Source organism: Metopolophium dirhodum, chromosome 1 (genome assembly GCF_019925205.1).
Source record: "Metopolophium dirhodum isolate CAU chromosome 1, ASM1992520v1, whole genome shotgun sequence".
In the NCBI taxonomy this organism is placed as follows: domain Eukaryota; kingdom Metazoa; phylum Arthropoda; class Insecta; order Hemiptera; family Aphididae; genus Metopolophium; species Metopolophium dirhodum.
In genome coordinates, this window is record NC_083560.1 from 69870148 (window position 1) to 70001141 (window position 130994).

At 28.9% G+C, this 130994-nt stretch overlaps 6 protein-coding genes across 17 annotated transcripts in view; 4 read left to right on the forward strand and 2 right to left on the reverse strand.

Annotated features, from left to right (window-relative positions):
• The first annotated feature begins 6520 nt into the window (after positions 1-6520).
• Positions 6521-25878, forward strand: LOC132933667 (uncharacterized). 3 transcript variants are annotated; one of them, XM_060999936.1, is made up of 23 exons: positions 6521-7703; positions 7774-7987; positions 9112-9267; positions 9334-9523; positions 9599-9908; positions 11933-12319; positions 12502-12681; positions 12772-13447; positions 13527-13669; positions 13747-13991; positions 14074-14240; positions 14328-15031; positions 15137-15280; positions 17899-18119; positions 18198-19022; positions 19131-19517; positions 19714-19880; positions 19961-20297; positions 20370-20823; positions 22063-22275; positions 23386-24860; positions 25150-25289; positions 25368-25878. In XM_060999936.1, exons 1-23 carry the CDS (start codon positions 7370-7372, stop codon positions 25483-25485), a joined length of 8187 nt encoding a protein of 2728 aa, XP_060855919.1. In that variant the 5' UTR covers positions 6521-7369; the 3' UTR covers positions 25486-25878. The 3 variants fall into 3 exon arrangements, with proteins under 3 accessions (XP_060855919.1, XP_060855921.1, XP_060855920.1); XM_060999938.1 differs by having other exon boundaries at positions 17902-18119; XM_060999937.1 differs by having other exon boundaries at positions 6524-7703; positions 18201-19022.
• Positions 25879-59219: 33341 nt separating this feature from the next.
• On the reverse strand, positions 59220-63197 carry LOC132935796 (CCR4-NOT transcription complex subunit 2-like). Of its 3 annotated transcripts, none has more exons than XM_061002416.1 (7): positions 63052-63197; positions 61079-61732; positions 60747-61021; positions 60243-60539; positions 59926-60187; positions 59754-59861; positions 59220-59687 (listed from the first exon to the last, which is right to left on the reverse strand). In XM_061002416.1, the coding sequence occupies exons 2-7, from the start codon at positions 61645-61647 to the stop codon at positions 59462-59464; spliced, it is 1737 nt and encodes a 578-aa protein (XP_060858399.1). In that variant the 5' UTR covers positions 61648-61732; positions 63052-63197; the 3' UTR covers positions 59220-59461. The 3 variants fall into 3 exon arrangements, with proteins under 3 accessions (XP_060858399.1, XP_060858400.1, XP_060858398.1); XM_061002417.1 differs by having other exon boundaries at positions 60288-60539; positions 60705-61021; XM_061002415.1 differs by having other exon boundaries at positions 60705-61021.
• Positions 63198-78875: 15678 nt separating this feature from the next.
• On the forward strand, positions 78876-87727 carry LOC132934494 (uncharacterized). 3 transcript variants are annotated; one of them, XM_061000801.1, is made up of 4 exons: positions 78985-79027; positions 79582-79657; positions 85891-86087; positions 87372-87727. In XM_061000801.1, exons 2-4 carry the CDS (start codon positions 79586-79588, stop codon positions 87571-87573), a joined length of 471 nt encoding a protein of 156 aa, XP_060856784.1. In that variant the 5' UTR covers positions 78985-79027; positions 79582-79585; the 3' UTR covers positions 87574-87727. The 3 variants fall into 3 exon arrangements, 1 of the variants encoding a protein (XP_060856784.1); XR_009663030.1 differs by lacking the exon at positions 87372-87727 and having other exon boundaries at positions 78876-79006; positions 85891-86072; XR_009663031.1 differs by lacking the exon at positions 87372-87727 and having other exon boundaries at positions 78943-79036; positions 85891-86072.
• Positions 87728-88168: 441 nt separating this feature from the next.
• Positions 88169-97375, reverse strand: LOC132934493 (importin subunit alpha-4). The gene is made up of 11 exons (XM_061000800.1): positions 96552-97375; positions 93190-93289; positions 92923-93127; positions 91777-91937; positions 91471-91697; positions 91266-91391; positions 91055-91189; positions 90046-90150; positions 89749-89983; positions 89584-89672; positions 88169-89525 (listed from the first exon to the last, which is right to left on the reverse strand). Exons 1-11 carry the CDS (start codon positions 96615-96617, stop codon positions 89448-89450), a joined length of 1527 nt encoding a protein of 508 aa, XP_060856783.1. The 5' UTR covers positions 96618-97375; the 3' UTR covers positions 88169-89447.
• Positions 97376-107786: 10411 nt separating this feature from the next.
• LOC132936177 (vitellogenin-1-like) lies at positions 107787-115402 on the forward strand. 5 transcript variants are annotated; one of them, XM_061002867.1, is made up of 7 exons: positions 107795-107842; positions 108104-108208; positions 111070-111163; positions 113122-113193; positions 114084-114421; positions 114790-115004; positions 115083-115402. In XM_061002867.1, the coding sequence occupies exons 3-7, from the start codon at positions 111087-111089 to the stop codon at positions 115182-115184; spliced, it is 804 nt and encodes a 267-aa protein (XP_060858850.1). In that variant the 5' UTR covers positions 107795-107842; positions 108104-108208; positions 111070-111086; the 3' UTR covers positions 115185-115402. The 5 variants fall into 5 exon arrangements, with proteins under 5 accessions (XP_060858852.1, XP_060858850.1, XP_060858851.1 ...); XM_061002869.1 differs by lacking the exon at positions 108104-108208 and having other exon boundaries at positions 107787-107842; XM_061002868.1 differs by lacking the exon at positions 107795-107842 and having other exon boundaries at positions 107951-108204.
• A 13309-nt stretch (positions 115403-128711) lies between these two features.
• The window catches only part of LOC132936382 (probable splicing factor, arginine/serine-rich 4), a 3140-nt gene continuing 857 nt past the window's right edge, over positions 128712-130994 (forward strand). Inside the window, exons 1-6 of one of the 2 annotated variants that reach the window (XM_061003102.1) lie at positions 128712-128934; positions 129075-129161; positions 130215-130374; positions 130437-130566; positions 130676-130771; positions 130838-130994. The exon at positions 130838-130994 is cut by the window's right edge and continues 82 nt beyond it. In XM_061003102.1, the coding sequence (XP_060859085.1) occupies positions 130445-130566; positions 130676-130771; positions 130838-130994 (375 nt within the window). In that variant the 5' untranslated portion in view covers positions 128712-128934; positions 129075-129161; positions 130215-130374; positions 130437-130444. The remainder of the gene's footprint in view (positions 128935-129074; positions 129162-130214; positions 130375-130436; positions 130567-130675; positions 130772-130837) is intronic. The other variant, XM_061003101.1, reaches the window with a different exon arrangement.

Below are 130994 nucleotides of genomic sequence, written 5' to 3' on the forward strand. Positions count from 1 at the left end.
CATTACAAGTTTAAGAGAGTACAAATATTTAGGATCATTAATGACACAAAAAAATGATGAACTGAAATAAAAGCGAGACTCCAAGCCGGTAATAGATCAGTGGCGTCATTTCAGTTTTCAATAGAGAGGGGCAAAGGTTTTGACCGGCTCAAATGGGTAAAAAAAAAAATATCAGTAGTTTATTAGGATATTTTTTTTTTTTTTTTATTTTTGAAAATATATCAACTGCATTATCAATTTTACCTGATTCATTACTCTTATATAGGTATTATCTTAAATTATAATATATTTTTTTTTATTGCTTGCTTACCGGCTCAAGTTTTGTCTGTTTATTAAACATGCTAGAAATTATTTTCGATACTTTTCGAGCAGTTTGCGGTAATTTTATATTTTTAGCCGCACCACCCATTTATATTTTTTTAGATCATATTTTGCCCAAATTAAAAGATTAATGAAAACATGCGTCACAAAAAAAATTAATTTTAATTTAGGTAGAATAAGGTACTCAACTAAATTAACACAATACGCAGAATAGTTGAATCATACACGACTGTCGCAAGTTAACTGAAGTCCGTGATCAATGATAAATAATAAGAGTGCCAATCGGTTGTTGTTTTTAGAATTTGTATTCATTTTAAATTTTATAAATTAAACTATACGAGATTATGATACTAACTGTTCGTTTTCCTTCACAAAACACACTCACACAAACAAACATACATAAATACATACCCATACATACAATGTGTACGTCCCCGCATACGTCTAAATATAAATATGTTCCAACTATCAATTATTAGTAAAAATGTATCATTGTGACAATAATTTCTTAGTACATACTATAATATTTTCTGAAAATATTATAAAATACCCAGACAGCAAATGTTTGACTAAAAATATTATTATAACATTATTATAGGCACGTTTTTGCGCTAATAAAATATAATAATGGTAAAACGGCAACAACTGGACACCGGCCCATTGGGCTGTTTTTAAAATCAGACAGGGGCAAATGCCCAGCTTGCTCCCCCCCCCCCCCCAAATGACGCCACTGTAATAGATGTTACTAAATAAGATATTAAAAGCGAGAATGATATCAAAGAACCTCAAGATACACAGCTCTATCACACTTTGATTCACCCGGTGATATTGTATGGCTGTAAAGTGCGGACATTGCGGAAAACAGAGCAAAAAAGTTTGTTGATTTTTGAAAGAAAAATATTAAGAAGAATATTCGGGCCATGTATAGATGAAATCGCGGAAGAACGGAGGATTCAAAAAAACTAAGAACTTAAGCAGCTGGACCAAAAGCCTGATATAGGTACTAAGAGAAACAAAAAACGGAAACACCAATGGGCAGGACATGCATGGAGAAAAGAAGAAACTTCAGGTTCAATGTGGAGCTCCGCAAGGAAAGAGACCTTTGGGGCGTCCTGAAGATGGGAAGACGAAATGCAAATTACATAATGTGTTGTTTATATTTTGGGTCAAATTTGGTAAAAACTGAATAGGTACAGGCGGTACAACCAAGTAGGTAACCACTCTGCTGTACAGTAGGTGTCGAGCGTACCTACCGGCTACGGCTAACTCGTCTATAAGGAAGTCATTGTAAGTAATGATTGTGTTAATTTTGAATTTGCTTACGAAAAACGATTTTGAACATGACGGTAATCTGTCATATTTCATGATAATAGGTAGGTAAATATACATTTTTTGATACAGCTAGGTATTGAAATAATTTATTTTACTATTAGCTATTAAGTAGAATTCTTAGATCATATACGATCAGTATTGAGTAGTAACGTAACGACGCATTACGTAATTTCATTAAAATTATTTCCAAGTAACGAAAATGTAATGGAAATTACTTTTGAAAAGTAATTTCTATAGAATAACGCGTTACAGTTTCGAATTATTTAGTATATACCTACACCTACCTATTGCGAATTGTAAAAAAAATATATGTATAATGCTGGTATTATTATGTTTAGCAACCTAATATAATATAATATATATATTTAATTTTAAGAGGACGTTACACCCGTATGTGTTGTCTCAGTCTTACAAATGTAATGTTTTACGCGGGAAAGAACCGAGAAGGCTACACATAAAAAGGATGGCTTTGGCTGTGCAACATTGTTTTTATTTTTTTGATATCATTTATATAAAAAAAGTTCTTACTGTTTCAAAAACCATTATTGTTTGTGTTTTTCAAACTTGAAAAACTTTTTTTATATAAATTACATCAAAAAATAAAAACAACGTTGCACAGCCAAAACTTTTCTTTTTATGTGATGAAAATCTCGTTTCTTAGTTATGACTGTAGCCTTCTCGGTTCTTTCCCGCGCAAAAAAGTACATTTGTAAGACGAAGCCAACACATGCATGTGTAGCGTCCTCTTAACTCGCCACAATTCAGTTTTCGATGGTTTTGACATTTAAAATGTCTAATTGCACCTAAATCACGAGAACAGTTAATTAAATTAATTATTTAATTTGATTCCTTTAAATAGGTTTCCTATGAATAGCTTGTGTGGATGACTAAGTTTTATACGATCCTATTAACTATATAGGTTTTATAAAGAATTTGATTGCTTAATTACATTTGTCTCTTAGTAACGAGTAAAGTAACTTAATTACATTTTAAAAGAAACTTACTCAACACTGAATACGATGCATATGGATGGAGCCATGTCACGATATTTGAAGCACATAAGAGACGAGTCACTGGTTGATATGTGGTATCTGCGCATGCGTATGTATACTTGTCTCATATTTATGCTGTTAATTAAATTCTCCCTAGGAATTCAAGAGTAATAACAAGTGATACAAGTAGTAATGAGTGTTAAATATTTAATGAGTATACTCACAATACATCAAGTCATCTTTGTCTTGAACGTCATCTCCGATCCATTTTATTTACCATTAACATCATAATGAGAGAACCATCAACTCGTGCGTGACCAGCGCAACCAAGGCGTATTGATAAGGTGTAGGGTTGCCAACTTTTAAATTGTGTAATGTAGGACAATTTTTTTCATTCACATTTTATACCATAGTCGCATAGTTTCAGTGGCGTAGCCAGAATTTTGAAATGGGGAGGGGAAGAACTGGAGTCTAAATAAACCAAAAATAAAAATAAAAAGACCGCCACTATGGTAGTTTATACTGGTTATTTGTATAAACAATACGGTAAATGGGGCGGGGTATGGTGTATGTTTAAGGTTTCACCAGTTCACCAATGCATAGTTTAATAAACAAGACTGTAATCATGTAATCAACAGAATATAATATAATAATAACTAATAAAAAATAAATAGCATAAACTATATAATTTGAAACAAACTTAAAAATTTCAGCAAACGCAACTATGCAACTATTGGAAACTTATACAATAAAATATATATTATCATATTGGCGTATTGTGATGATAATATAAAGAATATTCAACATTTCAATGTCTATTTTTGTAAAATGTAGGAATGTAGGATTGTCCTACAAAAAGTTTAAAGCTAGAACAAATCAAACAAATGAAGGACAGTCCTGCCCAATGTAGGACAGTCTTGCCAAATGTAGGACAGTCCTGCCCAATGTAGGACGGTTGGCAACCCTAATAAGGTGTCGTCACTTGTTTGAAAACTTAATTGAAAATTTTACTACAGACAGTCATCACCGCCGGGAGCGCTATATGTCCTATGGAGGCAGATAATTGAACACTATTGTACATTAAATCCATAGAAAATTGAAAATATATTATGATTTAAGGTATAAAATTCAAAATGTTATATTATGTTAGTGACATTTATGTTCTAAATTATTTGTTTGCAAGTATTTTAATATTTCCTTTTTTTTAAATATATTTAAATATTATTAAATACTGTCATGTTTAAAGTTTCTATTACAAAAAAAAATGTATGAACAATGTAATAGTTAATTCATTAAATTATCATATATTTTGCTTTCAAAGTGTTACAATTCACAAATAATAATTATTAATTATTAATTAATCTATTGATTTTAAATACAATTAATAATAATATTATGTTGATATTGAGGTTAATACTAGTATTAATATTACCTATGTTCTACCAAAATGCATATAGTTTGAATACCTTTTTATAAGCATTTATTACTTGGTTGTACCTATCACCATTGGTTTTATAATATATTCATAGTGTATTATAAAATCAATGCTATTACCAATATATTATTATATATTAACCAAGATCCTGGGTATAGAAACATATCTATGTGCCATTTAGGTTGATATGGTCATCCCTAGATCAGTGCTAATTTTCTTTAGACTTTAAGTGCTTATGAAAAAGTTTTAATACTATTATTAATATTTTTCAATTATAACTAAATTAATTAACTATATACATTTTAATAATTTATTTGTGTGAAATAGTACATGTAATTTTAGTATACATATAGCTAATTTAGAAAAAAACAATTAATAATTTTGATTAAGGGGGCCTTGACAGTTTAACATTAAATTTAAGGAGCCCCATAACAAAAAAATTTGAGAAGCATTGTACTAGATTATGAGAAGCTGTAGAATATCTAAATATATATAACTAGCTGTCCCGGTAAAAGATGATGTTTGTAATGTTGCATTTCAATTTAAAAACTTTATATACATTTTTCACTGTTTATTTTTCAAACATAATTTGTAGTTATTAAAGAAATATATAAACAAAATTTTTGATAAAGGTTGGTTGCTCAATTTACAGTCAAATATTAACCAAATATATCATAACGTGTTATGTCAAAAGAAGAATAATATTCATACTTGCAAAAAAAAAATGAGCAAGTTCCTAAAAACAAAAAAACACCAAACACACTAAACAATTTTTCAAAATTAGTTTGAAGTTTATATTATAACTATTATTGAATGATATTTTAATATAAATAATATACCTAATCATATAATAAAATATGCAAAATATGCAAAACATGTTTTTAGAGTTTTTTATGAGCACTAGAAAATAAAACTCTACTCTACCAGACTACTATTAAAATTAGGAGCAGAACCATAATAGTCACATACATTTAAAGATTTTAAGAAGGATGCAAATATCCAAAGAAGTGACTAATTTATTCGTCATATTTTATAATTGATGTCTACTCGATAAAAAATATTGCAAATGATTAAAATGTAAATATAATGTATAATGTTTTTGTAATTTCATGCGAATTTAAGTTCGGTCAAACATTTCTATTTAATATTTTCGAATAAGCGTTTGTACTTAGTACATACTAAGTACTAGTTAATTAAGTGTTTAATACTTTAATTATGGAATTGTAGAAAAGTAGGAGTTTTAATCAGGCGAATAAACGTCCAAAAAAAACAAAAGCGATTCTTTTTTAAGTAGGTATAAAAAGTATTCATAACCGCTGTTCAAAGAAGATGACATGTATAATATTATGTATACATGAACCATACACACCCCCACTCATTTTTGTAGACAAATACGCGAGCTATGCAATATTTTTCTTCAATAAATGTTTCATATCGTACCTATTGAATATTTCGTCTATATAAATATATATTATATTGAACATAATTATTTTAATTCTGACGATTTTTAATTACTATTGCGGTTCAATTGCCGATCGGTTCCTAAATAATCGAAACCCGACGGAATGCAAAGTGTGATCCAAGCGACCAAGCCGGTATAATATATTATTATGTTATGCTTATAGAATATAGACCGTATATTATTATCGACTCAATTCTACTTGATACTTATCGCATGACCCAGCTAGAGCCAACCAATTAAAAAAAACATATCAAAAGTGCATTTGACACAACGGATTGGGCTATTTAGAATAATTTTCAATTCCAATGTTCCAAAATTTTACCTTATAATATCATAAAAAAATATTTGGTTGACACAAACACTTCCCCACCCACACGATAATGTCAGGCTGCAATAGGGAAAAGGTTCTTCGGTTCTTCCATTTTCGGATTTTCCATAGCTAAAACTGTAAGAGGAAAAATTAATTCACAATCATTTCGAAAAGAATTGCGTAGTGTACCTATCCGTATTATGGCTATCGTGGCGTATTATATTATGTTATAGCTACACACGAAAAATGTAAATTATTTTATGTAGACTCTACAATTATTGTAGATAAGGACATAAGGTATATCACGGCAGCTTAGTAAGTAAAATGACTATCAATAAACTATAATGCGTATTGAATATTGATTATTTAGTAGTCGTACTACGCCGCATGACGAAGTAGGTAAATGTTTTTACGTCATGCAAAACGCAAGTCATGCTACACCTACGCCGTAATCACAGAGTATGTTCACGGACTATAATATTAATATAGAAGCTTGTGCCCGTAATGGCGTAATGTGACCAGGTTCCGTGTGTACCTTCACTAATGTTATCATAAGCGCGGTCCAGTCGGTTACGAAGATGAGCTGATACCGCAGCCGTGGTTGTAGTTGTAGCCGGAGTGGTATCCTCCGTGCTATCACGACATCCGTGTATGATGGACCACACTACCACAGTATTTTCCCTTCTACCGTGCGCTTCTATGCATTGTACGACAGCGACGATTGTCCGACTGGTGTAGGCGGTGAACGGTGGTAGTGGTGGTGGTGCCGACAAGTGATATAATCGTCGTCGTCGTTCTTCCTTTTCTTCTTTTTATGCCCGTTGTCGGACTCGCATGTTTAATTGTTAACGCACTACGTTTTACGACAAGGAAATTTCATTTTTTAATCTTTTTTTTTTTTTGGTTTGAATATTTTAAATTTTACATGCTCACTATTCGTGAGTTTGATTTTATGATTATTTTTCCGCATTATCGTTGAGACGCGCACGTACGTCATACATATAGTATTACTATCATTGTCGTTGTTGTTGTGTCACTTTTTGCTGTGCACGAACGGACTACGTACCGGAGGCACCCAGTGGCTTGTATTTTCTAAGTGAGTTTTTCCAATAATTGCAAATCTGTTGACCGTCTCGGAGTCGCCATTACACGTGGCCCACTGCGTTCGTTTCCATACCATCGTAGTAGCAGGAACGTCACGCCGGTCGTGGCGCCGTGTTCAATGAGTTTGTAAGTGTGTGTTATCATACTGTGAATAACTGCAGTTTAATTGTCGCGTCGAAAAGTGAACCGACGTCAGTAATAGTTACGAGATATTCCACGATTCCAAATTCGTATTGTCAACATTCATATCACATACGACATATGGAGAAGTCTTCGGATATAACTTGCACTTAATGTTGAACGAGTCGTATGCAGTGTCCGCTATGATGTTGCCGTCGTTCTTTTACATGCACCAATCAAACTACCACACAAACTTGTTTGTTCAATACGTTTAGACATATATTTGATATACTATGATAATGGACACTACGTCGACTGCTAATATGGCACAGCAGCAGTCGCCTGCTTATGGGCTCATGAAACGTGGAAAACGTGGTGCAGCTGCACTCATTGCAGCTGATTGTTGTAATGCCGCAGCTGATGCAACTACCATCCCTCAACAGCAGCAAGATGATGGTGGTGGAGATGCAGCTGCAGCTGATTCCGCTCTAACCCGTTGTAAGTTATTGGATGATATGCTGGACGTGCTGCTTAATCCATATGATGCGATTGGAGAGTGGAATAATTTGGACTGGTTACGTTGGTTAATGGCTGGTGGTAAAACCCTAGATGAATTTAGTAGTGCAGGTAAGTTTCAGTTTTAACCTTTTTATTACTTATATAATATTATATTTATTCAAATATTCCTTTTTTTTAGTTAAAGTATATGACTATGGTACATGTTGTGGCCTCGTTTGGACAGCCAATTATGTAGCATATAGATGTCGGACTTGCAGTATATCTCCTTGTATGTCCCTGTGTGGAGATTGTTTTAAGCGTGGTGATCATACAGGTCATGATTTCAATATGTTTCGTTCTCAAGCAGGAGGGGCATGTGATTGTGGAGACACAAGTGTAATGAAGCCTGATGGGTAATATATTATATTCAATAAATCTTTTGTTATCTTTTTCTATTTATAACTTAATTTCTAATGGATATTTCACAATGATCACAGTATTTTTGTAGGGACATTTTAATAATATTTTCAGTTACAAATAGCTAAATCCTTCCTAGGTACCTATATTATTCTTTTTATAGTGGTCAAAACTTATTCGTTAAGTAAAAAACATTTTGATGTTAAATCATAACTAAAAAATAAATATAAAGATGTATTTGTTTAATTCAGTTTACCTTACATTAGGTACATTATATAGGCTAAAAAATTAATAATATCAAAATTTAAGATAGGTAATTTTAGGTAGTTAATATCTATTAAAATCACAACCTATTTATATGTTACGGATAATGTGCAAAACAGGTATAGTTCAAATTCTCTAAATAGCGTAGAAACTATCCATTTTACTCATTTTCCATGCAAATGAAAATACCAAAATTCTAGAAAATGAGACATTATTTGGTTAATGTGAACATTAACTTTATTTATTCATTATGTAATGGGTAATATAAATAAACAATCAAATAAGATAATATCAATACTTGACAAATCATTATTTCTAATTTACTATTTTAGGTACCTAATTAATTATATGTTATAAGCATTGTAATAACATCTAAAATAATATAATATTATCATTGCATGCGTTATATCAAAGACAATTATTTACATATTTTGTTAATTTTATCAAAGTACTTTACCCAGTTAGTAGTAGATTATATATAACTTAACAGGTTAATGTACAAAAATATTTGTTCTAATAATAATATTATTTCTTAATCCCATAACTTGGGTATTGATACTGTCCACATTATCTGCCTTTGGTACTTTACCCATAAAATATACAAATAATATACATAAATACTTCTATATTAAGCTAACAATATCAATTTAGTTTTTGATACCTTCAACATTTATTACTGAAATATCAGTATTATATTTTGATAGTAATCAAAATGTATCTAATTCCCACTAATTGTATTACCAACCTATATAAATTACTACTGTACAATTGTATAATGTACCTAGGTACTGCCTACGATCCAATGCATAAACAATATTTGTTTATTAATATATATATATTTATTTTCATTTTCAAGGTTTTGTAGTAAACATAGCAGTACAATTAATATTGACGGTACTAGCACCAGCAGTAATAGTGGTTGTAAACAACCTCCTGCTGATTTATTGAGGGTAGCTGAGAGAATAATGCCAAGACTTTTGTTACGACTAGTGCAGTATTTACGTGAAAACAGGTAGTTTAAATTTACCTTTTGTATTACTTACTGTGTACAAATTATAAATAATAAATTTGTTTTTAGTAAAATTGCCGATTCTAGAACAAGCAACACCCATGTACCACCTGGAGGCGTTGCTGGTGCTGGAATGACAAATCAGCAACATAATTTATTACTTATAGACTTGGACCCATTTTTGGGTATGCTACACGATCTTGGTGCTCTCGGAGCTGCTATGCGACGTGTCATGACTGTGTCTCTAACCAATGAAAGAGTATGTTTATTAAAACATAATCAATAATGAAAGAATATAGAAAATAACTTAAATTTTCTTTTTAATCTTATATAGATATACCGATGGGCATGCGATTATTACAGTAGCACTGGTAATTTTGCTAATTTTGGCAGTGATTCTAGTCTACAGCAACAACAGCAACAGCAACAGCAGACTATTTATACTATATACACAGATAAGGTGCGTCGCTATTATGCTGAAGCTATACATCAATACACTGCATCAACATCATCGCCGTCATCATCAAGCAGTCGGCGACGACGTCGCAGTAACACAACAATTGGAGACGTTATTCATGGCAGTAACAGCCTTAGTAATTCTGAAGACGACGATGATGATGATGAGGATGATGAATTTGGACAAGGTAGATTTTAAACATAATATTATATTTACTATTAAAAATTAATTTATCTTCATTAAAAATTAGTTTCTACATTTTTATCCTGTATCAATTATTTTACTTATATGGCACATTTTTGATTTAATATTCTGAAACATATAATTTTTTTTTAAAATAATTGATTTATAGTTATAAGCATAGAAAGTCTCAAAAGTAACCTTACATTTTCTGTAGAAGATAATTTTATGTTCAGCTAATATTTAAAACACAACAAATTACAGTTTAAAAATGTAGTTTTTAATAACCCGGCTTTTATAAACAATGTAAATAACCATAAGGCTCAAAAATTGTTTTTATTGAAGGTGAAATTAGATAGGTCATCTAAAATAATCTTAATTGTAAAATTGTAATAACCTTAGAGCACACGCTCCTTGGTCTAATTGACCAGGTTTTTCGAAATTGGTTCATTGATTCAAAAATTCAAAATATTTACGTAATCTAACCCAAGTACCTTCTAATTACCTAGGTGATAAACTAAAATTAAATACAACTCCCAACCGTTTATGTGATCTGATATTAGTTGATATTGGAAGGGTTCATAGTTCATTACCAAACATAATCTATTAATACACTAAATTTAATTTAATATCTAAAATATCGCGTGCGTGCTCACAACAACTCAATTATGGGTTAATTTTAAATTGTGTTCCACAATAATTGCTGGCCAATAAACGTTATCAATTGTTGTTATTTTTATAATTTATTGTGACTGAACTATGGTTCGCCATGCTGTGTATAACTATAAAGACTGTTTGATTGTATTCACGTGAATATTTTAAATGCGTGTTTTTTAGGGTAAAAATAATTTTTACTCGAGCAGAAACTAAAACTTGGTGATTACATTTATCCAAAGTTAAGTTTTTAAGCTGACTATAATTTTAGTATGAAGTTTGATTATTTATTGGTAATAGTTATCATTATTATAACTATCTTATTTTAGAGTTAATCTAAAAATTAGCTTATTATAGTTGGTCCCCACTAAAATGTTTACCTGATTTCCTTAACAATTTTACAAATTTGAATTATTCTCAATCCAAACAACTAAACTAATAAGAATGTTTTATGTATATTAGTTTATACAATAATTATAATTTTGGAATTTCGATTGTTAGATTTGGTTATTAATTACTTTTACGTTTAACAATTTTCCATTTACATTTGCAAAAATTAAAAGATTATACTCATAGGAATTTACTTAGTTTTTTATGTCAATATTTAAATTAAATTATATATTTATAGTTTTAACATTGACGTTTGCTGGGGGCAAGCAAACAGAAATACTATGGTCTATGACAATATAGATTTTCAATTAAATGATGAATAGTATTAATAGTTTTATAGTTATAATTTATGATTAAAACTTTCAAAATTAATTTACTTGCGATTCCCTATAAGATTAAAGTTAGGTATACATGTTCTATAAAAATAAGTACAGTGTTAGAAATGTTAACTTAAAGTTATAAAGTAAAAAAGTAATTTTATTTAAATGTCATAAAATGTTGTTTAAAATGGTTATAAAATTGTTTTTTTTATTAAATGTATATCATTTAAATTCGATAAACATTAGGTTTTTAACTTACACATATGTAATTATGATAATATTATAGACTAAAGTTAGTCATGGATTTTTGCCATATTTAATTTCTTTTTTTAAATTTAAAAGACCAATTACAAAGATCATTGGGTGTATACAGGGGTTTTATATACTTCTGAATTAAAAAAAAAATAAATAAAAAAAACATCTTAACACATTTTAACTATACATTATATATACCTATTGTGTACTAACATATTTAATATATGCTGATAAAAAATTAATTTTGAATGCATAGGTAGCTTTAATTATTTCTGTATAATATTTTATATTTTAGTAAATAACCTAACATAATCTTTATTTTTATTTTTAACAATCAATTTTGTTGAATACATAGTTGATTATTATTTACTAAATCAATATCGAGTATGTAATGTGGATATATATGTTTTAGGTGATTGGCTTGTTGATGGTCAGAGTAATAGAAAACGAAAGAACAAATTGAATCATTCCAGTTTTTTGCAAGAGATTGTTTTTTGGACTGTACGATATGAGTTTCCTCAGAAAATGGTCTGTTTTCTGTTGAACATGTTGCCTGATGCGGCATACAAGGAAGCATTAACTGAAGCATTTGTTATGCACTATGGATGTGTTGCTCGTGTTTTGGCAACAACAAGAGACTCAGATACCCTATCCAATCATATCGTTCACATTAGCGTCCAATTGTTTAGTAATGAAGCATTGGCCACTCGGATGGTCGACAAATTAGGATTACTCAGAATAATGGTATCAAGCTTAAGGCGCATGATGACAAAAATACTGATACCTTCAACATTACATGGTAACTGATTTATTCAATTATTAGATTAGAATAACAAATTTAAAATTTTTATTGATTTCATTTAAAATACAGTTGGCTTTTGGAAACTTGTATTTATTTGTTTCAAAAAAAAAAAATTTTTATATTTCATTATTTAATCATGTATAATGCAATTTTATTATTATTTATTTATTTTGTTATAGATCCTATGAAAAACAGACACAGGGTTGTAGATTGTTCAAAGGCTGTTATGAAAGAGCATTGTTATTGGCCACTGGTTAGCGATCTAAACAATGTATTATCGCATAGGCCGATTGCAGTTAAATTTATGTGTGACGACCGTTTATTGGATTCGTGGTTTTCATATTTGTCAATGTTTCAAGGTAAATTGTCATGTCTGTTTAAATGAACCACTTATGATGTATTTAATAGTTATACAGTAAACTTTTTATTAATGACTAAAATGTTTGTAGGAATGAATGTTAATTGTCGAGAGTTGGGTCATCACGTTGAATTTGAACCAAATACTTATTATGCTGCTTTTAGTGCTGAACTTGAAGCTAGTGCATATCCAATGTGGGCCATGCTGTCGCATCTCACATCAGCTGACACTTTGACACTATCCTCCCGTGTGTTACGGGCTTGTCTTAAACGTCTACGTAAATGGCTTATAGATGTAGGTTACTACTATAATCAAGACCATGGTAATGTTTGTGGTGGCACTGCTTCCTCTTCTGCTAACTACAATGCAAGTACTTCAACGTCCATGATTCGACGATTAGATGATCGTCATCAGTTCACTTTTCACCTGCCTTTGCACCGGTATTTGGCAGTATTTTTGTGTCAAGCTGTACGTGCTCAAGGTGCCCGTATAGAAGACATTATTCCACGAAGCAGCACTGATGATTCAGCAGATAGAGACGCATTGTTAATGGCAATTGCTGCACACCCTGTACGTGCTCAATCAGCATTCTACGAAATCATGCAGGGTGCATGGGTGCGTAATGGCCTACAAATTAAAGGCCAAGCTATGACATATATCCAATCAAATTTTTGTATATCCATGGTAGATGCTGACATTTATTTACTTCAACTTTGTCTATCTGAATTATCAGATGCCAACATATTCATGTCTTTAATATTGGAAAAGTAATTATTATCTACCATCCATTCTATTATATTATTGTATAAGTTGTTAAAATACTTTTAATTATTAATATTATTGTAGGTTTAAGGTATATGATTGGATGCATGTAGTCAAACATGGTGGATTACCTCAAGTTATGGATTCGGAAGAATATGACGCTGCACCTAGTATGGAAGGTTTATTAGTTTTCCTTGCCACTTTAATAGGTGTCCGTACCAATTTATGTAAGTAGTAATTAAACATAAATTATAACATTAATTATATAAATCATATATTTAAAAAAAAATTGACTATTTACTAGGTTCCGATGAAGATTATGATTATTGTCAGTCACAATTAGAAATGGTAACATTATTATGTGTTTCTGATAAAACACACAGCCAATTAATGGAATTAATGCCTGAACGCTGCGGTGGTATTCAAACTAGCGCCACAACTACCACAAGTCCTATAAACCCTAGTGGTGACAGCGCATCTCGAAATCCTCCCTCCCTTGACCAAGAATCTCCACCAGCTATGCGTGATTTTGAAACTGTATTACAAGCTGTAAGATTAGAATGGTTTATTTTATAATCTTAAATGTCAAGTATAGAAAATATTTTATGATTATGTATAATTGTTATTAAAGGTGGCTGAGTATAAGAGACCTCAATTTGAAGCATCTGGTAACATGCAACAAGGACTGTATGTGCCTTTAGCACATGTCTGGCAAAAATTGTACGACCCAGTGCATGTGCTTTTGAGAGCTGTACATAGACGTGATTTCCAATCATCCATGGACCGTTATACAACATTGTATGTTATTAATTATTAATCATTTTTTATTAATTAATAGAAGTAAAAATTATAATATGATTATTATTTAATGCTTTTGGTATATAGCATGCGTACTATTGGATTGTTGAAACAAAATCAAAATACTTGGCCACCGTATAGGATGCCACAAAAACACCATCCAGCATACCGCAATCCTTGCAGAGCACTGTTATCTAAGTTATTTCACGCTGTTGTCTGGCATTGCTTATACCGTTCAGCAGTTTACCGAGATATTAGTGAACATACACTCAGTCTATTGGTCTATCTTCTCGACCAGGCGTGGATATGTTATAGTAACTCTCCCGTTGACAATACGACATCTAATAATCAACAGCAACCAATGGATACAGATCCTCCAGCTAAGCAATCTGCATCGTCATCTTCAGCAGCTTCATCTGGAGAATGTTTCTATGAAAGCCTTAATACCAAAAGCTGTCCAAAAAGAAAGATCAAAATAACAGTAGCAGATGCTAGTAATTCTGACAGTGAAACAGCTAATGCCAAAGAAACAACACTCCTATTATTGAATCGTTGGTATGACCATGACGATTTTTCACACAATTTGTGCACTACTATTACACATGTTGAATTGCCACCACCATACTACCATTATTTTTTTGGTGAAGAAGCAACTAATGCTTCTTCTAATGCAACAGCTGCCTCGACAATGGCAACCAATTTATTTGATTATTTCACATCATCTGTGGCAGCAGCTGCTTCAGTGGCTAGCTCTTCATCACCAATCAATGTTTCTCATAACTTTGAACCTGGTGAGAATAATTAATAATCAATAAAAATAACCAATGAATTTAATGCTTTATTCAATAATATAATTATTAATTAATAAGTTATAACTAATATATTTAATTTTGTAGGTAACTCACAACAACAGCCTAATGTGGTTCCATCTTTGGCTACAATAGCTGGCAACGAAATACCTCTTGCTAGTTCATCTATTCCTACACGTCCACCTTTTTATAGCTTAAATGCTGCAGCAGCTGCTACATCTTCTACAATGGGTAATACATACTATACATATTATTATAATGCTTTTAAATATATTTTATCAAATACAACCATTCTATACTAGTATTTAATATTTATATAGTTGGTGTTTTGTTGAATGGGCGTAACCCACCAAAAATTGACATCGACCTTATGGTATCAATATTTTCAGAAAAATACAGATAATCTATATAAGTTTATTAGCTAAGCAATTTGTACTACTTGTTACAATAATTGTAAAATTATTTTACTGAGTATATTTTGCCCTTTTTATAAGATATGTAAAAAGGATGTTCTCCACACAAATATTATTACTTGTGTAAAAAGTTAAAAATTACCATAGTTAACTCATTGAGCTCTGCTAGTATTATTGCCCATGTCGCCGCGCCAAAAAAATGTCCAGTCAACTATGTAGCCATACTTTATCCTATGTATGTGATTAATATTAATTTTTTAAAAATAATAATTAAATAGTTTATATTACGAATAAGAATTATCACCCACCAGGAGGAATAACTGTAAATAAAATGATAATTCAAATAAATTCAAAAAGCGATAAAATAATTTTTTGTATTTTTCCAATAATTCTGTATCCTTTAGGAACACACTGTATACTACAGAAAATATTTTATAATAAAAAGTTATTAATGTTATTAAATTAACTATAGTGTAGTAAATATAGTTTATATGTAGGGTTCGGATTTAAAGGCAATATAATCATTAAAAAACAGCATTTAATTTATTTAAAAAAGCAATTACAAAAAAATTTACTAAAAAAATAAATAGTTTGTGTATTATCTATTAAACTAGTGTGTATTTAAAAAAAAAATCAGTATCATGTACTTAGATAAACTCTCTTCAGTAAAACGTTGACGGTTTAGGCTTAAAATATTTTTGTACATAAAAAATGTAATCAGGGCGGACTGACGAACAACTTTGTATTTATAGTAAGTATATACACATTATGAACATATTTTAATCTATAGATAGGTAGTATGGGTACTTTTATAAACGTTAAATTAACTGGCCTTACCAAATACACGATTAAGTATTTAGCGATATCGGTAAATATCGCCGATAAAAAAACCCATTAAAAATAATTAACAGCCGACAATGCAGTCTTAAGAAAATTTTATCGATTTGTACCGTTTATATGTATGTCGTGTATAAAACTATTAAACCGATTGAAAATTAAACACAATAAAGGTATTTATAAGTTAAAAAGGCAAAAAGGCATTTATCAGAAAAAAGGAAAAAAAATACTATCATCATCTTCCATATTAAGAGACTCGCATTTTTATATAAAAATTATTTCTCTATTATTATTATTATTATTATTATTAAGAAAAAGGCTTTTGCCTTTAAATCCGAACCTTATTTGTATGGTATATTATTGTTATTGACGATCAACAACAATGTCATTTTGGGGAAAAAATAAATACCAATACTAAAATTAAACAAAAATAAAAACCACTTATATTCTTAGCTTCTTGAGACAGTACCTGATCGCCTACGGTATATTTCAAAATTTTATCTCATTGTTAGTCAAAATTTCGAATCACCAACCATATATTTGTCTACGAGTAGTCAACACCAGTGATCAGGGCAATGTTAATGATGTTGAACGTGATAACTATAAATGTTTAACACAATTATATTAAACATTACACCTTTAAAAATAATATTTCTTTATCATTGAACAGGAATGACAAACCTACTAAAAGTGGCACATTATATGGCAAAAGTATTTTTATTAATTGTTTAATCACAATATTATCTATTATAAAATGTAGGATTCACTGCTTCCAAATATAATATTTTCTACTTTGAAAAAAAGTAGCTCATTCTAAATAAACTCAATATTTGTGTCAACAGGTACCTAATAGTTTGTGAGTTTATTTTCTACTATGAATTATTTCAAATAAAAACATAGCCTAATATATTATTGAATGAAGTTAATGCTGCTTATTTCATTAAGTTATAATAATATGATATATTTTGCAAACAAAAGATAACATTTTTTTAATAATATTTAGCATGATAAGTTTGCTCATCTCTTACAAGCAAAAGCTAAAAAAGCTTAAAAAGCTTATTAAGACAAAATAATATAGATATTTGAATAATTTTAGTTAAATTTTTTAAGACCTTTATCACCCTGAAAAAAAATTGTTTTTAAACACATAATATTGGCACATTAATTTTTTTTTTTTAAATTTGATTACTAAATGTTGTCTGTGACCCGAAAAAGGTTTGCCTTCCCTGTCATAGAAGTTTTCGGTTAATTAAGAATAATATAGAGTATATTAAATAACTATATGAATAATATCATTATCACTTTTCAGTAAGTTGTATTAAATTAAATATTTAGGTTAAAATTATCTATTTCAACATTTCCTAATTTTAATTTAGAATAACACGGTTTAAGTGATTTTTTCCAATATGATGTTTTGTTTTAAATTACTTATAAAATAATAATTTCACAATCAGTATTTTGAACATATGTAATTATTTTGGTTACGGTCTTCAACAAAGCACCATAAAAATTAATTATTATACTATTTTTATTGTTTTAATTAAATAGTTTTATATGTTCATTACATAAATAATGTCATACTTTTCATTTTTCTTTTAGCAGATTCTGCGTTGAATCGTGTTAAACAGCGTTTACAATTCTTACGCCCTCCTCCACCAAAAACAGATTCACCTACACATGAGCAACATCAGTCATCATCGTCATCCTCATCGTCATCGTCAGATATACCAGTTATTATTGATCTTACTATACCTGAATTTCCGTTTGAGGCTATGTCAAATAACGATAATGAATCATCAATATTGGGAGTTGATAGAAATGTAAGTGACGATAAATAGTTTATTTGCTTATATTCAAATTGTACCTATAGATTATTATAGCAAATATTTTGTTTTAAGCAGATAGTGATTGAAGTTGATGACCAACAAAATTCATTAGTATGTATAAATGAGAGTATCATTTCCTTACTTTTAAAATTGCACTCTCAGTTGTCTGGTGAACCAGATTCATATCAACTGCCTATAATTTCACCGCATCCAACCACTTCTAGTAATTTAATTGATGAGGCCAAGACAAACCAATCAGCATCAGAAAATGATAATATCAAAGAAGAAGTACCACCGTGTGGTGATGGGGCATTTTTTGTGGGTCGTTTATTAGATAGGATAGCTAAAGGGTCGCCATCATGTTATGATTGCATATTGCGTACTAGAGTGGCGTTATGGCCAATAGCAGTGGTAATGCGTGAAACAGCTTCAAGGGATGACGAAGAGCGTGAGCGGCGGGAACGTAAACGCCGGGCTCGTGACAAGCAACAGCAAATGATGGAAGAAATGGCACGAGCACAACGAGCATTCCTTGAAAGTGCACGTCGCTCTGGAGATCTAGATTCTACTGATACACAATCACAATCTACCAGTGCAACTACTACAAATATGGAATGTGACGTACCAGCTCCTACTGTGGAGATATCTACTTCGACTTCTTCTTGTAGTAATGAAGCCTCTACCTCAACGTTAGCAAATACTATAGTTGAACTAGATGAAAATAGTAGTAGTAGTAATAGTACAACAACAACAACAAAAGAATCGACTACCCATATTCGCGAACCTGATCAACATGAAGCTACATTGACTGTGGATTGTGTGATTTGTAATCAGACTGTGATCGTACAGATAGAGCAACAGCGTCAAGATCCAGTAGGACTAGTGATATTAGTTCAAGTATGTTTCTTTTTGAATTTTAGATATCATTTTTAAAATAAATACAAAAATATAATTTTTATTATTGTTATTATTGCTATAAACTAATTTATATTATATTATTTGTAGGGTACTAACGTTTTAGCACATAGACGACATATTTTTTCACCACCAATAGAGTCAACCAATCAATACAATGCCAGTAATAGCAATACTACCGAGTATCATCAACAACAACCACAAGATACAGAAAAAGCCACGGGTCTCACTAATAGTAATAATGCTGAAAACAAATGTGTAGTCAAGAATGAACAAAATTATTATCATTATTGGCCTGCTTTACCACCGTTGAATTCACAGCAACATCACCAACAATCTACATCTGTAATCAACGACTCTAAGTCACAGCAACAACATAATCAACCAATTGTGACAACAATTCCTGATAATTATGATGCCACTACATATGCATCACATTCTGACCGCCGCAAACGTCTAATGTCACAATATTTTAACGTGAGTTTCCTTTCTGTTAATTATAATTAATTTGCCATTGAATTATTATATCCTTGATTATTTAAAATTATTTTCAAACCTTAGTATATATAGTATATATATATTATCCATTGGTTCTTCCAGTTACCATAATAATTAATGTTCAATAATACTGTTATACATTATAATTATATATGTTGATTTATTGATTTTATAGAACTTGGATAAGGCTGATTTTGAAGTTGGATCCCTTACAACTACTACTAGTGCTACTCCAGTTGGTGGCAATGTCCATGTACAGACCTGTGGCCATCACTTACATTTGAGGTGTTGGAGTTCATATCTGGCATCTTTACGTGGTGCTCAGCGTTTTAATTCAGACCGGTATGTATAGCCCTAAACGTTTTAAACGAGTTTATTTTTATACAAAGACATAAACAATTTATTATTTTATACTTTTACAGTGGTGAATATAGTTGTCCACTTTGTCGGCAATTAGCTAATTCCTTAATGCCGTTAATACCAGAAGTTGCTATTGATCAAAACCAGCAACAACGTGGATGTGCCCCTTATAACACTATTATTACCACAAGTGCTATGTCTGATGCTGTGAGCAAACTGACAGAACTAGTCAAACAGCAAGAATATGAATCACTGAATCCAGAACAATCTAGTGATGCGGTTTGCTGCAGTGAAACGTCAACTTCAGTTTTTATTGGCGATACAGAGAACATTGTTAATCGACATCCCTTGCATCAGAATGTTCATCACCATCATTTTAATGATGATGATTATTTTCTGGTTTGTATTCTCAATAATATAATGATGGTTTAATGAATAAAGTAAAATGTTATGTGCTATTTTTATTCTTAGATACAGGACCAAGTACATGACATTAGTCCTGCTGGTGGTGCAGAAGATGGAATTGGTGGCAATGGAGGAGAGGGAGAAGAGTTAGAAAGTGGAGAAGATCCTTTGTTGAATGCTGTTAATAGATGTGTGAGCGATATGATTACTACAACGGTAGTTACTGCAGCAGCTCAAACTGTATCATTACCACATACATTATTGACATCAACTCAACGAGAAAAAATGTACAAGGTAAGATGGCATAGTGTTGTATCTGTCGCTTGGACAAATATCCAAGTGGAATTGGTGCAGCGTAACAACAGTCTTATAGAACAACTGCAGCAAGAACAGTCATCATTACACCGCGGTAATAATTATTATCGTCACGTCAATTTGTTTTCTGCTACTGCAGTTAATGCTACGGATATCAATGGTAGCAATAATTATTACAACATGCTGCCCAAGCGCAATTGTATAGGTATGTATTTTTCAGTCCACCTCTATGTTGTCTTTGTCCAACTAAAGCATAACATAGTAAATTATACATTTAGAATAATCCATTTTACTCTATTATTTTTAATATGAGAGTGAATTGATCTAATATCAAATTTAAAGTTAAGAATAATAACCAAGGCTCCTTGTAAGCGTTTTTAAATTATTTCATTATGAAGCAAGATTTAAAAATTATAAACATTGTAAAAAAATTACAGTTTTAAAATGTTCATTACTTTTCAATATTAATAAATATATTAAAAAAAAATTAGTTCGTAGATTTGCTATGTTGTGTTTTTTTAAGACGGAAACAACACATGTATGTACAACATCTATTTTACAAAATATGTTGTTTAATTGTGTAAATTAAACAAATAATAAACTATGATATTAAATAATATTACTATTAAATTTAAATGTTCACTAATGTGATACAATATACATATCTTATTATCCTGCTTTTTAAAATTTTAAATGTTTAGTTATATTGTATATGTATGATATACATATCACAGTCTTATCGCATCTATTTCACACAATGCAACTGTAGTTTCTCCACTTTGCATAACTCCATAGTATATATTATACCAATTATGTACTAAAACTACATAACGGATTTTGTACTGACATTTGGATATCCTTATACCGCTATCTATTCTAAACCTCTAAGAGGTATCTACAACTATAGGTACCCACTTTTCAGGAATCACTTAAAATGTTTTCAACCTTAATATTAAGCTTATTTGTGAAAATTTAATGATTTATGGTTTCAAACATTTTATTTTAATTTTTTTTTGATGCTGAATTTATTTGTAGTTAACTAAAATTTTTTTTGGCCTTTTTGGGTATCAAATTGGACTTATTTGCTTTTTAATCTTAATAATCAGAAGATGATAAATGGTAAATCATTTTTAAGTGAGTTACCATACAATTTCTTCCGATGTTCACTGACATGCTTAATGGAGAAAATATGTAAATTAATTTTATTATAATTACTGTAAAATATTTTTAACATCTCAATTTTAAACAAAATAACAGTTCAACCTGTTATTAAAAACTGTCTGCTGTTATTTACTTACTCAGCCCTTACACACTTTATTTTTGTATAACAATTTAGAAACATAAAAAGCAATACATATATATATATATCATATAGAATTTTTAATTGTATCGTCGTGATTATTAATACTTGAGTTAATAAGTGGTTTAATTTCAATTTTCTTAGCACCATTATTGAAAGTGTTGCGTGTGAGCGCTCGATCGCTGATGGCCAAATACCAGACACCTGATTATAATCCCATTAGTGATGTTTGGCACAAACTAATCGGATGCGAACAGCCTCGACAACAGTTAAGCAATACTTATCCACCATTATTAATGCGTGATCCATGCTCCGTACTCTTACAACTTGTGTTGTTATTACCTTCACTAGACCGCGGTTTGTATAATGTTTTTTAATTTGTAATTAGGCCTTTTTGATATTAAAATGCAAGGCTGGGCTTTAACGAGTTAAAATATTAATTTAATTTAAACTTAACTTGTTACTTTTGGATTTTCTACAACTTAACCATTAATTCACTAAATTTATTTTTGACTTCACGTGAAATTAACAAATTCATTTTTCATTTTAAGAGGAACCCACATGTGGTGTATCTGTCTTACATGCACAATATAGAAAAACTGTTTTGTGAGTGACAACTTAACTCTCTCTGTATTTATAATAGAATAATCAAAATTCAACAACACATAGGGAAGAACTTTATCTGTCTCGTAGTGTTTTCATTATTTTGATAGAACTCACCAATAGTTTTTAATAATTAAATGAAAAAAAAACCTTATGTTCTCAAACTGATAACATTAAATGTATTTATATAATCAAAATAATAAAAATACTGTAACACAGATAAAGTTCTTCCCTATGCTTTCCATGTGGAAATTTGGTAATACTACTATAAATACAGAGGGAGTAAAATTGTCCTGCACAAAATAGTTTTTGGTATGTTGTATATTTGTAAGACCGAGACAACATATGTGGGTGTGACATCCTCTGGTAAGTTCAGTTTAACTGTTTTTAATTGTATTACATTTCACTAAACCAATCTTTTTTGTTTTCATGTCAAAAATATTTACTGTAAATTGTTTAAAGTTAAAAATGTTATATTTTTTCAATCTATTTTTATTTATTAGATAGGTAATTATTATTATTTTTTTTAGAAACAAAAAACTTGAATGAAATACTTATTTTATGGAAATACTATATAAAGTATAAACATAATTTAGTTTTGGGTTGGTAAAACATAATTTACGCTAAAGTTATATAAAAAATAACAATTTTACTTGATAAAATTAAAAAAAAAAATTTGTTAACTTGTATTAACTTTAAACTTAACCTTTTCTTATTGATGCATATTAATTCAACTTAACTGAGTTAAAAAAAATCATAAACTTGCCCAGCCTTGTTAAAATGTAAAAAATAACTTATAATTTAGTATTTATTACTAAAACAACATACTAAAATATAATATTGGTATTTCAATTATATGTTTAGATTTGTTTGATACTTTAATCAAACTCACATACAACATGCAACTGTATGTGGCTGCATTGAAAGTCGCATCCACGTGGAATCGTAACTGTAAATTTAACTATCAACTTTATCACCGCCGACAACATTACAGTAGTCTTAATACAAGACAAATGCCAACAAGAAATGAAGAAAGAACTGATGGAAGCACTAGTGTTCGAATGGATTTAGATGACGGATGCAATGATAAGCTATCATCATTATCGATGGATATTACCGAAGTTGACAATACACTACCACTGACACCTTTATTTTCACAAGTTGTAGCTTTGGCCAAAACTATAGTGTTTTTGTCGGATGACGACGAAACTGAAATAGTCAACATCGATTCAATAGTTAATAAAGCTGACGAATTCATGATGCACCAAGAAGATGAGGGTGTTGAAAATATTGTTAGTGATAACAAACTTGATAGGCCAATAGACACCTCAGAAGATGATGGAGAAATAATATTGTCACTAGAATCTTACGGCAGACGAAGTACATTGCCATTTTTGAGGTTTGCCGCTCTTTTGAAAAAATATATCAACAGCGATGATGATGATAATCTAGACGACCATCCCGAGTTAACAATATCATCGTCGCAACTAAATAACTTGAATGTAGAACAGAACAAACAAAGAGAACAACTATTGGATAGCCAAGTCATTTCTCCGCCACTGACTGAAATTAACTATAATGTTGATTTTTCAACTTCAAACAATCCTCACCATCATCAACATTGGTCAAAAGATGATTATGAATACCTAACTCTCGCCCGGTATTTAAAACTGTTAAACAATAATGAGGATGCACATGAGGTCAGTGATCATTGTGAAGAAAGCTATAACTACAATTGTTCATACATTGAACATAATGACGATCAAAACCAGAACAATTGTGAAAAAAGACAACATATGCCATTGCAACCACCATCTGCCATGGAAGCTGTCATATGGCCACAATGGTCGTATTCTACCAACGATAAAAATAATAAAATTTCAACAACTATTTCTCGTACTTGGCTTACATCTTTTCGAGAATCATTGACAACCAAAATACCTAAAGCTACTATCATTGGTGAAAATACTACTACCATAGTTTCTTCTGCAGCTGCTGAAATCGACCCAAATTCTAAAGCCACCACTTCAGCTAATATCATAATGGCCGCACGTATGTTACTTTTTGCCGACTGTTGTGATGGTGGTAGTGTTAGTGATGACACTAGAGCTGGTATCATAGATAGCAGTCGTAGTTTGTTCCCACCAATCACTTGGACAGGGCCTCGATTGTTGAAGCTGCCACATCTGTATGACGACGTTTTCCAGTACTATCATGGTAGGGCCTGTCATCGGTGTCATGGCGTGCCGCGAGAGACAAGCGTGTGCTTGGTTTGTGGTACTGTGGTATGCCTGAAAGAAAATTGTTGCAAAACAAATCACATTTATGAAGCAGTACAAGTATGCAAATTTATATTATACATTAATATTATTCAATGATTGTTAATTGAAAAAATTGCACTTTATTTTGCACTTTATTTGCAGTTTATTTTTCAATAGAATTCCAACTAATATCTTGATGCCCCTTAATCATCCTATCTTAAAATCTTCACGATCCATTTCTCTTTTTTGTTTTTTTCCTTATAAAATTGTAAATTACATTATTATTTATAATATATAAGTTTGAATAAATATAATATGTAAATAATTATCATACAAATATTATATTGTGTTTTATCTTGTATGTTAGCATTCGTTGGAATGTGGCGGCGGTACGGGTATGTTCTTGGTTGTGACTTCCAGTTCCGTTGTAGTAATTCGTGGCAAACGGGCATGTCTTTGGGGGTCTGTGTACCTGGATGCATTTGGTGAAGAAGATCGTGAACTCAAGTAAATATATTTCAATAAATTTGTTTGATTAAACATTCTATTTAAATATTAACATATTTAATTATTGTCTTAAAACAGACGCGGAAAACCATTATATTTAAGTGCGGAACGGTACAGACTGTTGGAACATCAGTGGTTGGCACATCGATTTGACCACACTAATAAGAAATGGGTATGGCACAGAGATGCGTTGTAAATATTATGAAGATAACAGTAATGATAATGGCTTTGATAATATACACAATATTATTTGAATTAGTAGTTTTAATAATAGTCTAACAAGCAACGGCAACTGGTGTCATTACCATTTCTTTAATAATGTTGTGATATATTTCTTATTCTAAAACCTTGATGGTATATTGTGTTGTAAACAATTTTTTATAATTATTGTTACTATTTACGTATAAACTATTATTATTTTTATTATTTTAACTATTTTACTCCAATTACAATTATATTAAAAACAATTATGTATATAAAACATGTTTATTTATGTGAATTTATTATTAATTATTATGTTGTGTGTATGTATGTAACATAGCATCAATTCTTATATTATCTTAATTAATATACATATGTAATAGCTATATATTTGTGCGCTGTGTTTACTTATCTATTATTATTATTATATATTTGTTTTTTGTTGTTGTAGAAACTATACAACTGTCAATTGTATCATGACACCCATGTATACACTTGAATAATATATATTTAATAACAATAACAATGATGTAGAATGTACAACTACTTTTTATACATAAATATTATTTGTCATATTTTAGTGTGTTCCCTAAATTTAAATTAAGTATTGACATATTAATGTGTGGGAAATTTAAGAGACTTAACTGAATGCTTGTATGTTTAGGTGGGTAATCAACCCTTTCCACATTTGTATTTATTTACCTGTGATAGGAAATAAAATAATTTTCTTCATAGATTTATATTATTTAAATGTAAAAATTATTATTGTCATTTTTATAGTCAAATGCACTGATATTATTGGAGTTATGATAATTTGTGTATTCATATTCAACTTAAAATATTAAAATACTCTGAACTAACCAAATACTGAAATGTAAAATAGGTAGTAAAACATTTAATAAACAATTCCTACAACTTTAACTTTAAGTTATTAACACATTTTGAGTTAATAGGTATCGTGTTTAACCAATGAATCAAATGTTTAACCAGACATAATACTGTCTTTATAGCATAAGTGAAATGATGGTAATTTTAGAATATTCGATTTATTGTAAAAACTTAAGTTTTATATGTAATTGAGCTAGAAAATTATCCGTATAATATTCATCTGAAATCAGTGATGCAAAAAAAAAAATGATAATAACTATTAATTTCTTAGTCACTAGTTTCCATGATTTTCTTTTTGTTTTCAAATAGTTAATTTACATATATAATCAGCTATTCTTTAACAGTATTAGTATCTATGAATTGACTTCATATAGTTAAAGAGTGTCCACAAAATATATAAAGAAGCCTGAACACATTTATGTCGTTCAGTAATTGTGTGACTCAAAATATTTGTTGAACTTCAAGCCGAAGAACACCGTCCAGCTTTTTTAAAACAATCAGATGATTCAATATTTAGACATGTAAATCCTTGATGTAGTCTCCTTGGCGCAAACACAGTGAAACAAAATTTAATTGGCACAAAATCTATGTTCAGTTGAACGGATAAAAGTGCAAAAGGTCACATATTACTGTCAGTAGATTTGTGACGAACAAATATACAATTGGATAAATTATCGTTCTAGATATGTCATGGATTGATATTAATTGATGATCCTTAATAATATGAATGACATAAATGCATTATCGATAATAAAAGGGTAGGTAATAAACTGTTATGATATGAGTTCTCACATACCATCATTTAGAATAATGTAAAGTATACTTCAATGCTTCTTACCATCCAATATAATGTATTTCATAATAAATGTATGACAATTATTTTAATTGCATAAGGAAGTTGGCCCAATTCAATAGTATAAAATACTAAAGTGAAACAATACAGTTATTAACATTGGATAGAAACAATTATAAGTAAGACATTTATTACTACCTGACGGGAACATGTTAACTCTCCCAGATCTATTTCAGTACTACTAAGCTAGGGAAGCATGGAGCCTCTATCGGTATAACTAATAACGTCTTCCACATTGACAATATGTGGCTGCAGAAATTAAACAGATGGGAATATTATATATAATATAAAATAAAAGTAACAGTATAAAAAAAAACACATGTTTGTATTATATTAAACGTGAAAAATACCTCTTTTACAGATGGTACAGAAATAAATTTCAGTTTTTGTGATTAAATCCACTTCTTCTGTAGACTTACCTATTTAGGAAATCTATGTAACATAATCCTTTTATGGATCGTAGGGACTTAGATATTAGGACAAAACAACTTGATAATGGTAATAATTATAATAGTTATAATGAAATAAAATAGAATGTTTATTAAGAAAACATACTACGTAAAATAACACTAATGAATAATATTATGCTATACAGGGTGATTCACAAAAAAAGGGAATTATATAAAAATAATATTATAGTATTATAGTATTTACTATTTGTAATACAAAATTTAAAATGATAATTACAATCCCTACAGTGTAGTCAATTCATAGATTAGCAAAACATTTAAAACATCTCGGGAGAGCTTTTCACACATTTCTTTCAGGTAAACATAAAATTGACCCGGGAGAGTTAACTAGTTTTAAAACTCAGGAGAGTTTACCACCGCCCAGTTTTACAAATTACAAATTATTCAGGTAATAATAGAGAAAGCTGAAAAAAGGCCCTACTTAGCAATAGACATACAGCGTACAAAGGGTTCATTTAGGCCATAGTTCGTTGAAGGTAGTGGGATAAATAAAGGATAAGTATGTCGTGACTTTCTGGTAGGAACTTTGAAAGATATAGATGAAATAGTGGAAATCAGTTACTCCAGATATAAGTTTTTTTTAAAAAACAAACGCACAGTAATGGGCTTTTAAATGAAATAGTAATTTAAACTCAGTTGAGATGCATTTTATGAACCCAAGGGTCTTGAGAGCTTTATAACAAATAATTTAATGTATAATCTAGGATTCAAGGTGGGACTAAACACAAAACCCAAATCAGCAACTGACTAATCAAGGGAAGATAAAGTAGACCCATTAATGTTATAAATAAAGCAGATAGGATGGGTGGAAATCATTGAGTGACATTTAGAAATATTAAATTACAAACATAGTTTATTTCCCATGAAATAAGACAGTTTAGATTATTTTATAATTTATGACAATCATTTAATGAGTTAATACAGAAAAATAATTTCATATCATCGGAAAAAGCCAGAAGGTTAGCATGTGCAAGACGCAATTTGCACTATTAACAAAAACGAAGAACAGAAAAGGGGATCAATTTAACCCTTTGCTTCCTATTATGAATGAACGAACTAAACAACGAAAGAAGTGGTTCACCAAAACCGGTTTACACTGACTAAGACAGAGTTGTCAACGTGGTCGAATCATAGAAAAAAGATTAAATGGGTCGAATGCTTTGGCGAAGTCAGTGTATATCATATCGAATTAAGAGTAAGCTTCAAAGACGTGATTACACAAGACAGTGTTGCATGTAACTGTAGAACGGCTAGGCCAGAAACTATTATGCTCTACCATAAGGATTTACAATCTGTTAAATTTTTCCAAGATTAATAGATTAAAATATTTTTGATATATGTGAAATGGATTATTAAAAACAAACACAAAATTCCCCAATTCGAGTATTCTGTAAGTTAACTCTTTATTTAACTCTTTTTATTCGACATCTTTACATAACATGATATTGCTGACCGTCAAGTTACGCATACTGGTCGGTCTTCTCCAAGTGCGACGCTAGTGTGAGCCTCAGGCTAGCCAACCTTAATACGTAACAGTCGGCCTTTCTGAACTAGCGTTGTCCTTATAGCATCTTTATATAACAATGTACAGACTAATATAAAAAAGGTGGACAAGTGGATGTCGCTCAAATGTATAGTAGGTGCAAGTGTGTCACTGAAAAATGGATGGTATTAAATTTTAATTCAATGATATAGTATCAATGTATACAAAAATCGTTTCTGAGCGGCGACGGTTTGTCAGTGTGGATAATATCTTATATTACCTATATTTATATTGTTATTACTTATTATTAATACGGTAGCTAGTAAGTTGAATTAATATTATAAAATTACTACAAAATAACTAAAATCGTTATTCTTGATTATTTAGTATGTATTTTCCTCAAAATTTAAAAATAAAATAACTATAAAAATAAAACTATGTTTATGTATATTTTTAGTTTTTTGGTTACAGAATTAATTACTTACGTTGAATCTTGTTTTAAATTTTCAATCCTTAGCTATAAAAGTTGTACATTTTATACATTTTTAGCTATAAAATCATTTTTAAATTTTTAATTTGATACATTTTGTCAAAATTTGAACTTTAAATGCTTATAAAAAAAAAATTGTGCATATATATTTTTAATATTTTTCAACTTCTATAGTAAAAATATACCAGGAGCGTTGTATTACATTTTTACGTTTTTTGGCCCAACAAATAAAATTTTATTAATATTTATAGAAAAAAAAATCGAAATTTGAAATTGTCCATAAACAGCTCAAAACGAGTCAAAATATTTTCAAAATGTTATGGTGTATAGAAAATGAGAATATAAACATTTAATGACATTTTCATATACCTATCTACAGTTATTTATTTTTGAATAACAACAAATTAAGAAATGTAAAAATGTAAGCTTTAGACGCTCATGAAAATTTAATTTTAATTTCCTGTAGGGATTTATTTTTTTATAACATTAGACAAATTATATTTTTAAATTTTAGATAAAACTAAAAAAAATTATAAGTACTCCGTTAAGTATCCTGGTACGTTTTCAGTTTTTATGAATGAACCAGTGATTGGTGCGATTTCATTCTTTAATTTATTGTTGATTGTGTTATTAAAATTTTTACCTAACGGGATTTTAGTAGTTTGCAAATAGTTCTTAAATATTTATTTTGTTTTTCATTTTCATTCTTTGGCAATTATAGGTATATATTATAGTTTTTATTGGCAAGTTTTGAAAAATGAACTTTATCATGGTAGAAATAACGTTTCATTCCTTTTTGTCTAGTCTAGTGCAGGTTTTTGGTAGTCTTAATCTGTGCCGAAACTAGAATTTCTTAGCCCTAGGGAAAAGGATTATTTAGGGGCTGTTGAAATTGAAGCTAGGATGCATCAATGACTTTAGTATTAATGTAAATAAGTAGCACAACTTTATAGTTATGTATAAGTATAATAATTAATAATATATCAATATAAATGTAACATAAAACTGGACTGATATAGTGACTATACACACCGTATGACGGCGTATGTGCAAGTGCCTTTCACATGCATTGAAAGCCCTATATGCACAATTGAGGTCATCCTATATCCATGTATAATAGCGAAAGTAATAGTAAAAGTATTGGCCAGTTATGTCATAACTGCCTAAGTACTAGAAATAAAATGTACACTCGTGTACTTACAAGGTTTGAATACTAATATTAATTGTATACTTCAACACCCTCCCTCAATTAATAATTTCTTTGATTGTAGTCACTCCTATTGCTGACCGTAGTTTCTCGAAATGTTCCTTTACCAAAGGATGGTCAGAATGTCATCATACTGTTCCTCTATCTAAATGTACTTATAGTTGAAACAATTGGTTTTCATACTTTTCTTGAATGAAATGGTAACGTACGTCTATGTGTTTGGTCTTCTTGTGAAATTCCAGATTTTTCACTAAACGTATAGCACTTTGATTATCAATACCGGTTGTTTATCACCCGATTTTGATAAGCTTATAATCAAACGTGTTATCCACATGATTCCTTTTACAGCTTCACTAGCTGAAATGTATTTTGCTTCCATTGATAATAATGACACACGATGTTGTCTTTGTGATGTCCACGATATTATACTTGACCCATATCTGAATAGATATCCCGACGTCAAACGTCATATTTGAATGTCACCTGCGTAATCTGCATCACTAAATATTTCTAATGATAATTGTTTATTATTATTAAAATATAAACCCTAATTAAATGTTCGTTTAACATATTGTATAATCCATTTTATTAATTTCAAATGAGTTTTTGTTGGTTTTACTAAAAACCACAAGCAAAGTTCAATGCATATGTAATATCTGGCCTTGATACCTGAGATAAAACAATAAACTTCCTACTGCTTGCAGATAAGGAATTTCTCCACTCAAAATCTCAGAGTCATCTTGTGGATAGAGTGTATGTGACTTATTTATCGGAATTGAATGTTCCTTAGCATCCAACATATTAAGTTTATTATTTATATACTACACGCATAATATGTCTAATAGGTACAAAAATAATGACCCATTTTTCATTAAGTCTACTTGCATACTTAGTAAATATTCTATATTTCCCCTTTTAACCTCAAACTATGTTTCCAAGTTTGTTAAAAGTTCCTCTATTATTTCTTCATTATCTGCAGCGATTAAACCATCGTGAATATATATTTAAAGAATACTTCGATTGTCATTAGCTTTAAATATACACGCATCTGCTTCGCTAGATTGTAAACCAAACAGATTCAAAATATAGCACTCTGATTATCAATGAATAACACCGGTTGTTTATCACCCGTTTTTGATAAGCTTATTATCAACCGCGTATTCCATTTGATCCCTTTGACTGCTTCACTCACTGCTATATATTCGGCCTCTGTCTAAGACAGTGACACACAATGTTGTCTCTGCGATGTCCACGAGATTATACTTGATCCAAATTTGAATAATTAGTATCCCGACAACGAACGTCGTGTTTGAATGTCACCTGTATAATCTGCATGGGTGGTTGTACCGTGTATATTTCTTCCTGTAGTTCCTTTGAGTTATTTATTTATCTACGTTAGTTCCTAAATAGTTAGATATATTTATTAGGTCATTAGTAATTGATCTATTTCTAGCGCTGTTACTTGTTTTAGACTTGAGTTGCTGAAGTTACTTTGTATAAGTAATTCTTTAATATCGATTTTATCTTTTATTGAATTTTTTTTAATTTTGCGTTTCTGTATGTCGCTTAAGGTTTGTCATTAAAACGACTGAAATAATATTCAACTCGGGTTTTCAGTTCAGAAACACTTTTATTAAAATGTAAAGCAAACATAAATAAATCACTAATTTGGAACACTTAGTCCGTACTACGACTTGTCACTTCACACGCACGGTCGTCGTACCTACGTCCTCGCCGGATCAAAAAGCGACAACAGGACTGCGCGTTTGGCGTGTTATAAAGCAAAATATAATTCTGTTTCAGCACATCTTGCTTCACTGTCCTGACCTATGTTAATAATTTACAGCTTAAAATATTCCCACATATAATATTACATATATATTATTAAATAATATACGACACTGTATACTTAGTGTTGTCGTGGTGGTGTTGATCATAATCTGCCTTCATCATTGCTTTTGATCTCTCCGATGCTTCTCTAGCTTCATTCCACAGTTCCTCTGGGAAAGTCCAAGCGTCTGCCATCCTGATAGTTCCCGTGTCTTTCCCAGTCTAAAACGAGGACGATACCATGAAACAGCTCGAATGGTGTTCTCTGAGTAACCTTGCTCTCACTGTTATTGATGTCTGTCTGGTACCATTTATAGGCACTAGTCCCAATCGTCCTCCTTGGTCACCTGTGTGAAAAATATAGCATCACAATATTATTATGCGGTCCTAATTATCCATTTGATTATGGTCTCCGTATCGAGGTTGACGTATGTAGTACTCCTTTCCTTTCGCAGAAATCTTCAAACTTTCTGGCGGTAAGGCATGTTCTTCGGTCAGTCACCAGCCGCTCTCCGTCACTGGTGCGTCTACATGTGCCATCTTTGTACCTAGACGATATCACATAGCGATTTGAGAGGCCTCAGAGCCTGATGAGCCTTAGATAAACCAATTATTGACAATCTGTTAATATGACAAATTTTAATTAGTAGTAGGAAATTACGCCACTTATTCACCGCCCATATCACCGCCATTAATTCCAATTTTCCTGAATGGTATTTTGACGCTGCTTCTGTTAGCTTTTTACTAATACAGTACACCAACCTTGGCGTTTCTCCGTCCTTTTTCCGTTATAACAAAATTGCTCTTATCCCGACAGAGCCTGGCATCCATGTGTACCTCTGTTAAAAATGTATTCTGATTAAACATTGGCATTACCGGCTTACTTACTAAAACGTTCTTTAATTTATCAAACGTTTTCTGCTGTGGTTCGTGCCATACAAAATAAATGTCATCCCGGTCTTTGTTAGGTTTGTCAGTGGTAACGCCCCTGTGACATAATTCTCCATTAACCTCCGAAAACAACCCTGTTAATCCTAGGAACCTACGTACTGCGTGAACATCAATTGGGGTTGAAGACTCTTGTACAGCCTAGTCTTCGCATTTCCTAGTTCCTCCACATACGAAAAAACCCAAAAATTCTATGTATTTAGCACCCAGTGAGCATTTGGCTGGTTTTATAGTCAAATTGGAAACCATAATCGTATTTGCATCTCCTTCAATTTTTCCAACATCTTGGTCCAATTTATTGTGTCAATGACCCAATCATCTAGGTAGTTCTTCACAATGGTATTCCGCAGCTTACATAACACCCGAATTAGTTGAGTGAACTCTCATGGTGCACCTTCCTGGTGCATGCGTTGAACTATCCTGTGTAGTCGAGAATGCCGAATGAAGTCTTCACCGAGCGTCTTCGGTTGATGTTAATTGAAGATAGCCAGTCGAAAAATCCAACTGCACAAAGTACTTGCCTGTCGACAATGCCTCAACTTGTTCATGCATATCCGGTAATGGAAAGTCTAAAGCCTTTTCACCTATTTATTTAGCTGTCTGTAGTCATACAGCCGATTCTTGTCACCTAGTTTCACTAGTATAACCGGACTTGCATACCTTGACTCTGTTTCGAACACTACTCCATGTTTTTTTCCAGTCTTGTACAATCTCCGCGATTGCTTCCCGATCGGCTGCTGTAGTCTTATATGGACGACAGACTTCGATCTCATGTAGTTCCATTGCAGTGAAACTTGTATTGCCCAATTCTTTTCAATTAACCACGAAACAGTCTCTATACTCGTTAACTAAATTCACCAGCCCTCATTCAGTATTATTTCGGTATTTACGTACTTAAAATTATTACCGGTCAACGGTTGTCTGTCTGCTCTGGCATCTAACGCGATGACCTGTAGCACCTCAATTTGTCCGTCGACACTCGTAGCTGTAGCGCCTCTGATTCAAATTTGGTTCTTTGATTTGGCCAACTTCATTTGTCCACCCCTCTTTCCAGTAAAGTTTACCACTGGATTGTCAAGCCAATTCCATCCGATGATTACATCTGATTTTTGCGCATTATCCGACACTATCAGTAATTGTACAGGGCCCCCCTCTACTTCCTCAACGATAATTGTTGAAAATATTATACTACTAGTCGTCACTGAAGAGTTGTTCATGTCGCCAATTCCATTCAGGCTAGTTTTGACCTCAGTTATCGGTATATCACATTTTTCCGCCATAGAGGTTTTCATCAGTAAATAATTACTTCAATATTACTCTATAATACGCATTGTCGGCTTATGCTATACTTTCTAATACAATTATACTTTTTGGTTTAATGACCTGAGCAGGTACCTGGTTAATAGAAACGAATAGGTAAATAGAAATAAAATCAGGGTTATTGCCCGACCTTCCCATAATCAGGTTTTTGTGTTATAAATATTTTTAATTCAGATTATCGATTGTCAACTATTGTGATTGTTAAATAATCATTTTATTGTTCCTCCTAGATGATTAAATATTAACAAGAAAATCGTGGATTTTTGTCAAATTTTGTTTCTTTTTACTTCTCTGCCGGTAGAGTAAAACCATACGTAAATATGTAAATACCATAGATGTTTCTATTCACCACATTTCCTGAAAATGAGAAACTGATCATTTAAATAAGGATATAAAATAATCTGTTAATTATACAATTATTTTGAATGAACATAAATTAAAATACTGAAAAAGACCCATATTTTGATGTACTTGAAAGCGTTGTACATATTTTAGATTCAGAGATATAACAGCTGAAATTTGTAAATTGTTTCTATTCACCCACAATTACAAATTCTTGTGCAGCATCTCATCTTCACCGTCACCGTGGATGTTATATACTAGTGATGGGAACTATCGAATAGTCATCTATAACCTATTCGAATATGAAAACTATTCGAATAGTTTATCGAATAATTTATTGAATAATTATTAATTTATCGAATAGTTTTTATTCGAATAGCTTATCGAATAGATAGTATGGTTACTGGTTGCCCATAGACCTATGATAAGATCGTTTTAAGCTCGCAACCAAATTAAAGCTGAACAGCTGGAATATTCACCACTAGTTAATCTTAACAAATAAGAATGCGATACCACCGTCAGTCTAAAGTCTAAAAAATACAATAGAGCAGCGACATGTTGACCGATCAAGGTAAATTCAAATAACTTATGAGAGCGCTTTGTGACTCATGTTGTCATCTTTGTCTTACAAACAATACAAACGTACAACATGATAAAAACCGTTTCACGCAAATAAGAACCACTTAGGCTATAATCCAAGTTAAACAACCCAATTTTCAGTCTTCACGCTATAAAAACGCTTAGTCTTCACGCTACAGTCCACGAACTATTCGATAGTGCCATTCGAATAATCCACCGAACTATTCGATAGTGCTATTCGAATTCGCTGAGTGTGACATAAATGACGAGTCAGTAATCTGTGAATCGTTACAAATGTAATCTGGATAGATTGGTGAAGGACAGTAAAAACAGAATTGACACAAAAACACATGACGGGGAACTCGAAAAGACCGAACGTTGTCGTGACGGTGGTCTTGTGTACGTCTCCGGGCGCAATCGGTACCTGATGATAAGCTCGGACGAGGTCCAATTTCGTGAAAACGGTCTTGCCAGCTAGATTCGCCGTGAAATCGTGCAGGTGTGGCAGTGGGTAACAGTCAGCGACGGTGACAGCGTTGAGTCGTCGGTAATCCTCGAACGGTCGGAAAGTTCCATCTTTTTTAGGCACCAACAACAGCGGGCTGGCCTATGCGCTCAATGACGCTCGACAGATGCCTTTCTGCCGCATGAAATCGAACTCTTTTCGCAAAAACAGTGGCTGGCCCAGTCATGTGTAGTTCGTGCATCACATCGTGCAACACAACCGAGTTGGTCGGGCCCGGAGATTAGCGAGTAACTTCAGGGTAGTCCAAAAACAACGCGCTCCACTTTGACGGGTGCATGACCGTGCATAAGCGAAGTGATTTTTATGTATTTTGTTAAAATCCGAAATTTATATGCTTATAAAAAATATTGTGACTGTATTTTTAATATTTTTCAACTGCTATTGTAACAATATATTAGTAGTGTTGTATTAAATTTCAAACTTTTTTAACAAATGAATGAAATTGTATTGAATTCTATATAAAAAAATCCTAAAAAAATAGAAACTCAAAATGTCCACAAACAGCTACTAAACAAGTCAAAATATTTTGAAAATTTGATGGTGTATAGCAAATGCTAATATAAACATTCAGTGAAAATGTCTTATATCTTTGGTAATTTTTTTTAGAGTTACACCAAAAATCAAAATCGATTGTATGGAAAACTAATTTTGCGTAAAAATTCCCAATATTCCTTAATTTGTTTTTGTTTTTCCTTGCGGTATTTAAAACTATTTTGACCTATGCAACAACTAGATTCACTTTCCTATCAAACAAGATATTGAAGTTAAAAATCGAAGCATTATTCAAGCATTATTATTATGAGCGTTTGAAGTTCATATTTTTACAAAATTGCATATTCACTCGATTTCTCATGTAGCGATTTTCTTATTTTGATGTAATTTAATGACGAATAACTGTAGAACATGAAAATTTCACCCAATATTTATATTTTCATTTTCTATAAACCATATAATTTTAAAAATATTTTGACTCTTTTTGAGCTGTTTACGGACATGGTCAGTTTTAAATTTTTTAAATTTTATTTTCTATAAATATCAATAAAGTTTTATTTATTGGGTAAAAAAGCGTAAAAATGATAAATACATGGGCACAATTTTTTTATAAGCGTTTAAACTTCAAATTTTGATAAAATTTAATAATTATTTTGTAGTAAAAGTTTATAAAATGTTCAACTTTTACAGCTAAGGATTGAAAATTTAAAATAAGGTTCCATGTAAATAGGTATTATATAATATATAAATTACTTTATTCACAATAATATCATCAAGTATACTTAGTTATATCATAGGCTGACTTACCGTCTTCGCTTAGAATTGTTTTTCTTATACAATGATATTATATCATTGAATTCAAATTGAACACCATCCTGGCCACCTTTTTTTTATTTGATTTAGAATTTATGTATTCAGCTAAGATTTTTTTGTTCAATTTGGCTTTTTATTAAATATAGAATTTTAATTCAACTAGGCTTTTTTATCTGATTTAGATTTTATTTATTCAACTAAGATTTTTTTATTAATTTTGGATTTTTTTTATAAAAAAAATGCCTAGTTTAATATCAAAAGCCCATATTAATAAAAATTAAATACAAAAAAAAAAATTCACAATCTGTAGGTATCTCCTACACACTCCGTGTTTCCGTGAATCCGTATTTGAACATTTTGCGCTCCGGAGAAACATTCCCTCCCCCCAAAAAAATAAATTTATTTCTTAAAATTTAATGTAAAACAAGTACCCAACTATTGATGCATTTTAGCTACCAAGCTTCCTATCAAACAAACCTATGTATTTTATTGAGTTGTGCACTTGTGCATAATGTGCAATCAGAATTTGTTGATCGGTCTTAGTTTTAAAGTTATAACCAGTGGCGAAGCGTCATAGGAGACAAAGAGACAACGTCTCCCCACTTAGAAATTAAAACACCGGATAAATAAATAATTATTTTGTTTTATAAAATATTTACATATGTGAATTTTATTTTACATTAAAAATATGATGTATGTTTCAATATTTGTTAAAATCGGTTTTTCATTGTACATATAATTTTTAAAATAGATTAGATGTGCGCGATACGGTCGTGCGTATGAGAAGGCGATATACGGCCTTACGGGTCATTCCAAATATGGTATTATATCTAAAGCCGCGTACACACTTGTAACATTTGCGCGTAAAATCTTTTGATGCGGCCAAATTTACCGACAACTGGTCGAACGGTGCTACGGCGTTACGGCGTAACAGAAAATGTTACAAGTGTGTACGCGGCTTAATATCTCGCAATTTTAGGCGTGCGGGTACACGCTATTTTTTATTTAGATTCTTTGAGGTCTGTTTGTTTTTGTTTATATACTGGTTCTGGTTTGAAGGCGTATTATTGGGGCAGTGCCGCAGTAGCCTATCTAAACATGGAGCCCAAAGGTCGTCGTTTTTGACGTTGCCTTGGAATAATAGATAACAGAGCTTGCACTCATGGGTAGTTCTAAATTAAAATGGGCAGTTCTAACCATGTATTTTCTGTATTGTTTACATATATTAGTTAAGGTTTTATTTTATTATATTTTCCATCTTCAGTAATATGCATCAAAGATATTCATAATTTCATTGGAACAGACATAGATTTACTAGAATTTGCATTGTAGTATGTATAATTGATATCAATGGAAAATATATCTGAATTACGAAAAATGAACCTTATTAAACATTTAAACTAGTCAAAACAGTATGTGCCTCAAAACATTTTACAAATGTTTGTAAAATGTTTATGAGAGTAGCAGCTGCTAAACCTCGCAGTGCCGATGTTGAACATTGGATGAATGCTAGCAACTTATTAAAATCACAGTTAAGTCATACGAAGAATTAATGACATAATTATAATTTTGGATATAGCAGTCTTAATTAATATGACACAATTGCCTGCCTATTTAATGTTGAATTCAGAAAAATGGTAAGCACAAACATATTTTGCAGAAAGTTCTTCACGATGTAAAATAGCTAAATCAATATTTTCTAATGAAAAATACCAAAAAAAAATTTAATAATTTAAATTTAAAAGTTAAATAAAATTGTATAATATATTATATAGGCTTTGATTAAAAATTAATCTATGATATAGGTACCACCAAGGCACCAACTTATTAAAATATACATCGTACATCAATGGTGGGCAAGTTAGTAAAATTTAGTGACATAGTGCCATAGTGGTTTAACTTTATAATAAGGGGCCAATCCAGATTGCTCACAAAAATGAACATCAGAGTATCAGACGTACCTTGTGAGACGGTACGCAACGACGACCAGTACAAATTACAGGCGTCGGAGCCACCTCTCTTCACCTTGTCAACCGCCACAACGGGCTAAGCCAGGGCGACACCGCTGACTACTCCCACCACGTGTCAAAAGGCACAAGGCGGGACGGGAAGGCAAGTCGCGTAGAGCAAGTACCGGCCGCCGGCAACTTTCTCGTTCACCGACCACCGGTACCTCTACCGTTCCACTGAACGATTTTATGGATATACGATACCTACCGCCACCACGCGAACCACGTCGTACCGTGTTATTTCTGTGTACAATATTTAATTACTGTGTATCCGAATAAACGTACACCCGTGGACAATACCACCTACATAACGAAGTGTTAGTCATTTCTATTAAAAGTTGTGTTCGTTACCACCATCCACAACTAACGACCGGACTACCGCAACACTTGTTATAACTCTAAAAAAAATTGATTTCTCATAACTCCTAAACCATAGGTAGTTAATAGTTATCATTTATATACGTCTATATTTTTTAAATCAAACATACAAATTAATTTTTCTTGTTTTTATGACAGCAGTCATTAATAATTTTGTTTATATCCAATTTAGCTGTCTTTTCTATTTCAATATTTAATAGTAGGTACCTATTTAATAGACTGATATTGGAAAGGTAATATTATTCAATTGAATTTGGCAGGTAATTCTTAATCAATTTTAATTTTAAGAAAGATTTTTCTTTTGAACCAACTTACAGATAAAGTTAAATAAATAAGACATGCACTTAATGTCCTAATACATCACTTATGAGTTATGACTCAAAAGTCATAATATGCTTGACTATATTATCATGATTTATATAAAGTTCAAAGTTGTTTGTATTTAGTAATAGCTTTAGTAGCAATAATATTGTTTATATATATTAAAAGTAAAAACAAATAAAATAATCTGTATATTTTACAAACCATGGTACCTATATAAGATCTTGTGGGCCCCTGTTAATTACATACCCACCACTACTAAGTGAACAGCGAAAATAAGAATGTTAAATTAAAAGTTAATATAAGTTACTTAACAAATAATAAATTTAACTCTTAATTTTTAAACTTTAAAGTTAATATGGAAAAAACATTATTAACTCAACTCAGTTTGAAAAAAGTTAATCTACATTTTTGTTTAGTACCTACCTGAATAATGAATATGTGTCATATAAAGAGTGATGGTGTTGTTTCTAGTTTCTTAAATTATAGTATGTAAACAATTTGTTCTGAACTTTTATCATAATGTACACTGCAGTAGGTACCTATTGTAAGTTAGGTTATATATCATTTTCATATTTTTTTTCATCTTCTACTACCTATGTAGACTTTGGATAGATAAGTGCTAAAGATTTTTAATTTTAACAATTGGAACTTGTAACTGAGTTGTAAGTAAGTATTATCAATTCAAAGCTATGTTATAAGTAATAACTTATTAGTTATTAATTATTATATATTACCTACCTGATAAATTGAAGTTAAGCTTACAAAATTTGTATCTTAATTGTAATTTTGATAAGGTTCTATTAATATACAATATACATATACAAAATAATAATAAGTATATTATGTGTTATGTAATACCTTACAAGATAATTAGATAATATTATAATCATTTACCAGTACACCAGTTAAAAATACATACAATTATTTATGATTCTATTTATTATTAAAAATTCAAAAAAAAAAGTAATACAAACTCTTGAATATTAAAAATAATAATAATAATATTGTTAAATAGGTATTATATTATAATTGATTAGGATGTACTCATAACAATATTTATTATTATGTGTAACACTGCAGTGTTGTAACAGCTGACTTATCAATGTTATTGAAAGACAATGTTTTATGGCTTTAAAACCGTGCTGTTAATTTAAATCTGTAAGCTGAGTCCTAAGTTGGGTTCTTAATAGTTTCTGAACAATTGTACTAAGAAAACAGTTGAGAATATTGTTATAAACAACAGTGGTTTATTTCTTTTTAAATAAATTTCTATGATATAAAATAGTACAAATATTTAATTCATGAAATTAGTAATAATAATTTTAAGAATATAAAAGGTAATCTATTAATTACATTTGAGTATTTTACCAAGCCTAGCTTTCAAGTCCATTAGAAATATTTATTCGTGTGCTCAATAAATAGAAAACATAGGAAAATTTCATTCCTATAAAAGATTTAAGCATTGCAATTAAGGAATCTGTGATTTTAATATTTTATAAACTCAATGGTGGCTCAATGGTGATATATTTAAATCACGTAATTCACAAAAAAAAATATTAGGGTAATTAAATAACATTAGGGTCACCTTTAAAAATGTCTAATGTTTTATGTTAAAAAAAAGTATAAATGATACCTCGATATAGGTTTAGGCCGACTCCAGAATAGGCTCACATCCCTGTGTGAGCCAAAGAAGGGGTGGCTAAATATGTGTTACGAAGAACCCAATTTTAATGTGTATGCCCAGCTGAGCCGCTGAAATCTAATAGTTACACACTTTTTATCAAAGATAACAACATACTTTGTCTATTGTTACGTTTAGTCTTAATAAATATTGGTATAGGCACGCATAATATAATAACATTATTATGTTAGTGTAAAATATAAGGTAGGTATTATAATATAGGCACCTTTTTAAAACGATAAATATATATGATTTATAAATTATGGAGTAAATATAGGTTAAAGTACAATAAATATTGGTGGTTTATACATTAAAAGGTATACCAAGAAAATGGATTCATATTCCAAAAACAAAACATGCACGTAGTAGGCGGATAAATGAATGGTGATAGGCGATTTGGATATACCGTGGCAGGTGGTTCGCTTTTTACAGGACATCCGTTCGGTTCCATGCAGTCTTTTTCTTCATTCGGTTCCCAACTGCCGACTTCACAGGGGCCGAACGCCGGATCGCATAACGGCGTATGGACGGGCGAACTCAATCCTGGTCCTATATTATTTTATAGAAAAGAGGCCATTAGCGAATTAGAATATATAGGTACCTACCTACAATTGTGTCATTTTACGGGTTGCATTGTTAAACAGAGAATATACGCGAACGTGTTCTCAAAAAGGTAAATCCGGTACCCGTACCTACAATATAGGTACATTATACACTACATCGAGTAAAGTCAAAGGGTAGAACTTGATTTGTCACCTTTTTGAAAACACGATTGCTAACCTATATGTTCGCTGTTCCGTCAATAGAAACCCTTAAGACGAAACGATTGCGTAGGTTCTAAACGTTGTACAATTTATAATTATACTATTTTCAAAAGTACAGGCCTTGTGAGTTTTAATAAAAATGTATCTGTTGGGGCTAAAGAGGATAATAATATATTGAATATAAATAATAATAATCCGTACTTGGGTATAAAATTGTGTTTATTTAACCGTGGATAGGTACGTATAGAATAAGTTTACAAAATAATATAATTAATAGCAAATAGTGTATAATGCGCTTAACGGTATGTGATATTTCCATTGGCTATGACGCAACTAGTCCAAGAGTACCTATGTAGGTATTGGAATTGGAAAGAAGTTGCTCCAGCAACTTCTTATATAAATTAGTTTAATACCGGTCTACCAATAACAAATATAAATTAATTTTCTTGGCTCCAGCACACCATCCGGTATTTTACGGTTGCGAAAAATACCAGTAAAAACTACATATTGAAATTAAAACATAATAATTGATACAAAAATAATAACTTAATACATTTTCTGATTGTAATTATTATTTTCATTGCAATTTCCATGTTATTACTTATTAGATATTTTATATCCGAACTAAACTACACGATCAGAACAGCCGATAGTCAAGTAGGTAGGTAATAAAATCTACAGTGGTAACTCAAGTAGTTTCAAATTTTATTTCACGATAATCATTTGATATCGTTTCCAGTTTTGTCTATTAAAGGCATATGATTTCCCAGCGTGGCAACGTTGCAGAAATATAACGTACGGAATCGTTCTATGAAAAAGGTAGGTATTGCCGAAGTGTACGCTGCAATCATATTCTTCTATAGAGACTACATGAGTCAAAAAGCTAATTAGGTATTTTTTATTATAATTATTATTTAATATTATTATTATTTTGGAATTTTAGGTAGGTGTAATACAATACAAGTACCTAGTAAATCCTTAGTAGTTAAATAGGCAACATCCCTCCTGATATGATAATATTATAATGTAGAAATGAATTAAATTCCTCACATTTGAGACAACTTAGCAAAGAAAAAAAATTACCCTGTGTTATTAATAAGATCACGTTATAAAGTTCTAGACGTAATGCTTATTTATAATATTTTTAGTCAAGAGAAGTATTAAAAATTAAAATAAGTAAAACTTAACATACCTAGTGATAAAAAACAAGTATAATAAAATATTTGAACAAAACATTATGTTGTAAAATATTTGACTTAAACAAAATCGCACTATAGGTAAGCAACAACTGATGTAACTCTATAATGAATAGTAAAATAAATTCGCAGTTTGAATATAGAAATATTTGACTCAACCATTTATTAATCTAATATTTTTACAAATATTGCTTTTTTTAAAAAGTTAATAAATTATTATTTTTTATATTGATGGCGAGATAATTAATATAATCTATCAGAAAATGAGAGTTAGCTAATTCAAACATCGTAAATAGGTACAAATGTAAAGATAGTAATATGTTTTAACGCAAATACATTTAAATTTATGAAAGTAAAATAATTTGAATTGAATAAATAAATAATTGAATTGCACAGTAAAAAATTTTTGAAATAACATGTAAATTGAACAAATACTAGAAACTAGAGACATTATATTATATAAATATATAATTAAGCCTTTATTCAATGTCATTACTAACCTGTGATTAATATTAAAACCAAAAGATACTTGGTGTATTTCTTCATAGTTGAAGTCAGAAGAAGTTATTAAAATTGTATTTAATTCTTCGAAACAAGTCGTCAGACACTGAATAACATCAGTTCACATCGGCTGTTGGAATGAATGCTGGTTTGGGCGCTTTGTTATAGCAGCGCTAGGGTCAGACGAACTAATGTGGTACTACTGTCTTGACTGTCTATAACTATACTCATATAAAATGAAACTAGAATGTAAAGAATGTTAACGGCAGTGAAAGAAAGGGAATTTTGATCCGTACAAATGTTTTATTGACAGACGACATAATAATCTTAAAATGTAGGTACAAGCATTAAAATACAGCAGACGTCTACACATTTAAGAAATAATCATATCAACAGTGCATTGTTTACCTACTAATGGGAAAATAATATATATTTAATATGTATGTATACATATTGTTTAATATAAAACAATATGTATGTATTCATATTGTTTAATATAAAACACATAGTCAATAGTCACATTTCATTGGCATACTTGCAGGAAATATTATTATCGTACCTACAATGCAAAAACACATACATTTTATTATTGTATAATTTTGTACCTATATTTAATTATTTAGCAAGTAGTTTAAGGTTATAAAACAAATATTGAAAATAAGACACATGTGACATGATAAAGCTTAACCTTAACCAAAAACCAGTGACAACATTAGAAAGTTATGACTTATGAATCATACAAGTATCAAAACCACCAAATGTTAAAAATACAATATTAAAAACTTATCTAGGTACCAATTCGGTATATATGTATCAAATAAAAATACCTAATGGCTAATTCATATATTAGCGGTATTCAGTAAAAACGTTCTGGCGAGATAGTAGATAACATTTAGGCACCTATCCGCCACATTTTATAAGTCATATTTATTGCTCCAAAATGGAAATCATAGCATAACATTGGCGTTTTTTTACGGTACTATCAGTGACGTCTGTTTTATATTATGTAGATTGTAAATTGGTACCTATAAGTACCTACTTATCCACTTTTTTGCTTACCTAAAATCTTTATAGTAGCTAAACTAACTCCTACAAATGTAAGTTATCTCCTACAAAGACATAGTGTTAACTCCTAAAAAAGATTGTGGTTGACTCCTACAACAGATAGTGTTCACTCCAACAGACGATAGTAAAATAATAGTTTTTACAAAAAAGACGAATAAATTTTTGTTTTAGTGGATATCGCTAGTACCACTGTTCCGTCCTTCTAGCACACTTATATATTATAAAATTTAATAATTTCCTCCAGTTTAAACAGATTAATTATCATACATTATTAACCGAATGACTTAAGAGGATGTCAGCGCATTTTTTCTCTCCCTCTGGCCCACGCGCAACATAGACAAAACACATTAATGCAGAATCATTTTTTTCTATATTTTTAAGTAATTTTAGAGTAAAATCACCCATTATAAAAAAGATAGAAAATAATATTTTTGAGGGAATGACATATCGATTTTATATTGTATTGCTATTTGACTTTGTATTCGACTTTCAAATAAAAAAAAAAAAAATGTTGTAAATTTAAATTATGTTTAAACTGTTTTGACACAATATTTAGACAAATCAATAATTCATTCCCTCAAAAATATTATTTTCTGTCTTTTTTGTTATGGATGATTTCACTCGAAGATAACTTAAAAACATAGAAAAAATGATTCTGCGTAAATGCGTTTTGTCTATGATGCGCGTGGGCTAGAGAGAGAAAACAAAATATAGCGCGCTGACATGCATCCTCTAAGGTAAAAAACAAATCTTTATATTTTTTAATTTTCGATATTAAAATAAAATATCAATCTTGCAATACATTAACTATCAAAAATTATACAAAAATCAATTCAGCTATAAAAATAAAAATGTAAATAATAATCGTATCAAAATAAATCATTAATAATTAACCAAAAGTACAAAATTAAAAAATATATCTCCGTATTTTGAATTTTTGATATAAAAATAAAATATTAGTCTTGCAATACATTAAATACAATACAATAAAAACTTAAATAATGGGTTATCATATTAAAATAAATCAAAAATTGTTTTGAAAAAAAATAAAAATTGAATAAAACAATAAAGTCATATTTATTTACGTTTATTTTTGTGGCATACTCTGGGGATAAACTCTAAACGTGAAATTTCTCCTCGTCTATATTTCATATTTTGTGTAAGTATAAATTCATATTTTAAAATTGTTTTTGTCTGTCTACGTTGTATAATATGGCTGCTTCTAATTTTAATATATGTTTCGGTCTGTATATCTTTCAAAACTTTCACGAATAAATGGAGATTTGGATGATAATGATAAAAACTACTACCTATTATATCTTGAATGAAAAGATTCGCATGTATTAGTAATCTCATTAGAAAACCACAATTTTGGAGGAAATACTGAGTACGAAAAAATATAATTTTCAGATAAATAATCACAATATTGTTCATCATAGCGTTATCATAATACACAGCACATAAACATGTTCTATTCAAGTATTTGTATTTTATCATAAAAATATATTTTTATATTTATTATTTTCAAGTTATAATTTTTAGCTTTTTGAGATTTTCAATTCCAAAATCGTGTATTCAAATACAATTTTGTAGTGTAGGATATTCCCCTATTTTTTTCAGGTAAAAATATCTTTGTAGGAAATCACAATGTCTTTTATTTTTAGGTAAGAAGGTTATTCATGTAGGAGATTACATTTAGCCGTAAACATATTTAGGTTTTGTTTGTTTTCGTTATTATTTATATTATAACTACCTATCTAGATTAAATGGACAATGGTAAGGTTTGTATAATGTTTATTGTTAAAGTTATTATATAGAACAGGTATGAGTTATCATGACATACCTTGTACCTTGTACCTTGTACCTCTTGTACCTTGTACTTTGAACCTTCTACCTTGAACCGATGGAAGACATAAGATATAAGAGCCAATACGAGATAAGCAAAAATTGGCGGTAACACGTTTGGGCATAAAACGATAATTTTACTTGGGATTGGTGAAAACTATTGGTAACGCACGTTTGAGAACGTTTTACTATTTTACTTTTTAGAGCCTATATTAGCGTTACCCATGGAGACACCGCGAGGAGAGGTTTTACAGTGCGTGGGAGAATATCCGCTCCAGGGCATTTGCATAACCTAGCAGACAGCAGTTAAACCTATAACCTAACCTAACCAGTATAAGAAGAAAAGTACTTAGTCACCTCAAACGACAACTAGTCCTGGTCACAGCTATTGTTAAATTGGGGCAGGGCTGTAAAGAAACATTACAAAAATGGTTATCGGTACATTTATTTATTTAAAAATTTGAACAAATCATTAGATCCAAAATCCAAATACACTATATAATTTATATACCTATGTCCTATATATTATATAATAATAGTACAAATATGACAGTAATAAAACTAATATTAATAATTATATAAATTATATAACAATCTAAAAACATTAAAATTCTATTACATAATTACTAAAAGATTTCAAGTAAGTGAAGTTAATTATAAATAGGTAATTCAATTTTTGTTTCGTTCGCTACAATGAACGATTCAATTGTATAGGTACATTCAACACATTTTACTGAAGATAAATATTTTTCTCGTAGATTAGTATAGTAACACTATTGTAAAGCACCTACTAACTTTATTTGAATGTTTTTATATTGATTTTTTTTTAATACTTACAAATTTGATAAAAACAAAGAGAAAATTCCTGGAAAAAACAGTTTCTAATGTTAATTTACCAAAATTATGTGTTCCATTCATTTAATTCTCCAAATAAAAGATCATTTTCACGAAATAATGATTCTCTTCCTGTGTAGAACCCGATTGCGTACGATTTACCTTTTTGAGAACACGATTGCGTATGTTAGCTGTATAACAATTGTAACCCGTAAAACGACACGATTGTGTATGCAACATTGTCAAATTTATAAATATACAAAAAGTTCACCATGTATACACAATAAAAGTACATATTTTTGCAATATAACAGTAAGTTCAAAAATATATAAGAAAAAATCTGAACCTTATTTGAAAAAAGTTACAGTATGGACTAATTATGAGAATCGTCATTTTTAATGTCTAATTATCCTTAGCTATACAAATTGAACACTTTATAATTTTTTAACTACGTTCTAAAAAATGTATAACATACAAACATCGATGACATTACAATTATAAAATAAGATATCAAATAAAATAAGTTATTCATTTAAAAAATTGTCAATACAAACATCGATCATTACACTTTACAGTCTAAAGTAATGATCATAATCAAGGCTCGTAACTTCATTATGATTCATAATACTTTGAAATAAGTTATATGTTTTATAAATTGTTAGATTGATCATTTGTTCAGTTAAATAAAGTAAAAATAATAATAAAAAAATATAAGTTATCGATATCTTATTATATAGCAAATAGTTTAACGCGCGGAACGGTATGTAATATTAGGTCCGTCAGCCTAGCTGGCACCGCAAAGTCAAAATTTCGACGTCAAACCAAATTGAAAAAAGGTGGGTAAGTGGATGTCCTTCTGCTGTACAGTATGTTACAAGTGGGTCACTGTAATGGATGGTGTTAAATTTGAATTCAATGATATAATATCATTGTATAAGAAAAACGATTCTGAGCGAAAACGGTCAGTCAGCCTATGATTTTACCAAGTATATTTGATGATATTATTGTGAATAAAGTAATTTATATATAACCTATTTACATGGAACTTTGTTTTAAATTTTTAATCCTTAGCTACAAAAGTTGAACATTTTATAAATTTTTAACTACAAAATAATTATTACATTTTAAATTTGAACTTTAAACTCTTATAAAAAAAAATTGGGCCTATATATTTTCAATATTTTTCTACTGCTATTGTAACAATATATCAGGAGCCTTGCATAAAAGGAGCCTTTTCACGCTTTTCTACCTAACAAACAAAATTTTATTGATATTTATAGAAACAAAAAACTAAAAAAATTGAAAACAGACAATGACTGTAAACAGCTCTAAAAGTGTCAAATTATTTTCAAAATTTTACCGTGTATAGAATATGCTAATATAAACATTCAGTGAAATTTTCAAGTATCTACAGTCATACGTTTTTTAATTACAACAAAATAAGAAAATCGTTACATAAGGAATCGAGTAAATATCAAATGTTCTAAAAATATGAATTTCAAACGCTCATAAAAATTTAATTTGACTTTCTTGTATACATTTTTTTTTTGATAAAGGTAGACAAACTTATGGAGAATCTTGTATTACATTTTCAAATCTTAGATTTAAAAAAAAAAAATTTTATGAATTCTCAACTCAAAATAATTTGCTAATTTTCGTGATTCTTCCGTATTTTGTCAAGGTTCAAACTTTAAATGCTTAAAATAATTTAATTTGACTTTCTTATAGAAATTTTTTTTTTGATTAAGGTAGAAAAACTTATGTGGAATCTTGTATTACATTTTAAAATATTAGATTTAAAAAAAAAAAGGTGGATAAGTGGATGTTGCTCTGCTGTACAGTAGGTTACAAGTGGGTAATGTTTTAAATTTTCAATCTTTAGCCATAAAAGTTAAACATTTTATACATTTTTAACCATAAAATAATTAATGAATTATAAATTTGATAAATGTTGTCAAAATTTGAACTTTAAATGATTATAAAAAAAAATTGTGCCTATGTATTTTTAATATTTTTCAACTTCTATTAGAACGATATATCAGGAGCCTTATATTAAATTTTCACGCTTTTTTACCCAACAAATAAAAATTTATTGATATTTATAGAAAAAAAAACTAAAAAAATTGAAAACTGACAATGTCCGTAAACAGCTCAAAAAGAGTCAAAATATTTTCAACATTTTATGGTGTATAGAAAATGCTAATATGAATATTCAGTGAAATTTTCAAGTATCTACAGTCATTCGTTTTTTAATTACAATAAAATAAGAAAATTGTTACATGAGAAATCGAGTAAATATCAAATGTTGTAAAAATATAAATTTCAGACGCTCATAAAAATGTAATTTAAGTTTCTTCTAGACATTTTTTTTTTGATAAAGGTAGACAAACTTATGAGTAATCTTATATTACATTTTCAAATCTTAGATTTAAAAAGAAAAATTTTTATGAATTCTCAACTCAAAATAATTTGCTATTTTTCGTAATTTTTCCGTATTTTGTCAAAATTTGAACTTTAAATGCTTATAATTAAAAACTGTGACTAAGGATTTTTAATTTTTTTCATTTGCCTTTGAAACAATAACCTAGGATTCTTCTATTAAATTTTCAAGCTTTTTTAATCAACAGATAAAATTTTATTGATATTTATAGAAAAAAAAACTAAAAAAATTGAAAACTGACAATGGTCGTAAACAGCTCAAAAAGAGTCAAAATAATTACAAAACATTCAGTCAAAATTTCATGTCTCTACGGTCATTTGTTTTAGAGTTACACCAAAAACCAAAATCGATTTTCTCAAAAACAGATTTTGTGTAAAAATTCCTATTTTTCCTTAATTTTTCTTTTGTTTTTCACGTCGCTTGTGAAAACTACTGAGAAATGTTTACTTTTGACCCCCCAAAGTACCAACTAGATTCACTTTCCTATCAGAAAAGTTACTATTGAAGAAAATCCAAGCACTTTTACTGTCCTAAAAGGTAATGACAGACACAAAAATAAAAAAAAAAATAAAAAAAAAAACACACATCATTGTAGAATCAATACATTCATCGCTTCGCTCAGAATCTAAAATATTTATGAATTCGCAACTCATAATAATTTGCTAATTTTCGTGATTCTTCCGTATTTTGTCAAGATTTGAACTTTAAATGCTTATAAATAAAAACTGTGATTAAGGATTTTTTTCACCTGCCTTTGAAACACTAACGTAGGAGCCTTCTATTAAATTTTCAAGCTTTTTTACCCAACAGATAAAATTTTATTGTTATTTATAGGAAAAAAAAACTGAAAAAAATGGAAACTGAAAATGTCCGTAAACAGCTCAAAATAAGTCTAAATATTTGGAAAATGTTATGGTGTATAGAAAATGATAATTGAAACATTCAGTCAAAATTTCATGTACCTATGGTCATTTGTTTTAGAGTTGTATCAAAAACCAAAATTGATTTTCTCAAAAACAGATTTTGCGTAAAAATTCCGGTTTTCCCTTAATTTTTCTTTTGTTTTCACGTCTCGTTTGAAAACTACTGAAAATGTAGGTTAAATATAAATTTGGTGCAGGGGTTTACTAAATCCCTAACCAAAATACGGCTTGAGGGTTCTGTCACTGGACAGCCTCCATCCTCATAAATATTTTATAATGTAAATATTCTCCATCATATTTATCCTATTTGCTTATTTTATATATAATAAGATTGTAAATTTTCTATTTTAATAAAAAATATATATATATAAATTAATTAATTTTATAATGTAATAATATAATTATGAAATCTCGTTATCGGAACCAATTCTCGTATGTTATCTGTAGACTGTAGACAACCTGAGAAATAATTCGATACTTGGGATTTTGGAACCAATTCGCAGTATTATTTGAAAAACAAAAAACAAATATAAATGTACACATTTTCTATATCTACCTATAGATATAAAAAATAAATATTGATGTATATAAAAATATATATAGTATAAAGTCTTTTCCAATATAATTATTTAGGATATATATTATTTGTATTTAATAGATTTCTGAATTAAAATGATATACAGCAGTCAGCAATGTAAAATAGTGATAATTATTTTAATTACACAATTTTACAATAAATATGCTAAATAAACAATATAACATGTGCAAATTCGGTCAGAGTAGATCATAGATTTTTTTTTGATACTATATACTTAGAAATGCAACGCAGACAATTCATTTGTATTTATTAGGGGCCAAAGATTTAGATTCAAACAAAATTGTGTGGTATGCCGGTGAACTAACATTTTATTATAGTTATTTTCTAAAATATTTTGAAATAAACTTTGAAATCTTCATCCTTCTATTATTTAAAAATATTATCTAATAAGACAAGTATGCTATATGAGAATGAAAATTATTTCGTAGGTTATAAATCAGAGCCGGCCATTTATTGTCTCAGATGCAGTTTATGAAACTTGTAATTTTTATATCCAAATTAGATTTGTTTTATTATAATATTAAAGTTTAATTATTCAACTAACCTTCTTTTATTCTATTAAATTTTTTTTAGTTATGGATTTTTATTTCAACTAGGCTTTTAGATATTGAGCGTAACGATGAATGAATGTATTGATTTTACAATGATGTATTTTTTTTTTAGTTTTGGAACGTTTCATCACGGTTTGGAACAGTAAAACTGCTTCAATTTTCTTCAACAGTAGACGGTTCGACAGGAAAGTGAATCTAGTTGGTGTACTCGGGAAGTCGAAATTCCTAATAGTTTTCAAAAGCACACATAAAAACAACTGTAATTCAAGATTATTCATAAGTTAGTCTACCTTTATCAAAAAAAAAATGTCTACAAGCAAATCAAATAAAATTTTTATGAGCGTTTGAACTGTTTGAAGAACATATTTTTACAAGATTGGATATTCACTCGATTTCTCATGTAGCGATTTTGTTGTTATTCAAAACGAAATAACTGTAAATACATGAACATTTTACTGAATGTTTATGTTTTCATTTTCTATACACCATAACATTTTGAATCTTTTTGAGCGTTTACGGACATTGTCAGTTTTCAAATTTTTAGTTTTATTTTCTATAAATATCAATTAAATTTTATTTGTAGGGTGAAAATTTAATACAAGGCTCCTGATATATTGTTACAATAGCAATTAAATAGTCACAATTTTTTTTATAAGCGTTTTAGTTCGAATTTTGACAAAATTTAATAATTATTTTGTAGTTAAAAATTTATAAAATGTTCAACTTGTATAGCTAAGGATTGAAAATTTAAAACAAGGTTCCACGTAAATAGGTAATAATATATAAATTACTTTATTCACAATAATATCACAAAATATACTTAGTTATATCATAATATCCATCTTCGCGCAGAATCGTTTTTCTTATACAATGATATTATATCATTGAATTCAAATTGAACACCATCCATTACAGGGACCCATTTGAAACCTACGTACAGCAGAGTGACACCCACTTACCCACCTTTTTTTATTTAATTTAGAATTTATGTATTTAGCTAAGATTTTTTGTCCAACTGGGCTATTATATTAAATATAGAATTTTAATTCAACAAGACTTTTTTATCCGATTTAGATTTTATTTATTCAACTAAGATTTTTTTATTAATTTTGGATTTTTTTTATAAAAAAAATGCCTAATTTATTATCAAAAGCCCATATTAATAAAAATTAAATACAAAAAAAAATTCACAATCCGTAGGTATCTCCTCCACACACCGTGTTTCCGTGAATCCGTATTTGAACATTTTGCGCTCCGAAGAAACATTCCCTCCCCCAAAAAAAATAAATTTATTTCTTAAAATTTAATGTAAAACAAGTACCCAACTATTGATGCATTTTAGCTATCAAGCTTCCTATAAAACAAACCTATGTATTTTATTGAGTTGTGCACTTGTGCACAATGTGCAATCAGAATTTGTTGATCGGTCTTAGTTTTAACCAATGACGAAGCGTCTTAGGAGACAAAGAGACAATGTCTCTCCACTTAATATTTTTTTTTATATACATTATCAGTATCGCAAATAACTTTACACACCGCCACAAATATCAAAAATTTTTAAGACTACGGTAATGTATATAAAATCGGAATCTTATATAAAATTATCAGGCTTTCAATTTTTTGAATAGGTCATTTTGACGTACGAATAGTAGTTTTGGCAAAAAAAAAAAACCAATAAAATATTACTTACCGCTATTCCGTGATCATTCAAGTATACAAAATAACAAATTTCTATGGAAAATCGTACGGCCTTTAATTTTTGTTTTATACTTTTTAGCCGTAAGTCCAAAATTAAACAAGTTATAGTGTAACATTAAAATGAGCGTAAAGGGATCTTTTTAAGGGATGGAGAGCTACGCACAAGGAGTATGTCTGGGGACTTTTAGAATGTCAATCAGTAAGCTATGGACTGATTGTGTACATAAATTCAGCTTTTGAGGAATTGGTTCCAATCTTTTTCCTAACATGATTGGACTATAGTTAATATAGTTATATAAGAATAATATTCGTATCCTACACTAGTAATAATAGTAAATAGTCATATACTAGTATTAATATTCGGTTATTCTACCATGTATACACTGGATTTAAACGAAATATTGTTTAATATTTATACTAAATTATAAGCCGAAATGCCGAATAAATGTAGTTTGTTACGTATAAAACATGAAGAATATTCGTTAATAGCTTTTTACCTTTTATAACCTTTTGACCCAAAATTATTATAATATTATAAATATTATTTTGACCCTGAATAAGACTAATCTTTAACACGTGTTTTATACATAATTGTGTTATACCGTATACGTATAACACACAACTAATAATCGTATATTTGTTTACTACGTACCTATATCTACTTAATAATAAACAATAATATCGACTAAATTTTTTCAGCTATACCTATATGGACTTTTACCAGACTTATCCAAATAATATTCATCCACTTTTTAGTAAAACTCAGCTTTTTCATTAAGCTCAGCAACTACACATTGCTTTAACATCAAGGTATTACCAAAATGCTGATATGACATTATGATTATGACTTTTATCAAAACCAATAAATATAATATAAGTGGTATATATATATGTAATAGCTGGGGGGTCATTCTGGTTTTTTCATTCTTGGAGAGCGTTACCGTGAATTCATCGTGTTGAAGCTGGGATCGTAAAATATTATTGTATTTGTTTGTCCGATTACACGTTACAGTTGCCATGACAACGAGAAACTAATCTAGGGTGGAAATGCCAGAGATTTAAACCCGGGCGTAAAATTATCTCAATTACTAACGGAGTAAATTTTGTTTATTTTTCATTACACGCAATGTAAAAGAAAATTAAATCCCTATAGATAAAAATTTAATACAGGACACCTGCAGTCTTAAGGGGTTCTGTGTCCCCCGCCTTTGAATTTATTTCGAAATATTATTTTCGTTACACCTGCACCGAAAGTTTAGTTTTCAATGACGGTTGAAGCGTTGGAAAGCAACCTTTTTCCGTCCAGCAGGTGGTAAAGTGGGAATCCCCAAAAGTGGTGGCGGCGTGCTATTACGCGTATCCCCAGTACAACCAGACACTGAAATCTCAACCACGGTCCTTAGTCCTTACAAAACATAAACTTTTGGTTACATCATATATTATAAACCTTCTTGCAAGAGCGTAAACATTTTTATTTCATGAAATTGTATATAATATATAATTTTTTTTTCTATCGTTTAACTGTCCGAGGAAGCTAGGAGGCTTCTTTTTTCATTACTACCAAATTATAAAAAAATGAAATATACATAATAGTAAATTAGTTATTTTTCTTTACTGTATTTATAATATGTCGAGGAATGCTGAATACAATAAATGGCATTACTAAACGGGCTATACGCCTTTACTTTTTGGTGAATTAGCTTATTTTAGTGGCGCCCAGACAGATTCGCAAATACCTACTAAAACTGCATATGCTCTCGAAGGAGGTGGTCGGGTGGTCTAAATTACTGGTGTCACAGGGAAATTTATACATTTATAATATAAACTATAGTCTATAATAATTAATTTCCATGAACTACAGCGATTAGTTTGTGAGTTACTGATTTATTTAAATATTAAATCAAAATAAAATGTGTAAGGATACCTACGTTTAAAATAATCAAAATATGGGTAGGTGTGCCACTTTTATAACTGCGTGTGCTTTCAAAATACATCTGTGCGCCACTGGGTGTATACCCTGAAAAATAGTGAATACAAATACCTACTTACGTATAATATATAAATACGATCGTATGCTTTAGTTTTTTTTTTTAAAAAAAAGCAATCTGTATAATGTATTATGTATTGTTATTTAATGTCATATGACATTTGTCAACGATCAAATAATTTATATTGGTTATTTCTACGTATACATGTACATGTTCACCAATATTGGTATGAGAGTATACTTTATATTAGTTATTATTATAATAGTTAATCATTGTTCGTGACCGACGACCGTGATTATTGCAGTTATTTTAATAAAAATATGTTCGCGTTGCCACTATCACAGAGTAGGTAGTAGGTATCCACCAACCTAATAAGAATTGACAAGATCATTATGCAGTTAAATGTTATAAAATTTTAAATCTGAACTATAAAATAGTTTTTAATACTTAGGTAAATAAATAAAAATGTACAAAACTGGGTAACAAAAAATTTATTTTTGTAAAGTTTGCGAATTTTTGAAATTTGTTCAAACCGCCCTAGGTATATTTTACTATATTAAAAAAAATTCAAAAAACAATTTGATATAATATATGCATAACATTTTTTTATAAAACCTCTTCCATTGAAAATATCTGTGTACTCCACAGATGAGTGTTCCTTATAATTATACCTAATGACTATAAATAACCTTAAAAATTGACACTTTTAATAAAGTAACTACAAAATAAATAAATTTGATTTTTTTGGTGGAACTAAAAGATTTGATTATGAATTGGCAAAATTGAAGGCATGAATAAAACCAGTCTATTTTCCCTAAAAAATTATAAAAAAAAATATGATAATGATTAATGAAAATGGGGTGTATTCTATTTTTTCCTCCGGGTATAAAAACCAAAATCACTTTATAGATACGACCCTGGTCCCTGATGACAACCAAACAATAACATAAATTAAATTAATATTATAAAGTTCCAAGGTTGCCCCTACCAACCAATGATTAATATAATTAGGTTACCATAGCAACCTCATTATACTTTAACAGATTCTGAGCGTTTTTAAAATGCCATCATATTTAGATTATATCACAACAAATATTCCTCCAACTCTCTTTGTCTTCTCCTACTTCCTTCCAATTTGCAATTGGATCTACTGCTTTAACATCTCTCTTCAAACAATCTTCCCATTTATGGTGTAGTCTGCCTAGTGGTCTTTTCTCTATCGTCTCCTCCACAATTTCTGCTTTTATCATTGTGTCTTTTTTTTCTCCAGGCGTGTTCAGCCCACATTAACCTTCACATATAATAATTATTATACTGTAAAATAGAAACCATTTACGCATCAGCTCCTTATATAGTTATATAGAACTATAAATTATGGAACGGCAACTCTATATTACTCTATGCCAGTGGTTTTCAAACTGGGTTCTGTTTTTTTTCCGACCACAGAGGTCTTCTAAAAAATGTCAACTATTTGTCCAAGAATAAAATTATAAAAATTTGTTAGCAGCCCATCGAGCACACATTTCTAATGAAATATATATAATTATAATCCATAACAATTTTGTTCATCTAACTATTTAAAAATCAGTGTGTCGTGATCATTTTTTGAAGAGCATGGTGTGCAGTGTTTAATAAAAGTTTGAAAACCACTGCTCTATGTTTTAGCCTTGGTGATAACCATGAACTAAGATAGTATAATATCTTAGTTCATGGTGATAACTAATAAGGAAGGCTGGGCAAGTTAATGATTTTTTTTAACTCAGTTAAGTTAAGTTAATATGCACCAATAACAAAAAGTTAAAAGTTAAAAGTTAATTTAACTCTAAGTCAACTCAGTTAAGTTAAAAGTTAATACACACTTTTTGTTAACTTTTTATTAAGTTAAAAAAAGTTAATTTGTTTATACAACGATAGCGTACTTAATTTTTCTAACCCAAAACTAAATTATAGGATATAGCGTTAATACATCATACAGTATTTCCATATAAGTTAGATTCGAATAATATAAATTTTTAACTTTAAATAATTTACGATACATATTTTTTGACATGAAAACGAAATAGACTGAAATAGTGAAATATTATAAAATTAAAAACAAAATAAATGAACTTAACTTACTTCTTAAAATGAAAAATTAACTCGTTAATTTCACGTTAATTAAGAAAGAAATTTAGTAAGTTAATAGTTAAGTTAATAAAAAGCCAAAAGTAACTAGTTAGTTAAAAAGTTGAAAAAAAGTTAATTTTTTAACTTAACTTTAACTTTTTAACTCGTTAATGCCCAGCCTTGCTAATAAGTGCTAATGTGGGTTACACAAACGACTTAATAATGAAATTGCAGCACAACAACATTGTAGAATGATTGAGCCTGCAAAATTCAAATAAGACTGTGTGTTTGTGCGTAGCATCCTAGACTGCATGTGCATTTTTATCATCACTCTTTTTATTTTACATGGATACTTAAAGTGCTGAACAAATGGTTAGGTTTGAAATACATTTAATATAGATATAGGTAATATGCACTATACCAACATTTTAAATATATCACACACTCAGTGCGTGAAAAATATTACATTTCCTCACAATTATTAATGTGTTGAAAATTACAAACTCAACATACACCATAAACACATTTATTGAAATCATATTATAAAACAATAATATTTAAAAAAAATCACAATTAAATAAATTAAAGTAGTGTTGTTATGATAAAAATGTAGTTATTATGGAATGGCAGTTATTATTTATCTGGGTAATTGTCATAAGAGGTACATAAAATCTATTTTAGAAAGTACATGAATTTTGTTTTTTAAAAGATCATGAAATAAACAAAAATTGTTATATTTTGGATGGGTTTAGTGCAAGGTCATGGGATAAAAAAAAAAATTATTAATTGACTTTTACATATTGAATATGTTTATTGAGTATGACCAAACTTATCTTGTTGATGTATCAGGCCATATGAAAGAATCGTTTGCAACACATCCATCCAACAAAGTGTGGTCAAGCATTAATTCTCTTGGTACTTTGCGCCACAATGCCACATCAAACACATAAAATGTGCCACGTTCAAATTTACCATCCATATCAGACATACTAGATCTAGACACAGGAGTTATCCATACATGTTGTCCTGTATGGTAACGCCAACCTCGTGTACGCCTATAGCAACAAATTTAAATTTAATTAGATATATATATATATATAAAGAAATGTATAATTACTTACAATTCACTAGCAACAGCCATCTGTATTCCATCACCAAAATGAGTATAAAATAGATAGAACAATAAATCTTCCTTATACTCGGAGAACTTGATTGGAGCTAACTTATTTCTAAAATGCATATAAATAATTAATTCACCAAAAAACATTCACACTTTAACATTTTTTTTCTTACTTGATTTTGTGATGAATCTTATATTCAGAAGGTACATCAAATTCAATGTTATGCGGTTCCAGTGGAGAATTTTCAAATGGACCTGCAAATGTTGGGTAAATGTTTTCAGGGGAATTCAAATTCATACCAAGGCTTGTCAAATCTTGTCCAAAAGTCAATGCTACCAATTTAGGATCATATTCAGCAGTTCTCATAGTAATCAGTTGACCAATAATTCCAAATTGATCACGTAACATACTGCTAGGTATATTAGTAACTTTACCTAAATAACAACAATTAATTAATAAAAATAACAATTAAAATGTCATTTAAGAGACCATCATCAAGCGATGTTTGAACTCCAGGTTTTGGTACGGTACTACCATTCATATGAAAGTCTGTATCTAAATGGATTCCGCATGAATTATGATCAATAAATTGATCCATATTAAGCTTATTGAACAATTTAGATCCAACATTTGTATTACTACTCCACTGCTGGTTTGAATCTATCATAGTAGACGGAGTATTTGCATCATCTTGCATTTGCACTTGAGTACCAGGTAATGCTGGAAAATCTTTATTCAGCATTTTGAATTCACTTGTATCTGAATTCGAAGTTTTCATCACTTTGACTAAGACAAAAATAATTTAAATAATTTTTTACCCAAACATAAATAATGGCATTAAATAATAAACAAATACATAATACATTCAATTATAATAAATAATAAAATAAATAATAAAGTAAATAAACAAATTAATTAGTTTTAAAAAAGGAAAGAAATTAAATAACTCACAACTAAAGTAATGATCATATTTTTTGAACAGTGAATGTTTACCATAAGGTCTCCCAACGGGCACAGTGTTAGAATATTGGCTACCAGTATTATCTCTTGGACCATTGTCAGATAAATCTTGTTCATTAATGAGAGGAAAATTAGATTGCTCTATAAGAGAATGTGTACCATTACTGTTGTTGATTTGAATGCAGTCAAATGTCGGATGAAAATTGGATTGTGGGGACAAATCACGGCCAGATGTGAAGAGACTGTTACTTGAATTTGGACCATCAACATAGTTATTCAATATGTCACTCATTGTTATTTGAGAATGCCTGTAAAATACAAAACATTAATTTTCCTACCAAAACAATTAATTTTTATCAACAAACCATTGTGGCAATTGTGTCACAGCATTTGGTATCATATTATGGGTTTGCCTATTGAAATTTGCTATACTCTGTGTCACAGGATTTGGCATCATGTTAAAGTTTTGTTTATTCATGTTCGCTATACTCTGGGTCACATGATTTGGCATCATGTCATGGTCTTGCTTATTCATGTTTGCTGTATTCTGTGTCATGCCATTCAGTATGATACTAAGGTTTTGTCTATTCAAATTTGCTAAACTTTGTGCCACAAGATTTGGCATCATGTTATGGTCTTGTTTATTCATGTTTGTTGTATTCTGTGACACAGCATTTACCATCATATTAAGATTTTGTCTATTAAAATTTGCTATATTCTGTGTCACAAGATTTGGCATAGTGTTATGGTCTTGTTTACTTATGTTCGCTATATTCTGTGACATAGCATTTGGCATCATATTATGGTTTTGCATATTCATATCTGGTGTATGCCCACCTAAATTATTGCCATTTCTTCTGGGATTATTGAACTGCGATGGATGCATGTTCTTGAATGATTTATTAGACGATGATCTTTTTTTTGATCTAACCATTTAGTATTATCTTGTTAATTCAATGTACACTATTAAGCAAATTGTCCATTTGATATGTGTCCAATCAAAAAATTTAGTCAGCTTGCTGTAATAATATTCAAATATTTTATTTAAAATTGAAATTAAATAGTTTGTTTAAGTATTATATTATATTATATTAGCTAATTGTATATTGGTATGTACCTACTTATTATCTAAACGAAGCTAATTAGTATAACACTTTTCAAAAATATCAATATATTTTAATAGGCAAATATTATGTTTGACAATTTAAAAAAAACTTTATTTTGTTTTGATTCTTAAGAAAAAATAAATTAGTGTGTATCATATTATTAAATAAATTGAAAGTAAAAATATTATTTGTTAAAATGGGGTTATATATAGTATTAACTAGAAAGATAGGTTTATTTATTATAATGTACAATAAATAAAAGGATACAACGCAATCATCCTTCTTTAAAGCAATATTATTCATCAACAGGCTTATCTCAATAGATAACTTGTAAAAATGTAACTGTATCATTTTAATATACTTATCTATTATCAATTAGGTTAGATAATAAATACAATTCAATTTATCATTATTAATATACCTACCTGTAGAAATTGATAATATTATTCTAGTTGAGTAGGTATTGAAATCCAAACATTTTATTATAAAATTTAAAAAATTTAATAATATAATACTCCTAATATTTAATGGAGTAACCCACTTGTAATAAACGAAAGAATACCCCTGTTCTTTCTTTTTTATTGTCTTTATAATTTATACCAACTTGTATACAATGACTGCAGTACACACGTCATTAAAATAAATAACAAACCAAGAATCATATCATGGGTTTTTTCTAATGACTTGGGGCATAATCAAAACAATAATAATTTATAGGTTAGGTAGGTAACCACCATTCATGAGAATTAATCAAAGATTCATAATATAATTTTTAAGTAGGTATCTACTATATTATGTGTCCTTGTAATTAAATAAGTAGTTGTTTAAGACGTGTAATAAATAAACAAAATCATGTCCAAAAAAAAAAAAAACAAAAATCGTGGCCATAATTGTATTTTATGGTGAATGGTAGAATACATGTTTTCAAGTGTTTCGATTTGCTGTTAAACAACGAACGCGCTTACACGTAATATAATATGACGCCGGGCGTCAGGTACGGAAATCTAAAAATCAAACGCGCGACGGAAGACGTACCGCATAAAATGGCGCGTGAAAAGTAAATATTAAAAATGCATAGCCAGCTCGTTACCAATCAACAAGTGAGTGTGCGTATGGCAGTCGCGCGACGTTTTCGTTTTCATTCGGAGCGTTGGCCTGAGAGCGAGAGAATAAACATACTTATTGTTATTCTATTAATGCTATTAATAATAATAATATCGTCATTGTTTTACCTGAAGTCTGTGCGGTACGACGTGGTGGCGGCGGCGGTGGTCCAAGCGGGTCTCGTCGACCGTCGTCGTGATGCGTGCGCGCTGCCGTGCGGCTGTCGAAAATCTGAACGCCGAACTGTCCTACAGGGCGCGCATCTTCGGGTGGCCGGGAGTCGGGACCCGGTGTGACGCAGCAACAGGCCCATCGGTGAAGGGTCGTCTGTGAGGGGGGTAGCGAAAGCGATTTGGGTTCGGGATGGAAGCCTGGAAGTGGTAGCAAGTTGGTGCGCGTGCGTGAACCACCCTTCCCTCGATCGAACGATCAGCGGGGCAACGATGATATCGTATAGATTTTGTTACACCGCGCGTGTTTGCAGGCTTGCAGAAAAACTGATCAGATGGTGGTGCCCGACAACGCGGCAACGTCGCACTATGGCGTCCCGTCCGGCCGTTCGTCAATATCGAATGCTGACGATCTGGAAAAAGGATACTATTAATTGTGTCGTTCGAACGGCGGAAGCAGCTGGAATTCGTCAAGACGTATTTTGCGTCTTCGCGTTGGCACGCGTGCGCGGCCGAATTTCTTTTGTCCTAGCCTGGACCGTAGCCCCCGGCGCAAACGTATATCCGGAAGTAGGGGAATGGAGGGTACTCCAGTGCATTCACATCCGTTGCTCTGTAGGTTCAGCTACGTTTTTTATTTTCTCCAGTAGTCCGGTTGGTCACGGCGATTGCCAATCTTTTATTTTTATACCCCTCGACACGATTGTATATATGCCTATCTTGCGCATCCCCCAGCTAACAATCACAACCCCTGATAGGGTGGGATGGCACGTTTGAGTGTATGCGTGTTGAACGTGAAATGTTTGTTCAGAATCCCTATATGAATATAATATTATGTGAAAAATAGTCGGTGACCCTATGGGGTGGTAATATTACATAATATACGATGATGACGGCACCGGCACCGGCGCACAGCTGCGAATTTTTGGTGGAGACCACTACTTAATTTATTATATTTTATATGATCAATTCAAATAGTTAATACTCCCATCTATTTAGTGTGTTTAAATTATTACCCTTTTAGCAGCCAGTAATCTTAAGAAGGAGTTTGCGTACGACATAATACTGTATAAATTGACGGAGTGCCACACTGCCAGTCCTGCAATTGAACCAGTGCTCAATTTTTTTTTTTTGGCTGGGGTTCAAAAGTGCAAAACAATTTTCAAGTTTCCAACATTGTTTTAAAATAAGTACAATTACTAAATATACTGTCGTACTGATGAATAAGAATGGCATTAAGAATGTTGGAGCACACCGTATTTCTTGTAGTTTTAGACCAATAAGCGGAAGATTAGTGTATGTACTTCCCGATGTCCAATTAATATTTTAAAAATATGTATGAACTCATCATCTCCTCTTCTGGGTTATGTAGGAAACAGATTTTTGATTTTTGTGTTCAATAAGGCTTAAAAATATGTTAAAAAATATTGTTAAAAAATTATTAAAATATTTTTATTTTATACACTTACATTCAGTTTTAAAACATCAATTATTTTTCCTACATAACCTAGTAAAGGGGCGATGAGTTCATACATATTTTTAAAATAATAATCAGACATCAGGAAGTACATAAACTAATCTTCCGCTTATAGCTATTTTGTACCGATTTTAACGGTTTTTTACGATAACACGATAATGGCCCAGGTAATGGATTACACACACAAGGTTCATTTACTACTCACACAATGACAAATATTTGCCAATTATATTTTTGCACTTATTTTTACTATTTAAAATATTCTATGTTCCAACAGCCTTAAAGTCGGTACTGATTTGTTATAGCCCTGACAGGGTGAGTGAAAACTTTATAGGCCCGCCTCTCAGGTTTGTTAAGTGATATCTCCCTAGGCAGCTGCTATCCATAATAATAAATACATCGTATAATCATGAAATAATGATATAATGTAAAAAAATGTATAAAATGTTTAGGCTTTCAGTGATTCCCAAACTTCTGCTACATCTTTTAAAATTATTTCAAACGGATCACTATTGTTATTTAGTTTTGATCGCCACATAAATTCCGCCATGTACGATTTCGTGGTCATTTTCACATTTATTTGTCATTTCAATTATATTTTTGACTGGAGGGATTGAATTCTAACATTTATATCGGACACGTGTGTTAACAATTCCTTAAAATTAATTTTAATGATAATATATGATATACGTACTATGATGTTTGATCGGTATATCGATTTGATTATGTGTGATAAACACCTATTATGGTATGTACCAGGTCTTAAAACCGATAGCCGGTTTGTAACGAAACCTGGTAAAAACCCGATAATTTGAGAACCGAAAACCGATAACCGCTTTTATTTTAGTAAGATGAAAGTGCTTATTGGTTACCAGTAATCAAGATAACTATCTAAAGCTGGGTTCACACCGCACCGTGTCGTGTCGTGTCATGAAACGTTGCCGTGCTCTGATTGGTCCAACCACTATGTGGTTACCACTATCGTTTGGTAACTGTGTTAACCGTGATTATTTTACACGACACGGTGTAGTGTGAACCCGGCTTTAGTATTAATATCAAAGAGGCTACCCTTCTATTTTCAAACTAGGTTTATCCCAAAACTTATTATCAACCATAAATAATTAATATTTGAAATAAGTTTTAATTAATTAATTTTCCAACTGTTTAACGTACAATTATCACCAACACATTTTTTTGTAAACTGTTTGTTTTTGGTACCTCCGCAAAAACGAGTTTTATATTTATTGATATTTAAGATAATATTATAATTTATAGAGCATATTTATAGAATTTTAAGTTCTATAAAATCCCAACCATGGTAATAAATATAAGGACAAAGGCCTCAAATAGATGAAATTTACCGTCTGTGTCACATGAAAAATTATCATTTTCTAAAACCAGTAACGGCAGTAACCGATTCTCGAAAAAAACTAATGAACGGTTATTTACGATTAACGATTACCATAATATCAGTATAAAAGGATAACCGGTTATTGGTTTTCAAAAAATCAAAGCCAATTACCGTTTTTTTTGTTAGCGGTTTTAAACCTTGGGCTATGTACCTAATAGTGATGGTACGTTTTTCCCGTCGAATTATTAGATTAATAAATATCAATAAATAAATTCATTATTTTATATTTATGGGATATATTTATTATATGGATGGTGGTGCTATAACAAACCAGTACTTTAATACTATTCTTATTCATCATTACGACAGTACCTTTAGTAATAGTTGTTCTTATTTTAAAACTAATGTTGGAAACTTGAAAATTGTTTTGCACTTTTGAACCCTAGCCAAAATTTGGGCACTGGATCCGCCGTAGGACGATCGACTGGCAGTGTGGTATTTCGTCAATTTCTACAATAATATTTCGTCCATAAACTCCATCGTACGACCACTGGCTGCGAAGATCCAACCATGATATTTTAAGATCTACCCAAAGTATATCTTAAATCGTGCAGGTGCCAAACTGCCAAATTACGAAACAAATAGCCACTGCTCGCTTCCGTCATGTTATAACTATTTTTATACTAAAATACTATATTGAGGATTGACATATTGTTTTTTACATTTACTTACCGGCGGTAAGTATTTGACATTATTATAACTTATAAAGCTGCGTCAATAACTGGTTATTTTAAACGCACGTCAATTTAGTATAAGTTCGTGCTTCAGTTTCGTAGCCAAAGGTAACTGGGGGCACGTATTTTAATATATTTATATAATTCATTGTAAATCTATGATAAATTATATGTGATTTGTATTCAATATTCTTAAATGTCAAATATTACGCATAAGCACGGACTTATATAATATCTACCCCACGCCCAACCACCACCCCCCCCCCACCCCAAAAAAAAAAATGTCTGGCTACAGCACAGCCGTACACAGATACCTACTCTATTTTAAAACTATAGTAGGCATTTGAGAATATTATTTGCTCACTTAATAACTGGCCCATTCTGTACTCGCACCAACTGGTTTTTATTTAATTTTTCTATTTTTTATGATTGTTCGTGGTATGACATGGGGAAGGGCGCCCTGAAAAAAACTTGGTTCGAATAAGGCGCCGTTAACTACACAAGTTTGAGAACCCCTGTAAGTATATTAAGGGCTATGAATACCGACCGTTTCTAAAGAGTTCAATATAGGCAATTTTCTATTTGTGTGCATGTGGGTCGTGTAAATGTGTGCGTAGTAAGTGATCATTAGTGTGAGTGACTGTGTATACTGTATATAACAAATAGCGGAACGCATCCACACATGCACGCACATGTCAGTAACACAGCACTTGCACTTAACACACTAATTATTACAAATGCGAATTTTAGTGAAACACTGAAACTTAGTTTCGTATTTCCAATAATATAGCATTAATAGTATAAACTCCATAGATATTGAAGAGATGAAATTTATCTAGGCTTTTATAGGAGTTGATTTTCGATATTTTATTTTCAATGTCCAATATTTAGCTCTAAAACTTGCGATATTTTACTTTTTGAATTTGAATTATTTAGTTTAGTAATTAAAATATCGAAAATTGGCTTTTATATATAGGCATAGATTAACTTCTCTTCTACAATATTAATAATAGGTGTATTTACTCTCTAACAGCTCAATAAACCATATTATTGGAAATACAAAAATACATTTCCATAGAATTTATCAATACTATTTATACCCCTTAATTAATACAAAATGTTCGTTAATTTATTTCTTACACCAATGGCTTTGATTCCACACAATTAAAAAACTATATATTTTTGGTAGGCTAATGGGATATTTAGCCCCTGTGTGATGTTTGCCTATAGAGATCATTGTACTTACTAATTAAATATACTTATCAAATTATAATCAGAACATAGAATTTACAATTTATATTTACCATATTATATAGATTACCTATAGATAGTATGTGAAGTACACATACTCTGTAAAAAGCAGTCGTTAGCTAAACTCATAAGCTCATCTTGTCACGGAAAATACGCGCACGCAGCTAGGCTCCGTCACACAATTAAGTCAACCAACATCACTCTTTTTTGACAAAAAATTTCTGTAGGGATATAAATAACCTAGGTAGGTATATAAATACAACGTAATATAGGTATCTACATACATTTCCATTGAACATTATAATCTCAGTAATCACACCCATTGATTTCAAATCTAAACACGGGGTTGACGTGGATGGTCGCACCATGACCTTATTCGGATTCTGAGTAGAGCGATGAGTGTATTGATTTTACAATGACGAGTGTTTTTTTTATTTGTATCCGTCATCGGTCATCACCTTTTGGGGCAGTAAAAACGCATTGATTTTCTACTTCAGCATCTGTCCCCGTAGAAAGTAAATCTAGCCGGTACTTTAGTGGTTTAAAAGTAAAAAATTCTCATTAGTTTTCAAACACGTCAGGAAAAACAAATAAAAATTAAGAAAAACTAAAATTTTCACGCTAAACCAATTTTTTAAAAAATCGACTTAGTTCTTTCTAAGTAACTCTAAAAAATAACCATATATAAATGTTCACTAATTTTCACTGCTAATATTTATAAAATATTTATCTATTTTTCAAAATATCTTGAACAGACATATGAACATTTTAATTTTAATTAGTTTTGTTTTTAAATTATTGTTTAAATGATTGATAAACAATTTTTCGCTCGGTCAAAACGCCTGAAAATTTAATAGAAGGTTCCTCATAAGTTTTTGGTGGAAACTAAAAAAATTGGTTAATCCGCGATAATTTGTATGAGAACCTAAAGTCAAATTTTGACAAAATAACGTAATATGCAAATTATATTGAGTAAGAAATTCAATATTTTACTGTTTTACAAAAATTATCAAATTGAAAATATGCATATTATTTTGTAGTTGAAAATTTATAAAATTATAAATTTTTATAGCTAAGGATTGAACATTAAAAACAAGGTTTATCGTAAGTAGTTCATATTGTAACCAAAAAATCTAAAATATATATAAAGACAGTTTTTTTCATATAGATATTTATAAGGTTCAAATTTGGATGAAATTAGATATTCAAATGAAGAACACCAATTTTAGTTATTTATAGTTGTAATGTATATATATAGATTATTCATCAATCATGGGTAGGTACTTGAAACTTTTAAAGTAGATAATAGATATTATGTTATTATATTTTATACTCACCTTGTCATTTTCAAATGCAATATTTTTGGCAAAAACAAATTCAACCATCTTTAGTACTAATTCTTATAGTATACAGAACGGTTTCTGTTAGAAATTATATCTAGTAAGTACTTTTGAGAAATAAACATTTTCAAAAATCCCGAAAATGTCCACAAATTATTTTGAGTTAGAAATCATAAAAACTTTCTATTTAAATCTAAGACAATAAAATGTAATACAAGATACCTCATAAGTTTGTCTAAGTTCCTCAAAAAAATAATGTCTACCGGAAAGTCAATTTACATTTTTATGAACGTTTGAAGTTCAAATATTTACAACATTGGATATTCACTCGATTTCTCATGTAGTTGGTGTAATTTAATAACAAATAAGTGTAGATGCTTGAAATGTACACTATGAGTTTATTTTATCAATTTCTATACTTGATTGAAAATTTAAAACAAGCTTCCACGTAAATAGGTTATTTTGTAACCGAAAATTTTAATAATACAAAAATACAATTTTTTTATAGTTATTTTATGCTCAAATTTAGACAAAGTTAGATATTTAAACAAAGAAGTATGATTTTAGTTTTGTTTTAGATTTTACAAATATTATTTGTGAATATTTGAAACTTTTAAAGTATATAATTATATATAAATATGATAATGAACAAATAATAATAATTCAACTTAACCGGCTACCATATTATAGCAATATAAAACATAAAAACATCTTTGAATAATATAGAACAGCAGTTCTCAACCTGTGGTACGCGGAGAGCTCATAGGTGGTACATGAAGAAAATCTTCCTTTATAAAAAAAATTGGTACGAATTATTATTAACATTAAATATTATTTGGTTTATTTAATGTTTATTTGATGGTGGGAGGTCGTTTGTAATCGTAGCAATTATGATAACGATATTCTCTTTAATATAATATAAATCAATAAACTTTATCGGATAAGTCCGACAAAGCGTATTCTTATTTCACAATTATGTGTTTTTACCTTAGTTTCGTGAATTCCTTCGGTTTATTCACGAGTGTCATACGCGTTGTTTGCATCAAGTGTATTTTATATTAAAATTATATATTTTTATGTACTTTTTTCGTACTTTTTTTGATATAAAATTAAGTAAAATTAAAAGATTTTTAGAAAGCGAAAGCGCAAATACTAAAAAACAGAAAACACAGGCGAATTGCAAATATGACGATAGTTACTTACAATTTGGATTCGTTGTAAAATTTAATTACAGACATTTCAGAACACCTGCAATTACTAAAATCCAATATTTTACAATATTTTCCAGAGGATAACTCAGAAATGAAATGGATCATAAACCCTTTCGAAGATGATTATATTAAAAACATTCCAGAAGGTATTTTGGCAAAAGAATTATTTATTGACTTAACTAGTCACCCTACCCTAAAAACCGCTTTCAAAACCAAAAATATCACTAATTTTTGGCTGGACGTGAAACAAGAATACTCGGCATTGTCCACACAAGCTTTACAGTTTCTAATCTCTTTTGTATCAACATATCTGTGCGAAAATACATTTTCTCACTTATTGTACACAAAAAATAAATATAGAAGTAGATTAAACGTAGAAAATAATTTAAGATTTAAAGTTAGCAATTTGGAGCCCGATATTGACGTCATCGTCCGTTCAAAACAACACCAATCGTCTCATTGAAATAAAAAGTAAACCATAATAATTATAATAATTTTACATATTTAAATTTTTTTATATTTTTAAGTTTTTTTTTTCTGTGCATTAAAATACTCAATTAAATACTTCATTTTATATTCTGGGCGAAGCGATGAATGTATTGATTTTACAATGATGTGTGTTTTTTTTTTTATTTTTGTGTCTGTCATCACCTTTTAGGACAGTAAAAGTGCTTGGATTTTCTTCAATAGTAACTTTTCTGATAGGAAAGTGAATCTAGTTGGTACTTTGGGGGGTCAAAAGTAAACATTTCCCAGTAGTTTTCACAAGCGACTTGAAAAACAAAAGAAAAATTAAGGAAAAATGGGAATTTTTACACAAAATCTGTTTTTGAGAAAATCGATTTTGGTTTTTGGTGTAACTTTAAAACAAATGACCGTAGGGACATGAAATTTTGACTGAATGTTTATATTAGCATTTTCTATACACCATAAAATTTACAAAATATTTTGACTCTTTTTGAGCTGTTTACGGCCATTGTCTGTTTTCAATTTTTTTAGTTTTTTTTTCTATAAATATCAATAAAATTTTATCTGTTGATTAAAAAAGCTTGAAAATTTAATAGAAGGCTCCTAGGTTATTGTTTCAAAGGCAGATGAAAAAAATTAAAAATCCTTAGTCACAGTTTTTTTTTATAAGCATTTAAAGTTCAAATTTTGACAAAATACGGAAAAATCGCGAAAAATAGCAAATTATTTTGAGTTGAGAATTCATAAAAATTTTTCTTTTTAAATCTAAGATTTGAAAATGTAATATAAGATTACTCATAAGTTTGTCTACCTTTATCAAAAAAAAAATGTCTAGAAGAAACTTAAATTAAATTTTTATGAGCGTCTGAAATTTATATTTTTACAACATTTGATATTTACTCGATTTCTCATGTAACAATTTTCTTATTTTATTGTAATTAAAAAACTAATGACTGTAGATACTTGAAAATTTCACTGAATGTTCATTTTAGCATTTTCTATACACCATAAAATGTTGAAAATATTTTGACTCTTTTTGAGCTGTTTACGGACATTGTCAGTTTTCAATTTTTTTAGTTTTTTTTTCTATAAATATCAATAAATTTTTATTTGTTGGGTAAAAAAGCGTGAAAATTTAATATAAGGCTCCTGATATATCGTTCTAATAGCAGTTGAAAAATATTAAAAATACATAGGCACAATTTTTTTTTATAATCATTTAAAGTTCAAATTTTGACAACATTTATCAAATTTATAATTCATTAATTATTTTATGGTTAAAAATGTATAAAATGTTTAACTTTTATGGCTAAAGATTGAAAATTTAAAACAAGGCTCCACGTAAATAGGTTATATATAAATTACTTTATTCACAATAATATCATCAAATATACTTGTTAAAATCATAGGCTGACTGACCGTTTTCGCTCAGAATCGTTTTTCTTATACAATGATATGATATCATTGAATTCAAATTTAACACCATCCATTACAGTGACCCACTTGTAACCTACTGTACAGCAGAGCGACATCCACTTATCCACCTTTTTTATTATATATTTATATATTTTATATTATCTTATTTTGTAATTCCTAATGAAATAAAATTCTATGCATACATATAACATAAACGTATAAATTATTAATAAGCAAAAAAAAAAAATGGTCAGGTGGTACGTAAACATTTTCAAATTGTGTAAGTGGTACGCGACTATGAAAAGGTTGAGAACCGCTAATGTAGAATATACGTAAAACAAAGAAAGGATATTTTCTCAATTTTTATTGAGAATAGAAGTAACCAAATTGGAACAAGCCTATAGGTCCAAATCTAGACAACGAAACCGACACTATTGAATTCTTTAAAACTAAATTACTGAAGGTTCTTTAGCCAATATTTGCAATGTACAAAATATCAAAATAACTAATTTAAAACTGCTTTTTTTTCTTTTTCTCTGTTTTTCATTATAAACGTAATGTATTTATGTTTATAATGTTATGCTAATGGCCATAGTAGTCAAAGCAGAAATTATACAATTGCAAGACCAATAAAAAAAAAAACAAAAAAAATAAACAATATAAATTATTTCATATAATATTAAATAACACGAACAGTCTCCGCTTAGAATCGTTTTTCGTATACAATGATATTATATCATTGAATTAAATTAAATCTAATTTAATTTAACACTCTCCATTGCAGTCACCTACTTGTAACCTATTGAACAGCAGAGCAACATCAACTTACCAACTTTTTTTACTTTTTTTTGTATAAATGTCGATAAAAATATAGTTAATACAAGATTTCTTGTACATTTTTGATTAAACTATTAAAAATTTCAAAATCACATAGTCATGATACTTTTGAATGAGTGTTTAAACTTCGAATTTTAACAAAATTCGCAAAATCGATGAATATTTTCAAAATTATTTAGTTGGAAATTCATAAAAAATTGAAAACTTTGTTTTTATATACAAAATTTAAAAATTTAATACAAGTTTCATCATACATTTTTTTAGATAGGTATAAACAAAAATAAATTCTACTGGATTGTCAATAAAAACAAAAATTAATAATTTTTTATGAGCTTTTGAAGCTCTAAATTTTTGGACATTGGATATTTAGCCATATATTAACCAATTCTTCTTAATAGATTTTTTATATTTTGTTGTAATTCAGAAATAATTAACTTTAGGTACATGAAAAATTCACCAAATAATTTTATTATTTTCTGTACATGGTAAGATTTTCAAAATATTTTGCCCCTTTTTGAGCTACCTATAAATATTTGTAATGTTCAATTTGTTTTTTTTCCCTCATAGATGTCGATAAACAATTATTGTTGGTTATTGAACATTTAATATGTAGGTACAAGGTTCCTCATAAGTAGGTGTGGTTACAACTTTCAATCATAAATAATGCTTAACTGTATTTATTTAATTGCCTAATTAAATGTAAGTTATCATTCAATATTTCCCAATTATTTAAAATACAATGCGATAACTACCTGCAATCTGCATATAATTCGACTTCTGAGTTATCGCTTTTAATTTTCACCTATGATAAGTATATCTGATAGAAACACAATAATTGAAGTTTAATGAGATATATTAGTCAATCAAGACTTTCTAATGAGAATTATTATTTATCCTAATTAAACATGAATATGTTTTTTAGAATTGTCTAGATGTGATACTTATAGGTATAGTTTTATAAATTATGACGATCGTCGATAATATTATTTTAAATATCGGACAGAATAAAATGAATATTTAAATAAATGTTAATATAAATATTATAATAAATAATAAATATTAATATAAATAAATATTATATATAATAAGCTAGCTGATCCCGTGCACTTCGTTACAAAATGTTGAATGTTAAATGTACAAACTGTATATGACTTAAACTTTGTTCAATGCCTTATTTAATATTCAGTGTATGATGTTCTAGATTCATCTTATCTTTTCTGTTGACCGGAATAAAAATTCTTATTCGCAGCAGTATATTGTCAGGTAGGCTAGATTGCGGTAGATTGCGGGCCCCGTTTTGTCTGTACGTAAGTGTATGATTTAACTCTAAAGTATCAAAGTTATACCAAGTTTGTCGTTTTTACTTAATTCCACCTACAGCGAATTAACCACCGATACATATCAAAACACAGCGTACAAAAAAATTAAATGCATTGAATGAATACACCGATTTCACGGCCGCGGCAACCAATAATTATTATTATAATAGCTTTAAACCCATGGCAACCATTTATAAACAAAAATTTCCACCGTAAATCTCTAAATCCCCGTTTGAGCACATCCCCTGGTTGGACCTTGGGGGATGATTTGAGAATCTAAACCATCCGAGGCGTCACCCAAACGCATACAAAAAAATTAACTCAAATCAGTCCAACCGTTTAGAAGGAGTTCAGTTACAACACACGTACAGTAGAATTCTATATATAAAGATAACTTATTATTTGATAATAATAAATGTTAGAAAAAATCGTATATGACCTCAATACTTTGAAAGAATCGATTCAAATAAATTTTTTTGAGTTATGTTAAATGAGTGATTATTATTATTATTGCTATAGTTATTTGTTGTGACATAGATATTTTTTTTCCATGATAATATATTAATATGGTTATTGGTTAATTACTTATATATTATCATTTTTGTAATTAGTTTTTAGACTTTTTTTTTAAATTTTTAAATTTTTTCTCTTCGTAAGAACCATACTCTTATTTCAAGGAATATTATAAAAAAAGAATTAGTGAAATCGGTTGAGCTGCTCTCGAGATTTGCGCTTAGCAACACATTCAGCCATAAATTTTATATTATACATAGATACAAAATAGTTATTTTCGAATTTTTAAAATAAACATAAAAAATTATTGAACTTTTTGAAATTTAAAAAAAACTGTACTAGAATATCTGCATTATATATCTAATTAAAGCTACTGACTTTCCAATTAATAAACATAATGCAGTAGGTAGCTGGTATATTATTATATTTATTTTTATTTTGTATCTATTTAATCATCAAAAATTATATATTTTTTACCAAAACAACTATCAAACTATGAAATTATATTTCATAAATGCTGTACTCATACATTATTTTATTTATATTAACTCAAATAAATTTAACACAAAAGAATTATATCTATTAATTAATACCATTTTTAAAGACTGGGATCAAGTTATGTTATACTTATGATATTAATTGTACACTGAAAACAAAATTACGTTAGTAAAAAAAATTTTTTTTTTTGTAAAGGCCCATTGAAAATAATTGTGCCGGAGGTCCAACCATTAGCGATTAGCTAGACTAACACGCTGGCTGGAATGTTGGACAGTAATTCAATATTACCGAGAATCCAATAAATACGGTCACACACCACAGTACCTACTACCTACTCCATAGTAAACGGTCACTTTGTACAATACCTATATTGTTTAAAATTCATAACGCGGACACTTTGCACGGTCGGGTAAAAATGTTCATTTCAGAACGTAGACACTTTGTAAAATATATATTGTGAATTATAAGTTATATACCAATACCTACCTAAGTAATAACTAGTAAGTATATATAATGTAAATTATTAAAAATTAAAAAAAAGTCAACTAAAAATATTATAAAATACCTATAGTACAGTACTACCGTGTGTCCGTGTCTATAATATATTAACAAGTAAAAAAAATTAGTTTTTTAAATTTACAAGTTAGGTAACAAATAACAACCAAAAGTTACTTTGTTATATAATACAATAATACATTTATAAATTATTATTATAATATCAAAATTAAAGTAAAGTAAAAATGTGTACAGTATAAATATAGGTATGTCAAAATTACATTAAAATATCAACAAAAAAAATCGTCAAATTGTCTACCTATTGTAAATATTTAAAAACTAGGTGCATGTACAAATGTAGGGCTGACGGTATTTCCGGTATTTTAAAATTATTTTGGTAAACGGTATACCGTAAAAAACCGAACTGTTTCAGTATACCGAAACCGAAATGATTCGGTATACCTAAATACTGATATGGTACGGTATACCGAAATAATAAATAAAATCTAACTAGTATCGATATTTTTTACTTTTATTGTTTCACATTATATACTTTATTATATACTATAACATATAATATTATAATCTATAATATTGTCATTGATACTAGAAAACAGCACTAAAACCGTTCATTCGGTTTTTTACGGTATACCATTTACCAAATAATTTTAAAATACCGTCAGCCCTAACCGTACGCATATCGGCATTTAGGTATACCAATTCATTTCGGTTTCGGTATACCGAAACATTTCGGTTTTTCGGTAGACCGTTTCAAACCGGTATTGAAATCAATACCGTAATACTGAAAATTATTTTCAATACCATCAGCCCTATACAAATGTATAACGTATTGAATTTAAAAATTCGAAATTTGTTATTTTTGATGCTACATAGTTACATAAATCTAATAGTTTATTATTATTGTCAACAGATTTAGATTTTTGCCTCTTATAAAGTCTATTGACGCATTCATCCAACTGTATTTAATTTGTTGTTGGCTTCATGACAATGTGACAGTCGTCTTAGTGAAATGCATTTCAACGATAAACTCAAACGATAATTCGATTAATATCGGTACCACGCTATATTTCTCAGAAGCGCCATTTCAGTTTTAAAATTGGGCTGCCAAATTTTTTACCAGGCCACAGTTATAACAATGAAAATTGAAATGTAGCCATGTTGAAGTTATTTCTAACCTTACTATTAGGGATTAAAAATAATTAATATTTTAAGTGGTAACACTTTTTTATCAAAAAGTATAATATCTTTTTTTGATCTTAAGCCCGGCATCTATGGCCATTAGCTGTATTGGTTTTGTGCGTTTTAATGTCGGTAGGGGGGGGGGGGACACGTGTGTTTTGGGTTTGGCAGAATTTTTGATTGGGCACCCGTAGGTATCTGCCATGCTCGGGTGGGGGATGGCGGTACTTGTTCTCCGGACACCGTGACTTGCCTGAAGAAAAATGCCACCCGTGACCAAGGAATCGAGCCGGCGTCGGCTGCGTCGCAACCGACGCCTTACACCGTTCGGCCACTCCGTTCCCCTAAGTATAATATCATTATTCATTAATATACATTTTCTTTCTATATCTTTGATATCAAAGTATATCTAAGTATATCTCTTTATTTATAAATTATTTTTATCTTATATTAATTATTTCAATTAATTCAATTTAACTGATACATCGGGCATCGGTGCCAGCATAAAATAAAGGCAGGTCAATATGATACGGCGAAAGGAAGGGCCGCCAATGTACGAGTATACCCTGCGATACGCCAAATGGCGCTCCTGGGGAAATATACATAATAATTATATTACCTATATTATATATTGATAATATTATTATCGATAGGTATAATAACCCAAGATTCGCTCCTATTTAGAATGTAAAATACTTATGTTTACCAATTACCAAATAGTTTTTATGCTTAATAATATTTTTAATAAAATTTATCATGACTTCAGAGTTCAGACTTGTTTATAATTTATATAATATATGTAATATATATATATACTTTATGTTTAGTGTTCGCGTTTCGCGCTTTTAATGCTCGATTGTGCAAAGTGACTTAGAACTCTACTATATATACCCGATTATACACAGTGTTCGGATTAGATAAGTACTTTTTTTCTAGATAAAGATAAATACTTTTTTATCTAGATAAAAAAAAGATACAATTTTTTTTTAAATGGGTTTTAAATTTAGGTATATTTTAGTTGGGCACTAGGAACATAATAATAATAATGATATAAATACAAATAATTACATTATTTATAAACCATAAACTTGGTTTGAGAATCTGTATAAATATTTAAAATGCGTTTATACAATTTCACGATTTTTATCAATAAAAAATGTATCTAGATGAGTTTATTTAGATAAGTAAAAAAAATATCTAAGACGAACGTTTAGATACCTTGTAACTATTTATCTCGATAAGATAAAAGATGAACAAATTATTATCTAGATAGTCATCTAGATAAGTCCAAACACTGAATTTATACACCATGGTCCATGATGTTCATATTTTATTAGATATCTAGAACTAAGTACCTATATTACAGATCACCTATTTTCAAGACCCAAGTAAACATATAAACATTACGACAAAATAAAATTCCTTTTTTCTAGATATTATTACACTTTAAACATGCTATTTACGCTTTATAGGTACCTAGTACGTATATATAGGTATATTGTATATACAATAAACGCTTTAACGTTGTACGCATATATATTGACTATTGAGATGTATTATAGTAAATACCGAGTTACCATAGGGACATCGACTAAACTGCGACACGTTTATGAAATAGTTGTTTCCTACCAACACGCACCTCGGGTATTTTATTTAACAGGAAGTGAATCTTTTTGCATCACCTACAGGCTATAACTGTGAACTCCTAAAAGTACTGTAGTCAGCCAGAAGGGTTCTACCTCTACAGTCTATACTCAATACTGTTCATCGTCGTCACTATTGCCATTACGTCTGCGTATAATTGTATTGTCATATTCTCGACCGGTATTCGATGTAGTGTATTGTATTAAATTTACTCACATATCCACATTATAATGCCTACACGTTTTTAAAATTATACATTTGACACATAATGATAATATTATGACATAATAATTAGTATTGTAGTGGCGTCAGTAGATGTAGACATTTTTTTACTTCGATTGAATGCATTTCAGTGGGTTATTTCTGTCCAATAAATTAAAAAGTACACCCAATTTTGATATATTATTATGTAGTACTGCGTAGGTATTTTCCAATTTATAATACATTATTGCGTAAACCTGTAAAATTATTACTATTATTAAACAACAATATTAATAAATAATAATCATTCACTATTTCACTCATACTAAGTGAAATTCATAGAATTTGATTTGTACATAAGCTAGAATTAATTATTATAATAGCAATAATGATGCCATGAATATAGAATAAACTTTGATAATCACAATTTTGTTCAAATTCTTTAGAATTGTGGTATTTTTTTATTATAGCTCTATCAGTATAATATATATCTACAAACAAATAAAACATTTATTATTTTTTTTTTGTCATAGAAAAATGTTGACGCGTAAAGAAGAATTATTTGTGAAGCCTTTTCAGCAAAGATTATATCATCAACATAAAGTCAAAGTGAGTATACATACCTCTAAATAATATAGCATTATAGTTATACCGAATGGCGAATATCATATCATATGTTATAATTTATAATATACACTTTTCGATTCTGAACTACAAAAACTACATTTTTTCTAAAAAGGGCACAATTTTGATTTTGAATTATATTTTAAATGGTATTACTTTTACGAGGATGAATCTAATAAAACACCTTGGAATTTTTTTTTGATACAAAATATAACTTTCACCCATGACCCATCATATAATTACTTAAAAAATAAAGCTTTATCTATGTTGGGTCTCATCATGCGTAATTGGTCTTCTCTTAAAGATCCTCTGACCTATAAATGTCTTTTCACCTCCATTGTAAGGTCTCATTAAGAATATGTTTCAATTATCTGGGACTCCAATACTATTGGTATTTCCATTCATATTGAAGTGGTTCAAAATAAATTTTTTATAATTTATTTTAAATTTATTTTAAATTTAATATTGCGAGGGCTCCTCCTTCTGATTATGAAAATTTAATGAAATTTATTAAACTTAATTCTTTAAAAAATCGTAGAAAAGAGTCTTATATTATTTTTAAAAAAAAATTATGAAGTAATAAAATAGATGATTCTTATTTATTAAGTCTTATACATTTTAAAGTCAATGTTCATAATACTAGAGATATCTGTTTATTTTATATAAAGCATACTTCTCTCAATTACATAACTACTTAATTCCCTGATTAATATTCTATATTAACGAATGGTAACTGTGTCAATCAAAATTTTGATTTTTTTGTATGACAATCTTTTATTAATATTATTAACTTATCATTATCTAATTCTATATTAACTTGTCATTGTTATCATCTATTTTGTATTCTTCTTAATGTTATATAATTAAGTTACTTTTATGTTATTGAACATGTGAATTTTTAGTTTAAAGAATTACTGCATCCCATTTATAATTCCGTGATATATATATATATAAATAAATAAATAAAAACGCATATTTTCTATTACGCGAAGATGATATCATAAAATCAACATACTGTATTGTAAGTAAATTAAGATATGTAGTAAATATATAATATGGCATAGACTTTACATCACAATACCTAATATACTTATAGTAACTTATAGCGAATCCGAATTCTTGTGGTGAGGGATTTTTTTCTTTTGGCGGCCCCCAGTGTATTTATGAAAGTGTATAGGTCCGCAAACTTTAAAAGGCCACCCTGATTTATATCATCTAAAATAATTTTTCAACATTAATAATTATGTATGGTGTTTTAAAAGTAAACGGAAAAATATATCCCTACGTAGGTACCCACATTTTTTCAGGGTTTAGCACCCGAATCATTTATTTGGGTTTCGGGTGCTGGATGTATTCGGGTAATAAAAAATTTAAACAAACGTTCGGATATTCATAACTGTTATTATTCGGGTTAATACTGGTTAATGAGTTTTAATACTAGTCTTGAGAAAACACAATTTTGAAGGCTGAGCCCCCCCCCCCCCCACAACAAAAAAAACATTGCCCAAACCGACAAAAAAATGTAGAAAATGATTTATGTTATTTATAATAAAATATAAATTTCTAACACGAATGCGCAACATTTGTTTCAGACCAAACTAGGTTTATAACTAGGTACCTGCAGAAGTTACATTTTTCTAAGAAATTACAAGAACTAAGACAATGGGAAATTAATTAGGTACCTATATATTTAGGACTTGCCAAGTCGAAGGATATATAAGTTAACTAAAATGTTTAAAATAGGTAGGCGGTAGATAAATAAAATAAAATATAAATTACGGAAAACTGGTAAATATAGTTATGAATTACAATATTCGTTACTAAATTGTAATATTACCAGTTGGGAAGTTGGTTGGCAAATAATACTGTATAGGTATTAACTATTAATTATATAGGTACCTACCCGGATTAAGACATTTCGAGGCTCAAGGGCCAAAGTTTTAAATGAAGTCCCTGTACGAAAAAAACAATAATAATGTATATATTACATATTTAATATTAGGTACCTGTTACAATAAATATATATACATATATATATATATTAGGTACATAGCAATAAATAATGAATAATGTATCATTTTATTTATAAATTATAATTTACAAGCTTTTTACCTCGCAAAATAATCATCGATTTTTTTAGGTGATTTATGCAGTGTTATAGTATTATAGCCCATAACGAAAAAAGTAATGGACAAATCTGAGGCCCCTAAATAAATTCTTACTATTGAGGACCGGGGACCATGGCCCTCCTGGACCCTCCTTAATCCGGGCTTGGTTACCAAACGTAATTTAAATTGATGTTCACCAATAGTCTATTACGTCTTATTATTTATTAGTTTTAGTATATGGTATTTGAATTGGTATTTGTATTTGGTCACGACTGTCAATACGTTGTTCAGTTTTGTTGAGAATTCAGATCATGTCTATATTTTATGTTGTTATTGGCTATATTTGGATTTATTTTATATACTAATAAAGTATTCAATAAATATATAATGCATAAGAAATAATTTAGTATTATAAGGCCATTTGGTTTAGTTAGGATCAATTAAAGATTTTAATGGATTTTGTATTCAAGAAAATAATTATTGAATTTACCTACGATTGATTGTAAAATTATTCCTGTTAATTTATTATTATTATTAAACAACTTACTACAGAATCGAACTCACCACGAGAAATACATTGAAAATTATACATCACATAAAGATTGTAAAAAACAAAATTATTCGAGCATCTGGTTAACCAGAATGTTTTATTCGGGTTTTGGTTAATTCGGGTATTTTGAATACAGAATCATTTGGGTTGTATGGGTTTCAGGTGTTTGATTTTTAAGAGTTTTTAAGGGTGTTAGGGGTTCCGATTAATTCGGGTGCAAAGCACTGCACATTTTTTTTATATATTTTTCATATATAGATGTTGTTGAAGATAAAAATTATGAAATTTAGGTATTAATATTTTCCCCTGAGTGACGTTAAAGGTGTATATTATTATTACTTGATAAAAAAATCACCAGAACGTGTGACATAATTTCTGATGTACCTACCTCTAAGTGAAGCTACTCATACAACAGTGATTGAAAAATAATAATAGGTACCTAAATAATATAATATTATTTATAATATATATATAAGTATAATGAATATAGGTATAAATAAAAGTCTGGTGTGATCGTTATTTATTTTGTATGCTATATTCCTACCACAACTAAGGTAATAACTAGTAATATTCCAGTCGTAGAGTATATAAATACATGACATTGTATGAGTGTGGTTAAGGGTACCTAATTTAAAAAAATAAGTAACTTTTAACTTAGGTAACTTAACTCTTAAGTTTTTATTTTCATGAATATTTGTAACTAAACTTATAGTTACACAAATATATTTTTATTCTAAAATTAACTTTAACGTTCATTCTTTTTAAGAGTAATTAACTTAAACTAGTTTCGAAAAACTCCACAGCTTAGTACCATCATATTATGTAGGTACCTACTATAAATACTTACATCTTTATATTCCTGCAGACACCTAATACAGTTTAATGTAATTATATTTCTTTCATACACCATAACAAAAAAATTGACAGCATATAATTTTTTTCTCATTTTGCACATGTTATTTAAGTTGTTACCTATGTAACAGGTAATGTTAACATTAAAATTGAAAGACTTAGCTGGGCAGTACATGTGTGGAGAGCGAATGATAAAATAGTAAACAAGGTCACAATGTGGAAGCCAGATCGAATAAGACCAATAGGATGACCAAGACAGCGGTGGAGCGACCATATTAAAGTAGATCTGAAGATTCTATGAATCAGGGATGGAGAAAAGCTAGAGAAACATGACGAAGCATGTTAGCGGCACTGGGTTTAAATGGCGCCAGATCTACAAAAAAAAAATTTAACTATTGGCTAGCTAATATTATCCTGCTAAAGTAATCAAATTAGGAAGAACCAAAGACTGATTCAATTATTCAAGACAAAAAAACTAAGAACATAAAGAGCACCTTGCCACTTTGTAATACGCCTATATCGCCTGTATCGCATAGGTGCCTATATTAATTTCACCAACAAAGTCTCCATATATAAATACTAGGATCTTTATTATACAATCATGATACAGATTCTAATCAAATAAATTTACTGAATGCCTACAATAAAAATAAATATTATAGGTAGGTATTATTTCAAAACAAAAGTCAATGAGCTTATTCTTAATAGTTAGTAGGGTTTTAGTTACCCAATATTCACTATAGGTATTTAATAACTTTTTTGAAATACATTTTGGTACAATTGACAATTGTTACAGTAAAAATGTTGATAGAAATCTCTATAAAATTAAAAAGAAATGTGTGTATAAGTGTATATAACTGTATAAGTAAACAAGGTTCTGGGGGGATTGAGCTTGGTCCACGGTTTATCTACTACTATAGTAAACCGTGATAATATTAACCATGGTAAATATGTAACTGTAGACTTCAAATTCCTCACTTGAATGTGTGGAACAGCAGAGTAAAATTCCCAAATAACCTAGTAATTAGATAACTATTATTAGGTAGGTAACTATTATAATTTAACATTAAAAAATTTTAATTAATATGAACACTTAATTCTGTACCTACTTCAAGTGTGTAATTGTACCTATTAACTATTTATATATAAATATATAAATTATAATATCTAGGTACCTTTGCAGAATACGAGATCAGTTTGTAACAATGTTTACCAATAAAAGTTTAATATGTATACGAGTTTTAAAAATCAAATCATTTTTTAAATTGAATAAAATAACTAATAAATGAAAACTTACCGTATAACCGTAGACTTTAAATTCATCAATTTAATTTTTGGAACCAACTGCTGAGTCTTTAAATATCACTTATTCAAATAACCTGGTCACTACCTACTATTTAGTTTTTAATTATGTTACAATTAGTAATGAGTAGGTACTAATGAGTAGGTAATTTGGCAATGAGACAATTTGTTATGCTGTATAGGTACAATGATGTACAACAATAACCATAATTTGATAATATAATAAGGATGAAATGATAATATTATAAGGATAAAATGACAAAATTCTTTACAATGATGAATGGTCATTATTTTTTGGTAAAAAGCCGGTTATAAATATATTTGAATTATTATATTAGGTATAAAAATGCAAATGAATGTCATTTTGTTGACAATTTTCACAGCGTCGATTTAATAATATATTATCAATATTTTAATTTATTTTGACAATATGAATTGTTAAATTAACAAATCCATTATTATTAATATAACTAATTTATTGTTTAAACAAACATACGTTGTCATCATAACAAATTTTATGTTTGTCGAAGTTTAATAAGACAATATTGTCATTACTACAGGTAGTTTTTTTCAGTGCATTAGAGACTCACAGGAACTCTGAGTGTCGCAACATTATATACATTAGATAGCTGCATGATATAGGTACAGGCAGTGGCGTATTTAGGGGGGTTAAGGGGGGAAATCGCGCTGGGCAGCACTTTTTGGGGGCATCAAATTTTTGTAGCAGCTTTTTTTTAAAATCAGATTTACAATGATTTAGTCAACAAAACGTTCTTAATATAAATCTATTCTTAATAGCTATTCTGTGGAATCCATCTCCACATGTGATAATACGCGTTTGTCGTCGAAAACCTGCAAAGTCTATTTTTCTGTGCCTAAACTAAACATGTATGCTATGCTGTTAGTATCACTGACAGTACAAGATGGCCGTACCTATATCAAAAATGGTAAATTGTACAGGAGATTGTTTTTAATATTTAATAGCTTACAGACTACAATAATTTGTAAGTTATCTTCAGTCACATAGAAGTATAACAAAATGTATTCGAAAATGTCTTTCAAGTTTGATGATGTGAGTACTTTTTAAAGACTTGAATTTACCAGAAATAGTTTTTATTTATAAAAACAATAAATACTTTGAGAAGGACTTATTGCATTGATCATTTATAGATATACTATATACACATATATACTTTAATAGTTTAGTAGGCCTATACTACCACCTTATGCTGTTGTGCCAGGGCCCGGGTTGCCTAAAAAACACTAAACATTTTATATTAATATGAATCAATCCTTCCTAGCAAGGTATTGGTTCTTTAAACATGATTTAGTTGGCATTGGCCCATTATATTTTAATGAAACTTTAAATTAATCATTTTATTTTATGTATTTCGTGAATATTTTAGCTCAAGTCGGCCACCGCGCGGGTGGATACGACCCCACCGCAGGAGTGGCAGCACATAGTGCTGAAGACAAAGAAATACCAAAAGGAACGAGAGAGGTGTACGCAGATATTATTGAACAATGGTATTTTGTGGCGACATTTGAGTGAAATAATGAGCACCAGACGTGTGGACAACCGTTGGGATTACGAACAACCAAAGTATGCACATTGATTTATTAATTTACTGTTCAGCGTAAAAAAAAAATAAAAATTCAAAAAGATGCTCTCTGTGGTGTAGCCACACGTGAAAACGAGAATATGCATTGTTACTTGTTGGCAGTGACAAGCCCGGATTAAGGGGGGGCCCAGTCCCGGCGCCCATTGATTTTGGGAGCCCACGTTTATCCCCAAAATATATTTTGCTAACGCGTTCAATAGTTTAAAAAAAAAAAAATTATTTTGATAGGTATAAGTAGGTATCGTAAGTAAATTATTAATAATAATTAGAAATACAATTTTTCTTAATTTTATATCAAGAAAAAATAATATAAATAATAAACGATGTTTGTCAACAATTTTGTTTGTTAGTTTTTTTTTTTTGTGAACATTTTAGATTACCGATTAACTATTTAAGTATATAAAAAGGTACCTAGTTATAAGAAAAAATTATTTAGCTTTTGTAAATTATAGTTATTTTAGTTAAAAGTATTAATGCAAATTATACTAAACTTTAGAGGTCCATAGTTAATAACCTAGCGAACCAAATCTGTAATCTGCCAATATCACCTAAAGCTCAATTAATCCAGCAATTGATATTTTTTTTTATAAGAATCACACAAATAAATTATTCCTAGATAATATTAATAATATTGTCATTTGTAGGTATTTTTTTTTTTTTTATTAAAAATTCAGAAAATACTTCAATTGCATTTAAAATTGTATATTTGTATCAACTGAGAATTATTCAATAGAAACATTACATTACATACTAAATAAGGTACTTATTTAACTATTTTGTTGATCCTGGATAGTATAAATGTATAATACTATATATTTTATACATATAGATTATAGGTATATATTTTATATCGATCAGCGATATTTTACATTCAATATTATTTACAACATATAAATTTTGAGTTCCCAGGAAAAAGATAAATCTTAAAATAAAATTTGTAATTTAGACCATGACAAAATATATAAGTATGATCACACCTGTTTTGAATTATCTCATTTCCTACACAGTAGAGAACATGAAATCATGATAATGTAAAATAGATATTTATGGATATATTATATATAATCAAAATGGTTGTGATCTAACCTATCATGACTATTTAAAAGTGAAAAATCACTGGTAAAAAAAATTTAGGATAGAACAAAATAGTGCTCAATTAAACAAAGAGCAGTCTTAAATTGTAAATAATAATAGGTTAACACTCATTACTGATAAATACAATTACATACACATACATATTGTAATTAGTTTGATTCATTCTTTAGGTTTTTTCATAGAGTCAATTTATTTACAAAAAGTAACAATAAACTAACTGTTGATATTGAAGAATCGTCAGAATCTGGTAAAATACAGACTGAAGTAAAAAATGAAAGGTGCATTGCATGTAATCCAAAATTGTCAATTATCAAGGTGAACATTATTTTATGCAGGATCTCAATGTATAAGTTAATAATCATATTGTATTAACAATTAGACCAATATACCAGAGGAGAGAATACCATGGGATCCACCAAAAAAGAAATTATCGAAAAAATTACGAAGCCTATCCATCCATAATGATGGGGTAAATTACAAATTTTCCAAACTGAATATAAAAATATTTTTAAATGTAAATAATTTAATCTTGTTACAGGGTGTTAAAAATACGAAAAATCAAGTATTGAACAAGTCTAGACAGAGCCACAAAAAAAGTACAGTTTCAACAAAAAAAATCGATAATAAGTTAAATATCAATAATAACATAATGATTGAAACTAACAATTATTTAAATTACATTGAAATAAATGAAGGTTCGTTAGATCTTGTCATAAAGTTTCCATCTGGGAGCAAAGTTTCAATGGTTGAAGGGAAAACAAAACGAGTACTACAGCCTAATAATTGTCAATGTACTAGATGTCTTTGAGTTATTACACATAGAACTTTAAATTCATATTATTATAATAAGTAAACTAGTATAGTTAAACGTACAATATTGTCATGGTAATTTTTTAATTTACAGAAAATTGTAAACGTGATTACAAAGCAATTTTACTTTTTTCACTCAACAAATTTGCATTATAAATGATAGGCTTGATATTATATTTTACATTTTGAATTACATTTATTAATAGTGACCTGGAAGTAAAATTATGTTTTAATGAAAAAAATTCTATAATACGTAGATATAATAACAATACTAAATACATTCAAAAATTATCACGGATATAACATATTAGATTTACAATTAAAAAGGGTGAAATTGAGCTGAACATAATATAATATGTATATAAAAAAAAATATTATCATTATTTAGATGGCCAATATCATTAATCATGATCATAAATAAAACATCTATTTGCTCTTAGTAAAAATAATTGAGTTTAACATGTTAAACCGTATATTTGATATTTATTATTTTATTGCATAAGATATTGAAACAAGAGTTATGTTATATTATTCATGGTACTTTTAGTTTTCCACCCATATGAGATTGTACTATTTTAAATGTACAGATGGGCGGACATTTTAAAATGTCAACATAGTTAAAACAAAAAAATCAGCAAAATTAATACATTCCAAATGTATTGAGAACATAATAGTCAAACATTTTACAAACATTATCTGGGATTTTATTTTTATTTCTAAACAAAATGAAACTTTGTCTATATGGACTTAATAAAATTAAATACAAATAATATTTCATGGTACATGGTTTTACAGTTAATCGTATTCTAATATTTAAATTTGACAATAATTCTATGTCAACTAATTAATCAAATAAATTAACTTAGATTTAATAAGTGGTGTAAAAATGTTTAAGATTTATAGCATGTCAAATGGATTATAAAATGCTAACAGAATTTATTTTAAATGTATTATTAATTAGCTTCATTGGAGCCAAAAGAACACCAAACATGTATTACTATGAAAATAAATTGATCTATCCAGATGCATGAAATACTCAGAACTAGAATTAAAATGGCTAATGTCAATTGTATCAACAAATTGTGATCAATATTTCATTAACCACACAATGCATACAATATAAAATTGAAAAAATATTTTTATATATTTGCTACACAATAATATGTTTAACATTTTATTTCCAATAAAAGCTCAATTTCTCCCTTCTTCTTCTTTCAGTTTTGGCCAAGGTTTAGTTAACAAATTGATACACACTATCAATTTGAAAGTGGACGTGAAAAAATAATTTTAGATTGAATTAGTATGAATTGATTCAAAATTGGATATAAAGCAACGCGAATGATTTTAAAAATCACAGGTACAATATTTTATTGTCCAAGTGGTCGCGCTAACTGAATATTATAAAAAAAAAAAATTAATAATAGTTAAAAAAAAAACTAAAATTTAAACTGAGTGTTTGTTGTAGCCGGATTGAATTCGAAGCATGATGGAGGTTGTGTAGGTGAAGCTGATTCCTAAAATAAAAAAAAAAGTGTAAAAATTATCAATACATAATATGACATAACATATTACCTCTGAGAAATATCTCTCGATGATATCAAATGCAACTTTGTAAATTTCAACACTTTCATGATTTTGAAGTTGTTCAATTTTATCAAGGCCTGTTAATATTAAAAAATTAATGCATTAAAATTAGTAATTAACTTTTAGCAATGAGATATAAGAATAAGCAATTACCTTCACATTCTTCAATCAAATTAGCTAAGGCGTCAACATCAGGACCAGCAATTTTAAGCATATTTTGTAAGCCATCTAAAACTACTTGAATAACTTGACTATCTTGACAAGACAACAGAGCACAAAGGGGAGCAACAACCCCTGCACTGATAACACAATCTACTTGTTGACTATTTCCACTGATAGTTAAATTAGTAATTGCCCAGGCTGCTTCTTTTTGTGTTTGGAATTCACTCTACAATTGTTGTAAAAATATAATATATAAAAATTTTTTTTATTAAAAACTAAATGTATTACCTTTGATAGATGCGTTATTATTTTTGGTATCAGACCAGCGTCTATGACAGCTTGAACTTGAACTTGATTTCCAGCAGTAACATTAGAAAGAAACCAAACAGCTTCCTACAAAATAAAATTTGTTTATTATGTTCAAAATACTACATGCTCTGATATTTCATACAAAATAAAATATAACTACAACCTAGACTTATGATACCACATATTATAAGTTATAACAAGGGTATAATAAAATAGTAATATATATTATTATAATAACAAAAGAAAGAAATATAATATATCAAATTATGGTGTATGCTTGTGGTTCCAAATATTACTAAAAAGGTATATAATCTCAATAAGAACTGAAGGAGATGTACTATACTCTGTTCAAAATAAGACCGGACCTCGGCGACCGAGTTGTGCGCATGGGCGTGGCTTATTTCTGCGGCTCGGCCTGACACGTGATCTATGGTGGGGGAGGTGCCTGACCGTCGCGAACGAAAACTGGTCGTCTTATTTTGAACAGAGTATACATAATATACTTTATAATTATACGCTATAGGTAAAACACACTAAAATTAACGTAGCTGCGTATATTTGTGGTTTACGAGATTTAGGCGTGGGACAGTACCTACTCTTCAGGGCATCCACAAACCAGAAATGTGGATTATCACACATTGTGGCAACACAACATGCACATTTCAAATGACCACCAAGATCCCAGGTGAGGGATATGGAATATATAATGAACCCAGAATTACATTCAAACGTGATTACCCAGAATTAGAGCAGACACCTTCACATCACCCAGATGATTTTTTTTACACTAAAAAAATTTTTGTTGGAATTTAACACTTTGTGATTTTGGATTTCTGAGTTCTTCTTTTTTCAACTACAAGGCTACTTCTTTTTCAAATCACAATTATTGGTACATGGGATACCACCTAACGTATTTTATTTTTGAGATATAAAAGAGAAACAAACATTTTTTCCACATTCAAATAACAAAGAATATTTAATTAAATACCTTGCATATTTTTTCTTTTGAATGAGAAAGTAAAGCTGGAAAATGACATAATGCACCAGCATCAAGAACTATTTGTGTTTGTTCATCAGTTCCTGTAACAATATTTCCTATTGCACGCAATGCTGCTGTTTGTACCTAAACATTTATTTTATATATGGAATAATTATTGTATTATAATTATAGTTCAAAATGAATATGTAATTAAACAAACCTTCACTTCTTTGTGTGACAATAGTGGTATTAGATTAGGTACTATACCACTCTCAATAACTCTTTGAATTTGATCATTTCCTCCATCTGTCAAATAGCTGATAGCCCAAACAGTATCAACAAGAATCTTTAAAAAAAAAAAAAAAATTAAATAACTATTAAGTGTCAAATTACTGAAAATAATTTTAAAAGTAAACTATAATTACATTAATATCTTTATTATTAATCAAATAATTGAGAGCAGGAAGAAGTTCATCTATAACATGTTGTGCCGGTGGTGGGTCTTTATTTCGACACAAGTTAACTATAACCCATGTCACATTCCGCATAAATGTTATCGGTATAGCCGGATTGATAAAGAGAAGTAATCTTGGCACAACACTCAAACTTATAACATAGTCACGTAGTTGCGGACCATCACCAATAATATTTCCTAAAATTACACGATATAAATTATATATTTTGGATTTAGTTAAAATAAAACTGAATTGATGGTAATAATAGTTAAATACCTAATGCCCAAACTGCTTGTTCGCAAACTGTCTGATTGGATGAATTTAATAAATTTAAAAACAATGGAACAGCTCCTGCTGAGACAACTGCCTGAGTTTGCATGGATGTACCACTTGCAATATTGGTTAGGGCCCACGCTGCTTCAAACTGTAATGTTGGGCTAAACAACAATTATAAATGAATAATTATGAATCTAATAAAAATATATATTTACACTATAACAAACTAATATTTTAACTATTACATGATATTTTAGTTTAAGTTTAAGAGGACACCGAACCCACATGATGCGGTTGTCACTGTCTTACAATCATACAACATGGTAAATTTGACATTCTTAATGATACATTTTACTCTCCAAGTTTATAAATTACAGAGAATAATGTATTATTGTGAATGCAAAATTTGCCACGTTGTACATTTGCAAGATAGAGAACACACATGCGGGCTAGGCGTCCTCTTAATGTCTGTTAAGATTTTAAAAATAAATCTGAAATTGGAAAATGTTTTAATCAATTGTTGGTATTTAATGTTTGAACCCACCGATAAACTAAAGACCAAACTAAACTGTTTTAAGATGTAAATGAAAATTTTGAAATTATCTGATGATCCGAAGATGCATTTTTAAACTGTTTACTTGACAATTATATTTTGTACTGATTCAATGTTCATATCTCAAATTTGACTAAACACCCCTACAGGGGGGGGGGGGAAGGCTTAATGATTTTGCTCATTTTTTTCCCTTGTAACCAATTAGTATGTTTTTATTGGGACACAATTGAGATGCAGCTGTGTTTACATTGGACTACTTGAAACAACAGAAACACTAGATAATATGATGCTATAAGAACTATAGTACTCGCCATATTTAAGAAATATTACCTCTTTTAAATTAATATTCATTATTTTCTACAAAATGTTATTTTAATAATTAATCATTTTTGGTAGTTAATACTTTATATCTAAATGTTTTTGAATAAATATAAACACATAAATCAAATTATTAAGTGTTTTTTTTTCCAATGCATTTATTAAAATTCTCCATGCATATTTTAGGCTTTATGCAGCATATTTGGATACATATAATGGTTTGTTTTATATGATTTGCGGTCTAAATATTATAAATGCAAAACCAATTTGCTTACTTATTATGCTCGTCTAAACAACGAACCAAGATTGGAAGTATTTCACTGTTTATAAGCTCATCTATTGGCGGGTTGCGATCAGATGAAAGCAATTTCCTTGCAGACTGTATGGCTTTAAGTTGTACATCTGGAATAGTACTACCAGCTTCTTCAACCAAAGAGCGTAGGTCATGTTCAGTTAAAGGTTTTTCCAAGTCTATATCATCTGCAAGTTAATAATGATACTTAACATATTGTTGGAATGCAACATTTATTATTATTCTTTACCATTCAATACTTCACCAACATTTCTGCGTTTCATTAACTCTTGTTCTTGTTTGTTTTTTCTTAGCCCAACAGTGGCCTCGCTTCTAATTCTTCGCCTTTCCTATAATTCAGAGTAATAGTTGTAATAAATTAATAGTTTTAATAGATACATTTAATTTTAAATACATTAATATAGAAGAATTGTACAACATCATTAGGTTAGGTTAGGTTCTTATTAGGTATAGTTCACTTCTATAATAGTTGTACTGACTGACTATTACAATATTTTTTTTATTAAGTTTCAATATTTTAACAGAAAAATTTTCTTCAGTTTTTGCACCGGTTTCATATTGAATATGTGTTACAATATATCGTGTAATCTGTCATTATAAAAATTTCTTGAAAATTCATACTGGTAATATTTATTATAATTAAGAATAGGCCTAACTTCATTTTTCTAGACTTTTATTTCAAACTTTGTTCCTTTCACTAACTCGAATCCATTTTTTACTCAACCATTTTAAACTTCTGAACATTAAATGTAGGTAATTTATTTATCAATTTTAATTTTAAACAAAAATATACCATTTTACTCTAAAAAAATTTGTTTAAAATATGTTCCAACTTTTTCATTAGATACTTAGCTATGATTTTTTTAATTCACAGGACCTCACATTTAATACGTTTTTCAAAAGAAACTTAAAAAAAACAAAAAATAAAATACAAAAAATAAAATACAAATGCAAATAATTATGGAATGATGTACATTGTTATTTTCCTTTGGGTGTAATCATATCCATAAAATTACTAGGTAGCAATTCGAAGAAATAGTACTTATTTAGTAACTATTTATTTTTTTAACCTAAACACTAATGAAAATTTAAGTAAAAAATAATTCATAAATATCATACTTATGCCAAGTTGCATAAAAAATGTATTAATTTAATGATACACTAAATTTAAATGGAATATTCATGGCCACTAAATCATGTTAAAGAGACGATTAGCTCATTTAGTATCATTAAATGTTTAGTGGCTGTTTATGCAACACAGTAGTAAAACCCTTAATTTTTTAATAGATAGATAATTAATACATAATATTCACATGTTTTAATTTTTTAATGTTCTGTTAAATAAACAAAAGATTAATGATAACACTGTTATCAAATGTTGATTTTACCAGCTGATTATGTTAACCTATTATGATATAACCTTTGAAATCACTGGTAGTGCAAGATATTTAGATATTGTGCCCACAGGCCACAATTACTGCACACTGCGCACTATTTTCTTATGAGAGACAATAAGGTTCACAAGTAGAATTAGGATTAAAATTTGTTTTAGAGTTTTCATGTTAGGTATTACAATGATAATGAAAAAAAACATATTATCAATTAATCGTTTTATTTTAATTATACTTCAATGTTGATGAAGCAAGTACAAATATAGTAATATGGTAATCAATTAAAGGGAAATATTTGTCATACAGTTGTTTTTCAATTAGATCTTAATAATGCACTTAACAATATTCAGAATTTAACCTATACTCTGCCCAGCGAGAGAACCCACCAATTCAGTGTAGAAGAACCGATTTTCATCTGGCTAGAGCGTGTTCTCTTAATGAAAGAGGTTCTTAAAATTTTCAAATACATTTTTTATTTACACAATTGAGTTATATTTGTTTATGGATCATTAGTTTAATTTTAAACTTGTATGTCTCAGTTGTTTTATTTAATTTGTATACATCTAAATGTATTAAAAAAAAACTTTAAGACCACTGAACACATAAAAAGTACATTTTATTGTCTTATATAGTCCTATCTAAATCTAATACCTATATATCAACATATTAAAATAAACTGTTTGTAGGTAAATAATTAAATAAGGTAGATTCAGAATAATATTATTAACAATACAATATAATATTATGGTTAATGTAAAAATAAAATAATTACAATTTAACTATTTATTGTTCAATTAGCACAGTAAGTATAACTAGACACATACACAGTAGTTATTAAATTACAACAAACTAAATAATTTATTTAATTAAGTAAAATATGATAAACATATTTTTTATAATTTCTAATAGATTCATGTTAAATTAATTTCAGCCTCTTTATAAAATTATACAATATCTTTCATTTTTAATTCTTATTTAGTAATATAGTTTAATTTTTACAAATGTTTAAGTACCTACTACCTAATTATATTTTAAGTACTCTGATCAATTAATAATCATACTTGTATACATGTGCGGAAGAAAATAAAGAATTTTTTATTGTCATCAATTGGCTAAAAATAGAATTATCGACATACAACTAGCACACATATTAAATATTAATTTTATGTAACGCTGACAAAAAAGGAGTTATTTCATCATAACGTAGACAGAGTAACAGTGCATTGTAAATTAAGGAACAAAGGACTGGAGTTAATAATTATTTAATTTCATTATAACAAATGTAGTACTTTTTATAGTGATTTTCGCTTAAATTGAATGGATAAAAAAATACAACTTTAATTTTAAAAATATTTAGTAGTTTATAAATATAGTGGTCAGTCATAAACCACTGAGATAAAGATAACCCCATGATGCATTCCACTAAATTTATAGATTCTAAGTAGATATATATATTCTGTTCCTAAGATTCTAAAAATGTTTTAAGCTGTAAGCCATAAAATAGTTTTAGTCTATTGAAATTCCAATCTAAAATATAGAATAGGAAAAATTAGATATAGGTACCTATTTTATGAAGAGTAGAATAAAAATGTGTATAGGTACAGATATAAATAATATATTTAATTTCTACAAATTTGTAGTCAATAACTATTGAACCAGGTAGTGCAAACTAAACATAGCCAGCTGGTAAATATGTACCTACCAGAAACTACTACTCTTGATTACAGCAATAGTAGCAGTGGCAATAAATGTCTAACCTAAATAATAAGATGCAAGTATAAAGTGGGTCCACGTTTTGTACACAAACGATCATCTGGACCAGTTCACTTTGGGCTAAACTGCCCGCTACACATATTTAGATACAGATGGGAATACACACCCGCCCAACATTTTGACACATTTTTTACAATTAACATCATATTCATATAATATGCAGCAAATAGAACAAACATTCAACAAAATTGATATTCTTGAAGGACTAACTACAAAAACCAACCAAGAACTACAAGAACCAACCAAGTTAAATAATTTATCTAAACCCATGTTTTGAATACCAATAAAATGTTGTTCAAGATCAGAAAGAAATATAAAATTAAGAATCGTAATTCATACTATAATTTGCTTCTACTGAAAAGCCTTGAGAATTGAGTTACTGCTGCTGCTGCAGTTATTTGTTGGGCACATCGAATAGTGTACTTACGATTTCGGTTTTGCCTCTGTGCTTGAAACTCTGGAGCCGGTGACCAATTACTTTGTCGTCTGACATGTTGATCGTTTATCGTGTACGGAGCCGGGCGTGAGCGAATAATGTGCTACGACAATTTACGGCGACTGCTAAAAAAACGGTAACGGTGGCGGCGGCGGCGGCGGTGATAACACTGCAATCCGTGTGTTGTTTATGCGGCGAAACGATTGGTTGTGCGACGCGACGAGAGAGAACTGTTGTAATAATAATATTAATGTGACAAATAACGATGACGACGACGACGATGTATTGTGGTGCGAGACTCGGGAGTGGACCGCTCGGCGGACGTCTGTGTGTGTTGGACAACACGGCTGCAGCAGCGGCAGGCGTCGCGAGATAATATCAAATAATAATATAAACTATTATTATTATTACTACAACTACTACAGGTATGGTTGTGTGTTATAATAATTGTCGTCGTCGGGTGGCGCGGGCAGTTGTAATGCTGCGGTGAAGTTGTAAAAAAAAAAAAAAAACAATACGCTATCGTGGTGAGACGGCTATGCGATCCGCATGTTTCTCCGGTCCGGCGGAATAGGGGACAGAAAAGAAAAAAGAAAAAGAGCGCAAAAAACCAAATAAAAGAAGAAAAAAAATCACAACACGCATATATATATATTATATGAGCGTACAATATGTATATGCGCGCGCGTTCGCGTATAATGTTATTATATTACGTGCGTGAAGTTGTGCACGAGAGTTTCGTGACGCGGATACGGATTTGTCTGCGCGTCGTCGTCGGCAGGTGTGGTGAGCCTGCTGCTGTTGGTGTGGAGTGAGCGCGCCACCGAAAACTCCCCCCGCCGGGACAGATGGCATTCCGTTGAACAGCTGATGACGACCGTTCAACCGTTGTTGGCGTCGGCGTCGGCGTCAGCGTCGTCGTCACCGTCCCGTCGGAAGCAGCGGCGCGCGGCGCGTCGGTCGCCGCCGATGATGGCAACGATCGTAGGACGTAGGAGGGGATTTCGGAGAGGCCGTGGGCCGCGCCGGCCGCCCGTTATATTTTATCTCCGCTCCCGCATCACTTTTCTTTTGAATATTTTTATTATTATCATCAATGAGCATTGATAACTGATAAGATACATTAATGAATTTTAAATCTAAAATCAATATACATATTATATTGACGAATATTATTGTTTATTTGATTATTAATGTTTCGTACATCGTTTTATACATTGATATAGGTATTAATATATTATGGACTATGGTTGGTTTATAAAAATAAAATATTTTTTAAATATTTCTATCGAACTATACTATCCGTGATTGTTTACGTGAAGTGTAAACACAGTGTACGGTGTACCACACGACACCCACTCGCAGTACCTACATGGGTCACCACGGATTTCTATACAACACTGATATACCTAATTGTATCTGTAATAACTACTAATAAATAATAATTACAACCAATATTGCCGCGGACCAAGAGTATCGTTTTGTATCTAGTCAATGGATGCAATTTGAAACTGAGAGACCTCGTGCTCGGCCCGACTGATATGCATATGTAATAACCGACAATCGGAAAAAAAATCCCCAGACTACAATATTACTCACAACCACATGCAAATGGTTGAACAAATATTTTTAAAACGTTAATTAGTATCTATAATACTACTGTCTATAAGTGTATCTACATATTACCACATTATTAATATTTAATTACACATACGTATATTACATTATATTATACTATATTATAACATTCAAAAAAATTATATTTTGTTTTAAATTATGATGGTAATTTTTCGAATATTATTTATAGTATTATATATATATTAATTTATTGAATGATACAATACAGTATCATAATATAATAAAATTAAATATTAATAATGTGGTTTTTAATTAATAATTGGGAGAAACAACTTTTGTTTCTTATTTTAATTTTAATAATACCATTGAGAATTTTACGTTGAAATTAGTAGAATGATGCAAATGCTCCACAAATATTGCGAGCTAATATTCAAAGCCAGTTGCACACATGACTCACTAAATTTGAAACTTGAATAAGAAAAGCTATTCGTTCAATTTTTGTAGGTCGATCAAATTAAAAAAGGTGGGTAAGTGAATGTCGCTCTGCTGTACAGTAGGTTACAAGTGGGTCACTGTAATGGATGGTGTTAAATTTGATTTCAATGATATAATATCATTGTATAAGAAAAACGATTCTGAGCAAAAACGGTCAGTCAGTCTATGATATTAAGTCATAATACCAAGTATATTTGATGATATTATTGTGAATAAAGTAATTTATATATAACCTATTTACGTGGTGCCTTGTTTTCAATTTCCAATCCTTAGCTATAAAAATTGAACCATTTTATACATTTTTAACTACAAAATAATTATTAAATTATAAATTTGATGAATTTTGTCAAGATTTGAACTTTAAATGCTTATAAAAAAAAATTGTGCCAATGTATTTTTAATACTTTTCAACTGCTATTGTAATAATGTATTGGGAGCCTTGCATTAAATTTTCACGCTTTTTCACCCAACAAATAAAATTTTATTGATATTTATAGAAAAAAGAAGGAAAAAAATTGAAAACTGACAATGTCCGCTCAAAAACAGCTCAAAAAGAGTTGAATTATTTTCAAAATTTTATCGTGTATAGAATATGCTAATACAAACATTCAGTGAAATTTTCAAGTATCTACAGTCATACGTTTTTTAATTACAACAAAATAAGAAAATCGTTACACGAGAAATCGAGTGAATATCAAAAGTAAAAATATGAATTTCAAACGCTCATAAAAATTTAATTTGACTTTCTTGTAGAAATTTTTTTTTTGACAAAGGTAGAAAAACTTATGTGGAATCTTGTATTACATTTTAAAATCTTAGATTTAAAAAAAAAATATTTATGAATTCTCAACTCAAAATAATTTGCTAATTTTCATGATTCTTCCGTATTTTGTCAAGATTTGAACTTTAAATGCTTATAAATAAAAACTGTGACTAAGGATTTTCAATTTTTTTCATCTGCCTTTGAAACTATAACCTAGGAGCCTTCTATTAAATTTTCAAGCTTTTTTACCTAACAGATAAAATTTTATTGTTATTTATAGAAAAAAAAACTAAAAAAAATGGAAATTGACAATGTCCGTAAACAGCTCAAAATAAGTCAAAATATTTGGAAAATGTTATGGTGTATAGGAAATGCAATTATAAATATTCAGTCAAAATGTCATGTCCCTACGGTCATTTGTTTTAGAGTTGCACCAAAAACCAAAATTGATTTTCTCGAAAACAGATTTTGCGTAAAAATTCCCGTTTTCCCTTAATTTTTCTTTGGTTTTAACGTCTCGTTTGAAAACTACTAAGAAATTTTTACTTTTGACTCCTCAAAGTACCAACTAGATTCACTTTCATATCAGAAAAGTTACTATTGAAGAAAATCCAAGCACTTTTACTGTCCTAAAAAGTGATGACAGACACAAAAACATTAAAAAAAAGGTGCGTAAGTGGATGTCGCTCTGCTGTACAGTAGGTTAGAAGTGGATCACTGTAATGAATGGTTTTAAATTTGAATTCAATGATATAATATTATTGTATAAGAAAAACGATTCTAAGCGAAAACGGTCAGTCAGCCTATGATATTACTAGTTTATTCGATAATATTATTGTGAATAAAGTAATTTATATATAACCTATTTACGTAAAGCCTTGTTTTAAATTTTCAATCCTTAACTATAATAGTTGAACGTTTTATAAATTTTTAATTACAAAATAATTATTACATTTTAAATTTGATAAATTTTGTCAAAATGTAAACTTTAAATGCTTATAAAAAAAAATGTGCCTATATATTTTTAATATTTTTCAACTACTATTGTAAAAATATATTAGGAGCCTTGCCTTAAATTTTCACGCTATTTTACCCAATGTCCGTAAACAGCTCAAAAAGAGTCAAATTATTTTCAAAATTTTATCGTGTATAGAAAATGCTAATACAAACAATATTCAGTGAAATTTTCATGTATCTACAGTCATACGTTTTTTAATTACAACAAAATAAGAAAATCGTTACATGAGATATCGAGTGAATATCAAATGTTGTAAAAATATGAATTTCAAACGCTCATAAAAATTTAATTTGACTTTCTTGTAGACATTTTTTTTTTGATAAAGGTAGATAAACTTATGGATAATCTTGTATCACATTTTCAAATCTTAGGTTTAAAAAGAAAAATTTTTATGAATTCTCAACTCAAAATAATTTGCTAATTTTTGTGATTTTTCCGTATTTTGTCAATATTTGAACTTATAAATAAAAACTGTGACTAAGGATTTTTAATATTTTTCAAATGTCATGGTAACAATATAGTAGGAGCCTTGTATTAAATTTTCAAGCTTTTTTAACCAACAAATACAATTTTATTGATATCTATAGAAAAAAAAACTAAATAAAATGGAAACTGAAAATGTCCGTAAACAGCTCAAAATAAGTCAAAATATTTGGAAAATGTTATGGTGTATAGATAATTTTAATATAAACATTCAGTCAAAATTTCATGTACTTACGGTCATTTTTTTTAGAGTTACAACAAAAACCAAAATCGATTTTCTCAAAAACAGATTTTGCGTAAAAATTCCTGTTTTTCTTTAATTTTTCTTTTGTTTTTCATGTCGCTTTTGAAAACTACTGGGAAATTTTTACTTTTGACCCCCCAAAGTACCAACTAGATTCACTTTCCTATCAGAAAAGTTACTGTTGAAGAAAATCCAAGCATTTTTACTGTCCTAAAAGGTGATGACAGACACAAAAATAAAAAAATTTAAAAAAACACACACATCATTATAAAATCAATACATTTATCGCTTCGCTCAGAATCTAAAACACACATCATTGTAAAATCAATACATTCATCGCTTCGCTCAGAATCTAAAAAATAATTGTTACTAGTGATTTAAAGTTTAACTAACAAACATAGAGCTGAAAAAAGTGAAATGAAATGAAATGAAGGGCAATATAAATTAGAATTACACCTTATGGCTTATTCAATAATGTAGACAGTTAACAAGAACAACAGACATGAAGCATGCAGCCGCATGTAAATATAGGTATTATATTTCACTGTAATAATACTGTGTCACTGTTCAAGTTATACATTTATAATTTACCGTACATTAGAAATGTATAACTTGTACCAGTTACGCCAAGCGACAATGCGACAGGGCCTGCGCGCTGGACATATTTTCAATTGGTGAAGTCACAAAGGTGTATATAGTCGTATAGATACATTTTAAAAAACAAAATTAAATTTAAAGTATCAAATTATATGTTATAATAGTTAATTATAAATCAATAGCTCATATATAGGTACCTATATACTACATACTACCTACATACTTATAAGTTACAGCACTTAAGCCAAACAATTATAATAGCTATATAATATACTACTAATTACTATAGTTCATACTGTTTATAGAGTAGGTATAGGGCAGGGGTCACCAATTAATATGTTTGGAGAGCCACATTGGGAATTTTGAAAACTTTCGGGGGTCATAAAAATAAAAAGTTAAATATTTTTAACATATTGTAATATTATAATGCAAAAGTAACATAGTGGCCTAGTGTCGTTAATATAAATACATTTAATTAATTAAAATAAAATACAAATTTATAATAATTATAATATAAATAGAAAATATAGGGTTAAAATTAGTGGGGAAAATGGTAAGTCTGGCACTCAACTAACTGTTTGAAATTTGATGTATGATTCGTCGTGCACTCTATATTAGTGCACTTAATATTTGACTGGGGGAATGGTAAAATAAATTATATACAATTTGTTCGAGGGCCTATCCGACCCGCGGGCCGCCATTTGGTGACCGCTGGTTAGTGTTATTAAATTGATAAACATTAAATGGTAAATAGAAAATAAAAATTATAAATAGGTAGGTGGTACATACTACCTAGTATGAAAGTTGTAGATAACTATACATAGTTAACTGTATGTGTACTTACTGAACACTTATTAGTTATTACTTACTACTCATTAATATATACACCAACAACTAACAAATTAGAGTAAGAGTATACTATTATGAATTACTCGAATAATAAATGATATTTAAAACGAATAAATTACCTATTAAAATAACTAAAAATCGAAATAATTAAAAGATTTTGATTTTAAGAAAATAAAAAGGTTTTCATTTTGTAAATAATGACATGATATTTATTTCATATTTGTTTAATTATTTATTTTTAGACTTTTAACACTTATATCACGTTAAATATATTTTATTTTACACATAAGTTTCGTAAAATTAATTTTAAAAAAGGCAGGAAAGTAGGTGTCTCTCTGCTTTACATCAGGTTACAAGACGGTCACTGTAATGTATGGTGTTAAATTTGAATTCAATGATATAATATTATTGTATAAGAAAAACGATTCTGAGCGAAAACGGTCAGTCCTATGATATTCCTAAGTATATTTGAATATTTGATGATATTATTGTGAGTAAAGTTTATAAAATATAACCTATTTACGTGTAACCTTATATTAAATTTTCAATCCTTTGATATAAATGTTGAACATTTTTTAAACTCTTAACTACAAAATAATTATTGAATTTTATATTTGATACATTTTGTCAAAATTCGAAATGTATTTTTCAACTTCTATTGTAACAATATATCCTTGTATTGAATTTTCGCGCATTTTTACCCAATAAATAACTTTTTATTGACAATTATAGAAAAAAAAAACCTAAATAAATTTAAAACTAACAATGTCCGTAAACAGCTTAAAAAGAGTCAAAATATTTTCAAACTCTTAATATAGGAAATGAAAATATTAACTTTCAGTGAAATTTTCATGTATCTACAGTTATTCATTTTTGAATAACAATAAAATAACAAAACCACTATATGAAAATCGAGTGAATATCTAATATTGTAAAAATATCAAAATAAAAATTGAATTTGATTTGCTTGTAGACATTTGTTTTGTTGATAAAGATAACACGGGTAAACAAACTTATGGGGAATCTTGTATTACATTTTCAAATCTTAAATTTAAATAGAAAACATTTTATAAATTTCTAACTAAAAATAATATGCACATTTTCGAAAATTTTACGTATTTTGTCAAGATTTGAACTTTAAATGCTTATAAATAAACTGTGACTCAGGATTTTTAATATTTTTCATCCGTCTTTGAAACAATATATTAGGAGCTTTCTATTAAATCTTCAACCTTTTTTACTCAACAAATAGAATTTTATTGATTTTTATAGAATAAAAAACTAAAAATATTGGTAACTGAAAATGTCCGTAAACAGCTCAAAGTAAGTCAAAATATTTTGAAAATGTTATAGTGTATAGAAAATGATAATATAAGCATTTAGTCAAAATTTCATGTAACTACGCATTCTACGGTCGTTCGTTTTAGAGTTACACCAAATACAAAAATCAAGTTTGCGTAAAAATTCTAGTTTTTACTTAATTTTTCACGGCGTTTTTGAAAACTACTGGAAAATGTTTGACCCCCTAAAGTATCAACTAGATTCACTTTCCTATCAGAAAAGATACTGTTTAAGATAATCTAAGAACTTTTACTGTCCTAAAAGGTGTTGACAGACACAAAAAAAATACATATCATTGTAAAATCAATATATCATTGCTCCGCTCAGAATCGAATAGGTATGATTTCGAGGCTTTGAGCGAACGGAGTAACCGAAAGTTACTGTTAGAGTCATGTGTCAGAGACAAATCAAAATAATATTTAATTAAGTAATTCTTGGTTTTTTTATGGGAGAGTGGTGACGGTTGTCTTATTTAATACATTGTACATGGTAAATCCAATTGTTTTTGTCAAAAAAAAGACGATAGTATTAGTTCGAGAATGCATGGATAACTAAAATGGGCCTAGCCTAGGGTTGTGACGGTAGTCCTAATTCCTAATTATATGCGTTGGGCAACACTTGGACCAATATAATATTAAGGCGTGCGCCGGATACAGCAGACTGTTTAAACGTGATTTTTTTTAGAATAAAATTGATTTCATCGGTTGCACCACTAAGATAACAATATTAAAATATTTACCTAACATAGCCATATAGGTAGTAAGAATATTTACCTAAAGAATAATAATTTAAAGTAATAATAACAATAAATAATAATAAACAGTGGTTTTTCGTTGAACTATATATTATATATTATTTTTGTAAAAGTTTTTGTTATCTATTAATTTTTTTTTTTTTGGACGTCCTACCAGTTACATATAATTTATTATTTATACGATATTTTAATATACAAAATTAAAACACAGTCAATAATGCGTTAAGGACATCAAATTAATCAATTCGTTGTTGAATTTGTTTACCTAAATGGTTTATAAAATATAGTCTATAGTTATCTGCTAGTTTATTTAGTATATTATTAGGAATACTTACTTCAATATCTTCTATACATAGGGTATCATCGGCCATGGTATATAAAAATATTCTAAAAACAGATAAGGAAAACGAATAAATTACATTTTACCATTAGATAATAATTATTAAAAATAGCAGTAGGTATAATACAAATATACAGGTTTCTAGGTTTCTGTCATTGATAACTATTAAACAGCCAACACAACTGATAACATTATTAACCGCAACGGCGCAACATAATTATAGCATCCCTTTTTACTGTTGTTTAATTTTAGTTTCTTCATTGCTCAGAAGCTTCTGTGCGACTGACAATCATCGTTTCTCTCTCGGCATTGTGTTGGCCAAAAAGCGTATGTTTAGTGTAGATAGAAATTCCGTACCTATCCATATGTATTTAATATAAATTATCAATGGTCTCCGTATAGATAATAAGGATGCAAGACGGGACTTGGATACCTTAGTACCTACCTACCTTTATCGATTATCAAATACAGATAGACGATAATAATATTATGAAAAATATCTATCTGGATGAAAAAAATACTAGCCGGTAACAGCATGATCACACATGATATTATTATATTATCTATAATATAAAAAAAACAACGATAAAAAAAATTGAAATATTTATTGAATGGCGTAAATAATTTTTTATAGGGCGAAACTAGAATTAAACATACCTAGAAATATTTTTTTCTGATAAAGAAACTGGTGCCTGGTGAATACAATTAATATATTTTCTAATAAGGACAAAATATTAAGAACGATATGTAATGTATTCTTATAATGGTCGTGTTAAATAAACCCGGTTAAAATTAACTTAAGTAAATAAAATAAATGTGAAATATTATACAGATGCATGTGCTAAATTAAGATTTTTTTCTGATATTATAAAGAATAATTTAGTGAATATAATATTTACATAGGATTTGGAAGTAGAATTTGGGGAGCCATCTTTCAATTTAAAACGAAACAAAAAAAAATGCCGAAAGAGTTCTACTCAGAAGTTAGAACACATACAAACTATTGTTATTTACCAACATACCTTGAAAATAAAATACAAATTTAGTATTCACTGCACGTCATAAATCTTCGTACGAATGTGCTTTTCTTGCTGCACTGGCCACTCACGTCTGACAGCGAAATTGTGTGAATCGATGAGTTATTGCCGATGATTTGAATATATTGACATAATCACATGGATGATAGATATTATTTTATTATCATAAGTGAAAAATTCAATCAGGCGCATCGGATTGTCTATGGATAAAGACATAAAGCTTATGATAAAAGGAAGAAAGAAATTCATGGAAAGAAATTTTTATTTTTACATAGTATTATTATTTATATTATGATATTAATAACTAGCTATTGTCAACCATGGTTTATAGATTATATAATCCATAAAGTATAAACCTTGATTGTCAACAACATACAGAAATTAATTGGCAAGCAATATACGGAAAATTACTTGGACTATTAGTTCAAATTTATAATGTTTTAATGTTTTGTTGTATATTTATAAAAGATAATACATGTTTATTAGATATTTAAATATTGTCATAAATTCCTCATTCCTGGAAGATAAAGCATATTATAATATATAGATGGTTATTGAGAAGGGCTTAGTATTTAAAGCCACCTCAAAATAATAATTTTAAGTTAGTGTTCTGAATATATGTACCTACCTATATTTTTATTATTTTAAAATAAATGTATACAAAATCAATAATGATTATATTGATTATTAAATAATATACACCCAACTTTTAAGATTGTATAACTGTATAGTAGGTATAGGTACCTATTAATTATTAAATTATATTTAGACCTACAGTGTTCAAAACATTTGGAAGCACTTTAATTACAGTTTGCATATTTTTATACCTACATAATATAAGATGAACAGATAACCTGCTAAATTTCTACTCATATATTAGGTAAAACCACCTTATTAATTATATCATGATATTATAATATATATCGATATATCGTTTATCATCTGGTACCAAATCCTAATTAGCCTGATGACCGTTTTTAAACTTTTTGAACACCCGTATACTAATAAAACTAGACATAACATAAATTACTAGTAGCTACTGTTTGGTCAAATTGGAGAGGCTAATCTATTGACAAAATAATAACCTTTTCATCAAAAAAAAAAAAGAAATAATATCTTAATCTTAAAGTAGTTAGGAGGTAGGTATAGGACATAGTGGCTACCTACTAGTATAACAACTTTATTATGTTAAAGGAAATTAAATATTATTAATATTTATAATTATACGATATATTTTTGATTCGATAAAAATCGTATGCGATAATAATTGTCGGTCTTAGAGCTATAGTTAGAAGTTATAATGATGTCATACTAATGTCTAATATATCATACATCTATAGAGAAATCTTTACATATTTTATATGCGTTATATACCTATTAATATTGTCAATTTCTTATTAAAAGCCATTAGAACTTAGCAGACAAATGATAATATGTACCAGCTAGTGGCCTAATAATGTTGTTAATTTTATTAATTTTTCGGTTTTGTTCCAATCATTCTAATAGCTCAGACTAAAAAATAAATTAACATAAAAAAATTTTCGAAAACAAAATTATGTTTGTGTTATGCTCAGTTTACTCGATGCGTATTGCGTAATCCCTATACGACATACGTCTATACTTATCATTAGTACTTGTCACTTGACACTTGTCGAGTAGCGATAGAACGTTCTATTCACTTGTTTACACAATTACGCGAAGGTGTTATAGTGCGACTGTGCGAGTAACAGACAAGACGTACCAAAGTAAAAGTACTACGCACCGTGTAAACCCCACGCATTAGGTAACTAAAATATATCTGGGCACTGCCCTCTTTTCAACAATATTATGTTAATTACTATAGTTAGCTATTATAATACTGTGTTAAGATATCCTACCTCCACCGGAGTTATAATATTATGTATATTTAATATTATTAATTATATTATTGTGTTTGACCTCCACAGAGCTGTTATCAATATTAATATTTTGGTTATAATGAATAATGATTACATACTTCGCAATGTTTTGAAATTTTGAATCGTACATAATATTTTGTACCTAGGTTCATCTTAAAGCGTTTGGTTTTCGAATTTCGAATTTCGTTCTTGTTATATGTGACTGCACGAGTCGAGTCAAAAATTTACCTACTGCTTGGAATTGGATGTGGGTAAGACACTAAAATAATTTACCTATACTTTTCATAAATTGAATATTAAGTGTCTGCTTAAGTAGTAAATGTATTTACATAATAGGTAGTAGTATAAATGTAGTTAAATGATTCAATTGTATTAACATAACTATGCGTTTCTTAGTTAAATTTACCTGACCCTGAACTTGTAGTTTTTGAATTCTTAGTGGTGGGAAAGAGGACATGATGCCTTCATGACGTCCCCCATCTTACAATCATACGACAGCAGATCTGTGTTATGTAAAGTCCATTTTGTGTTGTTAGTTTTAATAATATTGTAAATTTACCTATTTTCAATTAGGATACAATCATTAACTGTGTTTTAATGGTTTATATTTTAATTTTAAAGCAAGTTATGATTCACCGCGTGATTCACCTACCTATGTGAAATATTAAATTTTTAAAATGCTCATAACATGCTTTAAAATATATATATTAAAACAATAAACAATGAATCTTTTTATGTACATTTTTATTTTGTTGTTAATAATCTAAAATTTACTTTAATCTATATCTATACTAATATTATAAAGAGGAAAGATTTGATTGTTTGTATTGAAAAGGCTCCGAAACTACAGAACCGATTTAAATGAAATTTGGTACATAGATAGTTTAGATACTGAGCAAAAACATAGGCTACTTTTTATTACTAAAAAAGGGCTGTAAGGGGCTGAAATGGGCTTAAAGGGGCTGTAAGGGGCTACACTGGTTCGAATTGAAAAATTATTTTTTTGTTAGATAGTCCATTCATTGAGGAAGGTCATAGGCTATATAACATCACGCTACATTCAATTAATAGAAGTGTTCAAACAGAAATTTTGAGATTTATGATAGAAATATTTGTTTATAAATGATTGCTAATGTTTATAGGAGAAATAATTAATAGAAATAGTATTTATTTATTATTGGTTGCTATTGGTTAATCGGGCAGATCAGGTATAAGCATGCATCAAATCGAATTTTCACACATTGCCTACCAGGGTGGCTGAGTTGCACTTACTGCAGTGAGTTACACCAAAAAGGAGTTGAACAATCACAATTTGTTTAAGAGTTGTCATTTTTTACGGGCCAAAAAGTATGCAGGATCAGCTATAGCCTATATTAAAATATATACGTTTGTGTGCAGATCTCTGTGAAGAAGATAGGCTAATTTAAAAAGAGTTAAATTTGGTTTTTATTTGTCGGAATTTAGTACGTTTAGGTTAGGTTAGGACTATGTATTAATTGATTACATTAATCCGCCGTATTATATCAAAATAAACTTGGTATAACTTTGATACTTTAGAGTTAAATCATACACTTACGTACAAACTGCACTGGGTCCGCGATCTACCGCAGGTAGATTGCCTACCTGATAATATACTGCCGCGAATCAGAATTTTCATTCCAGGCATCAGAAAAGTTAAGATAAATTTTGAACACCGTACACCAAATATTAAATAACGAATTGAACAAAGTTTGAGTTATATAGAGTTGGTACATTTAACGGGCAACGAAGTGCACAGGATCAGCTAGTTATTTATATTTTTAATCACGGGTGATTCTTATGATAATGTTACTAAATTAATTCTTAAAGGATTCTATTACTACTAGTGATGAACTTAGTTAAATAATACTATTGATTAATGATATTAAACTTACTCAACACATTATTCTTGACACCTTCTATTGATTCAAAGAGTTGATATAGAATCGGTTACAGTCTCATTTTCACATAATCCAGCTACCAGAATTAAACTTAATTTATATGACTTTACATTTTACTGATGTTCTAAATCAATATTTTATTTATAATTGATATTAGCTGTTCCCTTGTTATGTGTATATTTATTCTATCTCTGAATACTGGTTAGGTGTGTATAGGTATGTCATGTTTTGCCAGCTATTTCGAAAAATGGTGTGTAACTAGTACAACAAATTATTGCCCCAATTGTGTACTTTGTATAGTACCAAAAATGTTTAAATTAATCATATCAGAAAAGATTACAACGTTGCTTTCACCATCAGTATGTGTTGACTGCATGGTTTTATTAGAGGTCCTATAACAACAGCTACAAAACAAATCAATAAGTTTTTAAAAAATCATATTAGATGCTTTTGCATAGTAAAGCTCCCATGTTATTTATATACATTTTTCTAAAGCTTTTGTCTTTTGATAAGGTAAATTGTACTATACCTTAATTATATTAAGAGGATGTCTGAGCACCATTTGTTTTCTCTTATTTGTACTACGTGCAATACTTAGCATATTTACGAATAGCAGAACCAACCTTGTTTTGTTACTTTTAATATTAGAATGCACCTATTATCAAACTTTGCTAAGAAAATTACCTGTGTTGCTATGTTGGCTTTTTTAAGATATTTTAATTTTTATGTAATTTATAAGCATTTTTAAATTGTACTAATTTGAATTTATTGAATAGTGATTATAACTGCATAAACAGCAGTAACTAGACCTTGAATTTGGGGGTGGAGGCTTGAGGTTGAGACTCACCTAAAATTATTTTTCCATACAATATAATGAGTAATGACCTTTTTTTTAAGGCATTATAGGTAAATTCTTTAAAATTATATTTTTTTTTACATTTGATAACAAGTTAGGTTTATTTCATTGATTCTTCCGCCTCCCCCCTACAAAAGTTAAGTATATGCCACTGTGTTGTTGATGTAATATTACTCATACATATATTATAAATATATTTTGCAATTTAATCATTAATCAATTATCATTTAAATAATAAATGTATTTATAAATTAGCCCTTGTTATCAATTAGTTATTGGTGTATAAATAAAATTGAAATAAAATTTCAAATAATTAAGTGTCTATTTCAATTTGCAGGAATAAGAGCTGGAATTATGAGTAAGTATTCGAGTGATTCAAACTCGCGTGACAGAACTAGAAGTTATAGTCGTTATTATAACCAAAGGCACAGGTGAGCGTCATCACTTTTTAATTTAAATGTTCACAATTAATTTTTCTTGTAGTATTGACTGATTATTAATATCGGTTTAAATGTGTTTATTATATTCCTGCATTAATGGTAATTGTACATTTTTCTTTTATCTGTACATAGGTAATATTTTAATAATGTAAAAAAGGTGTCTTATGGGTTTTTATCATTTAATTATAATATTGATTAATATATAAAGCTTTTTAGATATTATCAGAAGAGACACTAACATTTAAACAAAATCATTATTTATAGAGATTCATTTTTTGGTCTGCTTATTACATACCTACCTACTCTTTAATACAATATTACTCTTAATGGTTTAAATTTATGGTTTGAATATTTTAAAAATTATATTTATATACATTAAATTTTCTGAATGTTCAATATTGAAGATGAGAGGATTACTAAATGTTAAGAATTTTAAACTACATTTTTTTTGTTGAGAACTTTTAAATAATATGATAATTTAAAATATAGTTTTTATTATTTATAAATAATATACTATATATATTTATACATCTCTTTATATACATATAAGTATTATATTACTTTTTTAAATAGTATATTAAGAAAATGATTTTTCCTACAATTATGTAGTATTATTAGATAAAATCAATATCAGTATAAATAAATTGAACATAGTTAATGTATACTATATGTTAGGTAAATAGAAATTATATTATACATATTCATGTGTAAATGTTTTATTATTTATTAATATGCTCACCAGTGTCGGACTTGATAAGTTTTAATAAGTGGAAAACAGTGAAACATTTGTGTAGTTTATAAGTATTCCTTATACTTTTTCACAATAAAATTTGTATGATCATTTGATACTCGTGTAGTATACTACCTACTAATTACAATTATTAAACTAAAACTTAATATATTACCAATGATCATCATTGTCAAGTATTTTAAGATTAAAACGTCAAAATAATATTGTTATATGTCATGTTGTTTTTACGTTATCCCAGAAAAAGTAAGTTACAGTTGTCTTAGTGAATATTTACCAGTTGTCATAATGAGCATTATAGTATTGCATTACCGTTAATGTTGTTTATCGTTATGACTCGAGTCACAGGTACTTTCCCATAATAAAACAAATAAAAAAAATAAAATACATTTATAAGAATATGTCAGGTATGTCATATTTTCTGGTAGCTAACATACTATGGCTGGTTCTTACAATATCCGGTTAAGGATTCATTATAGACATGCACATTAGAATACCTATCTTTTGGGCGGTACATTATCATATTTGTACGCTCGAGAGAGAGAGAGGTGTTCGCTATATACAGGTGTATGTTCAGATAGGTTTATCTGTATTCACAATGACATATTTCTTTTCAATTTACCTACCTTCTTAAATCAATATACTTGTATTAAAGGAAGTTAATATTAGCTACTAAAATAGACTCTACACACTAGATATACTTACATCATGCAATAGCTAGATCATTTGAACATATTTAGTAATTTAGTATATTGGTACGATTATTAAATATTATACAACATTCAGATTATGACTTAACCCCTGTGAACTTAGCAGTGTAACATTAATGGACATTTTTTTTAATATAAAATTGTGTATTTTAGAAGTATCTTATTATCAATTTTAATCATAAATGTTTGTAAGGATATACCATCAATATTTTAATTTTAAGTAAAATCTTATTATATTAACATTTGTATATACTCGGTTCACCAACCTCTAGATATAATTGTTCTTTTACATAAAAAACTTAAAAAAAAAAAAAATCAGTTCTCATAACTATGACAATTATATTCACTGTAATAAAAATATAAGTTACAATGTATAGAATCTTAAAATTCAAAATGTATAGAAACATATAGAATTAATTTATTCTCTATTAAATAAATAGTTTAAAGTATTATTTTATTAAATTTATAACTAACCAATATTTTATTTATAGGTCTTCAAGTTCTTCATCAACAGATAGTTCAAGATATTCCAGAAAAAATCATTCAAGCAGATCTGGATCAAGGTATTTTGGTGTTAAATGTATACCTAATTAAAAAAAAATATAATACATTTTAGTGTAGAATAAAGAAAAAAATGCATAAGTTCCTACTTTATACCTAAAAATGTAAAACATTAAAAATTGTACTCATGAATAGTGTTAGTATGGATCTTCATATTATTTTGATAAATATATAAACATAAAAAGTCAAGTAGGTTCCCCAGCGCTGCAAAGAAATATAAAAACAAACTGTGCCTATATATCTTTAATATTTTTTTAATTCCAACAATAACAACTTATGAGGAACCTTGTGTTAAGTTTTAAAATATTAAGTATGAATATTAAATTTTTTAAGAATTTTTAATTACAAATTAATTTGCTAATTTTAGAAATGTTGATGAAATACATCAAAATTCCAACTTGAATTGCTCATAAAAACTTATTATGGATTTACTGTTTTAGGAAAAATGGTTATTTATAATTGTGTAATCAAATTTTCACTGTCTCTGAATCGGTATTAGTTAAAAATCCTGAATTTTCAGGGTCAAGATTTTCTATCACAAGATGCTAGTAGAATATTCAGTGATATATTGACTTAAATTCACAGTTGCCTAGATCAAAGGACTTACCTTATATCTGTACTCTGTACATTCACAGTCACAGGCATTATCCAATGAAGATTACCTTTTTGCTAACATTTAAATAATATAATTTATAATTTTAATAAACTTGTTAGGCATTTTATATTTTTGTTAATATTGTTGAATAACAATTATAAATAACATAGAACATAGATTTATATTATATAAAATTGTTTTAAATCTTAATAATCTAGGTAGTTCATTCACATAATATATAATATCATATTCATATTCATAAAATTAAGTCTAATTATTATTTTAATTCAAAATCAGGCACCATAAGAAATCAACGCGTAGACACAGATCCAACAGTTCATCAGAATATTCATCTTCAAGGCACAAACATTCTAGTCGTTCTTACCGCAAAGATGAAAGTCGTTCAAAAAGAAAACATCATAGAAAAAGTTCATCTACTAGTTATGATTCAAATAACTCTAATTCTTCCATTAAAAATCACCAATCTAAAAGTTCCAAAGCATTCAATGATAACGAAAGAAATAAAAGGGTACAACCTAATTCATTCTCTACCTTCCAAGATGATTCGTTGGTTGTAAAATCTGAAACTGTTAGCAAAAAAGATCATGATGCAAACTGGATTCAAAACAATGTTTGTAAGTTTATTGGTAATTGTTAATTTGTATGTTGAAAGATTATAACTAATAAATAGTTTGATATAGAACTATTCTTAAATTCTAAAATTGTGATACACATATTTTGGCATTTTGCAGATTTAAAAACACATTCACATTCACAAAGCTACTTTTAGCAGATTTCTGGTAGAACAACACTATGTTTTCTGAGATTTCTATAATATTTCATAAGGTTGTAGGAAATTGTTCCTTACTAAACACCTTCTAAATATCACTCATGTACATTTCTGGCTTTTCTCAAAATTTAAAGTTTAAACATAAAATAAATGCAATTAAATATTGTTTTTTATTGTGGTTTATATGTTATTCATATTATATGTGTATTTTAGTGGATATTGTGAAAAGAGAAAATTCAATTGAACAGATCAATCAAGAAGGATTTGTGTTTAAAGTCTTCAATCCATCATCTGAACCAAAATATGTTGAAACTACAGACCAAACCAAATATGATGTTCCAAATATAAATGAAGAAGTCATTGATAATTTGCCTACAGATGAATCAACATTTTTCATATGCAATAAAGATAGATTATTGAATGCAAGGGTATTAGTTTTATAAGTTATTTAATTATTATTTAATTGAGTGTTAATTACAATATTTATATGGAATTTTTTAATTTAGTACAAATTACTTACAAAGCAAGAGCGGTGCGTAAGCTGGGCAAAACAATTATTTGCATCATATAATCAGTCTCAGCATAACGGTGGGCAATTTGCAGACTAATGCAACTGGAAGTAATTTGTTCAATACTAAACTTTTACACGCACATTATATCATTTCAAATCAAATATCACAAGAATTTGATTTGTAATTACTATGAAACTATTTTATTAATGTTAATTTTTTTTTACTTAAAAGATCCAAAGACATTGTATTGAGAAATTATATTTTTGCAAGGATTTAAATATGTTTAAGAAAAATTATATCAACATTCAATTTGACATTGTCCATACTTTATAAACTTATTATAACATTGTTCCATCAGTGTAAGTGAGCATAAATATATAAATTTGTGAATAAATTTAATCAACTATAAACAGGGAATTAAAAATCGACTTCTTTTGAGGTAACAGATAAGATTTTATATAACAATGAAATGGATTAAGCGATAATTTTACTGTAATTAAAATTGGTTTTAATATAAAATAATTTAAGCTGTTATGGCTTATATTTAACATGTTTAACTAAACTATTAATATTTTTTTTTCATGTAAAACATTGTTTCAATATGACAAATTCAGCGTGTTAACAATTATATTAGCAACTTTCTGTTTGTAAATAGTTCATGACGGTAGTATATTTGCATAATATACAGGGTGTATCTTATGTAGTTGCACACGTGGTTTTTAATAATTTTGAATCAATAATATAGAATTATAATAATAAAACAAAAAAGTGTTAATTTTTTTTTATATATATATATACATTTTTAGCATTTATTGTACCAACAGCAAAATCAAAATTTTTTTGTAAAGGATTCTAGTAGTGATTTTTTTTTCTGAAAAACACTTACTAACTGTCAAATAGACATCAACTTTTGTTCATTACTCTGTCTCAGTTACGGTCTCTAATGTTAAGTAAATCCATTAATAGTTTTAATTTAAATAATTGTAATAAATTTAGTTTACTAGCTAAGTAGTTTTTTTTTCCATCATTTATTAAAATTAAAATTAAATAGGAAATGTAATACTAATAACACAATCTTTTTGTTCAGTTTTGTGATAAATGTCTACAAAATTATTGGCAAACATAGTTTATTATTTATAAATTAATATACCTTAAAAAAATTACAAGTTATTTACTAGGTATTCTCAATTCATAATAAATTGATTTTTAGATTTTTACTTTGATTATTTAAAAGATCGTTAAATTTAAATACTTAATACGCTATCAAGTTTCTGATATCAGTGATGTACTAACTGGGGTTGGGTATCCAACATTTTTTATTAGTAGCATTTTTTTTGAAAAACATTTTTTTGATCAATTATTTTATTTTGTTTGTTTACTGTTTTTTTAAATAAACAAAAAAAATATTTAAAACATTAATATTGTATGTAGTTAGGTATTCTATTGGATTTCCAACGTTTAATAATTATGATTTAAAATAAGTAATTCACACCAAATTTACATAAATAGTCAATACCACAACCTCTGTATAATGGACACCTTAGGGAAGGTAACATTTTAAAGATGTGGCTGCTATTCGATTGGGTTATTTTCATACACATAATTATGCTAAGGAATTTATGAGTATCCACTATTGAGAGTAAGGGCATAGTTGATGCTTAAGTATTGCTATAGCCTATAAGTATTGCTCAACCTAATTTTATTATTTTAATAAATAAAAAAATTGTGATAATAACTAAAAGCAATACTTAAGGTAAGTCTCGTTTATGAATCCCATTTGAGTCATAAGTATAGGTTAAGTAATACTTATTCTTAAGCATCGACTAGTAATACGGCCCTAGCTAGGTCTGTTAATAAAAATTGTCCGTAAACAGCAGGCACGGCACTAGAATTTTTTTCCAGGGGGGGCAGAGTGGGGCAAATATTTTTTACATGGGCTAAAATTGTTTCAACAAATGCTGAAGTTATTTAAATGAAATATAAATATTTTCATATCATAGCTATTAGTTATATAGTACATACGTTTTATATTGTATGCTCTAAACGTTTAAACAAATAAGATATACAAACTTTTGAATAGTTAAAAATGTTTTAAGAATAATGTGAAATATTTTTTTTGTACCTTATGTAATATGTAAGAAAATGTTTAATCACAGACCATATCCTTCAACAACTATATTCATAATGATAACATAATAATTTTTTTATGACTTTAATATTACATACCTTTGTGAATGAATAATTATGTTTCTTTTACTTACCTACATTTCATAAATATAAATTAAAGGATGTGTTTAGTAATGAACAGATGAATTTGTTTCAATCATCTTTAATGCAATGATTTATGATACGTTAATTTGTTTATTTTCATCAAGTAATTAGTACTCAATAAAGGTAATAATAAATAAATAAAATTTTTTTTCTTATTTTACATATTTCAAAACACATTTTATTGAAATTGTAGTAAATTTTTTCCTCATTAGACAAATAATAAATATTTATTTATTCCTCAATTTTTTAAGTTGTGGCAAATATATTAAATAAGCTAAATATTGATTTTTTATACAATATCTGTTTATGCACCATACAGTAAATGATTGAAAATCTTATAATATTGAAAAAGTTAACAAAAATGTAAACAATTGCACTGATATCAGTAGGAATACAATTTGTTTTAAATAAAAACTTTTGATTACCTACCTTATATTTAAATAGTACATTTCAAATTTTTAATTCAATACATTTTTAAATTGGTATTTGCATAGTAGTGTATGTCTTGAAGTACCTACTTTATATTTTTTGTTGAATTTTGGAGGTTAAAATAGTTCACATATATACATTAAAACATAGATACTTTAAGAAATCCTTTTTTATTAATTATCAAGTAATATGTGAACTAATTACCATGACAAATAAGATTATAAAAATAACAAAATAAATGTCTTATTCAGTATACACTGTGTAGTGTGTAAGCGTATACGTATCGAATATGAACATAATAAATAATTCTAAAATTACGTCATGTAATAATCTAATAAAATATCCCAAATGCTTTAAAACTAAAACACAATTATAATCGGTTGCATATAACAAATATACAATCATAGGATTATCTAATATAATAATCTAATTTTAATATTATTATTTATTTTCTACCTATTTAAAAATAGACTGTAAGTCAGGCGTTGCATGTTGACGCATTGATACGCGTTGCACGCCCGTATAAAATATTAATATTATTACATATTTATATTAGTTTTTATAACAGCTAAGACCTAATACACAAGTTTTCAAAAATAAAAAAGTATTTCATAAATTAAAAATTTTTAAAAACAAGGAATATTTCATAAATTCTTTGATGTGGCTCTTATTTAAAAATAATGTATTATGACTTTATTATATCGTACATATTTTTCAGTTGGGGGGTGCTGGCGAGGGGGCTGATCTGTTTTCTGGGGGGGCTAGAGCCTCACCTTGCCACCCCTTGGCGCCGTACCTGGTAAACAGAGGTTGTATAAGCACCTGTAAAATGTGTTAGTTTAAGATTTACAAGCACGAAGCACCTCCTAAGTCCTTATTTCATTATTGTATGATTAATTTCAAATAATTAAATATGTTTGCTAACTATCTTGTAGGCATGTATCCTAAAAATGAATGAAAAATTGTTGTCATATGTTTTATTACACTTTCTAATTAAATTAAATAAAAGTTAAATACAATTATTTAACTGTAATAATTTAAGATATTTCAATGAAAACTATAAATTAACTTGATCAACATTTTTAGAAAAAAAATTACTACTATAATAGATAAAAAAATATATTTGTTACCATTAAAAAAAATTGATTTACAACTGTTTGCTAAAAAATTAAAAATTGTTCCATTGTTGCACTAGCGGCTCGTGTGTAAAATATTTGGTGGTGCACACAGTGGTGACTCGTGATGATTAAAGTAGATGGTAAGCAATTATTGAAAAATTCTTTAAAAAAAAGATATTACAAAATTCCAAATTAATTCCAAATTTTTTGATGAAATAAATAGAAAAATAGAAAATACAGTTGGAGTTAAAAAAATAATGCGGCGATATTGCTACAGATAAGCAACTAGGTGTGCAGCAGTAAACATAGATAAGTATTTATGAGGCGGTAAGTCGCTGCACACCGAGGTCCCTTTAATTTGTTAACTCCCACCACTCAAGGCCGAACTTATTTAACACAGACTGACGGTGTTCTGACAGACCTGCACACTAGTTGACGTGTATTTATTGCATATCTCGATGACATTTTAGGAGTATAATAAGTGTCATGTATAAGCGAATATAAAATATTTTTAAAATTTATTTTTGTATTATAGAATAAATACAGTTTAACATATATTGAATTGAAATTAAAATGCATTTATACCTACTATTTATCTATATTAATCTATGTGGTGTGCACACACCTGCACACCTAGGCACGAGCAGCCACTGAATTATTGCCCATTATAATTTACTGATTCATGATTGTCAAAAACTGATATTGTATATTATTACTATGCTAAGATTTTGATGCCCCATAAATTTTCAAAAAACTTGACGAAATCAATCCCAAAAAGGTGGATAAGTGGATGTCGCTCTGCTGTACAGTAGGTTACAAGTGGGTCACTGTAATGGATGGTGTTAAATTTGAATTCAATGATATAATATCATTGTATAAGAAAAACGATTCTGAGCGAAAACGGTCAGTCAGCCTATGATTTTACCAAGTATATTTGATGATATTATTGTGAATAAAGTAATTTATATATAACCTATTTACGTGGAGCCTTGTTTTAAATTTTCAATCCTTAGCCATAAAAGTTAAAAATGTATAAATTTTTAACCACAAAATAATTAATAAATTATAAATTTGATAAATGTTGTCAAAATTTGAACTTTAAATGCTTATAAAAAAAAATTGTGCCCATGTATTTTTAATATTTTTCAACTGCTATTAGAATGATATATCAGGAGCCTTATATTAAATTTTCACGCTTTTTTACCCAACAAATAAAAATTTATTAATATTTATAGAAAAAAAAACTAAAAAAATTGAAAACTGACAATGTCCGTAAACAGCTCAAATAGAGTCAAAATATTTTCAACATTTTATGGTGTATAGAAAATGCTAACATAAACATTCAGTGAAATTTTCAAGTATCTACAGTCATTCGTTTTTTAATTACAATAAAATAAGAAAATTGTTACATGAGAAATCGAGTAAATATCAAATGTTGTAAAAATATAAATTTCAGACGCTCATAAAAATTTAATTTAAGTTTCTTCTAGACATTTTTTTTTTTGATAAAGGTAGACAAACTTATGAGTAATCTTATATTACATTTTCAAACCTTAGTTTTAAAAAGAAAAAATTTTATGAATTCTCAACTCAAAATAATTTGCTATTTTTCGTGATTTTTCCGTATTTTGTCAAAATTTGAACTTTAAATGCTTATAAATAAAAACTGTGACTAAGGATTTTTAATTTTTTTCATCTGCCTTTGAAACAATAACCTAGGAGCCTTCTATTAAATTTTCAAGCTTTTTTACTCAACAAAATTTTATTGATATTTATAGAAAAAAAAAACTAAAAAAATTGAAAACTGACAATGGCCGTAAACAGCTCAAAAAGAGTCAAAATATTTTGTAAATTGTATGGTGTATAGAAAATTCTAATATAAACATTCAGTCAAAATTTCATGTCCCTACGGTCATTAGTTTTAGAGTTACACCAAAAACCAAAATCGATTTTCTCGAAAACAGATTTTGCGTAAAAATTCCCGTTTTTCCTTAATTTTTCTTTTGTTTTTCACGTCGCTTGTGAAAACTACTGGTTAGGCTTTTGACCCCGCAAAGTACCAACTAGATTCACTTTCTTATCAGAAAAGTTACTATTGAAAAAAATCCAAGCACTTTACTGTCCTAAAAGGTGATGACAGACACAAAAATAAAAAATTAAAAAAAAATTAAAAATAAAAAAAAATTAAAAAATTAAAAAAAAAAATAAAAAAAAAACACACATCATTGTAAAATCAATACATTTAATAATTGTAATACATTTATAAAATGACCTTAATTAAAATGGAACTAGTTTGACTCTTGTCTCTTAGGTAGGACTTTTTTCTCTGAATTTACCATACATTTTAAGGGTTGTTATGTATAAACATATTATACTTAAGTTAAATATTCAACTAATTTCAATCAACCAATCGAAAGTTGTAAAAATGTAATTTCTAATTATCTTTAGTAAAAATACACAATTCTGTACCATTTCCATTTTTATCTAACAACCATATTTCAAATTCTGAGCGAAGCAATGAATGTATTGATTTTATAATGTGTGTTTTTTTTATTTTTTTAAATTTTTAAATTTTAAATTTTTGTGCCTGTCATTATCTTTTAGGACAGTAAAAATGCTTAGATTTTCTTTAACAGTACCTTTCCTGATAGGAAAGTGAATCTAGTTAGTACTTTCGGGGTTAAAAGTAAACATTTCCCAGTAGTTTTCAAAAGCAACGTGAAAAACAAAAGAAAAATTAAGGAAAAACGGGAATTTTTACGCAAAATCTGTTTTCGAGAAAATCGATTTTGGTTTTTGGTGTAACTCTAAAGCAAATGACCGTAGGTACATGAAATGTTGACTGAATGTTTATATTAGCATTTTCTGTACACAATGAAATTTTCCAAATATTTTGAGCTTTTTACGGACATTTTCAATTTTCATTTTTTTTAGTTTTTTTTTCTATAAATATCAATAAAATTCTATTTGTTGAGTAAAAAAGCTTGAAGATTGTAACACTGACAAGAAATCGTCCATGGAGTTATTCAATATAGTTATCAAGAAATGGTATGAGTGTTGAGACTATAATCCTGTTGGATTATTATTCATAATATTACTCCTATTTTTTTGTCGACCTGTTGTTCTTGGAACACTAACAGTTATACAAAAAAAAGAACAGACATCTTCAACTTTTTTAAATATATTATCAAACTCAACATCAGGATTATCGCGGATTTGTTTTATAGTTGATTGAGTCATATCAGCAAATTCTAGAGCAGCTTCTATGTTTTCAGTTTGAAGAAATTTGCTCAAAGGAGCAGTTATTGCAAATACTTTTACTAATATCAATACTTGAAACCTTAATTGATGGATGGAGGAATTATGTTGGTTAGATAAAGCATAAGTCTCAATATCTTTCCAAGTAGATATTTCATTAAGCGAATCCACAACTGCATGTTGAAGTTCATAAAACACAAGTACAGCGTCATGGTGCTCAACCCACCTAATAGGGCAAAATTTTTTTAGTTTTTTCAATTTTGATTCATGTAATTCATTTTGAATTGATATTTTAAATACATTTTGCCTTTTAGGATAGTCAAAAAAATTACATAATATAGCTTGCATTGTGCTATACAGTATATTACAACTTAAGGAATAGCCAAGATATCTCTGCTGTATTATATAAGGTTATTATATACTAGGTCTCTGAGAAATTTCGGGGGGTTAAGACCCCTTAACCCCCACATCCCTCTGGTTGCGCCACTGGGTACAGTTCTAATAAATTACATATCACTTTTTTTATTAATAAATATTTAAGTGAATATGAATAAACATAGTATTATTAAAAGATAGTGTAGTATTCATATTTAAATAGTGGTGTTTAATGTTTATTGTTGTTTTGATTTGAGAGCAAAAATGCATTAAGTGTTTATTTCAATTGGAGCTGAATCGTTAAAATGTATCAAGATTTTGTCTCAAAAAATGTTTTGAAAATAAACGCAGTTTTTAAGGTAGCTAAAGGTAACTAACTTAAAATCTAAATTTATTACAACAATGTTATGTGTATATTATTTTATAACAATTTATGAATGTTTAGTTATTATTATAAACAATATATCATACCATTTTACAAATAAAATAATTTGTATCTTATACTTAGTTTCTACTCACTTGTAAGTTGTAGTTTAGAATACAATATTATGGATAGGTATTATATATTTAAAAATTGAGTTGATATAACTACCATGACTATGGTAGTTAAAACCTTGATCATTACCGCAAAAACTAAATTTTATTAAATTGTATTAACATAATAGTAAAATACTTAAATTCACGAAGTTCAATTGTAATTTCGAAAAAATGGTTGAGTTTATAAGCTTTTAGACTATAATGGTCTTTAGGAATCACTTTTTTGATTTTGAATCAGATGTGCCCAAAATAAATATAAATGTTCCGGCAATACAATCATTTCATAGAATTTTTGAAAAAAAATCGTTATATAAAGGTCCTTTAAAATTGTAAATTGAAAATCGACTTCCTGAAAATCCTAGCTATTTTGTCAGAGTTCATACATATATAAAAAAAAAAAAAATTTATATGCCACCCATTAAATAATAAGATAGACTATTTAAAGATTCAAGATCCAACCAGTGGTGGTTAGTGTCTCATATACCATGGTTAATGGGAGTGAGGAGCAAACGGGGGTTTCAGTGTTCAGTCATTCTATTATCTGCTTGTATTTTGGCGAAAGCTTATTTATAAATGCATTATTAATAAATTTGGAGTAAACTGCTAAAATGAAAAAAAAAAATTTTACGTTGAAATTAGTAGAATGATGCAAATGCTCCACAAATATTGCGAGCTAATATTCAAAGCCAGTTGCACACATGACTCACTAAATTTGAAACTTGAATAAGAAAAGCTATTCGTTCAATTTTTGTGGGTAGATCAAATTAAAAAAGGTGGGTAAGTGGATGTCGCTCTGCTATTCAGTAGGTTACAAGTGGGTCACTGTAGTGGATGGTGTTAAATTTGAATTCAATGATATAATATCATTGTATAAGAAAAACGATTCTGAGCGAAAACGGTCAGTTAGCCTATGATATTACTAGTTTATTCGATAATATTATTATGAATAAAGTAATTTATATATTTACCTTTTTACGTGGAACCTTGTTTTAAATTTTAAATCCTTAACTATAAAAGTTAAACATTTTATAAATTTTTAACTACAAAATAATTATTAAATTTTAAATTTAAATGCTTATAAAAAAAAATTGAGCCTATGTATTTTTAATATTTTTCAACTGCTGTTGAAACAATATATCAGGAGCTTTGCATTAAAATTTCATTTTTTACCTAACAAATATAATTTTATTGATATTTATAGAAAAAAAGCGGGTAAGTGGATGTCGCTCTGCTGTATAGTAGGTTACAAGTGAGTCAATGTTTAATGGATTGTATTAAACTTGAATTCAATGACATAATGTCATTGTATAAGAAAAACGATTTTGAGCGGAGACGGTTTATAAGTCTGGATTTTTTAAATTTTTATTATTTATTATAGCCTTAAGTTAAATTAATAATATAATATTATAATTTTTTATTCGTTGCTACGGTGATAAACAAAGCGTTAGAAATTAAAATCCCATTTTTAGCGGGTTTTTTGTAATTTATCGGTGGTTTTTCCTGTGGCATTAAATAACTATTGAGAAAATCAAAAAATGCCCTCTCTAAAGTACCAGTTTGATCTAATTTGCTAAAAGATAGGTACTATATGTTGAAATTGAAGCACTCCTTCTAGTAAAAATTTTGTATACACGATATAAAAAAAAAAATTAAAAAAATAAACACCATTGTAAAAACCACTATCTTCCTCGCATTGCTCAGAATCTAAAATTTAAAACTGAGTCAAATTATTCTCAAAATGTTATCGTGTATAGAAAATGCTAATATAAACACTTGGTGAAATTTTCAAGTATCTACAGCTATACATTTTTTAATTACAACAAAATAAGAAAATCGTTACATGAGAAATCGAGTAAAAAGCTCAAAATAAGTCAAAATATTTGGAAAATGTCATCGTGTACAGAAAATGCTAATATAAACATTCAGTCAAAATTTTATGTACTAACAGTCATTTGCTTTAGAGTTACACCAAAAACCAAAATCGATTTTCAAAATCAAATATGATTTGGTGCATGCTTGTACCGGATCTGTCTGATTAACCAATAGCAACCAATAATAAATAAATACTATTTATATTAATTATTTCTCCTATAACCAATAGCAACCATTTATAAACAAATATTTCCATCGTAAATCTCAAAATCCCTGTTTGAGCACTTCTATTAATTGGTCGCAGCGTGATATTATATAGCTTATAGCCTTCCTCGATGAATGGACTATCCAATAAAAAAATAATTTTTCAATTCAAACCAGTAGTTTCTGAGATTAGCGCGTTCAAACACACAAACTCTACAGCTTTATATATTATTAGTATAGATTATATCATTGATTATGATCATTATATTACATCAAAATGTGTTGTAAGCAAAACATTCCATTTTTTGTTCAAATTTTATTAAAATTTATTTGGTAACAAAAATATAAGACTATAATAGGGCTGTTGAAAGCTGGTCGTGAAAAAATTTAATTTCAGAAGTCCAATTTTCATTTCCAAAAAATATAAGAATTTCTCCACTTTTTGTGTGTGTTTTGTAGGGAGTGAATTTTTTTTTAGTAATACTTAAGTAAAAGTGAATTTTGAAAAAAAAAGAAAATTAATTAGGTACTATACGTCCATATTAATTAACTAATATTACAAATCAAAAATCCATTTCTTACATAACCTAGAAAAAATATTAAGGAATTCAAATATGTTTGTAAAATTAAAATAGGGCTTTTGGTAGGTACTGTACTGTGAATTTTTCTTCCGCTTTTTGGGAGTTTCGTGTTACATGGGAGTTGAACATTTTTTTTATCACAAAATATAGTGACTGCGCGTATGTACGTTACTGAGGCCCACGAATCTTAGCCATCGTTTATTTTTAACTATACATAAAGCGTTCGGGGAACTCACACACACTAATGATCAGTCACTACACACACAGTCACACAGCACTAACGATGGATGTACAATATTTCCTAAATCCGACCCCTTCAAAATAGTTCGCTTTCGACAGCATTAACTTTTAGTTTTTATCAAACATATAATATAATATAAAACAAGCAAAAAAAAAAATTCGAGGGGCATGTGCCCCCAGTGCCCACCCCCTGGCTACGGCACTGCCTTTAGCCTTTAGGATTACCTACCCTCCTTCTTACATAGAAGTGCGTAGAATAGCACACATTTTTTTTTATTTTACCACCCTAACGAATCTTTGTTTAATAATCAGTAAAGTAAACTAAGTACAATACATAGGTAATTGGTGTAAACATAATAATTAACAAACAAAAGGTACATAATGAATGAGTTATATAATAATGTAAAGGTACATGCGGACATGTTTGACGTTGTACCTTCTTCCAATACTTTGATCACGATGTCCTATGGTTTATTACTTATTAGGTTGGTATTTTACATTTTTTTAATAATACATTAAACAAAATAGTTGGAAACAATAATTATTGCAAGTGGATAAGTCTTCTACCTTGTTAAAATTCAAATTTTAAATGTTGATACTCTGCCCATGTTGAAATTTGAAACTATTAGGTAATGAAAAATAATAAATTAAATTAACTAAATATTATGATTTATGTATTGTAATGTCTCGCAAGTCACAGTACGATGGGTCAGACATATGGTATATAATGCAATAATACAAGCTTTTTCTATGTTTGCACATAGAAATAATAGTTTAGTTTAAAAATAATAGGTCGCATGAAAATATAAAATTGTATTTAACCTACTAATAACATATGCACTGGTTTCACTTCCAGAATCCCTGATTAGACAGAAATTAGTACGCAACAACAACTTAGTAATAAAATTAATTCACCTCATATTAATCGGGAAATAATATAGGTACCATACAGTGCCGTGACGAAGGACTTTATTTGAGGCACGTGCCTCAGCTTAAAGGGTGGTCGGTGTCCTGTAGACTAGGGACATTTAACATATAGTAAATAATTTATTAAGTACACACTAAGACTAAGTCAATCATTCTCAGTTACCATTTAAGTAATTTAATTTTTGGAACTCAGATCAGCTATGATAAAATCTCATAATGTACTACTTGAGCAAAAGTATTCAAATACTTTTTAATTACTTAAATACTCGTATTTTATATACTTTTCAAAACAGTTATCTGTATTTGAATACTCTTAAAAAGTATTCTATTAATTGTTGAACTATCAACTTAATATTTTAATAAATCAAGAAATAAAACAACTGTACAACTCTAAAATTTATCAAATGTGTAATAGTATACAATTGAGGTAACAGTTATTCTTGGATAACATTTTTTTTTCAGTTTAAGTTATTTAAATAATCCAAAAGATGCATTATTTACGGACACACGTATCCTTCTCAACCACATTCCAAAATCCATTCCCACACCACAGACTCAATATTATTTGAGAGGATTGGGAACAACGCCAGACATACAACAATCGACTACCTCATATGAAACAATTGGTTATTATCATGCTCACACATTTAGGAACCCCATTAATTCGTGCCAAATATATGACAGTGTGAAAGAAAAAGTTCACTTAGTCAATGAAAATACCAAAGTAAATTTACAAATTATATTGTACTCTAAGTAATTTTTTATATGATTTTTCTTTGTGGCATAGGCATAGAATTGTATCATGTTCTTATATTTAAATTGTATTTATTTATATTTGAACAGTATCAAATGTTTCATGATTTATCATAATGCTTTTATGATAGCTATATTAATAATATTATATTATATATAGTATAGGTAGTGTACTTATAAATAATATTTACAAGTAAAGTTTTTTATAAGTTTATTTTATTTTTCTATTTAATTTGTTTTCGGTTATATACTATGATTTTTATTTTTTAATAATAAATTATTATATTGTAACATTTAAATAATAAAGAGGTATTTAATATGTTCATTATTATTTATTTTTTATCTGAACACTATAATTGGTTACCTCTATATTGGCTAATAAACTAATGGCTATAGCCTATAATTATTCAATAGTTTATTTTCAATATTTTTATACGTAATAGAATTTTTATAATGTAAATATTTTGGATCCAGAAAGTCCACCCACCCACCTACCAAAAAATCTGGGGTAGTATTTGCTACCCTTGAACCGTCCAGTGTGCGCCACTGGGTGTGCGTGTGCAGTTAGTACACCTAATTGTCATGTTGGCGTATGACATTGCTAACATCAAATCAGGTTGAGTGTACGTTTCTACAATTTAAGATTTTGTGGTCCCATATTATCATAGACTATTACCAACGGATAACCTGTAGGCAGATCAGCTGAACTAGTATCATTTAATACACTTCTATACTACAACAGTAGTAGTTATAGTGTTTCATTATTGCCCAGTAGTACTACACTATAATATAGTACCAAAAAACAAGGTAGTACCTATGATGTTCCTAGTAGTTTGTATCTCACCCCCAAGTCACAAGCACCACGAAATATTATAATATTTTATTCACGTCAGCCAAATTATGACCATTTACGACCCCTTTGGTGACCTGGTTAACACTTATCATGTCTTATCAATATTAAAATTTCACTTGTGTAGACAGTGTTGAATATTCCTATATAATAAAATTATTATGACAAGGTGTATAACTTGTATTATCGTTTTGTGTTGGGACTTTGGGTCGCGGGTCGTGGGTGTGGAATGTGGAATGTGGATGTCCAATGTCCATTGTCCACTGTCCAGCGCAGCGTCAACTCAGCTATGGCGTTTACTTCACGTCTAAAACGACATGCACTGTATAACTTCGCTTATTTAATCGTTTGTTATTGTAATTTTTATTTGGCAGCTACAGTAATAGTTTAATACACCGTAAACACCACAACGGCTCAACTGGGCAACCACGGTGAGTTTTCGGTATTAGGTTGATTACAAAATAATAGTATCATAGGTATCGACATATCGTGCTTGTCGCTCACCGTAGGTAAACACACGTGTAAAAAAATATTGAAAAAAACATTAAACAATGTTATTTTTTTCCATCAGGTCATCCGGTAATCCAGTGGTGTGGAATCCGCAGTTGTTCATCAGGTAATAAATTATCAACTTTTTGAAAAACAATGAATTAAACTGGTAAGTACATAAACCATGATAAGTATATTGAGTAGGCACGCCTAATGGTACCTATGGTTAGAATTTTACGTAATAATAATGATGTATGAAAGACTACCATATACTCTATATCGCTTTACCCGATTCACAAGTTTGTTCTTCAGTGGCTTCATTTTTATACCTTCCTTGAATAATTCAAATTTTTATAAGTTTTTTTTTTGTATATGTTGTAATTTATAAATTTTTTTAGTTATTTTTCGTATTTTATTATGTCAATTTTTTCCTGATTAGTGAGTATATAAAATTGATGAAATTGATAAAATCTATAAAATTAGAATTTTTCCCTTTGACCTATCTGAGGTGGCTTTTCATATTCAATTGAGGGTTGTTTTTGATTACACTGTCCGACCGAGCATCTCTATAGTAACTAAAAAAATACCTAAGACCCCAGTGGGGATCTTTTTAGATAGGATAGTTTAAATCGAAAACATCCCTCAATTTGTGTAGGTAGGTAGGTCACAGGTTAAAACCAATTTTTATTTCTGCTCCTTTAGAGATATATAGTGGAAACGTCAGTTTAAAAGTAATTATCTTTTTAAAACAATAAGTATTGCATAATATAAGTTAATTTGGACTCTTTAATAAGTTTATAATTTATAATAATTTAAGTAAATTATGTTAATATAATAATATATTAAATATAGAATAACTTTTATTTAGTTATTTTAAAATAAATAAATTTTATTTATCTATATTTATTGATGATATAGTTATTGATTAATATTGAAATAGTTAAATAGAAAAGTGTAATCTTCTCAATTTATGACATGCAAATTTTTACAGGACTTGATCTGGGGTTTTCATTAATTCTTCACTTTTTTCTTTCTCGATTGATAGCAGAGCTAGGTTAGATATGTAATCGTTTTCCGGTCATAGTTGATCCGTTGTAGGTTTTTATTCTTCTCATTGTCGAAAAACTTCTTTCAGCTTTTGCACTTGAAACAGAAATAATTAATACTAGTCTGTACATTTCTTCTAGTTTAATCTTTATAAGTGCTTAATTAATTATTATAGGTCAAAAAGTCAAACAATTATTATAACGTTAACTGATTGAAAATATCATAAGTAATATTAAAAAAAGATGTTAAAGAAAAGAAAACATCATTATAGAAGAAGAAGATTTCATAAAGAAAACATACATTTTGTTGTTCGGCAGTCATAGTTTGAGTAATAGGTAAGAAATGAAAACAAATATATTGGATTTATTTTGAATTAATATGTTATTAAATTACCAAGGTTCTAGTATGGCTTCTTCAAATTCTAGCAATGGTAATTCCAATTTAAAAAACTTTAAATTCAATTCTTTTTTAAATTTGTCAAGTTCAAAAAATTTTTCAAACATTTTACAAGTAAAAGAAATCCCAACGTGAGTTTAAGTAGTTCATTATACATAAGTTGTTACTGTATTTTATAATTAGACTATGCCTATAAGTTAAGGTTGTTATAATTTATTTTAAATTAAAATTTATTTACAGACCCCTGCAATTAATAAGTGATAGCACACATAAAAGATGGTATGATGTAACAGTAAAAAATGCAAAAAGTGGCAGTAAAACTTTAAAAAAACAAAGGTAACTACTAATAAAGGGATAACTATCTATTTTAAGTACAAAAATGATGTTATAATATGTTTTTAGGTCTTGTATACCGATAGAGTGTAAGAATAAATGCCCAGAAACTTCATGTTGTATTCGTATTACTAACTTGACCAGGAGAGTTACTGTTCATTGCCTTCGACAAATATTTTCTGATTTTGGAACTATAAAAAACTTAGATCTACATTTCAACCACTAT

Coding starts and splice junctions, on each gene's coding strand:
- LOC132934494 (XM_061000801.1), top strand. CDS start 79,586: ATGTTGACGCGTAAAGAAGAATTATTTGTGAAGCCTTTTCAGCAAAGA. Junction 79,658..85,890: donor ATCATCAACATAAAGTCAAA/GTGAGTATACAT, acceptor TGAATATTTTAG/CTCAAGTCGGCCACCGCGCG. Junction 86,088..87,371: donor TGGGATTACGAACAACCAAA/GTATGCACATTG, acceptor TTCATTCTTTAG/GTTTTTTCATAGAGTCAATT.
- LOC132934493 (XM_061000800.1), bottom strand. CDS start 96,617: ATGTCAGACGACAAAGTAATTGGTCACCGGCTCCAGAGTTTCAAGCAC. Junction 90,151..91,054: donor CAAAAGAAAAAATATGCAAG/GTATTTAATTAA, acceptor TTTATTTTGTAG/GAAGCTGTTTGGTTTCTTTC. Junction 89,526..89,583: donor TCGAGAGATATTTCTCAGAG/GTAATATGTTAT, acceptor TTTTTATTTTAG/GAATCAGCTTCACCTACACA.
- LOC132936177 (XM_061002869.1), top strand. CDS start 111,087: ATGAGTAAGTATTCGAGTGATTCAAACTCGCGTGACAGAACTAGAAGT. Junction 111,164..113,121: donor TATTATAACCAAAGGCACAG/GTGAGCGTCATC, acceptor TTTTATTTATAG/GTCTTCAAGTTCTTCATCAA. Junction 114,422..114,789: donor CTGGATTCAAAACAATGTTT/GTAAGTTTATTG, acceptor TGTGTATTTTAG/TGGATATTGTGAAAAGAGAA.
- LOC132933667 (XM_060999936.1), top strand. CDS start 7,370: ATGATAATGGACACTACGTCGACTGCTAATATGGCACAGCAGCAGTCG. Junction 9,909..11,932: donor GGATGATGAATTTGGACAAG/GTAGATTTTAAA, acceptor TATATGTTTTAG/GTGATTGGCTTGTTGATGGT. Junction 15,032..15,136: donor TTCTCATAACTTTGAACCTG/GTGAGAATAATT, acceptor TTAATTTTGTAG/GTAACTCACAACAACAGCCT.
- LOC132935796 (XM_061002415.1), bottom strand. CDS start 61,647: ATGGTTAGATCAAAAAAAAGATCATCGTCTAATAAATCATTCAAGAAC. Junction 61,022..61,078: donor GTGACACAATTGCCACAATG/GTTTGTTGATAA, acceptor TGTATTTTACAG/GCATTCTCAAATAACAATGA. Junction 60,540..60,704: donor ATATGATCATTACTTTAGTT/GTGAGTTATTTA, acceptor TTTTTGTCTTAG/TCAAAGTGATGAAAACTTCG.